We start from the raw sequence: 144179 nt of genomic DNA on the forward strand, positions 1-144179 counted from the left end.
TACTTTTAATTCAATCCTCTTCCCACTTAATTTTTCAGCCAATTTCCCCCTCCCTTGAGTATTATATAACCCTAACTCTGGACAAAGTACTTTCTATTCAAAACTAATTCTTGATCATTTCCCTTGTCTCTCTTATCAGTAACTGACACTTGGCCCTGCGTGTTCCCTGCTGTCCTCTCCTATGGAATCCTTATCATCCAATTCCCTCCACCTTAGTAGAAAAAGTAGAGAGGACCAGCTTATTCCTAGAGTATATCTAGAATTGATTCTTCACTGTTATCCGCCATCCTTCACGTAAAGTTCATACCATTCCTACCAGTTCAAAAAGAGTTCAGATAAAGACGTATTTTAGAATGCAGCTGATAAGGATATAAAAGTACAGTATATTTATTACAAACAATAACAAAATAGTTAACCATGATTAGATATGAAAACAAGAAAAACTATTTGGGCAGCAAACTCTTACTACTTTTAAAATGGTATGGCATCACCTAGAAACAGTAAGGTTTTTAAATCATGTGTAGTTTATATATTAATCTGCATAAAAGTTATTTGTTGTAACTGTATTCAGTAGAAATTATCTGTAGATTATATAATCATATAAAGTATAAAAATAAGTAAAATATTCTCTTCAATTTTCCTAACAACATATTATGGTTTAAAAATGTTTCAAAGAAGAGGCAAAATCCTTTAAAAGCACTATAAATTTTAGGAAGACAAGTTGTAGTTCACTTGAAACAAATTTCATGGTATATTGTTAATATAGTCAGAAGTAAAAATATACAATCAGCCGTGTTTTCTTTTATAGAATACTACAAAATTGAAGTTTTCTAATTAAACTCATAACATCTAAATGCCATCTACAGTTAAATTTTGCCTAATATGTTTGAAACACTAAGTGAAAAGATAAACTTTTAAAAACCTGTAATATATTATCATTGTAGAACGTGCATTACAACGTTAAATGAGATTATTTAAAATATGGATTGTACATTCTTCTAATTTTCATTGAAACAGATTTAATCTTGACAGGTGAGTTGTTTTTGGTCCATGTGTCCCATTGAATTCCAGTTGCAAGCAATTTTCCAGAGAAGTGATGAATGCCATTTAGATTTGCTAGACCACACTCATTAAACCACCAGCCGGTCTTGTTATGGAGGTGACTACAGCTCTTCACAGACTGACCATTGACCAGGCATGCAGGGCGACACCCATCATTATCAACATCTGATGTGCTAAAAGGCATTGCATTTTGATTATCTTCTTTTTTGAGACCCCGGAATGCATCACCTGAGAAGAAAATTTTTAATGATTGAATTTAAAGGAAATTTCTATTATTTTAATTAATCATTACCAGCATATTAGGCAAGAGCATCACATCTGGAAGTAAGGTTTAAATTATTTTTCTACTATTTATCATGTTAAAATTCTCCTACTTGAAGATTCAACATGCCACAATCTGGTGATGAGTTCCCCAACATGACAGGCATCTTTAAATGAATCTTTGATATAAAAGTCAGAGTCCAAAACGGAAGTTTTGCTGTGTAGACAAAACCAGGTAATTTAAGCCAAAAATTATAGTATACAAAGCTGTCATAATTTGGACAGACCAATATGATAATTGAAATTTAGGAAAAGAAAATAATTTACACAGGGTAGGTTTTCATACCACTACCATTTACGTCACTTTAGCTAGAAAGACTTTTACCTTTAAGAAATTTAGATTTACAATTACAAATTTGGGGTTTTTTTCTAGGGGCCATCAACTTTATACAGAATACCAAATGCCCTCAAGAAAAATTCAGGTATACTCTTGAGGTGTACCTTTCCTTCACGGCTCTCCACATGATTTATGGACTAATTGGATGGTAGTTAAGACAATCCCATTTTTAAAGGGCTTCTACTGAACATTGTTTTATTTTGTTTTGTTTTGTTTTTAAGACAGAGTTTCGCTCTTGTCCCCCAGTCTGTAGTGCAATTGCACGATCTCGGCTCACTGCAACCTTCAACTCCCGGGTTCAAGCGATTCTCCTGCCTTAGCCTCCCAAGTAGCTGGCATTACAGGCACACACCACCACACCCAGCTAATTTTTGTATTTTTAGTAGAGATGGGGTTTCACCACGTTGGCCAGGTTGGTCTTGAACTCCTGACCTCAAGTGATCCACCCACCTCGGCCTCCCAAAGTGCTAGGATTACAGGCGTGATCCGCCGCTTCCGGCCTGAACATTGTATGTGTGGTATCCCTCATATTTACAATATCCCTGCAATGATTAAGTATCTTGTCCAGGATGACCCAGTTAACTCAGTGGCAGGAGCAGGAGTCATATTTTGTTTCTTAAAATTCCATAAAGTTAAAGATTCTAAGTAAACCCATAATGCCTATATTTCACCTATATGTAAACTTTCGCTAATGTTTGAAACACTAATTTAAAAAAGAAGCCCTATAAAATCTGCGGAGAAACCAAGCTCTATGTATGTTTCATTATTTCTGAATGTTTGGCATCTCTTGAGATAAATCTTTTGAAAGAGCCTGAAGTACTTCATTAGCAGTGGTGGCCTATCCTATACCCCAATTCTGCTGATTATTAAAGTCTCTGACTCTGTACTTCGTGGGAAACAAAACACACACAGTGTAGGTATTTTCAGAGAATATGTAATCTCCAACACTCACACAGTGTAATACCTTTCCAAAGTTCCAGTGAGAGACAATACCCATGGAGCATTGCCTAAACAATGTGATCATTCCATGGATACTCTCCCTAGATAGTATCTGGTCCAGCCACCAGAAGGATCATACAGCACATAAGCTCCTCAATAGACTTTATTTAATTCATTTAAAAAATATATGCATAGGTATATTTCCTTAAAAATAGCCTATTATAATATACCCATCATGTTTTCTGTGAGAGTGTGGTTGGAGAACATAACACTTTTGTTTTCCCTAAGAATCCGGAGAAATTTATCTCAAGTCTTATAATCAGGAATAGTTGAGATTCTCATGGAACAAGTGTGTTGCTCAAATATTCAAATTCATATTTCTGTTTTTGCTCCAAGCTCAAAGCCAAATTTGTGACCTGCCTTTACCACATACCTGATTATACTTAACCCATTGGTTTTACCTGTATTTCTATTATTACATTCTGCTGACACCTTTTTCTTTTATTCTTTTGATTACATTATGTGGTCAACAGTTGAAAGTTACTTAACAACCATGTTGGGAAAATGTAGAGTACAGTATGGCAAAATTTGAGAGTTTTGTAACGAAAAAACTTTTGCCATTATCAATACTATCCTTTAATTAGATGCTAGTCATCTTTCAGAGAACCCCCACATAAACTTTTCCTAATACAGTATATTCCATCTTTAGATAGTTCTTTACACTTTTAGAGAGGAAGCATTGAAAATCATATATTGTAATTTCTTAAACTTTTCCCTATAGATCATGATTGGAATTTCAGACTTTCACCTAATATCCCAAGTGTAAACCCCTCAGGTATCATAGATTCCAACCATGTCAGACAACTCTCTGTACCCTTTAATTTTCCTCCCTCTATGCCTTAACTTAAGCTGCTCTGTTTGTCAGCCTTCGTTTGCCAAAAGCCTATCCATTCTTCCAAGACTAGATCAGTGGTTCTCAACTGCAAGTATGCCAACATATCCATCTGGCTTAAAATAACTGAATCAGATTCTACAGGAATATATACTTTTTAAAAGCTTCCCATGTTGAATCTAACATTAACAGCTTGTTAAAAATTGCTTTTCCATGAATATTTTTTGGGTGCAATCAACTGAAATCATTCTCACCCTCTTTCTAACCCCAAAAGTTCTATCAGTATTCTGTATTTCCAGTGTTACTTATCTTCTCCTTTATATTGGGATCAGTTAAAGAGCTGGGAACATATATCATTTAGTTTTTGATTTCTAACACTAAATATACATAATGAACAAGTACCACAAACAGCAACAACACAGTTGAATTTAGTACTTTTTAACTCAAATGCCTTTAAATTTTCAGCATTAAAATGCAAGTTTAACATCAAGTATTTTGAAGTTCTGACAAATTAAATTCATTTAGAAATGAGCAGATGCATCAAAGTATAATGAAAAGAACACTAAACTTGTTGTTCTGTCAGCCTGGATTCTTGCCTTGGCTGAGGTGACGTGATCTGGGAACGTTGGGCAAGTCACTTTATCACTCAGGTTTTTTCACCTGCAAAGTGAGAAGACTAGAGATCATCTCTAACAGTCTGTCACTTCTAAATGTCAGCCTCTCTGAACATGAAAATGAAAATACCTTCACAGCCTACTCCACAGGCTCTCTATCCAAAGAATCAACTGAGATTACATAAGGCAAATTGTTTTAGAGACTATAAAGCACTTCAGAAGCACGAGGTGGTACAATGATCATAACAAAGTTTCAAAACTCAAGACTTGGCCAGCTTTCTTATTCCTAATCTATTCTGTTATCAGTGATGCATTATATATAAAGACAAATGCATTATTTTTATCTTCACTTAATAATGAGTCAGTTATAATTTAGATCTGGATAATTTTAGGAATAAAAAAACTTACCAGCATTTCCTGAATACCGCCCTAAGTGCATTTTAAAAAATCTTGTTTCATCCTCTAGCCAAAAATTATCATATGATGCATAAGCAAGTGTGTCATCTTCAGATTCCAAAGCCACATACAGCATAAAACTGGTATTTTTCTGATTTACTATATAAAAAATCTTTTTTAGTCCTAGCCAAAATTCTCCTGTAAAAAAAATGCTTTGTTTTAATATATTTTAATACAAATTAGAATAATGCTTTATTATTGAATGTTTGGTCTTGTTTAGCATTTCAAAAACTCTGAGATGGCTCACATAAGTAATTAAAGGCACTGGATGACCTAGCTCAAATTATCAGTGCTTACCTACTTTATAAAACAAACAAAATTTCTACTTCTGCTTCACCAGACTTGAGAAGATCAGACCCTTTTTCATTTTTATCTCCCCAAATTAAGTAAAATTTGGGGAAAGAAGATAATAATGATCTCTCAAAATTTTATCTCCCAAAATTAAACTAGTCTTCATTTAAAGACTAAAATTTACAGTCAACTTTTACCTTAAGGCATTTCAACATAAAACCAATTGAAATATTATGGCAGGCAAGAAAACGTTATTTACCAGTAAATGAGAAGGTTTAACCTCCAAATCAGCAGTTCCCAAAAAAACATTTCCTAAAAACACTCAGTTGAAATTATTTTTTCTGTCTTGGAATACTTTCTTAACAGACACTTCTTTGTTACAGTGCAGCTGGTTAATTTCCTATGCCTTGAACATAATGTAATAACATTGGAATATCCCCGGGTTTAGGATCAATATTTCCAAGACGATTATAGATTCAGGATGAAATAGAAAACTCCCCAACTCGGACTGCATACTTCTTGCATACATATTCTAGCCAATGGCTTTCTACCTCTCCTTACCCACTTGGCATAGCCCAAATGTGTATACCTCTGCTCTGAGATATATGCCTCTACTTGAATCATAAAATTATTAAAGAAAATAAGGGTCCAGTCAAAACAAACTTCAGAGTTGGAGAATAACATGACAGCATTCAAACTCTTCAAATTATAGCTAAGATATTAAGTCTTTCTTCAGACCTCACAGGGGCAGACATTTTAGCAACACACTCAATTACAATTGAAAAGTAAGGAGAGAAAGTGGGCCCAGTAAGATGGCTCCATAGGGGTTCATTGAGTCTCACACAGTATACAACACTTCAATTTAAGTGCCCCTGCCATCTTTTCCCAGTACTCCACCCTCAAATTTAAGACTTAAAAATACATTTTCTGTAATCCCATATTTATTTATTTATTTATTTATTTATTTATTTATTGAGAGCCTAACTCTGTCACCCAGGCTACGGTGCAGTAGTGTGATCTCGGCTCACTGCAACTTCCACTCCCCACCGTTCAAGCGATTCTCAGGCCTCAGCCTCCCAAGTAGCTGGGATTACAGAGGTGTGCACCACCACCCCCAGCTAATTTTTGTGTTTATTTTTTATTATACTTAACTTCTGGGATACATGTGCAGAATGTGCAGGTTTGTTACATAGATATACGTGTGGCATGGTGATTCGCTGCACCCATGAACTCATTATCTACATTAGGTATTTCTCCTAATGCTATCCCTCCTCTAGCCCCTACCCCGTGATAGGCTCCTGTGTGTGATGTTCCCCTCCCTGTGTCCATGTGTTCTCATTGTTCACCTCCCACTAATGAGTGAGAACATGCAGTGTTTGGTTTTCTGTTCCTGTGTTAGTTTGCTGAGAATGACGGTTTCCAGCTTCATCCATGTCCCTGCAAAGGACATGAACTCATTGTTTTTATGGCTGCATGGTATTCCATGGTGTATATGTGCCAGATTTTCTTTACCCAGTCTATCATTGATGGGCATTTGGGTTGGTGCCAAGTCTTTGCTGTTGTGAATAGTGCTGCAATACACATACACGTACATGTGTCTTTATAGTAGAATGATTTATAATCCTTTGGGTATATACCCAGTAATGGGATGGCTGGGTCAAATGCTATTTCTAGTTCTAGATCCTTGAGGAATCATCACACTGTCTTCAACAATGGTTGAACTAATTTACACTCCCACCAACAGTGTAAAAGCTTTCCTATTTCTCCACATCCTCTCCAGCATCTGTTGTTTCCTGACTTTTTACTTATCACCATTCTAACTGGTGTGAGATGGTATCTCATTGTGGTTTTGATTTGCATTTCTCTAATGACCAGTGATGACAAGCTTTTTTTCATATGTGGTTGGCTGCTTAAATGTCGTCTTTCGAAAAGTGTCTGTTCATATCCTTCGCCCACTTTTTGATGGGGTTGTTTGTTTTTTTCTTGTAAATTTGTTTAAGTTATTTGTAGATTCTGGATATTAGCACTTTGCCAGAAGGATAGATTGCAAAAATTTTCTCCCATTCTGCAGGTTGCCTATTCACTCTGATGATAGTTTCTTTTGCTGTGCAGGAGCTCTTTAGTTTAATTAGATCCTATTTGTCAATTTTGGCTTTTGTTGAAATTGCTTTTGTTGTTTCACTTGTGAAGTCCTTGCCCATGTCTATGTCCTGAATGGAATTGCCTAGGTTATCTTCTAGGGTTTTTATGGTTTTAGGTCTTACGTTTAAATCTTTAATCCATCTTGAATTAATTTTTGTACAAGGTAAAAGGAAGGGATCCAGTTTCAGTTTTCTGCATATAACTAGCTAGTTTTCCCAGCACCATTTATTAAATAGGGAATCCTTTCCCCATTGCTTTTTTTGTCAGGTTTGTCAAAGATCAGATGGTTGTAGATTTGTGGTGTTATTTCTGAGGCCTCTGTTCTATTCCATTGGTCTATATATCTGTTTTGGTACCAGTACCAAACTGTTTTGGTTACTGTAGCCTTGTAGTATAGTTTGAAGTCAGGTAGCATGATGCCTCCAGCTTTGTTCTTTTTGCTTAGGATTGTCTTGGCTATACAGGCTCTTTTTTGGTTCCATAAGGAATTTAAAGTAGTTTTTTCTAATTATGTGAAGAAAGTCAGTGGTAGCTTGATGGGAATAGCATTGAATCTATAAATTACTTTGGGTAGGCCAGGCACGGTGGCTCACGTCTGTAATCCCAGCACTTTGGGAGGCCAAGGCAGGTGGATCACCTGAGGTCAGAAGTTCAAGACCAGACTAATCAACATGGTGAAACCCTAACTCTATTAAATTACAAAAATTAGCCAGGCGTGGTGGCAGGCACCTGTAATCCCAGCCACTCGGGAGGCTGAGGCAGGAGTATCGCTTGAACCCAGCAGGCAGAGGTTGCAGTGAGCCAAGATCACGCCATTGCACTCCAGCCTGGGCAACAAGAGCGAAACTTTGTCTCAAAAAAAAGAAAATTACTTTGGGCAGTATGGCCATTTTCACGATATTGATTCTTCCTCTCCACGAGCATGGCATGTTTTTCCATTTGTTTGTGTCCTCTCTTATTTCCTTGAGCAGTGGTTTGTAGTTCTTGAAGAGGTCCTTCACATCCCTTGTAAGTTGGATTCCTAGGTATTGTATTCTGTTTATAGCAATTGTGAATGGGAGTTCACTCATGATTTGGCTCTCCGTTTGTCTGTTATTGGTGTATAGGAATGCTTGTGATTTTTGCACATTGATGTTGTATCCTGAGACTTTGCTGAAGTTGCTTATCAGTTTAAGGAGCTTTGAGACTGAGGCGATCGGGTTTTCAAAATATACAATCATGTCATCTGCAAACAGAGACAATTTGACTTCCTCTTTTCCTGATTGAATACCCTTTATTTATTTCTCTTGCCTGATTGCCCTGGCCAGAACTTCCAATACTATGTTGAATAGGAGTGGTGAGAGAGGGCATCCTTGTCTTGTGCTGTTTTTCAAAGGGAATGCTTCCAGCTTTTGCCCATTCAATATGATATTGGCTGTGGGTTTGTCATAAATAGCTCTTATTATTTTAAGATACGTTCTACCAATACCTAGTTTATTGAGAGTTTTTAATATGAAGGGGTGTTGAATTTATCAAAGGGCTTTTCTGCATTTATTGAGATAATCATGTGGTTTTGTCATTGGTTCTGTTTATATGATGGATTATGTTTATTGATTTGCATATGTTGAACCACCTTGCATCCCAGGGATGAAGCCAACTTGATGGTGGTGGATAAGCTTTTTAATGTGCTGCTGGATTCAGTTTTCCAGTATTTTATTGAGGATTTTCACATCGATGTTCATCAGGGATATTGGCCTGAAATTTTCTTTTTTTTGTTGTGTCTCTGCCAGGTTTTGGTATCAGGATGATGCTGGCCTCATAAAAAGAGTTATGGAGGAGTCCCTCTTTTTCTACTGCTTGGAATAGTTTCAGAAAGAATGGCACCAGCTGTTCTTTATACCTCTGGTAAAATTTAGCTGTGAATCCATCTTTTGTGTTTTTATAGAGACATGGTTTCAACATGTTGGCCAGCCTGGTTTCAAACTCCTGGCCTCAGGCAATCCACCTGCCTTGGCCTCTCAAAGTGCTGGGGTTACAGGCGTGAGCCACTATGCCCAGCCCCAAATTTGTTTTCAAAACACACCAGTACAAAGCAGTCTCAGTTTGTATGCAGTATACCTGCCTGAAGAACCTGGTTAGTCAAAACTCATATTCTTTCCCCATAGAAATAAATTTGAAATAAGGAAGATGGCAAAGCCTGTATATGGATCTATAACTACCTAATTCAAGAAGAAGCACTCAATGGAAAAATCAGAAGTAATGCTGAGAAAATGCAAGTATATTCACTATACTCCAGACCATGGCAGTTACCTGGGTATAAGCCAAATGGCTTCTAAAATCACTGGCATTCAGTAGCATTTTTAGCACTAGGACTGACATCACCACTTACCAAATCCTTGGATGACATTATTATGAGAGATTAAAGATTTACAATTATAAAAACAGTAACTGTTAAAATAGCATAAAAATTAGTAAACTCACTGGCAGAAGTTCCAACTAATGTAAAATTCTGCAAAGTTCAGAAATATTGGTGTTTCCGTTTACCAGCAAAAGTGATGCCGCCATGTGGCAATAATGTAAACAGATTTTACATTCACCTGGGGTTATAATTTTCAAATTTTGAGCATAATGATGTTTACTGACATTTTAATAATATGCTCAGTTTAAATAATTTGAGTTTGCACAGACACATACCTCAATTCGCCATTTCATTGGCTTATATAGATACAACACACCTCTCAAGATTTTTAAGATCTAGGACAACGCTGCCATTCAGTTTTTCGTTGGGCAAACAGTTGGTGAGCACCTGCCAGAATTCTGCTGGATGCATAGTAGATACTTAATACATATCCAATCTAGAATTTTCACTCAAATCACACTTCACCAGATATCTACAAATAAAGATTTCCAGATCTCCACTGAAGACCTACTTATTTTAAATAATCTGGTATATGAAAAGAGGGTGAGTTAAGTCATATTTTGAAATTTGCAAGCATTTGCTATTTTTACTAAAGATCTGACCAATAAAGACTCTAGATATAATACCAAAAAGAGTAAAAAACATAGAGTAGAAACACAAAAAATTAACCTAAAAGGTCTCCAAATCCATCCAGATAATCACACCACAATCTTTGGAAGTCAATTATCCCATCAATTCTTTTCTGTATCACAGTCCATCCACCTCCTCTGTAATCCATGTCACACATTACCTAAAATAAACACAGAGAAGACCAAAATAATACACTATTATTTTCATTATTTGATAATATAACACTCATGCTTCATCCTTAGGCTTAGAAAAAGAGACGATACTGACACTGAGTTTTCAATGCAATCATACGCCATTAATTTATTCAGATGTTTTTATATCTCTAGAAATAATACTATTATAAAACAACCCTGTAATTAACCTAAATAATACTGTTTATTATCAAACAAATTTGTAATTAACTTAATCACAGTCCTTATAACAATCATTTTTAAAAATATGTATTTGCAGCTTCTTTTTTTCTCTTTTTTTTGAGACAGAGTCTCCCTCTGTCGCCCAGGCTGGAGTGCAGTGGCGCGATCTGGGCTCACTGCAAGCTCCGCCTCCCGGGTTCACGCCATTCTCCCGCCTCAGGAGTAGCTGGGACTACAGGCGCCCGCTAGCACGCCCGGCTATTTTTTTTTTTTTTTTTTTTTTTTTTTTTTTTTGTATTTTTTAGTAGAGACGGGTTTTCACTGTGTTAGCCAGGATGGTCTCGATCTCCTGACCTCGTGATCCGCCCGCCTCCGCCTCCCAGAGTGCTGGGATTACAGGCGTGAGCCACCGCGCCTGGCCGTATTTGCAGCATTTTAAGGTTATCCTCTTATTACTCAACTTTATAAATATTCTTCAGTTTGTATAACAGTATCGCTGTGATGTGGCAGAGCAATGTACTTCTCTATAAACTAAACTTTTGAATTAAAACACTGGTGTGTGTGTGTGTGTGTGTGTGTGTGTGCTAAATATTTCACATGCTTGTCTGCTCTTTTCTCCCACAAGCCTGGAAGGCCTGTTTTCAGACTGGCATTTTCAGAGAAAGGCATGATCTGTGCCCACTCAGCAGGCGCTCATAGACACATCTGTTGATGCTGTGTAAAATGCCCCTAAAAGGACCTCTGTAGGGGACCCATAGAAGCGATATAGGGAAGAAATCAGAGCAAAATTCTCCCTCAGAAACTTCCCGCATAGAGACAGAGAAAAGGCAGTGTGGAGGAAGTTAAGCAACCAGCACTTTCCCACAAAAGAGGTGATTATGCATCCCACTCTTCACAAAATTAGAAGCCTTCCTTTTCCACATCTGTTCAGATACAGTTTTGAATCTGTAGGTGAAGTAACTTAGGTAATTTTAAAATTATTTCCCACTTAATTTCCAATTTTTTGACACCTTGTCAATAGATTTCAAATAAAATAATGGTAGTAACTCTAAGAAGACAAACCGGTAGTATTTACTTAGAAAAAAAGTGACTTTATTATCCAATAATGACTATCAATAAGGTATGAGTATCATAAACTTTTCTTCTGCACAAAGAAGTGCCCAGGAAAATATATATATAATATATATAATTGTATGTGTGTGTGTGTGTGTGTATATATATGTGTATATATATATGTATATACATGTGTGTATATATGTATATATATGTGTGTGTATATATATGTGTATATATATTATATAAATATATACCGAGATCGTGCCACTGCACCCCAGCCTGGGTGACAGAGGGAGACTCTGTCTCAAAAAACAAAAAGCTGCAAATACATTTTTAAAAATGATTGTTATAAGGACTGTGATTAAGTCAATCACAAAATATACACACACACACAAATTTATTCCATCAATATGCACAGTCTCTAGTAGAAATTTCTACTAGATATCCTTGCAGAGAACAACTAAGAATAGACATGAGTAATTTATCAATTTCAGAATGAATCAGCTTTTCAGTCTGCCTTGCACCCCACTGAAAGGTTTTTTTAATTATTAATTTCTCATACAATCACATAAAATCATCTATCATCAAAAGAAATTATAACCATATACAAGAAGGGAAGTCAAAAGTATTTTTAGTAAGCTCCAAGGCAAAGCACACCATTATTTTCCAATATCCACAGGCTAATTAAAGCAAACAACTATTTATATTGCATAGTTCTGCCTGCTATAGTTCTGCCTATTATGAGGATAATGTAAGCTTTTGCATCAAATGGATTTACTTTAAAAAGTATAACCATGGAAACTCAAATAGAAAAGTGAAAGACAGACTCTAGCTCTTTTATGAATTCATGTTTTGGGCATTAGAATTCTAAAAAACCAAAATTCTGAAAGTAGAACTTTACCTAATTTATTTAAAATTTTTCAAGGAAAAATTAAATATTAAAACAATTTAAATTTTAGCATAAATTAAATTGGTTGGATGTTTATCTTAGCCCACATAATACGGGAAAACTTTACCTCAAATGGGTAGCTAGATCCTTCTGGGTGAATTATGTATAAACCACTCGGTGTTTTGGTGACAGAGCCAATGGTATCCTTAATATCAGTGCAATCTAAACCTAGAAAAGCAAAATTATTTAATTGGGATATTTTCAAGTGTACATTTAAGGCAATCATTTTACAGAGAGAATTGATAGTGCTATTATCATAATTTTCATTATTATGTGATTTTAACTTCCTCAAAATGAGAAATGGTCACAATTTTAGAAATAAAAAGAAAAAATAAGGGATTAAAGAATGTATGCTGCAATAAGCCTTCACTTATAATATCACTGTTAGTGATTAGTTTCCTATACTATTTAAAAGTTTCATTTGGGATCAACACTTATTAAACATATTTTATAATTACACATTCTCTTTACCAATAAATAATGCCCTTTCAGAAATTTAGGTTTATCTTGGAGAATGTAATGTGTAAAGGAAATCTACATGAACAGGGAGGAGAAAACCAAAAGGAATAAGTAGATTAACCACTACAGACACATATTTCACTATTCTATTCCCAACTTCAGAGACTGATGTGTTTGGGACCACTAATACCAGTAGCCAAAGGAAGAAGGGAAAATCACTTTCTTCCCCAAGAAATTATGCCTGACGTTAGAGCCTACTCTGTTGACAACAGTTAGAATTATAGCACCCCATAATCACCTTCTCCAAAGCACTCATCTCCCCAGGATTGTAAACACGTTTATGTGGATATGGATATTACATTTTCTGGAAGATACTCTACTCTGTAGCATCTTTTATAAATGAAATAAATTCAACCCTTAGAGTGTCCATTATCCAAATGCCCATCTTTACATCCTAGTTCTACTCCCAACACTTTACTTCATAGTGTTATCCTATTTACGTAGTAAGGTATTACATAAAGCCCTTACCATAGTGCCCAGCACACCCAAATAATGAAGAAAATGCCATCTACAAAAAGTTAGCTATAAAAAGTCATTTGTTTTCTCCTTCATCTCTGGCAGACATAGATTTGTTGTTGCCTGTGTCCTTCGTTGTTAAGAGATATTCTTATAATGCCTTTATGCTCAGAGACATGAAAGAAGTTCACTCTGAAGGACTGATCTCGGTTGGAGGATCTGCTTTATCATTACCTTTCAAATTAATGTGAACAGATTATTTCAATTTTTCTGGGCTGGATATTTCTTATCTGATGATGATGATCATAGCAAGCCCTTATATTGCTCTCCCTATGATTCGGGCATTTTTTTTTTATTTTCCTTGTGATAAACATTTGATTCGGGCAATATTTTAAGAGATTTCCCTGTATTTATTCATTTAATCCTCACATCAACTATAAGAGGTAGGTACCATCAGTTTACTGATGGGAAAACGTATCAAGAGAGCAGCAGGTCAGAAGTTTGAAACCAAGGAGTCTGGCATCAGAGTCCATGCTCCTGCCTACCACATTATACCTGCTTTGGGTCAGTTATGAGATGTAATAAAATAATTTTAATAACAAAATAATGTGAGAAAGTGCCTGTCTTCCTACTTATCACATAGAAGATTTTCAAGCACTGTTTATTCTCTTCTTTTTTGAAGAAGAACATAAAGATCATGTTCTAGGTCCTCAATATTTATTTGCTTTAAACCTTTGGGGATAAATTCATATTTATAAGATTTATAGGGTATTTTTCTTAGAAGTCCAAGTCTCTAGGAATTAATATGCTGTATTTTAGTATAAAAAGTGCCAACTTTCAGTTTATTCTTGTCTTATATTCCTTTTTTTTTTTTTTCAAATTTTATGCCCCAATTTGAAACATTTCAAACATGTCAAAAACATTTTTTACAGGTGGGAGGAACTTTGAAACTTTCTTTTCTTCTATCTGAAGATGAATTATTAATAAGATGTAAACTGGGAACCCAGAACAAAGCTACAGAAAGCTATGTTATTTTCAACAGCTTCAGGATATCTTTATACAGCCGTGACTTTCACATGGTTGAAAAAGTTTCCCATTTTAAGAAAGTACACATTGTCTATGGTGAAATTTGCTTAATGGCAGGTATTAGCCCTCCAGTCTGTTAGAGAATGGTGAGCTGTAGTTTTTAAATAAAACTTTTAAATGGATCGACCTGTCCAGGAAAATTTTAAGCAATAAAAGACAAACATGAAAAGGCTGAAATACCAAAGTTCTCACCATGTGACTGAACAGGTCTGTGAGGAAAAGGATCCAGCTGTTTTCTAAAAACTTCTGTAGTCAAAAGGAGAACTCGATTCATGAGCTCGTTGACCTAAACACATGCATACACATTTAAGTACATTTATATTTGAAGAAATTGCCATCCCTAAGCCTCTCGTAAACCCAGCTCTGAAATACATAATGGTGCCCATTTTTCTAGATTGATTTCTTACTGCTTTAACAAAGAATAAAGGCAAAGCTAAATAGCAATCATTAAATTTCGTAGTATCTACCTCCTTAACATCAATTTCATCTGCCCCTATTTCTGCATTTGGCTGCTCTTGCACATCTGTCATTCATACCTTGTCCAAACCATTGCTGTAGTTTCTTACCTCCTCCCTTGGCTCTTCCTCAAGTCATTGGCCACACGAGTTGATCAGATTGTGGCATTTCCTCGCTTAAACACTACAGTGGCTCCTTGGTGTGGTATGATTTCATTCTTGCCTATTCCTATAGTCAGTTTTCCTTAAATACTCAACCTCACCAGCCACTCCACCCTGCACCAACTCCAAGAAGTTTCCCCAGAATGGAATGTCCTCTTCGCCTTACCTAACCTTTATGGTTTTTAAAACATTTATTCATCCATCATGACTGTTCACAGACTTTCTCCTCTGGGCAGTTTTTTGTAACTGAGAGCTCTCTTTTGTGCCATTCTAACAACCACATTTTTGTCAACACATTTTAATGCTCCACTAGACTATACCCCTTGAATGAAGTTCGATTTTTTTACTGCTTTTTGTTTGCCTAAAGTTTACTATGGTGCCTCTAACATGGTAGGCGCTAAATAGATGTCTGAACATGAATTCATTTTAAAAAAAGATTATACCTCCAGCTAACTATACATCAACGTGCACATGCAATAACAACACAATACTAAAACATCTATACCTGATTAGATAAATAATCCAAGGAAGCTTGTTGCTCATCCATCATATTTCTTAGCAGTTTTTTGGTACTTCTTGTGTAGGAAACAATAGAATTTTGCAAATTTCCTTAACCATAATAAAAAGTGGCTGTTAAATATTATATTGTTACAGAAAACAATTACAGCGAAAAATAGTGAATCTTACCTGATTTTGGATATGTATGTTAACTCAATACTATCTCAATTTATCTTAATTCTCAGAATTACATATTTTAGTTAGTATATATTTTGTTTAACTCAGAATTAACCCCAGAAATGATTGTCCCAATACTTCTTAATGAAACTATGCTTCCTACTAATATAGATTACCCAGAATAATTAATCTGTTATCATTAAGAGACAGTGTTCTGATTATAAATTCTCACTTTATAAGATGAGCTATATAGAGGCAGGAGTTACAGGATTCATCAATTCTTACTGTAAAAGAAAGTTAGTGGTAACAGTTTTATACCAGGCAAGTTAATTTCAAAAAGTACATCTTTGTTTTAATTTTTCTATTAATACTATATTTACACAATTAAATTGCTAGCACATACATATACGTACACATAATAAATCTTAGTCAAAGGTTTTGGTTATTTGGTTTCTGACTAAACATTTACTATACATTTTCCTTTTAAAAATATTTTTATTTTAAGAGAAAATTTCTTATAGCGAAGTTGCGATAACAGTACAAATAACTTTTTTCCTAATGCCTTTGAGACCATGTTTCCATGATGTACCATCACGCTATTTCAGTGTGTATTTCTTACACTAAAGACATTTCTAATAACATACCACCAAAATTAGGAAATAAACATTGACTACCTATGTTTCTCAGACCCTATGTGAGTTTTACCCAAGATAGTAATAATGTTGCCCCCTATAACAAAAGGGCCCACACATTATTAAGTATGTTATTCTTTAAAAATTTATTTTCTAAGTTTCTTTCCACCAGCAGTAGAATAACATTAATAAATCTTGATATTTTTAATTCTACCTCACTCAGCTTCCTCTCTCTTTCTTTTTTTCAGTCTGTCACTTTCTATTAGCTTTTTCCTGAATTTAGCCATCTGTCTTAATAGGTCTAAAGCTGCGCTCATTGGTTTGAGAAGCCTGAGACCCTTTTGTTGCACACAGAATTAGCTACATAGAAAAAGGATCCATTCATTTACCAAATATTTATTAAGCACCTATTACGGGCCAAACAATAAAGCTTCTGGCCTAGGATGATCAGGATGTGTAGAAAATGACCCAGACAAAAGCTAAAGTATACTTTTCAGTGTCTACCCTAAAAATAATGAATCATATACCCTTATTATTGTGTTTATTTTTAATACTTACTACACATGAAATGTTTTTCTTCTCGTGTAATTTTAGTTTTAACATCACATGATTCCTCACAGTCTTCCTTACAAAAAGTATCATTACTTTTACTTTCATCTTTTGCATTAGATACATCTTCTACAATGTTAACTACTGAAGAGTCCTTTATATTAAAAAATAGAAATAAGAAAAAATACATTAAACGTGTTATATGAACTAATACATAGTAAATAAGACTATAGAGAAAAGCTTAGATTTCAGGAAAGACAAGGTTGATCATTAGAGAAAAATATAAGCTATTTAACTCAAACTTCCACAAATAAACCTGATGAGTAAATAAAATCTAATGGACCAATTTCTTAATGTCTTGCGTAGCCACTCACAGGACAATCTGTGAAATATGAAAGTTTGTGGAACAGGTTTTTTTTTTTTTTAAGCAAAGTGATTTTTTACTACCTATCAGATATTTCATTGAAAAGTTGTGGGCTAGTTTTTAATCTAGGCCTGAAATGTCTTTAAAATTTTTTCATATTTGTTGAATCAATCCTCAGTTTATAGTTTCCTCAGTTTAAATACAGTAACATTAAAGCAATTTTTCAACATTTCTAAATAAATGTTTTAATTGTTCCATAAACTATATTTGGTAGTTATGATTAATCTTTTCAAAATTCTAATATATATCTTGAAAGCTAATCATGCCTTCCTAGCTAATATAATATTGCTAAAATTCTTACCGTAGAATGAGGTACACAGCTACCTTGTACAGCTTCTCCACAAATAAAAATACATACATTTAAGAATAAGAGTGAGGCTTGGGATGGAGACATCATATTTTTCTTGGATAGATGAAAACACTTCTTCAAATATCAGTCAGCTCTCTGTGGAAAGAACTACAGAGCATAGAGTCCTCAGTTAAAAACCGCTGGAAAGCGGACAACAAAAACACAAGCCAAAACTTACTAGTTTCCATGCCCTGGTTTGAAACAACACCCTTCATAGGAAAAACAAAGTAGCCTCAGGAGACCCTGACGTTTTAAGTTGTACAATTCCTTTTTTGTCACTTCATGTCTGTATTATAAATCCAAGCTTTTGCAATATAGGCAACAAATAGATAAATAAGTAAATAAATAAATAAATGACAGATGTAGACAGATAAAGCATGAATTTATAAATTCATCTAATTTTTGTGAGTCAGCCTTTTCTTGCCTTGGGGAAAAAAAATGGCTTTGATAAGCTATACACCAATAATTGCAAACTGCTTGCAAAAAAAATAGAAAGTAGAAATGACTGATGGAGTGGGAAAAATATTACCTTGAAACTATTTCTATAAAATGCTAAGTAGAAATTTCATCAAGGTGGACATCCAGAGCAGATAATTCAGACTTAAAATATACCTTTAAAATGCCAAATTTCAAGGCTGGGTGCGGTGGCTCACGCCTGTAATCCCAACACTTTGGGAGGCCGAGGCAGGTGGATCACCTGAGGTCAGGAGTTCAAGACCAGCCTGGCCAACATGTCGAAGCCTCATCTCTACTAAAAAATACAAAAATTAGCTGGGTGTTGTGGCAGGTGCCTGTAATCCCAGCTACTCAGGAGGCTGAGACAGGGAGAATCGCTTGAACCTGGGAGGCGGAGGTTGCAGTGAGCCGAGATCATGCCACTGCACTCCAGCCTGGGCGAAAGAGTGAGACTCCATCTCAAAAAAAAAAAAAAAAAAGTCAAATTTCGAAGACTCTAATTAATCTGTAATTAGTTGTAATCTAATTACAACTATTTTGTTAAAACTGTAAAAATTCTGAACATCAGAGAAATAATATTATTGAAAATGACCACTCTTTGAAGGTTGGTAGATCAATGTCTTCAAATTTTCCTTTTCAATGTCTCCTTCCCTTCATTTTACACACATGCCTAAGTCTTCATTATCCTAAAATTAAGAGGCAAAGCAAAACTTTCCTGCATCTTCCTTCTGGTTCGAGAAGTTTTTTTCTCCATCTCCTTTCCTAACCTGAGAACTGCCATAGTTTTTATGGTACTAGTACAATGACTGATACACAAGAGGCACTCAAATATTTTCTTAATGAAGAAACAGCTTAAAATAATGATCTGTTCTCTGACTTTCCTTCCTCACCACCTACTATTTAAACCCGAACAATCTTATCTCTTACTTGTGGCAATCATTTTCTCAGAGTTTCTCCATTGAGACAGTATGAGATGGTTGGGAGTGCCGGCTCCAAGACCAGATTGCCTGATTTAAAGATCAGTTTCAACACTTCCCTACCCTGGAATCTTGGACAAAGTTACTAATATTGCTATAGCTCAATTACCTCCTTTGTATTACGGAAATTGTTGTATGGATTAAAAGATTAATATATGTAACATTGCAGACAATATTGATGACTTTTATAATTTATATTAATAGACAAATACACATATTGTAATCTTAAATTTCTAGCTGAAGTCTTACAAAACTGAAGTGAAAATGGCAGAACTTCAGCAGAAGTTGGCAGAACTTTAAATCAGCCAGATGTTAAAATTCTTTGTTCTTTCACATCTTGCCCAGAGACCAATTCAGGAAATTCTTATTTGAGAAAGAAAATACTTCAGCAGAAGATGGAAAAAAAAAAATAGCCTCAGCCAAGACAAAAGTGAAAGCACAAAAAATTGTCCATCACAGCTGCCACATGGTTATAATGCTTGTTAAATTAAATAAGCAGGAGGCAATTACCTGAGGCTGTCTCTGAACTTTGAGTTCCTCTGTAGCAAACCGCAGCCTGACTTAGGAGTATATTTTCTGTAACAAATAGCAGAGTTTCAGCCAATCATAGGCAGCCAACTAATCAGAGTATACCCAAATAAGATAAACACCTAGCTGCAGTCAATCACATGATTCCTCTACTTTGCTTCTGTGTCCAACAAAATCTTGCTTCTCGTGCTGCTGGGTGGAGCTCTCTGAACTTCTTGTTCTGGGTGCTGCCCAATTCATAAATCATTCTTTGCTCAAATAAATTCTGTTTATTTTCTGTTCTAAAGATGCTAAAAATAATATTCAGTCTGGGTGTGGTGGCTCACGCCTGTAATCCCAGCACTTTGGGAGGCCGAGGCGGGCGGATTACCTGAGGTTGGGAGTTTGAGACCAGCCTGACCAACACGGAGAAACCCCGTCTCTACTAAAAACACAAAATTAACTGGGCGTGGTGGCACATGCCTGTAATCCCAGCTACTCAGGAGCCTGAGGCAGGAGGATCACTTGAACCCGGGAGGTGGAGGTTGTGGTGAGCCGAGATCGTGCCATTGCACTCCAGCCTGGGCAACAAGAGCAAAACTCCGTCTCAAAAAAAAAAAAATATATATATATATATATATTTTTTTTTTCAAATTAGATAAGTTATGTGGATATGCTTTATAACCATAAAGTGGTTATTATTCGTTTCCTTTGTAAATAAAACATCAACAATTTATGAGACCACATTAATGAAATTGCATGTCTAATAGACATCTCACATTTAACATGTTTGAAGCCTAACTTGTATTCCTTATTCCACCCCTACCTATTCTTTCCCATCTTAGTAATGGCAATACACCTTACCCAATTGTTTGAGCCAAAAATCTGAGACTCACATTTGACTTTTTTTCTCTCTCTTACTGCAACCATCCACCAACACATCTTATTGGCTCAAGGTTCAAACTGTAAACATTTCTTGCCACCTCCACTGCTATCATCCTAGTCCAAGTCCGCCGTCTCTGGTAACCTTATAACTGTCCTCATTGTTTCCGGTCTTATCTCCTATAACCTGGTTTTCCCTACAACAACTAGAGGGTCTCTTTAAAGGTTCAATAAAATTGTGTTACTCTTCTAATTAAAACTCTCCAATAGATTTCCCTCCATTGAAAGTTGGATTTTACATTAAGTCCTTGCATACAAGTCGCCACTAAATCTGGGCCATGTACCTCTCCAATCTCATATGTTAGCACACTTCTCTTATTATATGGTTTGGACCTGCATCCCTATCCAAATCTTTTTTTTTTTTTTTTGAGACGGAGTCTCGCTCTGTCACCCAGGCTGGAATACAATTGCACAATCTCGGCTCACTGCAACCTCTGCCTCCCAGTTTCAAGCGATTCTCCTTCCTCCACCTCCCAAGTAGCAGGGATTACAGGCGCTTGCCACCACGCCCAGTTAATTTTTTTGTTTTTAGTAGAGATGGGGTTTCACCATGTTGGCCAGGCTGGTCTCAAACTCCTGACCTCAGGTGATCCACCTGCCTTGGCCTCCCAAAGTGCTGGGATTACAGGCGTGAGCTATCATGCCAGGCCTCCCCCCCCAAATCTTATGTCAAACTGTAATCCCCAACGTTGGAGGTAGGGCCTGATGGAAGGTGATTGGATCATGGGGGCAGATTTCCCTACTGATGCTGTTCTCACAATAGTGAGTGAGTTCTCATGAGATCCGGTCATTTTAAAAGTGTGTGGCACCTCCCCTCTTTCCTTCAGTCCTGTTTCTGCCATGTAAGATGCCTGCTCCCACTTTTCCTTCTACCATGAGTAAAAATCTCCCTAAAGCCTCCCCAGAAGCAGATGCTGCTGTGCTTTCTGTACAGCCTGCAGAACCATGAGCCAATAAAACCTCTTTTCTTTATAAATTACCGAATCTCAGGTATTTCTTTATAGCAGTGCGAGAACTGCCTAATACACCCTACCTCACTCTAGTCCAGCAACCGTGGTCTTGTGCTGTTTGAGCATAACAGTATGATTCTGTCCTCACAGTCTTCTGTAATCACAGACCCCTGTGCCCTTATTCTTCATCCAGATATTTGAATGGCAACCTCTTTCCTTCATTCAGACCTCTGTCCTAATTTCCCTTCCTTTGGGGCCTTTCCTGAGCACCCTCTCACAGATAGAACTGACATTGGTCTCTATCCCCCTTCACTATCCCACTTTCCATGTAGCACTTTTCACTACCCTAATGTGTTCTAGTGGTGAAGAAAAATAAATATAAGCTTCATGAACATAAGGACTTTGAAGTTTTATTCACTGTATCCCTGGCACCTAGAAAGTGCTTGGCACATAGTAGGTGCTCAATGTATATCTCCTTAACAAAAGAAGGAATTGTTTTATGGTTTTAAAGTGTGAAAGAATATAACATTATATTTAATTCAAATGCCCCTTCTGATAAAAAATAGGGATTTTAGGGTAATATTCTTCTTTACTGCTTGAATCACAACTGCCTTTCCTGTCAAGAGATGAAGTTTATAAAATCCTCAAATTTTTTATTACCCAAATATGTAATCCTAAAGCCTTTTTCCATAAATAACACTGACAAAAAAGTCATGACAAAATCAAGCATCATGATGTTCAGAGTCCCTTGGGCCCTGCCTTTCTGTAAGAATCTAGGATTCTACAACTTAAATAGAATGTGGAAAACCCACTTAATATGTTGAAGAAATAAAGAAAGAATTTAAAGTTCAAAAAAAAGCTATGATTGGGCCGGGCGCGGTGGCTCACGCCTGTAATCCCAGCACTTTCGGAGGCCGAGGCGGGTGGATCACGAGGTCAGCAGATCGAGACTCATCCTGGCTAACACGGTGAAACCCCGTCTCTACCAAAAATACAAAAAAAATTAGCCAGGTGGGGTGGCGGGCGCCTGTAGTCCCAGCTACTCGGGAGGCTGAGGCAGGAGAATGGCGTGAACTGGGAAGGCGGAGCTTGCAGTGAGCCGAGATCGCGCCACTGCACTCCAGCCTGGGTGACAGAGCAAGACTCCGTCTCAAAAAAAAACCTATGATTTAAAAAAACTGGCAACATTGTTTGAAATTTATTTGCTTCTTGGTTGTTACCGTAAAACAATATTTGAATGAAGAATAATTATATAAGTCTAAACTGAAATAAAATCCTAAGCCCCCACTGACTGAATAGACCCCCTCTTGGCCAAGGGGACCCTAGGAAAACCTTAAAACTGAGTTTCCAGCCATAATGGGATGGAAGGTCAGCTATGCCTCATTATATCCTCTTCCTGTTGTAGTTTAGACACAAATGACCAGGATTAATGTTAAAATAGAGATCATTAGACTGACAAAACAGACACTTGGTGGCAATAAGATATCAAGTTACAAATAGGACCTAAGGCCATGCCAGGCAAGGGTTAAGTCACGCACGCATTCCTACACTTAAAGAATAAACTATGTTTAACTTCCACAAGTTTTCTGTTTTTCTCTAGCAGCTAAACAAACACTGGCCATGAGATAAGCAATAGTAAAACAATCGTAACTCACCACCAGACACTGACTAACAGACCTTCTGTTCCACAAGCCATAACTACAGCTTTGATTGGACAAGAGACTGATTTCAATAACTTTCTCCTGATAAGAAGACCACCAACCATGAGGTGGTTCTGCCCAGTTTAAGGGGACTGCTCACTTGAGTGCCTTTGTGTCCTAAAAAAAATTTAGACATAATAGGGCCTAATTGTAATGCAATTAAATGTCAAGTCTCCAGCCCAAAATGAACATGGATCATATGTTACATTCATGTTTGTTCAATACACATGCATCAGAACTACCTTCATAAATATTCATAGCTCCTCCTAGATCCTATAAATTATGTATGTTTAGCCAACTTTTCAGCATACATCTACCTCAACCTCCCTCCTTCAAAGTACCTGCCTCTCTAGGCTTCATTTGGAGGCACACTTCCCAGCTTGTGGGATGGCCCTCCTTTCAGGCTGTAACCCTTTCCTCTCCTTTCTAGATTCATAAATTACGTGTTTTTTAAGTTAATGTAAGAAAAGATTTATAGGCAATTGAGAAACCAAATTATGCTTCTTAGTGCTAACATACCAAGCCACAAAGCAGTGAGATGCCTAGGAGTTATGAGATCGCAAACTAATAATATAGCAAAAGCTGGACTTTTGGAAAGCTAACCATGCCTAAATATTCCAAATAGCAACCCTAATATTCTCATATTCATCTGTACTTTGCACTGCCCTACTTTGCTCAGATCACCCATGGGGAGACAGATTTGTGATGATAGCAGTGGGAATAGAATCAAGGCCATTGCCTGTGGCTAGGCCAATTAAAAACTTGCCAAGATAGCCAAGTGTCCAGTTGTATACATTTAGCTTTTCGTGTCAGAATTGCATACTTTATCCTGTTGGCATGCTCCTGAAGGAGAGTTCATGTGTTTTGTGCCTTAAATCGAAACTGGATTTGTTGTGGCACTTTAAAATCTGTCGCCAGTGTACATTCCAATTTGAGTCATTGCAACCAAGTTTGCAAAGATTGTTTTAAATAGTTTCAACTGGAATAGTTTATTATTTGAACTCTCAAAATGAACAAATTAATTCACAAAGGCAGAGACATTTGAATGGTGGGTGAATAATCTTTATTTGGTCTGAACTTTCTGCTTCCAATCTGGGAATTTTTCCAAGAAAACACTGACTGAAATACAGTCAGAATTTATATGTGCATTTACATTAGGCTCCAACAATAAGATTCAGCCTTTTTCAAAACTGTCACTTGCATAGCCAATAAATTAGTGGCTCAAAAATCCATTTAATTTTCCATACTTCCCAAAACCATTTCAATGCGATGATCTCTTTTGGCATATCTTCCCATGAGATTGCTAGTTTTGCTGTGATGGTCCATTTCCAGAATCTGGCAAGAATGCAAGAACCATTAGGAGGCTTTGAAATGCAGACCTTATAAGTAGGGCAAAGGCAAGGAAGACGACTTCATAGGGAATGCCAGAAGAATTACCGAGTGGATGAGAGAATGCAGGGAAGGAAAATTTCCACTTCACAAAGACATTTTAAAGAGACGGTGTTTGGGGATGGTGATGCCACAGAAAGACTCACAACTCAAAATCTCACAACAGGATTCAGTAGTTTAACAAATTCAACTCCAAATTGTCCCCCAGACAATCACTGCAGAATCCTCCCGGTGGCAATTTCCTGTATCTGAGGATTTTACATCTGTCTTCCGTCACTGTCGGTACTGCCACAAAAAACACTCTCATAAAAAGGGAGGTAGAACTGCATCAGCCTCTAAAACACCACTCAGCTCACCCCTCGCGCAACAACCCGGGTCCCTAGGGATGCCTGGGTTGTCACCCGCCGCTTGAAGCTGGCGGGGCCGCCGGAGCCTGCGATTGGCTGCTTCGGGCACATCGTCCCGCCCCGCCCTGTAGCTCCTCCCAGGTTTCCGTTGTCAAGGACGCGGCGTCGGTTGTTGTCAAGATGGCGGCTGCAGGGTTGCTGCCAACCCCCTCTGCTATTGCCCGGCGAGGTTGCCGCTGCCTCAGCTGCCATCGCCGCTACAGGCACCAGTGCCGCTGCGCGGGAGCTAAGGCTGTCGCAGCCAACCCTTCCGCGCCCGTGACGCGGGGCCTGAGAGACGGACTGTAGGGAGGGGCCGAGCAGGAGGAGGAGGAAGCCAGAGCTGCCATGAGGGAGATGCTGGGGGCGAGCAGAGAGGCGGCGCTGAAGTGAAGGATGCTGGCGGGGAGGCCCGGAGCCCAGAGCACGGTCGGGGAACTGGGCACTAAATCATCGGACAACCTCGATAGAGCCCCCCTCGGCCCTCGGGAGAGCGGCGGGCATCACCGACCTGGCGCTTACCTGTATCCTTCCCAGCCTGTGGCTGCCAGGGTAGCGATGTTGAAAACGGGGCCCATCTTTTTTTCCAATTAGATTCCCATTACCTTTGACGCAGGGTGATCAAAACTAGCAAGTCATCTTAGTGCAGATATTTCCTTTAGCAACTGTCGTGGCTCACCTTAGACCTGAAATTATACCATTTTATCTAATTCTGTGGCTGCTTCCCCCCATCACCCTGTTATCCTACTCCCATTCTTCAACTTTGTAAAATTTTTGTGAATTTTAAGACACATCAACTGAGTATTCTGTGGGGATATTTTTTACCTTCTAGAATTATGCCATTATGTTCTTTACTTACATATTAACTACTTCCTGATTTATCGTACTACTTGGAGAGAGAAATTACACAAATAAGTAAAATGTTTTGCTATCCTAAAGAGTCCGTTTTAACAGTTATCCTAACACAGCCCTAAATGCATTTACCAGAGCTGCTAAAGGCTACACAGTTTGGTAAGTTGTTTTGTTTTCCATCTCTGCCTAGTCTGTTGTCAGAGCGACAGAAGAGAGGAAATGAGAAACAGGGGACCTGGACGCTTTACAATCTGGATTATCTCTGACTTTGCTCGAAGAGTTGGTTAAGCCTACCTTTGATGTTGCTGTTGGTTGCATTGTAGAAAATGGAAAGAGGAGAAGTATTTTGTTATCAAAATCTGTAAATCATGTTTATTCCTTTAGAGACTGTTGTGATGATTAGGATTTAACCTTTGTATTCCCAAAGGACTTGGTTGGCAATGATGGTGTTGTGTAATCATCTTCATTCTTGTCAGAGATGAGTGTCTTCTCTTTCCAAGTTAACTCTGTTTTCTTATACCCTTTGTCTCCAACTTCTAGGATGTTCTTTGTACTCTGTTACGATTTTAGCAGCAAGTCAACAATTTGTATTGAGTGCCTGCTCTTTGGCTGACTCTGTTCTAGGTTCTAGGGATACAAATCTAGTGAGGAAGACAAATGTGTATAGAGCTGCACTAAAAGTAAAATATCTCTCCTTCGATCATGCTTTCTCCAGCCTTCCATCCCTTCAGTCTTTTCTTTCTTTGGGCAAGTTCTCAAAATGGTAGCTTGCAATAGCTGCTTCTAGTTCCTCTCATCTATTCATTATTAACCCCATTCAGTTTGGCTTTTGCCCTTGCTGCTCCCCAAAATTGCCCTCTTAAAGCTGTACTCTGAAATGAACACAATCATTTTCTGTATGGATTTAATTCTGGCCTCTTGACATTATATTTTCTTGGACACAACTGCTATTACACTGACCCTGATTTATCTGCAAATCAGAAAATAGGGAAGTACTGTAAATGGCTCACTGAGAGTGTATTTTCTGTTATTTTCATTAATAAAATGGTTGTAGGCCTCATTTTTTAAAATTTATGTGGTATAAATTTTTGATACAAATGCCAAAGAAAATATTCATAAATAGAATCCAGCAATACTTTGAATGAACACGACCAAATAGACTCTATTCCAGAATTAGAATGACATTTCCTATAAAGAAATGCAACACTAAAAAATATCCTTAAAGGCCAAATCTATAGTTAAAATTAGGCAAGTTATAAATGAACATTTTAATAGATGACCAATAGACTTTGATAAAAATCCAACAACGTACGTGTGTGTGTGTGTGTGTGCTGGCTTATATATATTTTTGCTAGTTTGTATATGTATGTATATATATGTTTAGATAATATATATTTAAATTGGAACAGAGGAATTATTTTTGAACATAATAAAGATTATAACACTAAATCAAGAACATTATGTTTACCAGTTGGTAAAACACTAAAGCACCTTTTATATAAGTTTAATTGGAATGTTCTTTGTGTCTATAGTGTTTCCCATTGGATACCTAGTACAGAGTAGGTGCTCAAATTTGCATGACTAAATGAAAAAAAGGAAAGAAAGCAAATGAAAGGACCATAGTCTTAAAATAAGCAAGTATGTGGCAACATTTACATTTCAGTTTCAAATATGAACATGATACTCAGAGGCCATCTGGCTTTCTGTTGAAGACATTTTCTCACTGGAGTCAGAATTTTCTGACTCTAAAGGTTATAAAACAACAAAACCTTATAAAGTTTATTTAATTAAAATTAGCTAAAGTTCTATCATTTCAATCTCTTTTGATAGTTCAAATAGAAATAGAATTTTTTTAAAAAAAAAGGAAGGTCTCTCATGTCCCCTTATACCTGCCTTTTTTTCCTCATAAATATCTCTAGCCTTCAACTCTCCCATTTTATCCTAGCACCCACCTTGCCTCTCCTTTTCCTCTCCAGTTTAAACCCTATTCTTAACTATTTGAACTTTCTCTCAACATCTTTGGCTATTTGTACCCCAATCATTCTGCCTCAGCCACTCAATAACTACTATAGTCCTGCTCCTTTACTCCTTCATGCAAGTAATAAAAATGCTGTCAAAGAAAAATCACAAAACAATACAGATTGTACCACTAAAGATTGATGGTTTCCAGCTTCACCTAAACAGGAACAGGGTTCTTTCTTTTTCCTATTAATGCCTCTGCCAGGTTTCTGTCACCTTCCATCACACTCGATAGACTGTCTTACCACTTGATAAGACATGGATGCCCTGACAGGTCTCTTCCAACAAACAGCACAAACTCACACACTCCCACCCACCTGTCTTTTTTCCCCCCAGGCTCACTGATGGGATCTTCCTTTTACTATAGAAAGTGAAGTGAACCCATTCAGCTGGGCCCAGTGGCTCACATCTGTAATCCTAGCACTTTGGGAGGCCGAGGTAGGCAGATTGCTTGAGTCCAGGAGTTCGAAACCAGCCCGGGCAACATGGTGAAACCATATCGCTACAAAAAATACAAAAATTAGCCGTGTGTTGTGGTGCATGCTTGTAGTACCGTCTACTTAAGAGGCTGAGGCAGGAGGATTGCTTGAGACTGGGAGGTGGAGGTGGCAGTGAGCCGAGATTATGCCACTGCACTCCAGCCTAGGCAACAGAATCAGACCCTGTCTATAAATAAATAAATAAATTGTATTTGCTAATACCTACATAATAAAACATAGTTTTGTACCTTGTGTTTCTAAAAGGTACTGCCCCATGCTCATAAGATTTTGAAACTTATGTACATAATGCATTTCTAATGGCATATACATTTGTATAACCCCCTTAGGAGCCAAGTTTTCTATAATGTACTAAAAGATATAAAAATGCATATGCCTTTTGTCCTCGTATTTACCCCAGAGAATTTTCTCCAAAGGAATAATTCAGCAGGTTTTTATTAAATCATTACTATATTCTAAGAACCATGCCAGGCATGAGAATTACAGAAATGTAGAGAAGACACTTACGATGTACTCATGAAGGTGTCATCAAGTCATCTAGTGGAGGTTAGAAAAGGCTTCAAGGGAAGGAACTGCTTGAGATAGCCCTGAAAAGATGAGTAGAGTTAGCCAAGCATGTGCCAGGAGATAATGGTATGATACATCACGGGTTGTTCTGTTTATAATTATCTTAGTGTGTCTGGGCATAGGATTCATACAGGGAAATGTTAAGAAATGAAGTTGAAAAAACAAACTGTATTATAGAATGGTTTATATATAGGTCCAAGAACTTTGGAATTTTTCATGAAAGTGATAGGGAGCTTTTGGAGAACAACAAAGAGAAACATAATCAGATTTGCATTTAGCTCACTTTGTGTAGGTTCAAATAGAGGTTTAGAGTAAGATGAGTTAGAGGAGCACTGCAGTAGTCCAAGCAAGGGATTTAGAGCACCTGAGTTAAGGGAGAGGAAGAAGGTACAGTAGAGGAAAAATAGAATCAACATAACTTTAATAGATTTGGGGGGAAAATGGGTTATATAACACATAGTTATTTGTGATGGCAACATTTTAAACAACCTAACTGGAGAAAAGAAGAAAAGACTAAGTTCGGAGAGGAGAAGTGAGGATAGAGTGGGGTAGAATAAGCTATGCTTTAAAATCACATGTTACAATCCATATTATTCTTGGTTTTGTTTTTTAATGTTAAGTATATAAAAATTCCCTTCTTTTGGACAGGTATTTAGCAGTGTTTTTTATGGAACTCCTACCTTTACCATACAGCTTGTATAAAAAACAAAATTTAACCAGCCATCTAATTTTTTAAACTTGAATACCATATTTGAAAAGATACAAAAGCAGCAGGATTCTTTATGTTAATAATTAATAATTCAGCAGGAAACATACTATACTATTATATATAAAGAAAGTAAGTAGAAAATCATTTGGTTAAATTGAAGACTATATAGTTGTCAGAACATTACAAACATTACATTTATGATTTTCTTTATCCTGTCGTGATGAGACTTCAAACATGTCAAACAGAGAACAGAACTGTCTCCTCCTTGCTTCTCACTTAAGCCAAAGCATCTTCCCTCCCCTCAACTTCATGCTGGCCCTGTGCACCCTGAAAGGAAGTTGCACTTTTCTTTACTGCCGAGTTGTCACTTTCAATACCTAGCCATCTTGTTGAAGTCTGGCTCTTATTAAAGTATTCTATCAGAGAAAAACAGTTTTTCTGTGCTAGCAAAGAACCAAATTTTCTTCCCTTTTGGTTTGATTTTTATAAATCTTTTAAAAGAAATCTTTAAATAAAAATATGTTTGTGAGTGTGTTTGGGTCTTTGTCTTGAAGTCAAGTGTAAAATTTTATTTAAAATGAAGGTAAAATGAATTATGGCATATGGTATAAAGATGGTTAAATAGCAACATAAAAGAAAACAAATAAACCCCTATCAGCAAAGGTCTAAACAACAAAATGTTCAAATAAACCTGTTCTTCTGAAATATGTAATAATAGAGTTTCTTTAAAATATTGATGCTGAAGCACTATAGAATACTGAAATTAACACATTGAATTAACAAATTACGTACCACATAGTTTATTATTGAGTGTATTTCTTGTATTCTGTTTTACCATTAATAATCAATTTATGAGATTTTACAATCTTGATTAAATGCAGCTTTTAAAGAAAACTTTGAACCTCCCTCTTAGAGTAAAAAGTTTTTAAACAAGCTGTTTATTCTAAAAAACACAAGTAGATATGCCCTACAATCTATAACTTCAGTATAATCTCATGTATTTCTACATCTAATGATGAGGTACTAAATGTGATTACATGGTAATTGAATGAACTTTTTTTTTTTTTGAGACAGAGTCTCGCTGTGTTGCCCAGGCTGGAGTATAGTGGCGTGTTCTCAGCTCACTGCAGCCTCAACCCCCTTCAAGCTCAAGCGATCTTCCCACATCAGCCTCCCAAGTAGCTGGGGCTATAGGCATGCACCACCACACCTGGCTGATTTTTGCATTTTTTGTAGAGACGGGGTTTCACCATATTGCCCAGACTCATCTCAAACTCCTGGGCTCAAGCAGTCTGCCCACCTTGGCCTCCCAAATTGTTGAGATTACAGGTGTGAGCCACTGCGCCCAGCCAGATGAACTTCTTTTAATTCAAAATCATTAAAAACAGAAGACTCATGAAAAACAGAAAATTACTCTGACAAATTTGATAAAGATATTTAATAATGTCAATTAAAATACAACTAAATAAATTGGAGAAATTACTCATATTGCTACAACTTATTTAAGGAGAGTTTAATTTTATAAAATAAATTTCAAATGAATGGATGATTAGGATAACCAAAATATTCATCTTTTTCTCTGACAAGCTTCTGGATACACAGATGACTATACATGGTTTTCCTAGTGGTTTTTTATAACCACTAAGTAAGTCACTAAGTAAATAACTAAACTGTATTCCTAACCATTCTAGTTATATTGCTATTTGATTGTTTAATATTTGAAAATGTACTTTCCTACTATAGATTAAGGGATCTGTTGAAACATTTACTTCATCTATTTTCTGTTAGTGAAATACAATCTTCTTATTTCATTTTCTTATATTCATGGCTATGAGGGCAACTCGTTAGTAAGTACTCAAATATCTGTGTAATGAGGCCAAGCGCAGTGGCTCACGCCTGTAATCACAACACTATGGGAGGCCGAAGCAGGTGGGTCACCTGAGGTTAGGAGTTCAAGACCAGCCTGACCAACATGGTAAAACCCCGTCTCTACTGAAAATACAAAAATTCACTAGGTGTGGTGGCACGTGCCTGTAGTCCCAGCTACTTGGGAGGCTGAGGCAGAAGAATCATTGAACCCAGGAGGCAGAGGTTGCAGTGAGCTAAGATCATGCCACTGCACTCCAGCCTGGGCGACAGTGAGACTCTGCCTCAAAAAAAAACAAAAAACAAAAAACTGTGTAATGAATGAAGATATACAGTCTTCTTATCTGAGCTCATGATTTCTTTCTTTTTTTTTTTTTTTTTTTGAGACGGAGTTTCGCTCTCGTTGCCCAGGCTAGAGTGCAGTGGTACAATCTCGGCTCACTACAACCTCTGCCTCCCAGGTTCAAGAGATTCTCCTGCCTCAGCCTCCTGAGTAGTTGAGATTACAGGTACCTGCCTCCACGCCCGGCTAATTTTTGTATTTTCAGTAGAGACAGGGTTTCACCATGTTGGCCAGGCTAGTCTCAAACTCCTGACCTCAGGTGATCCACCCGCCTTGGCCTCCCAAAGTGTTGGGATTACAGGCGTGAGCCACCGCGCCCAGCCTGAGCTCATGATTTCTAAAAGTAGATTTTTTTCTCCAGGAAAAGTGAGCTAGATCTTAAGTTCCAATACCAACTCAGAATTTTTTTTTTTTTTTTTTTTGAAACAGAGTCTTGCTCTTGTCACCCAGACTGGAGCGCAGTGGCACGATCTCGGCTCACTGCAACCTCCACCTCCCGGGTTCAAGCAATTCTTCTGCCTCAGCCTCCCAAGTAGCTGGGATTACAGGCATGCACCACTATGCCCAGCTAATTTTTGTATTTTTAGTAGAGACAGGGTTTTGCCACATTGGCCAGACTGGTCTTGACCTCCTGACCTTGTGATGTGCCTGCCTCAGCCTCCTAAAGTGATGGATTACAGGTGTGAGCCACCACACCCAGCCCAAAATTTTTTTTACATAAAATGTTTGCCAGTCATGTACTAATGTGGGCACATACTAATTATTCCACAAAAACTATCATTACATCATTTGCATGAGGCTGTAGTTATATTTATCATATAGAACTGACAGGCATCCACTAAAGATGTAGACCATTGTTCTTAACTTAATGCTATCATTAGAGATATGAAAATCCATCTGGAGAAAAATTTAGAAGAAGAGCGCCAGATATTACTGCAGCAACAAAAAATATGTCGAAATCGAGCACGTAAATATTTTGTGGAGTCAAATCGGAGAAAAAAGTAAGTAATTACACTTTATTCAGAAGTATAGAAATTCAAAGTCAATATAAAGTAATAATTTCCCTACTTTGCAGCACTTTATGAAACTAAGTCATGGCAGTGTTATCTGTGAAACATTGATCAAGATTTGTGTGGCTTTGTAAATTGTATTATTTTTTTCCTTCCCAAAGCACAAGGGTAGTGGTGTATTATCTAGGTCTCTGACAGTAGCAGTCTTTTTTTGTCGTAGAACAGCTTATTGCATTGTCATATACACTTCTTAAAATGACTATGAAATGTATTATCTTCTTTTTTGTATCATTTCATGATGATTTTTAAATTACCAATTAATATTTGGTCTTTTGGTATATAGTTTGAGTTTGATTTGTTATTCACTTCTATATAATTTTTCTATATCTGCCACTTTTCATTCATTCAATCTGAAAAAATGGAAAAAATATGAATAATGGTATAAAAATTGGAAAAATATGAATAATGGTATAAAAATTGGAAAAATATGAATAATGGTAGCAATATGAATAACAGTAGAAGTGGTAGAAATGTTTTATAAGTGAATGCTGGAAGAAGGAGCTTTCTAGGGTAAACTAGAAACTATAGTAAAGTAAAAGTACAAATTGTTCAATCACTGCTTAACATTTTTCAGGATGTTTTTAAAATATTAGGCTTTTTTTGAGACAGAGCAGTTATGCCATTTTTGAATTGTTGTTTTTGCTACCTTGTCCATATTTCTACAATATATGAATAGCAGAAAATCCCTAGAGTTTATTAACTACATCACTGGGCATATGTTACAAATCCCATTTGGGGAATAAAAAATTGTTTACCTATAATTTTTGCCTGGTATTATGTTTCCCTTCAGATTAACTTTTTTATTGTCTGATGTAGTTGAAATCATTTACTGAAATTTAGAATTTTATTTTGTATGTATGTGTTTCTGTTTTTCTCCTACCTTTGGGCTCCTGGCATCTATAAACGGCGTGTGACAGGTGTTTAATAAAGATGAATAATCATATGTTGAAAGAGTAATGGACTTTGGAGTCAGAGATCTAGGAAATACTAGCTCTGTGAATTAAAGGAAGTCTGTTTAATGTCTTTAAGCCTCAATTTTCTCATTTATGATTGGAATTAATAACATCCATTTCAAGGGATTTTGGTGTAGAGCAGAAAGGGTAGAAATAAAGTGGAATATTTGAGAATACATGTAAAAATATCAGTGTCTGACACATAGGACTTCTTATTTTTTATTATTAATGTTTGTCAATTGTTTATTTTACAATAATCAACTTTGTTTAATAGCAAGCCTTTATAGAATTTTATTAATAAATTTTCTATTTGTATTCTCTCATCAAATGTAAGAATTCTGATGTAGAAAATAACAGAAGAGAAATCTTGGTTTAAAATTCTAAGAGGCAGGACATTTTCCAATACAATATTATTATGTTTTATTTTCTGTTACCCTAAAGTGCAATGTAAAGATACATAAACATTTCTTTTAAAACACTAATCATTTGTCTCTATTTCACCTTTTATAAGGGGGCTGAATTATTTGTGCACATCCGAATTTCAGAAGCTGTCTATGATTATGGTCTTCTTAACCATGCCATTGTCTATCAATTTATACTTCACATCATTTAAGTTTATGCTGTCCACTTACATTGTGGTCACAGAGGATTTTTTTGTTTTGTTGTTGTTTTGGGTGTGTGTGTGTGTGTGTGTGTGGTTTTTTGTGGTTTTTTGTTTTGTTTTGTTTTTTTGAGATGGAGTCTCACTCTGTCACTCAGGCTGGAGTACAGTGGCACAATCTCAGCTCACTGCAACCTCCACCTCCCAGATTCAAACGATTCTCCTGCCTCAACCCCCTGAATAGCTGGGATTACAGGCACGCACCCCCATGCCCGGCTAATTTTTTTGTATTTTTCATAGAGACAAGGTTTCGCCATGTTGGCCAGGCTGGTCTCGAACTCCTGACCTCAAGTGATCCTCCCACCTCAGCCTCCCAAAGTGCTGGGATTATAGGCAGTTTTGGTTTTTTTTTTAGTAGTATTTTCTTCGGGTAGAGACAGTCTCCTGCCATTTGTCAGCTATACGTTGACATTATCAGTGTTATGTGTCCAGCAGAAGTCAAAGGAAAATGTTCCTAGCATCAAGTTCCCTTTATTTTCATTAGTTGCTTTAAATCACACACATTTTTATTTTCTTATTATTTATTGCATTTCTATTAGCCAATATTTTTCTTGCATTGTATGCTTTTATCACATCCTCAAGTTTTCCATTCTCTCAGTCAGTATCTATACAATGGAGTCCCCTTTGTTTCCGGCTCCAGTAGATACTGGTTATCTTTTAGGCCTATTGCACAACTGGCATCCCAGAACTTTCTTTTATTGCTCTTAGGAGTTGGAGCCATAATTTTTTGCCTCTGATAGCATCCCTTTGTTTGTTTGTTTGTTCTTTGTATTCCATTAGTTTGCTGGAGTACATCCTCAAGTTACTTTCTAATATGCTTCTTTGTAGACCAAGCAATTTTAAGATACACACACACAAAGGAAATAAACTGGCTTATTTCCTACTTTTTCAGTCCAACAACCAGAACTACCTTTTGGTAAATACGTGAATGGGCATTTATTCACTCAACATGGAGAATTCAGTGAGCACAAATGATTCAACATTATATCAGGAAAAGAATTTATTTTGTTAATCTATTCTACCAGTAAACTTTAGAAAATGGCAATAATCTGGCCGGGCCTGGTGACTCACACCTGTAATCCTAGCACTTTGGGAGGCCAAGGTCAGTGGATCATGAGGTCAGGAGTTCAAGACCAGCCTGGCCAAGATGGTGAAACCTTGTCTCTACTAAAAATACAAAAACTAGCCAGGTGCTGTGGGGGGTGCCTATAATCCCAGCTACTCGGGGGGCTGAGGCAGAGAATTGCTTGAGCTCAGGAGGCAGAGGGTGCAGTGAGCCAAGATTGCGCCACTGCACTCCAGCCTCGGCAACAGAGCGAGACAAAAAAGAGAGAGAGAGAGAGAGGGAGGGAGGAAGGGGTGGGCAATAATGTGATTGATGCAACTTCATAAGGCAAAGAAATTGAGATAAATTTTAAGTAAAGAGCTCAAAGGGAACATTCAGATCGTTATAAAACACTATAATGTAGGCACATAAAAGCTCAGATGACGAGACAAAATTCTATGTAATTAACTGGCAGAATAAGAGAAAAACACGGCAAAATGGGGAGAATTGCGCAGTGAAGAAGAGGAAAGAATACCAAATGACAGATGAGGGACAAGTACTTTGGAAGGAAGGGTCACTAAAATCTACAATAAAAAAGATTCCTTAAATATCCTAGAGGCAGAAAAAAATACTTAGAGGATCAATGAAATACTTGGTGGACATGAAGTGTGAGGTAGCTACATTATCTGTGAGAATGATGGAGTTTGGAGTTTCTCATAAAAGTATTAAAAAAGTACTCCTAGAGTAATTAAGAAGGAATTACATGTTAAACAATAAGTCATATTTATTGAACCTCCATAGATATATATGCTATAAGCCAAAAAAAAAGATTCAAATAATTTTAGATATAAATTTAAAACTATCAATATCAATAGGTCTAAATATTCATGGGCAATACATCCATACTACATATATATTTTTTTGTTGTTGTTTTTTTGTTTTTTGAGATGAAGTCTGACTCTGTCGCCCATGCTGGAGTGCAGTGGCGTGATCTCGGCTCACCACTATCTCCACCTCCTGGGTTCAAGCAATTCTGCCTGCTTCATCCTCCCAAGTAGCTGGGATTACAGGCACCCTTCACCAGGCCTGGCTAATTTTTGTATTTTTAGTAAAGACGGGGTTTCGTCACGTTGGCCAGGCAGGTCTCGAACTCCTGGACCCAAGTGATCCGCCCGTCTCGGCCTCCCAAACTGCTGGGATTACAGGCATGAGCCACCATGCCCAGCCATCCATACTATATTAAAGAAAATTTGGGTATTTGGAAGTTATCTTTGACTATTTAAGATGTTGTTACATACGACAGTCATTTATTCACTCAACTAATATTTACTAGGAAACCCCAAGGTTTCATATTCCAAAGGATAAAAAAATAAAAAACATGATTTCTGTCCTCAGATTACTGATAGTGAAGTAATAAAAGATGGCAATGCTATGCAGTAAGTACTACAATAGCATCACTTACGAGATTCTGTGGAAGCACATGCCATAGACTTAAAGGACAAGAAAGAATTCCTGGAAGAACAAAGTCTGTCATATTAGTTAACCAAGAGTTAGCCAGGGAAGATGAAGAGGAAGGGAGATGTTTTATTTAGACAGAACAATATGTGAAAAAGCCTAATGTTATGAAATACAAGACAAAAGTTGTATGTGGCTGATGCATGGGAATATGTGGAAGAGTATCAGGAGATGAAGTTACAGTGTTGATAGTACACATTTTATGAAATAACTTTTATGCCAATCTAAAGAAATCAAAGATGCTGTTGAAAGAGTAAAATCAGAGGAGTGTCATGATCAGATTTATATTTTAGCTCATTATAGCAAAGGAGCTATAGGCTGGAGGCAAAGAGTACAATAGAAAGCTGTTATAATGTTCTAGGCAAGAAGATGGCTGTGGAGGTGGAGCTGGATGGAGTAGATAGGATCAGTAGGAGTCAAGGATTAATTATAGGTGAAGCATGAACAGCATTGCCAGAAATGGAATTCTTGTAGATTGTGAAAACTTTATTTTCACGTTTTAACATAAATTTTTCTAAAATACAATGGATATTTCTATAATCTTTCATATAGTTTATGATAAAAGTGGTTTGATCTTTTCTTCATGCCCTACAATCATTATTATGAGCATTAAATATTCTCTGTTATATTATTGTACTGCCTTTGAGCTATTAAGCTTTATTTAGGCTATAATAAGTAGACTGTAACAGTTAAGCTTGGTGAATTCTTGCATTGAGGATTATCTATCTTCTTGTAATTTCTCTTTTTAAAATTAAACTCTTGGCCGGGCGCAGTGGCTCATGCCTTTAATCCCAGCACTTTGGGAGGCCAAGGCGGGTGGATTACTTGAGGTCAGGAGTTCAAGACCAGCCTGGCCAACCTGGTGAAACCCCATCTCTACTAAAAATACAAAAATTAGCCGGGCATTGTGGCACGTGCCTGTAATCCCAGCTATTCAGGAGGCTGAGGCAAGAGAATCTCCTGAACCCCGAAGGCAAAGGTTGCAGTGAGCCAAGATCATGCCACAGCACTCCAGCCTGGGTGACAGAGCAAGTCTCCATTTAAAAATAATAAATTAAGTTAAACCAAATTAAGCTCTTTATTTTGAGGTAATTGTAGATTCACAGGCAATTGTAAAAAATAAAACAGATTCTATATACCTTTTACCCAGTTTCCCCCAATGATAACATCTTGCAAAACTATATAGTACAATATCACAACTAGGATAATAATATGTGTACAGTCAAGATACAGAACACTTCCATCACCACAAAGATCCCTCAAGTGTTGTCCTTTTATAGCCACACCTACTTCTCTCCCAGTCCCACCCCCTGGAAATCACTAATATGATGTTCTCCATTTCTACAGTTTTTTCATTTCCAGAGTGTTGTATAAATGGGGTCATACCATATATAACCTTTGGGGATTGACACTTCTCAGTACAATTCTTTGGGATTCGTTCAAGTTGTAGTGTGTATCAGTAGCTTTTTTCTTCTTATTGCTGAATATTTATTATTATTATTATTTCATGATATGGATGCACCAGAGTTTGACCATTCACCCATTGAAGGACATGATATCTCAGTCTATTATAAATAAAGTTGATAAAAACATTCACATACAGATTTTTGTACAAACGTAAGCTTTATTTCTCTGGGATAAGTGACCATGAGTACTCTGGTTAGGTCATATGGTAGTTGCCCATTTAGCGTGTTTAAAAACTGCCAGCTGTTTTTCAGAGTATAAGCATGATCCAGCTTTTTCTCATCCTCACTAGCATTTGGTATTGTCACTATTTTTTATTTTAATCATTCTGATAGGTATGTAGTAATATCTCATTGTGGTTTTAATTTGTATTTCCCTAATTGCTAATGATGCAGATTATCTTTTCATATTTTATTTACCATCTGTTCTCTTTTAGTGAAATTCTCTTTACATTTTTATTCATTTTTAATTGGACTGTTTGCTCTTTTATTATTGAGTTCTGAGAGCTCTACATATATTCTAGATAATAGTCCTTTGTAAGATATGTTGTTTGTAAACATTTTCTCCTACCTTGGAGATTGTTTTTCCATCTTCTTCATAGAGTCTCTTCCAGAGCAGAAGTTTTGAATTTTGATGAAATTCAACTTATTGGTTTTTCTTTTTATGGACTCTGCTTTTGGTGTAAAGACTAGGAACTCTTTGCTTAGCCCTAGGTTCTGAAGATTTTCTCCTGTGTTTTATCCTCAAAATATTATAGTTTTATGTTTTACAGTTAAGTCTGTGATCCAGTTTTAGTTAATCTTTGTATAAAGTATCAGATGTGTACCAAGGTTTGGAGGTTTTGTTTGATAGTTTTTTGGGGGGTGTGTTTTGTCTCCAGATGTCCAATTGGTCTAGCGTTATTTATTGAAAAGGCTACCTTTCCTCCATGAATTGTTTTTGCACCCTGTCAAAAATCAGTTGAGTATATTTGTATGCATCTATTTTGGGGTTCTTTATTCTGTTATTTTTGTGTCTCTTCCTCCACCAATACCCCACAATTTTGATTACTGTAGCTGTATAATAAGTCTTCAAATCATGTAGGCTGATTCTTCCCACTTTATTCTTTTTCAAAATTGTTTTAGGTGTTCTAATCTTTGCCTTTGAATATAAAATTTAGAATAATATTATCTAAACCTGCAAAAATTATTGCTGGGAGTTTCATAGAAATTGCATTATACCTGTATATCAATGTGGGATGGGGAAAACTGACATCTTCACTATGTTGGATCTCCTAATAAATCTACTGAGTTTTTTATTTCAGTTGTTGCATTTTTTAATTCTAAATTTTTCAATTCCAAATTTTTCATTTGATTATTCTTTATATTGATTCTTTATATTTTCTATTTATTTTCTGAAACTATTTTTTCATCTACAAACATGCTCATTGAAGCATTTTTATCATGGCTGCTTTAAAATGTTTGTCAAATAATTCTAACATTCCTGTCATCCTGATGATGGCATATGTTGATTGTCTTTTTTCACTAAGTTTGAGACTTTCCTGGTTCTCAGAATGACAAGTGATTTTCTATTGAAACCCGAACATTTTCATATTCTATTATGAGATTCTGTGACTTATTTAAACCTTCAACTTTAGCTGGCTCTCCCTGACACTGCTGTAGCAGGGGAAGAAGGGATGCAGCCTCATTATAGACAGATGGAGGTAGAAGCCAAGGTTCATCACTCAGCCTCTGTGGACACTAGAGGAGTAGGACAGTTCTTTATTACTGCCCTAGCAGGAGGAGGAGTTCCAGCTTCTCACGTGGTCTCCATTGATACCACAGTGGAGGTGGCCTTATTACTGCTGGATGGTAGTGAAAGTCATGTCTCTCTGCAGGCTTCCTCAGATACCACCAACTATGGAGAGGTAGGGCACCTCTTCCTGCCAGGTAGGTGAAAGTCCAGACTCCACGACATAGTCTCTACTAATACCAGGATGAGGAGAAGACCACATTACCACCACGTGGAGATGAAAGCCAGGCGTTGTACTCAGCTTCTCTGACACCATCCCTACAGGAGGCACATTGTTACAAGGGAGGCAAGGATAGAAATCTAAGCTCTCCATTCAGTCTTTTCTGGCTGGATGGAAGTGGAACCACAATATTCTGTGGTGTTTGGATGGAGTGGCAGGATTTTTGCCTAAGTTTTCTGTCTAGCTAAGCTGATCTTTTCCTTATCCTGAGGCTAGAGAGAGCAAGCTTTAGTTAGGACTTTTTTTGTGTGTGTGTCTAAGCTTGATGCTTCCAGGCTTCCAGTTTTTTTTCTGCTCCAAGTCTGGGATATATGAAACAAAAAGAAAACCCAGAGAACTTAATCACCATGCCCTTCCTCAGGCGCCAGGGTCCCTAGCCTGCTGACCTCCTCTTCTTCACTTGTCAGACTCTTCTTATGGGTGTGTGTTGGCGGGGGGCGGGGTGTAATTGCCCCTTGTATCTTCTGGTGATTGGTTCCAAGACCCCCAGGGATACCAAAATCCACAGATACTCAAGTCTCTTATATAAAATAGTGGAGTATTTGCATGTAATCTACACACATCCTCTCGTGTGCTCTGAATCTTCTCTAGATTACTTATAATTAATACAGTGTAAATGTTATGTAAATAGTTGTTATACTATATTTTTATTTGTATTATTTTTATTGTATTGTTGTGTCCCTTCTGGTGGGTTCATGGTCTTGCTGACTTCAGGAGTGAAGCCACAGACCCTCGCGGTGAGTGTTACAGCTCTTAAAGGTGGTGCGGACCCAAAGAGTGAGCAGCAGCAAGATTCATTATAAAGAGTGAAAAAACAAAACTTCCACAGCGTGGAACGGGACCCCAACGGGTTGCCGCTGCCAGCTCTGGTGGCCAGCTTTTATCCCCTTATTTGGCCCTGCCCATGTCCTGCTGATTAGTCCATTTTACAGAGTGCTGATTGGTCCATTTTACAGAGTGCTGATTGGTCCATTTTACAGAATGCTTATTGGTGCATTACAATCCTCTAGCTAGACAGAAAAGTTCTGCAAGTCCCCACCCAACCCAGAGGCCCAGCTGCCTTCACCTCTCATTGTTATTTTTATTGTTTTTTCCCAAATATTTTCAATCCAGGGTTGGTTGAATCTATAGATATGGAACCCACAGACATGAAGGGCAAACTGTATATATCATGCACAGGAGTTTTAGTTATACTTAGTGGGAGAAATAGAAAAAGTATGTCTACCTGCATTTTCCCAGAAGCAGATTTTGTGTCTTTTTGATGTTAGTTATTTCTCATTCTAGCAGCTCCTTCACATTTTTTTAATATTTCTAATACATTTTTACCTACTAAATTGAGGGATTTTGTTAGAACTGAAATCTAGGAATAGTGAATGAGGACCTAAGGGAGCTTGTTACTAAATTTTTGAGCTTTAGTTAATTGATATGTTTCTTTTCACTGACACCTCAACCTTTAGAGAAATGAGACACTTTTATATTTTTCCTTTGTATGATGTATATAACTAATTCTATGAATCTCTATTGTTTGGGTGTTTTGCCCTGTGATAGTGTATTGAGGGTAATTTTCAATGTTTCATTTGTTTTCTTTTCCAGTCAAGTGAAAGACAATCTGTTGGAAAATATGATTTTCAATACATTCTTTTAGGATTTCAAATAATTTTATGTCTCGGAAAGCACAGGATTATAATCTGGGACACATGTTTCTTTGACAGGCAATGAAAACTCACAGTATATTATTGGGTTTAGTTTTATTTCTTATAGGCTTATTGTTGGCATTATTGTTTGTTAAAAATGGTATTTTTCATTTCGAAAAACCATTTATCCAACTGCATTTTTTAATTTTCAAGAACAATTTATCCTTATTTGTAATTTTTAAATTTCTAATTGTCTCAGAATATATTTAGCTTTACCATTTAATATTATCATACCTCTAGAAAGTTGTAACTACCTAGATCTGAAATATCGTTCCATCCAGAAAAAAGAAATGTATCACAGAAGGCAAGTTCTTCAGTTCTACATTTGTCTCCTATGACCTCAGATACTATAAATACTACTTCCTAGGTTCTATTGTTAAACTGTTGCCATGATGTTTATTTGCTCACTTCTTAAGAGTATTTCCAACAGAGGAAAATGATACCCATAGCTGTAGACTCCTGGGAAACTAGAACAAATAGTTTGGCATATAGCTGTAATTTGATGAGATGGCTCACAGTGAGCCAAGGTGTTCTACATGTTTCATGAGGCAGAGCTGCACATGTTAAACAGACCCTTCGAAAGTTGCTAAGGCAGACTGTGTTTCCTCTGCGAAAAAGACTAATTCCAGGGTAAATAGGAAGCAAAAATGTACTTTCTCAACTCTGAATTCTACAATGGTAGAGAAGCTTTCTCATTTTTATTGCCATTTCCTTCTTTTCTCACAGCACTTACCAGTGTCTGGCACAGAATAATATAAAAGGAACTCTGTAAATAGTCATTGAGTAATGAAAGAAGTATAGTAATCATCACTATAATTGCTTAGTAAAACTTTTTATTATTGGCCTATCATTGAGTTCAGGAGTGGAAATGTCTGCTTATTGGTCACACTCCATCCCTGATTTAATGTGGCTCAACCTAACACAGGCTTTATTTTCTGTGGTCCCAGAAAATACTGTATGAAATTATTATTACTTTCTGTATACATTTTAGCCCAGAAAACGTGGCCACCATGGAACAATATGAAATGATGATGATGATAATTTGCTATCAAAATGACTTTTGGATAATAACAAGGAAAATACCACCTCTTAGCTTTGGAAATCTATCCTTCATCATTGCCAAATATTGCTGAGTTGGTGGTTATTTTCTCAATTTCTCAAACATGCTGTTTTTTTCCATCTCAACTCAGGGCATTTGCATACTGTTTCTGCCTAGAGCACTTTTTTCCCCATTTTAAAAGTGATTTGCCTTTGTGTATTTGGAGTTTTTTAGCTTAAATATCTCCAGAGAAATATTCCCTGTTTACCTTATTTAAAGTGGGTTACCCTGGCTCTCTATCTAAAACTAGAGTTTCTTTACTTCCTAGCACTTACGACAAATAGTAATTCTTTGTTTACTTGGTTTTGTTAGCTTGCCTCACTAGATAATAAATAACTGCATGAACCATATCTGTTTTACTTACTGTTATATACCGAACAGATACGTTATTAAATAAAAATAATAGATAACTGCTTTTAAAAGTGTTCTGATTATATTTGAAGTTGACATATGGTCAAACATTTATTAAACAATTATTTATTAAGCATCTACCAGGTACAAAGCATTGTGTCAGGAACCAGAATTCCAGAAATTAAAATTTCAGGCCCTGCACTCAGTGAACTCAGAGAGTAAGATGGGAAGACAGACAGTTAAAATGCAATTAATTCTGTCATTCGACAATGCTATTGCATGCTGCTGTGTTCTGAGCCCTATGCTATGTGCTGACACAGACACTGAACTTATGATACTTAGAGTCTGATAAACAATGCAGAAAAGTAAATAATTATAATTTAGTGAGATAAATCCTATGGTAAGGTTAAGCTTAGGGTTCCATGGGAAAACAAATTCGTGTTATGTGTGGAAGTTGGAGATGGAAGTGCTTTGAAGAAAAAAATTACAGAAAGGTTGTTACATAGTGTATACTCATTTAAAACCAGGTAGAATCAGGCTGCCTAGTTTAGACTCCCAGTTCTTCCACTTAATAGTTATGTGGCCTTGCACAAGTTACTTAACCTTTTTAAGTTTCAGGTTTTTTGTCTGTAAAATGCTTACCTCAGAGAACTGCTGTGGGATAAAACAAGGTAATACTGGGGTGGGGGGAGCGGGGAGGGATAGCATTTGGAGATATACCTAATGTTAAATGGTGAGTTACTGGGTGCAGCACACCAACGTGGCACATGTATACATATGTAACAACCTGCATGCTGTGCACGTGTACCCTAAAACTTAAAGTATAATTAAAAAAAACAGGGTAATACATAAAAAATACTTAGCATTTACAGTGCCTGACCATACTAAGCACTTGTAATGAATGATTATTATTTTCATAGGTCACCTTATATGTAATGACAAACCTTACTTTGCCAGCAGCCTTCTCCCAAACTTTCTTTCCATATCAGTCCCTAGCACCCTGATAGTATCCCCCATCCAAAATATAAACGCCAATCATGTAAATGCTCACATGCACAGTGCTTTTGGGAAGAAAGTAAACATGGAAAACTTTCACCCCCAAGAACCCCCCCAAAACAATGAAGACTTAAAGCAATTGAAGATATGTGATTATATTAGAAATTGTTCCTAGAACCCAAGTTGAGGAAAACGTGAAGTAATTTTTTCTATATGTGATAAGGTGTCTGCTTACAGCTTTTGTTTTTCTCTATGATAAAGGATGTGAGAGGGAGGTGGAAGGTGTTGTCATGGAAAGTGTGAAGATACTCATAGATACAAAGGACAAGGTGTCATCTTTGCTCTTTGTTGTCATTTATGGCCATTGCTCTCCCTTTTCTCTAAAATCCTCCAGCTGTCTTCAAGCAGATGCCATCAAAATATACTGCTTACCCCTACTTTTCCTTACTGCAGTAATCTGTAGATCCTCTGTGTCACTCCTTGAAAGTTTTAGCAACTTGGCTCTTTTTGTCTCCCTACCACTATTCTAGCAATCAATCTTTGTGATTTTAGTGTCCACATAGACCATTCATCCAACCTAATGGTCTGTCACTTTCTTGAACTTCACGCATTCAATGGCACATCACCTCAACTATTACCAGTTACTACTCCACCTCCAAAATCTCAATTTCAGTCATCTCAATCTCTGATCTATATCTCCTATTTTTCCATGCCACTTCCTCTAGTACCCTGAATTCAACAGTTCTAAGACCCCACCAGATCCCCCAGTCCATTTATCTTATTACCCTTTTTCTGTTAATCCCATCCCTCATGTTCTCACTTCTGTTCCAACTGAGCTTCACACTCCATAGTCTATCATTATCATTCCCCAGAATATACCCTCAAACCTCTTGCAGTCAATCTCTACCCTTCATAGCAACCACTGTTGTAATTTCTGTCATCAGAGTTAATTTTTCATGTTGAGATTCATCCATGTATTAGTTCATTCTTATTGCCCAATGGTATTCCATTGTAAAAATATATGATAATTTATTTGGCCATTCTTCTATTGATAGGCATTGAGTTGTTCTAATTTGGGACTACTAATAAAGCTGCTGGCGGAAAGATAATTATAGCAAAAATGGTAAAACATGAGAGAATCCATAAGTAGGAAATCTTTTTGTGGGTATACATTTTTATTTGTTCTGAGTAAACTAAAAGTAGAATTGCTAAGTCTTAGGGTATGTGTATGTTTAACCATATAAGAAGGTGTCAAACAGTTTTCCAAAAGGGCTGACCTTTTTTACACATCCTGCAGCATTGTGCATGTGAGTCCCAGTGGCTTTATAACCTTCCCAGTCAGCCTTTTTAATTTTAGCTATATACTAAGTATAAATTGGGTTCAGTTTGCACTTCCCTGATGTACCATTCCTAAGTTTTTTTATGAAATACCTATTCAAATATTTTGTCCATGTTTTAAGTTGGGTTGTTTGTCTTCTTGTTGAACTGTAAGATATATATATATATAAGATCTATATATATATATTCTGGGAACAAGTTCTTTGTCACAGATATATATTGTAAGTATTTTCTTCTAACCTGTGGCTTGCCTTTTCATTTATTTAATAAAATCTTTCAAAGAGCAGTTTTACATTATGATGACGTACAATTATCAATTTTTTGTTCTATGGTTAGCCTTCTCTAAGACATTTTGTCCACCCCAAGGTCATAACTTCTTGATTTCTTCTGGAAAGTTCATACTTAAAGATTTTCAGTCTAGTTTTATCATTCATCTCAAATTATATGTGTGTGGTATGATATAAGAGTTGACTGGTTTTATTTAGTTGCTCCAGCACCATTTGTGGGAAAATAATTTCCTTTCACCATTCAGTGGTCTTGATGCCTTTTTTGAAAATCAATTGAGGGTCTACTTTTGTGCTCTGTATTTTGTTCCATTGGTCTGTTTACTCTTATACTAATACTACATTGACTTGATTATTGTAGCATTATAGCAGGAATTCTCAACAGCAATACTATTGACATTGTGGATGACATAATTATTTATTATGGGGGAACTACCATATAGGAATTTTAGGATGAAGTATAGGCTGTTTTTTTTGTTTGTTTGTTTGTTGGTTTTTGTGTGTGTGTGTGTGTTTTTTTTTATTATACTTTAGGTTTTAGGGTACATGTGCACAATGTGCAGGTTTGTTACATATGTATCCATGTGCCATGTTGATTTCCTGCGCCCATTAACTCGTCATTTAGCATTGGGTATATCTCCTAATGCTGTCCCTCCCCCCTCCCCCCACCCCACAACAGTCCCCGGAGTGTGATGTTCCCCTTCCTGTGTCCATGAGATCTCATTGTTCAATTCCCACCTATGAGTGAAAACATGCGGTGTTTGGTTTTTTGTCCTTGCGATAGTTTACTGAGAATGATGGTTTCCAGCTTCATCCATGTCCCTACAAAGGACACGAACTCATCATTTTTTATGGCTGCATAGTATTCCATGGTGTATATGTGCCACATTTTCTTAATCCAGTCTATTGTTGTTGGACATTTGGGTTGGTTCCAACTCTTTGCTATTGTGAATAGTGCCGCAGTAAACATACGTGTGCATGTGTCTTTATAGCAGCATGATTTATAGTCCTTTGGGTATATACCCAGTAATGGGATGGCTGGGTTAAATGGTATTTCTAGTTCGAGATCCCTGAGGAATCGCCACACTGACTTCCACAATGGTTGAACTAGCTTACAGTCCCACCAGCAGTGTAAAAGTGTTCCTATTTCTCCACATCCTCTCCAGCACCTGTTGTTTCCTGATTTTTTAATGATGGCCATTCTAACTGGTGTGAGATGGTATCTCACTGTGGTTTTGATTTGCATTTTTCTGATGGCCAGTGATGATGAGCATTTCTTCATGTGTTTTTTGGCTGCATAAATGTCTTCTTTTGAGAAGTGTCTGTTCATGTCCTTTGCCCACTTTTTGATGGGGTTGTTTGTTTTTTTCTTGTAAATTTGTTTGAGTTCATTGTAGATTCTGGATATTAGCCCTTTGTCAGATGAGTAGGTTGCAAAAATTTTCTCCCATTCTGTAGGTTGCCTGTTCACTCTGATGGTAGTTTCTTTTGCTGTGCAGAAGCTCTTTAGTTTAATTAGATCCCATTTGTCAATTTTGGCTTTTGTTGCCATTGCTTTTGGTGTTTTAGACATGAAGTCCTTGCCCACGCCTATGTCCTGAATGGTATTGCCTAGGTTTTCTTGTAGGATTTTAATGGTTTTAGGTCTAACATTTAAGTCTTTAATCCATCTTGAATTAATTTTTGTATAAGGTGTAAGGAAGGGATCCAGTTTCAGCTTTCTACATATGGCTAGCCAGTTTTCCCAGCACCATTTATTAAATAGGGAATCCTTTCCCCATTTCTTGTTTTTGTCAGGTTTGTCAAAGATCAGATAGTTGTAGATATGCGGCATCATTTCTGAGGGCTCTGTTCTGTTCCATTGATCTATGTCTCTGTTGTGGAAATGAAAAAGGGGATATCACCACCGATCCCACAGAAATACAATCTACCATCAGAGGATACTACAAACACCTCTATGCAAATAAACTAGAAAATCTAGAAGAAATGGATAAATTCCTCGACAAATACACCCTCCCAAGACTAAATCAGGAAGAAGTTGAATCTCTGAATAGACCAATAACAGGCTCTGAAATTGTGGCAATAATCAATAGCTTACCAACCAAAAAGAGTCCAGGACCTGATGGATTCACAGCTGAATTCTACCAGAGGTACAAGGAGGAACTGGTACCATTCCTTCTGAAACTATTCCAATCAATAGAAAAAGAGGGAATCCTCCCTAACACATTTTATGAAGCCAGCATCGTCCTGATACCAAAGCCTGGCAGAGACATAACCAAAAAAGAGAATTTCAGACCAATATCCTTGATGAACATTGATGCAAAAATCCTCAATAAAATACTGGCAAACCGAATCCAGCAGCACATCAAGCTTATCCACCATAATCAAGTGGGCTTCATCCCTGGGATGCAAGGCTGGTTCAACATACGCAAATCAATAAATGTAATTCAGCATATAAACAGAACCAAAGACAAAAACCACATGATTATCTCAATAGATGCAGAAAAGGCCTTTGACAAAATTCAACAACCCTTCATGCTAAAAACTCTCAATAAATTAGGTATTGATGGGACGTATCTCAAAATAATAAGAGCTATCTACGACAAACCCACAGCCAATATCATACTGAATGGGCAAAAACTGGAAGCATTCCCTCTGAAAACTGGCACAAGACAGGGATGCCCTCTCTCACCGCTCCTATTCAACATAGTGCTGGAAGTTCTGGCCAGAGCAATCAGGCAGGAGAAGGAAATAAAGGGTATTCAATTAGGAAAAGAGGAAGTCAAATTGTCCCTGTTTGCAGATGATATGATTGTATATCTAGAAAACCCCATTGTCTCAGCCCCAAATCTCCTTAAGCTGATTAGCAACTTCAGCAAAGTCTCAGGATACAAAATCAATGTACAAAAATCACAAGCATTCTTGTACACCAATAACAGACAAACAGAGAGCCAAATCATGAGTGAACTCCCATTCACAATTGCTTCAAAGAGAATAAAATACCTAGGAATCCAACTTACAAGGGATGTGAAGGACCTCTTCAAGGAGAACTACAAACCACTGCTCAATGAAATAAAAGAGGATACAAACAAATGGAAGAACATTCCATGCTCATGGGTTGGAAGAATCAATATCGTGAAAATGGCCATACTGCCCAAGGTAATTTATAGATTCAATGCCATCCCCATCAAGCTACCAATGACTTTCTTCACAGAATTGGAAAAAACTACTTTAAAGTTCATAGGCTGTTTAACAGTACTTGCCTGCTGTCCACTAGATACCAGTAGCACACCCCAGACATGACAATTTAAAATGTCTCTAGATATTGTCAAAGGTCCACTTGAGAGGAAAGGGGCAAAACTCTCCTCAGTTGAGAATCGCTTCTTTATAGTGAAATAAGATAGTGTGTAGCCTCTGATTTTGTTTTGATTCAAGAGTTTTGCTTATTCTAGGTATTTTTACTTTTCCCTATAAATAAATATGCCTGGTTTGGAGTGGGATTGTGGTGAATTTATATATCAATTTAGAGAGACTTGATAACAATTCTAATTGCATTAATAAAATTGAGTCTTGCAGTTCATGAACATAGCTTATCTCTTCTCCTCTTTCCCCCACCCTTTATTTTGGTTTGGGTTTTTTTGGTTTGTTTATTTAATTTCTCTCAGTGGCATTTTCTAGTTTTCAATACAGAAGTCTTGCATGTCTTTGTTTAATGACTCCTAAATATTTTGTATTTTGTATAATGCTTTTATTAATGAATTTATTTAAATTTCATTTCCCATTGTTTGTTGCTTATATGTTGAAATACAAATGATTTTTCTATATTGACTTTGTATTCTAAGAACTTGTTAAATTTTCTCATTAGTTCCAGGAGTTATTTTATATATTCTTTATGATTTTCTAGTTATATAATTATGTCATCTGCAAATAAAGAGAATTTAATGTCTATCTTTCCAGTCAGTATGGCTTTTACTTTTTTGTTGGCCTCAGTGAACTTTCTAGGACTTCCAGTGCAATTGGGGAATAGGCGTAGTATGAGTAACCCTCTTTGCCTTATACCTTTTGGGGGACGTATTTACTATTTCACCATTAACTATGCTGCTAGCTAGGGAATTTGGGTAGGTGCCCTCTATCAGATTGAAGAAGTTTCCTCTCATTCCTAGTTTGTTGAGAATTTTTATAAATATGCATTGAATACTGTCAAATACTTTTTCTACATTTATTTTGATGATCATATCACTTCCCTCTTTTTTGTCAATATAGTGAGATGCACTAATTTCGCATTCCATGGATAACCCTCATTTGGCAATGATATGTAATTTTTATAAATTGCTGGATTTTATTTGCTAATACAGATTGAGTGCTCATTATCTCAAATGCTTGGAACTAGAAGTGTTGTGGATTTTAATTTTTTTTAGACTTTTGGAATATTTGCACATACATAATGAGTTATCTTGGGAATGGAACTCAAGTCTAAGCATGAAATTCATTTATGTTTGATATACATCTTATACACATAGCCTAAAGGTAATTTTATGTAATATTTTTAAATAATTTTTGCATGAAACAAAGTTTGTGTACATTGAACCATCAAAAAGCAAAGGTGTCATTGTCTCAGTCAACTACGTGGACAATCTGTGGTTGTTTGGTCATCACCACCATTCCTGAGTCTGAATTTATATGTTACTGATAAGCAATCATTTTCATATACTTATTCACATTTAAGTACTTAAAAGTAAAAAATATGACAGATAACATTAACATAATGAAAAAATAATGTGTTCAAGGTAATGAACCAGTACAGTCATCACCGGAATACCTGTATCAGCTGTCAGACAATAGCAACAGCAAACAAAGGCAGACTTTCAGTCTTCATGTTAGTACTCAAAAGTTTCAAATTTTGTAGCAGTTCAGATTTTGAATTTGCGGATTAGAGATGCTTAACCTGTATTTTGTGAAGGATTTTTGTGTAATGTTGATGAGAGATATTGGTCTATAAATTTCTTTGCTTCTAATGTGTTGTCGGGTTTTGGAATCATAGTTATGCTGGCCTTATAAAACATGGTGGGGAGTGTTTTCTTCACCTCTATATTTTGAAAAAGGTTGTATATGATTGTTGTTTCTCTTTTAAACGTTTGACAAAAAAAAATTATATCTGAACCTAGGGTTTTTTTGTGGGAAACTTATTAATTATAAATTATTTTATTAATGTGTAGAGGTTTTCATATTTTATTTTCTTTTGTGTCACTTTTGGAAAGTAGATTTTTTTAAGAAATTGGTCCATTTTACCTAAGTTGTTGAATTTATTAGCATAAAGTTATTTGTAATATTCCCCTATTATTTTTTAAGGCCTGAGGTATTTGTAGTGATATACTGTCTTGCATTCATGATATTATTAATTTTTGTTTTCCCTTTTTTTCTTAATTGTTCTTGCTAGGAGTTTATCAGTTTTCTTAACATTTTCCAAAGCAACTTGTCTGTGTTTTCTCTGTTTTTTTTTTTTTTTTTTTTGCTTACTATTTCATCAGTTTATTTTCTTTTTATTAGATTCCTTCATCTTTAGGATAAATTTGCTCATCTTCTATCTTGTTAAGGTGGAAACTGAAGTCATTGATTTTAAACCTTTCCCCTTTTCTGGTATAGCATTTAAAATTATAAATTGGCCAAGCATGGTGGCTCACACCTGTAATCCCAAAACTTTGGAAAGCCAAGGTAGGAGGATTTCTTGAGGCCAGGAGTCAAGACTAGCCTGGGCAACAAATCAAGACCCCCTTCTCTACAAAAAAATTTAAAATAAAATAAAATAAAATTATAAATTTTCTTCCAAACACTCTTTTAACTGCATTTAACAAATTCAGTATGCTGTATTTTAATCATTCAAAATGTTTTTTTCTTCTCTTTAGATTTTTTTCTTTGATCTATGGTTTACTTAGAACTGTATTTTCATTTTTTCTCTAATTTCCAGTTATTTGGAGCTTTTCTAGATATCATAATTGATTTCTAATGTAAATGTGTTCTGGTCAAAAACATAATCTGTAAGATTTTAATCTTATGAAATTCATTAACATTTCTTTTATGGCTCAACATAAGATTTTTATGATTACTTGGGAAAAGGCTGTGTATTATGATTGTTGGGTATAAATTATTACTGTTCTATAAATATCAACTAGATTGACCCAGTTGATAGTGTTGTTCAAATATTCTATATTCTTTGTCCAATTGTTCTGTTACTAAGAAAGGATGTTACAGTATGCACCTGGGATTGTGGATTTGTCCATTTCTATCTTTAGTTCTGTGTTTGCTTCATGTATTTTGAAGGTCTATTATTGGGTTCATACATCTATATAATTTTTGTGTCTTCCTGATGAATTGACCTTCCTATCATTATGAAATATTGTCTTTTACCTCTAGTAATACTCCATTTCTTAAACTCCAATATTAATAACACTCTAATAAATTTGTCTGTTATTAATATACATAGTCAAAAACTTCATCTGATATTAATGTAGTCAAATAAATTTCTCAAGCTTTTCCATTCTTTTGCCTTCAGTCCGTTTATATTTGCAATTGGGTCTTACTTTGTATCCATTCTAGCAAGTGTTAAGTCAGAAACTGTGAAGGGTCTGAGATTTTACCCTACTTGCATACTAATAATTTAGCTTACCGTGATTTCACTCAGTACCAATGAGATGGTTGTTCATTCATGTTGCCTGTTTTGAAATATTAAACAACAAATAACTTTTGTTTCCTTGTTTTCACAAGTGTCTGCCATATGACATAAAGGTTTAGTGTCTTCTTTGATATCTCAGATATGAGATATTACCAAACGACTTCAAATACTTTAATAGGGGAAGGCTTATAAGCTCATTATTTAACAAATTCCCCTGAACATCTAGGCAGCCATGGATTTCTCAAACCAACTCTCAGATATACAATGTTGTATAGAGTTAGCTCCGTATTAGCCATATTAAAGGACAGACCATCAAAGCATTTGCCCAGGAAACAAATCTGTAGGGATCACTGAAACATCACTAACATAAATCAGTAATACATACCAGCTGACTAAGATTCCTTCCTTACCTAACTAGATACATGTAAATTGTTCTCATTACCAGTGAAGTAGATAGTGCTCTAAAAGAAAAATACAATAGTACAAAAAAAAATCCCTGGAACAGACATCTCTGTTTAAAAAAATGTCATAGGTATAAGTTGTTTTATGCAGTTACATGCTGCACTATCAGCCATGAGACATAAAGACAACAGTTGCCTAAGTTGGCAGTTGCAGTGCACTGATACTCTGAAACTGAATAATGCATGACATAGTGCTGTTTACTAGGAAGATTTTAATATCACAAAACTAATTTCTAAAATTAAAAAAGTTTTATTCTTCAGAAAAGCATATATAATAAATGGATGTAATCCTTTTAAAATAACATAAGAAAATAAACAATTCTTAATAAACATTTCTCCCCTTCTCTACTAAATAAATGTTAACTGGTTTTTAAAATGCTTATTTACAGTTATTATTCTGGTCATTTGCTTCTATATAACAAACCACCCTAAAATTTAGTAGCTTAAAACAATTTATTAAAAATCTGTGTTGAATGGTTGAGCTGGTTTATTCTCCCTTGGAAGTTTCATGCTTTTGCACTCAGATTTGTGCTGTGGTTGGTGTTATCTGAAGATTCCACTTCGTTGGACATCCAAGATGGTTTCTTCAGTCACATGCCTTGTGCTAGACTGAGAAGGCTAGAATAGTTGGAACCAAGCCAGTTATCTCTCTCCAGTGCTGTCTCTCCTGTTAGCTAGCTTGGGCTTCTTTTCAGCATGGTGATCTCTAAGTCACTGAAATTCTTATATGGGGTCTGGCTTTTCCTGGAGTGAGCATTCCAGAAGTCCAGTTTGGAAGCTGCAAAATTCTAGCATGGGAAGTCACACAGTATCACTTCCATAACATTCTGTTGGTAATAAGAAAGTCACAGGGCCAGACTGATTAAAGGGGAGGGGATTACATGATCATGCTTCATTGGACATTATGTTTGGAGACTGACTATGGCTACCACAGGAGTGCCTGACACGTGATTTTATCTACTTTACACATGATTTTAATCTCAAGAGCATATGAATGTAGAATTTGGAACTTTTTAAGTTGACTCTGTCAGCTTCTGCTAAGCAAGCTGTGCCTCCTTCCTCCCAACAGAAAGAATACTCTATTATGACTCTCTATTTAATCGCTTTTGTTTTCTCTGTCTTCAAAGACCACATTAAGTACATTCATATTGTTGGGTAACGATCATCATTATCCGTCTCTAAAACTTCATCTTGCCCAACTGGAATTCTGTACCCATTAAGCACTAACTCCCCATGCTACCCTCCCCACCAGCTGGTAACCCCCATTCTACTTTGTCTCTATGAATTTGAATACTGTATGTACCTCATTTAAAGTGAAATCATATAACATTTGTCCTTTTGTGAGTGGCTTATTTCACTTAGCAGAATGTTTTCAAGGTTCATTTATGTGTAGCACGTGCCAGAATTTTCTTCCTTTTTAAGACTGAAAAAAATTCCATTGTATGTATATGCCACATTTTGTTTATCCATTGATCCATTTATGAACAGTTGGGTTGCTTCCACCTTTTGGCTATTATGAATAATGTTACTATGAAAATGGGTATAAAAATATCTGTTTGAGTCTCTGTTTTCACTTCTTTGGGATATAGTCCTCAAAGTGAAATTCTTTTATCATCTGGTAATTCTGTTTAATTTTTTGAAGAATCAGCATACCAATTTCCACAGCTGCTGCACCATGTTACATTTCCACCAGCAATGCATAAGAGTTCCAGTTTCTCTACATCCTTACCAACAGTTCCTGTTTTTATTTTGTTTTGTTTTTTAAATAATAGTCATCCTAATCGGTGTGGTGTGGCATTTCATTATGGTTTTAATTTGCATTTTCTTAATGATTAATGATGTTGAGCATCTTTTCATGTGTTTGTTTGTATTTGTATATCTTCTTTAGAAAAATTTCTACTCAAGTCTTTTGCCCATATTTTAAAATCAGGTTGTTTTGTTGTTGTTGAGTTGTTGGAGTTCTTGATATCAATCCTTATCAGATATATGATTGGAAATATTTTCTCTCATTTCCTGTGTGGCCTTTTTACTCTGTTGATGGTGTCCTTGGATCCACAAAAGTTTTTAATTTTGATGAAGTTCAACTTACCTATTTTTCCTTTTGTTTGTGCTTTTAGTGTCATATCAATAAATTATTGTCAAACCCAATGTCATGAAGCTTTTTCTGTATGTTCTCTTCGGAGGTTTGTTTTAGTCCCTGTATTTAGATATTTGATCTACTTTGGGGTAATTTTTATATGTGCTGTAAGGTAAGAGTCCAGCTATATTGTTTTGCAGTATCCGGATATCCAACACCATTTTCTGTAAAGATTGTCCTTTTCTCATTAGATGGTTTTGGCATCCTTGTGGAAAATCATTTGGCCATATATAAGAGGGTTTATTTCTGGGCTCTATTCTATTCCATTAGCCTATGTGTCTGTCTTTATGCTAGTACCACACTGCTTTGATTATGATAAATTTGTAGTAAGTTTTGAAATCAGGAAGGGTGAAACATTCCGTTTGGGGTGGTTTTTTTTTTTTTTCAGTATTATTTTGGCTATTCAGGGTTCCTTGACATTGTGTATAAATTTTAAAATGGATTTTGCTGTTTCTGCAAAGAAAAAAAAGTCATTGGGATTTGAAGGGATTGAATAGAATCTGAAGGTAGCTTTGAGTAGTGTTGTCATCTTAACAATATCTTCTTTGAATTCATGAACATGGTAGGTCTTTACATTTATTTGCGTCTTTTTAAAATTCTTTCAGTGATGTTTTACAGTTTTTGGTGTAGAATTCTTTTGCCTCCTTAGTTAAATTTATTCCTAGGCATTTTTGTGCTATTGTAAATTGAGATTGTTTATTTCCTTTCTGCATTGTTCATTGTTAAGTGTATACACATGCAACTGGTTTATATGTGTTGATTTTGTATCCTGCAACTTTGCTGAATTCATTTATTAGTGCTGGTTTTACGTGGAATCTTTAGGGTTTTCTACATATAAGATTATGTCATCTGGACTAGAGTTAATTTTACTTTTTCCTTTCCAGTCTGGATGCCTTTTTTTTTTCTTGCCTACTTACTGTGGCTATGACTTCTAATATTATGCTGAATCAAATTATAAAAGCAACTTCTTATCTTGACCTGGGGAGATTCTTGAAGGAGATTGTTTTGGGAGCTAAAAATCTTCTCCCCCACCTCTGGTGCTACATCCCTACATTCTACCTATCTCATATGTTGGACCACTTGGAGATCTATAGTCCTCTATCACCTGAAAGTATATATAGTTTCCTTAATCTGAGCTATTTAGAGTAGAATAATGTTCTAGCCAGGAGAGGTCTTTAGAAAGATGGTTAATAGTAACTTATGGCACTAAAAATTCTAAAAGAGTTCTTACCAACCATCTCCTAACCCCACGCATTCTACGGAGTTCCCTTTGGAGGTTTCTCTGCCAGTGATTTGTAGGCTTCTCTGCCAGTGATTTGTAGGCTTGCCTTTTCATTTTTTTTTCATTTTCCAGCAAATAATTATTGAATCATACACACATATGAGCATGTGCACGCACACACACACAGTCTTCCAAGGACAAAATCAATTTTTGAGACAGTACAGCTTAAACTAGAGAACATAAATTCAAGTGTCTGGGGGTAATGAGAAATAAATGAAATAAGAAAGTTAAGAAAAATAGGGAATGGCAGGGATTAGGGGCAGGTGTTTGGAGCTATGTGTGATTAAGAATCCAGATTTGCCAGATCTTCCAAATTTTGAAAAGAAACTGGAAATCCACATTTTTGTGTAAATTTCCTGAATTTTTAGCACAGTTCCAACTTAAAATGACAGCCAATTTTAAACTTGTGGTCCAAAAGAAAAATAAAAATGTACAGATTTTATTGAATACGTCATAATTTTCAAAGCTACTTCTTTCACTAATGAATTCATTCTTCACATTACAGAAAATGCCATAGCTTCCTTAGAAATGGCTTTTGCCACAGCACAGTTTGCGAGGTGGGAATAGGTATGCAAACCTGCCAGAAATTAGAAAGGGCTGCATTAGAGAACCTTCTCTTAGTTGCAAGAGACCTGGATACAGTTCTGAAATGACCATTTACAAAGAAATAAGTCTTTGGAAAACACCTGTTTTAAAAAATTTGAAATCTGTTGTTTTTAAATAAAATTTTGAAATATGAAAACATTGTTATATAATAAATGCATCATTTTGAAACTATTTTCTAAACTTACCACCTGTTTCTGTTGCCTACTTTGTGTTTTAAATATAGAGCTTTTGAGGAGAAACGAAAAGAACAAGAAGAAAAAGAACACCAAATTAGAGAACAAATACTTCAACAAAGAAAACAGAAGTTTGAAGAAGTTACTGAAAAATTCCAGCGTGCCCATATTCCTCTTTCACAGCGGAGGAAAGCAGGTGCCTTAATTTCTAGAACAATATGAGAACATAAATTAAAGTTTTAATCTCATTTGACATGAGTAGACAATAAAATCATAAATGAAGAAATGAAGTGGAAACAAACTAAAAAGACCAATATGACTTTTGAGTAAAAGCACTTTAACCAAATGAAAAATAGTCATTTGATTCAGGTTTAATTCAGAGAATATTGTTGGCTCTATTACTAAATTCTGAAACTCACAGTTTGATTTGACTTCCAACTGGTTACAATGGTTTATCTTTTTAAAATTGATTTGGTAAGTAGCTTAGTACAAAGCAAATTTAACATTTGGGTTCAGAAAATTAGTGTCACATTTATTCTAGTATTTTTTAATGGTTTGGCTCAAATTCATATTTGAGAGACTGGCAGAACAAAAAGAAAGTCTACAGAGTTATATAATCCAACAAGATAAAAACTTGGAACCAGTTAAGAATTTAAATATGATTATGGTTGGTTCTTTTGTATTATATCTTTTTATACCTTAAATAGTAAGACAATTAACAATATGTCAAAGCTTCATAAAGAATAGTGATAAGCAGAACCTTTATGTATTCAGCAAACATATGGTGTACGGTGTTGTACTTAGCCTTAGGCTAAGCTGAGATATAGAAAAATCTAATTGCATTCTACCATTAAAGATCTCACAACCTGTTTTGGAGATGAGAGTGGTATAAGTAATGTCAATAACATAATGATAATTGCTATGGTAGCAGAATGTGTAAAGTGCTGTAAAGTGCTGTGAGAGCACAGAGGAAAGAACACTAAACCTATGTCAGGACATCAAGGACATCATTCTTGGAAAAATGACTTAAGTCGGATCTTAACAAATGAGCATATTGCAAAGCAAACAGAAAATAAAAGGACATCCCAGGCAAAAGAACAGCTTGTACAAATAAATTATGTATTTCAGTGTATCTGAAGCATAGGATGGAGAAAAGAAGAAAAATGGATATGAAGCTAGAAAAAATAAGAGGTAGCCAGTTCTCAAAGAGCTTTATATGCCATGCCAGGAATTTCATCTTTATGCAAAATACAGTCCACTTACAGTTTTTTTTTAACAAGAAAGCAAGCCATTGCTGTGTTAGTAATAAATATTACTGTTAATAAAGGCAGCTAGTAAAACTGTGCTAAATAACAGTAGCTTAAACATGATAACAGTTTATTTTTCTCCCATATAATATGAAGTCCTGTGGTAGGCAGTCAAGAGCTGGTTTGATGATTATACTGAGCTGAGAGACAGAAGGATCATCTGTCACTCGGCTCAAAAGTCTTTAGTACACAGTTTATACCCTCACTGTCATGGTCACATGGTAGCTGCTAGAGCTCAACCATCATACCAGTGTTCTAGGCAGGAAGAAAGAACAGGAAAAAAAGATGTACCTCTGAGATCTCTGCCTGGCAACTTTATTTGCAAGGGAGTCTGAAAAATAGTTTTTTTAATGTAGGTATATTGCTACCCCTAACTATATAGGGTCTGTTACCAAGGAAAAAAGGGAAAATGCATATTAGGTGGGGAACTAGGGGTCTCTGCTATAATTAGATTTGTTAGAAAGATAATTATAGTTACAAGATGGAATATAGATTGAAGTAGAGACTTACTAAAGTAAGTAGACTAGTAGGATACTATTTAAATAATTATGGTAAGAGATGTTAAGCTCCTAAATTAAAGCAGTGCATTGAGTGTAAGAGGTAAGATTCATATTCATCCATATCCATATTCATCCTTTTTTTTTTTTTCAAGATGGAGTCTTGCTCTTCTTCACTACTGTGCCCAGCCAGAGATACTATATTCAAGACATATAATCACGGCCAGCCGAGGTGGCTTATGCCTGTAATCCCAGCACTTTGGGAGGCCGAGGCAGGCGGATGGCTTAAGAGCTGACAAGTTCAAGACCATCCTGGGCAACATGATGAAACTCAATCTCTACAAACAACACAAAAATTAGCCAGGCATGGTAGTTCATGCCTGTAGTCCCAGCTACTCAGGAGGCTGAAGTGGGAGGGTTGCTTGAGCCCAGGAATCGGAGGTTGCAGTGAGCCAAGATCACACCACTGTACTCCAGCCTGGGCAACAGAGGCAGACTTTATCTCAAAAAAAAAAATAAATAAATAGATATAATCAGTAGGGTTCAGTTACTGATTTCACTGAAAATGGTGAAAGAAGCTGGGCGAGGTGGTTCATGCCTGTAATCCCAGCACTTTGGGAGGCTGAGGCGGGTGGACCACCTGAGGTTGGGAGTTCAAGACCAGCCTGGCCAACATGGTGAAACCCCATCTCTACTAAAAATACAAAAGTTAGCCAGGCATGGTGGCGGGTGCCTGTAATCCCAACTACTAGGGAGGCTGGGGCAGGATAATTGCTTAAAAACCGAGGAGGTAAAAGTCGTAGTAAGCAGAGGTCGCACCACTGCACTCCAGCCTGAGCGACAGAGCAAGACTCTCAAAAAAAAAAAAACAGTGGTGGAAGAGAGGCTAGAAGGAGAACAGTGCCTCTATAAATTAGCAGAAAACCTTATTTTAAACATTCAATAAATAATTTTTAAATTAATTTATTACTTTGATAGATGCATCCTTTATGATGTGAATATCAGTAAACTATCCTGTAGCTTTGCATTCTTCATGTAATCACCAGTTGATTAGGGAAATGGATTGTCTCTAGAGTTCAAGTTTGAACTAACCCTTACATAATAACATGCTATTTTTGCTTAAACATTTTAAATAAATTACAAATGTTGTAATAATGGAAAAGTCTGATGACATGTTGGTGTTTTAAAAAAGAAAAGAGGAAGATAGTTTGGAAGTACCCACGAAGAGCTAAAGCCAGAAATTCACTCACCCTATTTCCAGGCCTTGAGTTATTTATAGTATATGATATACTATAGATACCATGTATAGATAGTATAGTATATTTATAGTATATAATGGGAGGGAAATGATGTCTCCATTTGAGAGGGTTGTAAGAGAAGACAATATTTAGAGAGAGAAGTAGGGTGAAATAGAGTACGTTGAATACCAAAGTGCACAGTGGAAGGAGTTGAGAAAGTGGATATATGTAGGACATGGGGTTATATTAAAGGTTGTGCAGGACAGTATATGGATGAGTGTCCATAATAGTGTATGACCTTGAGCAAGTTACTTGCCTTCTCTATGCCTTAGTTTCCTCAGTTGTAAAATTCAAATATACCTCATAGGCCGTAGTGAGGGTTAAATAGTTTATGTGCATTAAATGTTTAAAAATAAGGTCTATAACTAAGTGCTCAGTAAATGTTAGTTGGTGTTTTTGTATGTTCCCCTTTTCTTCATAGGAATATTTATAAATTGTGTCAGAAATTTATGGCACTATGAGATCAAATATAGGGGAGTTTGCATGCCAGAATGAAGAGCCTAGACATTTCTCAAAGTCTCTTTTTTCCTGATAAATATTCTTAAAATTGGTGATGAAAACTTTGAGGTAACACATTCTCTTTTGGGAACTGAATGTCAAAATTTAAAGTATCTGAAAATATTTTATTTTTACAAAAGTTTTAAAGTACTATTTTATCATTAACCAATTAAATTATATGTAAAGTGACCACTGAAGATAAAGTGATTCTGTACTGTTCGGTCTTTATTATCTCTTTAGTTTTCCGAAAACCAGTTCCTCCATTAGAAGAGGCCCTCAAACAAATTCAGGAATCCAACTTAAAATCAGAAGTAAACCTTCCCTTTTCCCGTAGACCAACAATAAACTGGAGGTAAGTAATTTATGATTATTGTATACAATTATTACAATAATTGTATAACCATCTAGTTGCTGTGCTTGTGAGCTTTTTCATCAGCTACTCCTCCCCTGTGTTTTAGAGTTTATTCTTTTATTTTTACAGATTAAATTGAGGTAGAGTAGAATGAAAATTGCTCCAAGAATAGGTCAGAATTCCAATTTGTTATCTTAAAGTCCTTGGTATTACAAAATACTATGTATGTTAAATAATGTTTGTGGAACATACCATCAAAACACTTTTTAAATATTGATATTGATATTTTGATTAAAATGTTGATATCTTTACTGAGAAGAGAAAATTATGTTGAACTGTAATAAATTTAAGTAAAAAGAGTAATTTTATGGTAGAAGTGGGTTTTTCCTCACTGAAAATCTCTCCTGGATGTCTTGAAAAGGCTACAGAGTCTCCTGATTCTTCTGCAGGATGGCATAAGTGAATCATCTAGAAGTAATAGGATGGACCAATCAACCACTGGGTACCCTCAGACATTCTGTATCTTCCATTTATTTATTCCAAACATTTGTTAACGCTACTACATGTATAGAAGTAGATCAGGCATTATAAGGGGATATGGAGAAGTATATACTATTGTAAAATATAATCCCTAGTGTATAATCTAAAAGATAAGTGAAATAGTGCTTCAGAAATATAGAATAGTGCCAAATGAGTAATTACAATAATATATAAAATTCATTTATATAAATACATCTACAATTCAGACAATAAATTATGTTAGTATTTTACCTGTGCATAATGTTATTCCATTTTTAGAATATCTGTGGGCAACAGTTCCCTTGATTAGGACTAAGAACAAGTAAATGTATCCTCTTGATCCTAATTAGAGTTCAGGAAAGACCTCATGGGACAGAGAATTCTTCAGCAAAGCTTTGAAGAAAATAGTAGTTATTTGGAACAAGCGAGTGGATGGCATTTTAGACAGAGAGATGAGCATGTGCAAAAGCCAAGGGCAATCGAAGGCATGATATACTCTAGGAGTAAGAGTATGTGTACCTCATAGAATGCAAAATACAGATGGCTTTGCCAGATACAAGATTGGAGAGAGAAGTGCATCTGTATGCCAAGAAATATAAACTTTATCTTGAGAGTTTAAGAGGAGTCAATGAATAATTTTAGGCAAATTAGTGATAAGATGAAATTTTCTTTTTAAACATATTATTCCAATCCATTGTGAACAATTATGGATAATGGATTGAAAGCTGGGGATATTTCAATAAATGTAGAAATTATATAGCCTAGAGCTCAAGAGAAAGACCTAGGCTAAAGGCATTTGAAGCCAAGGTAATGGATATGGTCAGCTGTGGAGAATATGTGTGTGATGAGCACTGAAGAACAGCAACATTTAAGGAAGTGGAAAAAGAAGAGAAGCTTGCAAACAGAATGGCTAGAATGGCTCATATAGGACTAGGAAAGGTCAGTATCATGAAAACTAGGGAAGGATAAATTTTGATGGGAAAAACATAGTTTACAGAGATCAAATGACTTCTAAAGAATCAGACACATAATGTCTGTCAGTCAGGATCCTGGCAGGGAACAGAAGGCACACTTAAAAGAGGTGACTGAGAGGTTAAGTAAGGGACTATAAAACCAACAAAGGATGGTAAACCACCCCCAGAACTGACACAAAGTCAGTATTACCAACACAGACCTGAACTGAAAAGAGCTATACTGTAGAAGAAGGAGGCTGGACAGGTCCTGTGGTCCTAGGGAGAGCAATGTAAGCCACTGCTAAACCAAGCCCAGCAGGGAGGAAGTCAGAGGAATAATTACCAAAAACCTCTTTCTTCTGTCACCCTCCTTTCTCCTTCTGGTACCTTCCACTGGCCAAACCCAGCCATAAATCAAAGAGCAAGGGATCATTCAGTCTCTTGGAGCAGAGTCAAGTAGAGAAATGTGGTAAATGAATCTGGAGGGGCAAAGAGAATATCCAACATAGAAACAATGGGTTCACTGTATTTCACAACAAAAAAAGTTACTGGCAACTTTTGTCAGACCAATTTTAGTGGAGTGGTGGGGGCAGAAAATAAATTGCAATGAGTTGAAGAGAAATGGAGAGCAAAAAGGATAACAAGTTTAGTTTGACTGTGAAAGTTAGAGAGTGATAGGACAATAGCCAGAAGAGATGTATGGCCAATATATGGCCTTTCCCTTAAGAGAGATCTTATGATGTTTAAATATGAATATTAAAGTGATGAGCAACAGAATTGCAGTCTAGAAAGGTAGAGTAGGATAAAAATGTAAGTACTTATTCTGTGTTATACATTGATTAGCATGGGTTACACATGTGAATGAGATATGGTCCTCTGCCTAGCAAGGGTTTGCAATTACATTATAATACTGTTTGTTGGTCTTTACAACATAATACACGTGTAATACTGTATAATGGGAGTTGTTACAGAAATACTAGCAAAGTAATAAAGAAGTACAGCATTGAAGGTAGAAGGTAGTCTTAAAGAATGAGTTAAGATTTATCAGAGAAGCATGTGTTGGGTTTTAGGCATGTGCAGTGCTACAGTGTTGTGGAAGGCATAGACCCCTGAGGAAATAGAACTTAATTCAAGTGTCGGGACTGTAGGATGTGTTGCTGATGGGACAGGGGATGATCTAGAAATGTAGATTGCGATCAGATGTAAAATGTTTGTATGCCTAGCAAGTGAGTGTGAACTTTATCCTGTAACCAGTGGGGAGCCAATGGAGGTTTTTCAGCAGGGGAGTGATGGCATCCTCTTTCTTATTTTAGAAAGTTAAATGGTGCAAATGTTGGAGAATAGAGAGGATAGGGAGAAATTGGAGGCAAGGAGACCAGAGAGGAAATTATTGGAATAACCCAAGGGATAGATCCTTACTACCTAAACCAGAACAGTACTATTTTGTGTAGTGAAGAAAGGATGGCTCTGATAATAAACAGTTTTGAGTAGTGAGAGGATGAGAGAGAAGAAAGAATGAAGATAATGTGCTTTCACAGTGCAGAGAAGTAGCATAAAGAAATAAGAGTTTAAGGATGTTGATCAACCAGAAGTATAAGAATTGAAGTATAAGCTGGGCATAGTGGCCCACACCTGTAATTTCAGTTCTTTGGGAGGCTGAGGAAGGAGAATCAATTAAGTCTAGGAGTTCAAGGCCAACCTGGACAATAGAGCAAGACCCCATCTCTACACACACACAAAATGTAAAAATTAGCTGGGAATGCTGGCACACACCTGTAGCTCTAGCTACTCGAGGAGATAAGTAGAAGGATCACTTGAGCCCAGGAGTTGGAGCCACAGTGAGCTATGATCACACCACTGCTCTCCAGCCTAGGTAACAAGAGTGAAATCCTGTTTCAAAAGAAAAAGGAGAAGGAGAAGGAAAAAGAAAAGAACAAGAAGATGAGGAAGAGGAGGAGAAAGAAGAGGAAGAAGAATTGGAGAATAGACAGAATAGAAGCAGAAAGAAAAGACATTTTATTAAAAGAATAGATGAGTTTGATATAGGACAAAGGAAATGAAAAAAAGCAAAAAAATAAAAAGCAACTGATATTTTGAGTCTTGCTGATTAAGGGAATGTGATTAACTTTTTAAAATTCCCTTTGAGCCTTCTGAATTGAGGGGATAAATATCCATGTAGAAATGTGTAAAAATAATTTAACCAAAGATGAGGTGAGAGGCCAAGGCTATAGAAATAGATTTGAAAGTTATGATTGTATATATTGTTGCTTAATTTTCATGTGTACTTTTGTCCCCACAACCAGATTGTAGTATTCTAAAGGACGGTGTCTCAGTCTTACATATGCAGGTATTCCCTATAGTGCTTAATTCAGTACTCATGTTGGAGGTATTCAATAAATACTTTGAATGGAAAAATATCACTGACATGAGTGAACACTTCTCAAAGTGTATAAAAGTGGCCCGAAGTTAGATAGATGAGGAGGATATTTATCTGAGACAAACACCGAGAAGAAACTTCAACCAGAAGGAATATTAGCATGTGAAAGGGCATAGAATCATAAAAGGCATGTTATGTTAAGGGAGCTACAAGTAGCTCAATTTGGCTAATGTGTACAGTGAGGAGAGAGTTGTGGGCAGATAGGTTGGAAAGGAAGCTGTGAGTTAGATCATGAAGAGCCTTGTTAAGGAGTTTGTTTTAAAAACAATTACTGAAAGATTTGAAGCAAACATACAATATTTATAGGTTGGAAATATTGCCAGAGTGGAAAAGAAAAGGGGAACACTAAAAATAGAAAAATGAGGTAAAATGGCATTTTAGTTGATTAAAACAATGACTTCTTGAAAGCTATTTAGAAGGTAGAATCAATATGCCTTGGTAACTGTTTAAGACCTGGAGTGATTGGGAAGAATCAAAGATGACTCCAGAGATTAGATCTGGTCAGTGAATAAGTGGTAAAACCATTTATCAAAATGAGGACTATGAGGTTAAGAGGGTGTAGATCTCATGTTAAGTGTTCTTACCTCAGTAAAAAAAAAAAAAAAAAAAAAAAAAAAATGAATATGAGGGAAGAATAAATAGGTTTAGGGGAGGAAGTAATTGGAAGGAGAATGACATGTTTGAGTTTGAGACACTTATGAGAATTCAAGAGCCAATTTCTTATAGTAAGAAATCTGGGCCATGAATGTAGATATGAGAGTCATCAATGAATGAATAAAGTTAAAGTCATGGCAGTATCCACCAGTGGTAGTCTTAGATTCAGCTAAACAATCGAACTCCCTTAACTGTACCAGGCTATGTTTGGCTTCAATTAGAGACCAGAAAACACTGCATGCCAACTAGGTAACATTCTTCAATAGGAGGAATCCTTATAGAAGGCCACAAAGCAGTTGAGGGGCTAGTTTTTGCTATGTTTCTACCCTCTACAAGTGACAGCTCAGGTTTAAGGCTTATAATGCTTACATTATCACAATGGGTGGGCATCTACCTACTCTGGATAAGCGGCCCCATGTTCTAAACAGGAACAAATGTTTTTTGTAATGGCTCCATATGAATTGCTCCCATGGAAGAGATATGTCTGGTAATAAAAATTATCATACTCAAGGAAACTCAAAACTATAGCTTTCTAGCAGATATCTATGGTTTCTTTGCAGTCCTCTTAGTCCAGATGTGGTTTACCAATGAAGGGCCATTTTTACCATAATCAATGTGCCTTGTAACACGGCTTAAATCCTACTAATTATCCAGAGAAATAGACTTAGAAAGTTAACTCAAAGTTGAATTGGTCCATAGAGAAGGAGAAGATTTAGTTAACCCTTTACTCACACACTAATATAGATAAGGTCACATAGACAGTATAAGTAAGATTACAAAGAAAGTATCGATATAGATAAGAAAAAAAAAGTCACATAACTCAAAAATTTTAGCATATAAAGGACAGGCAAAGAAAGAGGAGCTCAAGAAAGAGGCTGAGAAGGAACAACCAGAGAAGTAAGAAAATAAAAAGGAAATGTGCTGATGTGGAAACCAACAGAATTAAAATCAAGAAAGATAGTGGTCAAGAAATACCCATTTTTGCAATTATTAGGTAATTAGTTAACCACAAGCAAAGTAGTACATTGAAGTGATGGAGGTGGAAACCAGATAACAGTTAGGTTAAGAGACAAGTGGAAGTTGTGGTAGTAATATAATTTACTACCACATTATATGTGGCAATATAATTTTAGAGTACTCTATAGGAAAGCTTGTCTGAAAAGAGATGACAAACAATTAGAGGGAGTCCCAGGATTTATTCAGACTAATTTTAAAAATTCTAAACCAGTTAATATAGAAGCAATGTACATTTTTTATACAGGGCTTCTTCACTTTCAGGGTTTTTTTCTATCAGTTGTTATACTTTATGTTAATTGGATTATTTTTCCTTTTTTTTTTTTGAGACGGAGTCTCACTCTGTTGCCAGGCTGGAGTGCAGTGGTGCGATCTCGGCTCACTACAACCTCCGCCTCCTGGGTTCAAGCGATTCTCCTGCCTCAGCCTCCCAAGTAGCTGGGATTATAGGAATGTACCACCACACCCAGCTAATTTTTGTATTTTTAGTAGAGACTGGATTTCACCATTTTGGCCAGGAGGGTCTCGATTTCTTGACCTCGTGATCCACCTGCCTCGGCCTCCCAAAGTGCTGGGAATTCAGGCATGAGCCACCACGCCCAGCCAGATATTTTCAGTTTTTAAAAACTCTTGTAGAATGAAGAAAAGCGTAGGCATTTTTCTTGTTCAACAGTGTGCAGTTGCTTGAAGTCTTAGAAGAGTTAAACTGTCAGAACAACTTTGCTTTCCCTGTAGCAAATATGTAGATATGATTACAGCAAGTCTATGCTAGGATCATTAAATAACACACATCATCTTTGTTTTATGAGAAATGATCTTCATTGTGCATTAGAATACCTAGTTAGTTTTCATGTTATTTTAACATACTATTTTGACTTTGACTTCATGGTATCTATATCTATCTGTGTGTGTGTATGTTTATATATATATATATATCACATAAATTCTATGTATTTGGAAAACAACAAGTGTATACAATGTATAGTGAGAACACTATGATTTACTTATTAAAAAGTTAGACTTCTCTCCACAGATAACCAATAGTCTTAAGTAATGTATATGAAAGTGCTTTGTAAACTTTGAAATTCTATGTAAATATGAGATATTGGAATATTAAGAATCAGGTGTTAGGTTAATGGACATATTTTTATTTATTGAAAATATAATTAAGCTGAAATCATTAATAAACTACTATCACATTAAAAATACATTTTCAGTGGAACGTAAACCTAAATGTGTTAAGAAATAAAGTAATGCCAAGAAATAAGAGGCTTACAAAGAAACAGAGGTATATCAGTAAGATTATTCTAATGTGGAAAATGTTAGTGGTAGATAAAAATCAGATGTTGGCAATGTGATCATGTAAAAGAGAAAAAAAATGTATGATAAAGTGCAGGGCATTTAGTGCTTAAGCCCCAAGATAAATCGGAGAATATGTTCTCATGAACATAGAAGCTGCTTCAGCAAATAGTGAGATATAAGAATATTAATAAGGGAGTAAAGTTAAAAATATAAGAAGTAATTAGTCTTCTGTCACCACCAAATCTTTATCATAAAGCTAACATGCTTGACCATTCTGGAAGGTGTAAGGTAAAAGGGGATATATTGTCTCCCATATTAAATGGTTAAACTTTAATAAAATGATACTGCTAGATATCTATCTCCAATATCCATGTATTTGTGGTGGGGCAGTTGATCCTGAACTACGTGCTACATTGAGAAATCTGGCCGGAGCTGAGCAGTTATCTATTGACCTCTATTTGCCCTTTGAACTCATGCTTTAAACCAGATTGTCCAGCCCATATTCCTGTATCTGTATGAGTAAAAGACTTCTGAAAAGTGAAAATACTCCAAGAGCTAGAAATAAGAAATGGCAAACCTGAATAAGCTATGTACATTTTTCAGTCCATGTGAGAGGACACTGGTTGATCAAAGGATGATCATGCATGGACCCTATGGACAAGAAAATAACATGAATCAAAAGCCTAGAGGCAGCCCAATAAACCAAAAAAAAAATCTTAATAAGGCTCTCTACCTGCCTGTCCAAATGCTTTTCCGCCTGTGCAGATCCATTCCTGCCTGTCCAGCTGTCTCCACACCTGATCCCTACTTACCTAATCAACTGTCTCCTCCGCGGGTCCCATTGCAGTCCCACCACTTCCAAATTCTTCCTAGCTACCCAACTGTTTCTCCTACCCGCCAGCCCCATATACTGCCTATCCATCCATCTGTACCCTCTACTCTTCCAAAGACCTTTCCACCAGTCCCATTACTGTCTTACCCAATTAAATATCGTCCTCGTCCTCCAACCCCGGCTACTTCCAGCATTTCTAGCAGTTTCCCTCGTCTACCAGCACCAATTCCTTCTTGCCCACCTGGCCATCTACCCCACCCACCCCAAAGTTCTCCAATCATTCCTGACCCTGAGTCACAGAACAAGTTATTTTACAAAACTTTCAGACCCAAACATTTCCTTCCAGCACAGCATTCTACTGCAGCCACTCTAATGCCTACCCTTGTTCGTCGTTCCCTTCCAGCTCAACTGGTTGTTTCCCCAACCCCTTTGGAACCTCTCCCTGTTTTGAAGCCTTCCTGTTTATCCAGTCACCCCCCTCATCCACCAGTCCCCACTCTTTCTTATGTCACTCCGTTGCCTGCACATCCTGCTAGCTTGGATCCTTTTCAGTCAGTCCAGCAATCTGTTCCACAAGCCACAGCATTGTCAAATCAGCCCAAGGCCTTTGCAGATCATCCACCAGCCTCAGTTCTCTCCCTTGCATCTCCCTGTCATTCTCCATCTTCTTCTTTGCCTTCATCTCCTTCTACTTCCACATCCTTTTCTTCAGCCTGTATACCGTTTTCTTCCTCCTTATCTATTCTTTCCTCTTCTTCGACTTCCTCTTATACTTCTCCATCCTTACCTCCTTCATCTATCCCTCTTTTTTCCTCTCCTTTGCATTCATCTTCCTCTCCAGGTTTGCCTCCAACTTATTTAGCTTTTCCCTCTCCAATTTCTCCTGTTTCTTCTTCCTTTATGATTTCCTCTTCCTTTCCCCCTATTCTTCACTCTCCTTCTGTTTCTACCTCCCCATCTCCTTTTATTCCTATCCACCCCTTCAATCCTCCTCACTGGGGGAAGAAAGTAGAGAAGAGAAGAGAAGAAAGTGGAGTAGAGAAGAAAGGAATAGAGAAGAAAGTTGAGACACGACAACTTTAAAGGTAAATAAATTGAGTTTATTAGATATTTTGTAGATATAGCAATATTTTGTTTGGGAAGGGCAACTAAAGGGGAAGGATTATCTAAGAGTAGTAAAGTGTAAAAGGAAGAGACAGAAACATACTCTCAATGTTCAGGAACTTGTATTAAATACCTTCTTGCTCTCCCTGATTAAATGTGTGATCACAAAGGGATAGTTAATCTAGTAATCATTGACCTTGACTACTACAGTCTGTCCAAATAAAGATATATATATGGATGTTGGAGATAGGTAATAGGTATATATCACATGTGGCCATTGTCACCTTCCAAAACATTTTTATTCTCATTAAAGTGGGAATAATTTAATTGAATTAGGAATAAATGCTCTTGGGATTCACACTGCCAGCCCCAGTGCAGCAGCATTCAGCTATATGATAGTCTCATCCCCATCCTATCCTCCCCCAAAAATCTTCTTTAGTTCTTTGCTTTCACTTTGTATATGTGCTGAAATGTAACATGCTGTAGGTTTGCAGAAGATACAAAATTCTAATAGAAAATGATGTCATGCGCTGAAAATGTTTGGATGGCTTTTAGCACAGTAAAGGTAGACTCTATATTAAGGATACACTTCTGTGACATAAAAAGCATGCTTATATTCCTGTTTATATTCCTGAAATAACTGAAAATAAGTGAGTACTTGGCCTCCACTGAGGCAGATCCAAGTTCCCAATGCTAGTTAAATAGGGAGGAAATTCCTGCCGACCCTGACAAGCAATTTTTATATTTTCTATCTGCTTGAATCTTCAACCAACACTATTAGGGTTACAGTTTTTTCCTAACCTACCAGCCATGACATCAACTCAGAAAGAAGGGTAATGCAGTATATTATTATCCATATAGGAATGCTCTTAAAGACCTGAGGACTAACTCTACACAGGAATTACTTCTACTCTTATCCCAGATTATAGAGGGATAGGTTATAATAATCAAAGCCATGAATTACTGAGCATTCCTATATGAAGATGGAGTTCTTTACTGGTACTTTAGTCTCGCAACTATTTTTATTCTACTATTGATTGCCTTAAATTCTTATTCTAACATGTCTATATATTTCTCCAATATCCTTATATGTGGTTATCTGGACAAACTCACACATATTACACCTAATGTGTCATGTATATACATATAGAAAGAAGTTAACTTTATTTAAATGTACTAAGCACTTTTTATGTCTGGTTCACAGAGCTATAGATTCTGCCTTGCCTTCAGCATTATCAAAAAATGATCACAAGCATCAGAAACAACTCTTATCCAAAATCAATTGTGAGAAAGAAATGAATGAAAACATGAGGGCAACCTTGGCTACTAGCAAAAATGTGTTCCAGCTTAAACTGGAGGAAACTCAGAAACTCCTAGAAGATCAGCATCTAAGCAATTTGCAAGTATGAAACTATAAAAATGTTGTTAATATTTTAATTACTTGCACTAATTTTACTCCACTTTTGCAGTGTTCTCCACTAAAGAAATATCTTACTAGCTGAGAGTAGGCCATGAAAGAGAGTATGGATGAATCAGCACAAATTCATCATAGAAACTATAGAAATAATTTTTTAGTTTTTTCCTTACCTTTGAAAGTACAATGTAATATATTATTGTTAGAAATTGTATTATAAAAAGCAACCAGAAAATTATAATACATGTAGATATTAGTTTCTTAATGGAAATATGGCAGAATTTGCTAGACATGATGTTTGTAATCTATCCCTAGTAGGGCATATACTTTGTTTTTCCACAACTGAATACAGATATTGGCTGATTTTCCTACATGTCCATCAATGTACTTTATTTTCATTAATAATTATGCACATTTATGAGATTTTTAATAAACCAGTATCAGATTAAATTCATAACACTGGCCTGATTCATCCAACAATTAATCAACAGTGGCAAGGCTAAGAAAGCAAAACAGAAGATTCCTGGCAGCTATCGTGATGTGCCTTCCTACCATAAACGACTATAATTATGAAAAAAATATATAAAACAACTGCTTTTAGACATGGGTCAGAGGCAGTGCAGGATATGATCTTGAAAAGGGGAAGAAATGATGTAAGCCTTATGAACTAGGCTTTCTACATAGTTATGTTGCCTGAATAAGCCTTAAAAAGATCCACTAGTAACCCAAGCTACCTATTAAACAAAAAAACTTAACACTTTTTTCTTTTTTCCTTTTTTTTTCTTTTGTTTCTTTTTTTTGAGATGGAGTCTCACTCTGTCACCAGGCTGGAGTACAGTGGTGCAATCTCGGCTCATTGCAACCTCCACCTCCCAGGTTCAAGCAGTTCTCCTGCCTCAGCCTCCCAAGTAGCTGGGACTACGGGTGCCTGCCACCATGCCCAGCTAATTTTTGTACTTTTAGTAGAGACAAGGTTTCACCATGTTGGCCAGATGGTCTCCATCTCTTGACCCCATGATCCGCCCGCCTCAGCCTCCCAAAGTGCTGGGATTACAGGCATGAGCCACCATGCCTGGCAACACTTTCTTAAAGAAGACTATGAAATCTAAATATTCAATAACATAATGCTCACAATGTCAGCATTCAATCAAAACTTACTAGACATATGAAGAATCAGGAAAATATGACCCATAACCAGGAGAAGAGTAGTCAATATAATCAGACAGAAATAACAGAGATGATGGAATTAACCAACAAGGAACTTTAACGTATTTTTACAAATATTTTCAAGGAATTAAAGTAAAAATGTACATAAGAAAGACAATTTAAAAAAGAAATAAACAGACCTTCTAATTCTGAAAAACATACTATCAGAAATGAAAAATTGACTGGATGGGCTTAACATTGCAGTCATTGCAGAACAAAAGATTAGTGGACTTGAAAACATAGCAATAGAAATTATCCAAGCTGAAGCTTTGGGAGAAAAAGCCTGAAAAAAAATGAACAGTTTGTTAGTGACTTGTTAAACCATATAAAGCCATCAACACATTTAATTAAAAATAAAATTTAAATAAAATTTCACAAAGTAGGAACGGAAATGTTTAAAGAAACCGTCGCTGGAAATGTTTCAAATTTGATGAAAATTATAAATCCACAGACTCAAGAAGCCCAACAAACTCCAAGAAGGATAAGTGTATGCACACACACATACCACAGAAAGGCACGTAAAAATCAGATTAAAGCCAGGGGGAAAAAAGATATGTTACATGCAGGGCAATAAAGCTAAGATGGACCACTAATGTAACTTATAAGCAAAACTTGAAATTGATCATGTTTCATTATTTAGTGGTGGAAAAAATTCTGAAGGAAAAAAAAGTATTGTTTATGAAATCAGAAGTTGCCAAACTTCTTTTGAGGTGATTTAGGAGATGAAGCAATTATAGACCTATGCAAATGGAATTCTTAGAGCCATGGATGTCATACTTAATATCTAGAAGGATCTTCTAATGCAAATTTCTGTGTCTCACTAGATGTAACCTCAAAGGATGCCTTCCAGGCCTGATTTCATCATCATTATCAGTTAAAACAACTTAGTTCCAAGAACAGGCATTGAAGTAGCTATGCTTTGTTTTGTTCCCTGTTTGGGTTGAGTGACTATCACTTTAAGAAGTATGCCAAAGGATGTGATAAATAGGGACTAAATGCTAAAAATATAAAACGCTCATGAATAATTTTTAAAACTTATTCCACAATACTAAATCAATAAGAACTAACTATATAAATTAAAATATTTTTATTCTGTAATTTATTTACTTTATTTCTTAGTTTACTTACTGGGATAGAAAAAGAATGTACTTCTGTCTAATACCATAATATGTACATTTTTAAAATTTTCATATTTTAGATAAATCTAAAATGTATGATAAATCTTAAGGGATATCAATTTTCTTTCCATTCAGCATTTTGACTAGATATACAATTTAATGTCTTCTTAAAATTTATTTCTATATATGTGATATAGATTAATGCATGCTAGGTATGTGTGAGAAAATAGAAATACTTTTAAACATTTACCATACATTGAAGTAATTTTGAAATTTTATTAAAGACTGATAAATTTCATGTAAATTGCAGTGAAATAGTGATGTAAATGTCTATGGAATTTATGGAAATTACTGCTATGCTAAACCTCCAAAAGGAGTCATTAAAATGAATAGTTTTTTAGCCTAAACCCATACGAAAATTACCTGGGGAATTTAAATAATACCAGTATATGGACCCCATCCAAGTATTAAATCAGCAGGACCCAGGTATAGATATTTTACACAGTTCTTTATGTGATTTTAACATGTAGCCAGAGTTAACAGCCTTACTACAGTCCACAAAATTAAGTTTTATAAAAAGATGTACCCCTACTAACAGGAAACTCACATTAGGATCACAGAGCTTTTAGGATCCTCATTCAAGTCCAGTGAATGTTTTAGGAAAAAATACAACTTGTAAATAACTATTCTTCAGAATCTCACTTGCTATTACTAAGCCTTCAAGAAACTTCATACTCTAAATGGAATAGCAATAACATTTTTTTTAAGTTCTAACTGTGGCTAGAATAAGCAGGTATTACTTTAGGAGTTGAAATCAAAGCAAGCATACTATACTATAAGTCTTTGTTACCTCCCAATTTTTTACCCTGAGGATTGCTGCAGGGATAAGAATTATTTATATACCTACGATGTTTATAGTCATACTACTCTATATGCAAGGAGAATTGGGCTCAGTAACAATGGGATGTTGAATCATTAATCTTGGCATTTAAAAGTTTATAAGCTATAAAACAATGTTCTTTTTTTTTCCAGAAATTTTGTGATGAAGTTAATCAGATAACCAATTCTGAAACCCTCTCAAGTATAGACAGTCTTGAGGCTACAGAGCATGAAGAAATATATTTAACACTTAATAAAGAGCATTCCACATCCATCCAGCGGAATACCATTTCCCTCAAACCAGCAAATATGCAATCAACTAATCTCAGCTGCTTTGATGAAGATAAACTGGCATTCTCTAAAACTCAACATATAAATAATTGGCTTACAAATTTAGATGCTTCAAATACTCAGAATGTCACACCTTTCTCAGATATTTTAAGTAAATCTAATGTTCTGCCTTCATGGGAATGTTTTAATAGTAAAGAACAATATCCATCTCCTTTGAATGGAACAGTGGAAAGAGCCACAAATACTGCTAATAATTCAGTACCCTTTGTATCTAGCCACCCCATATTTGTACTAGATAAAAAATGTGAAAAGACCTCTGAAACTAGCACTATGAGGACAACTAACTCCACTTCTGGAGCATTCAAAAGAGAGAGACCGTTAGTTACTGAGAGCCCAACATTTAAATTTAGCAAATCCCAAAGCACTTCAGATTCTCTAACCCAGGAAGTGGCTACATTTCCAGACCAAGAGAAATATTCTGAATTAAATCAAGAAAATGGAACTACTTCAGTTCCTGCTTCATGTGTACCAGTGGCAACGCCTTTAGTTTTGCCATCTAATATACAGTCAGCTAGACCTTCAGCAAAGAACAGTATACACATAAAAGAAATTGATGCAGTGCAGTGTTCTGATAAGTTAGATGAATTGAAAGATGGTAAAGAAGAAGAGATAAAATATTTTAATTGCAATAAGGGAGAGTTGCCTTTATTTTCAGACAGTTTTCAAGATGCCTATATACCTCACAATCCTGATTCAAAAGATGAAAAACAAAAATTAGCTGAAACATCATCCTTGTCTAATGTAACTTCTAATTATGACTTTGTTGGCCAGCATAAGAAAATGAAATACAACATCCATGAGAGAAATGGTGTGAGATTTCTTAAAAGTATTTTAAAGAAAGAATCTAAATATGAACATGGTTACCTTAAGGCATTAATTATAAATCAGAGCTTTAAGTTTGGAAATCAAAAAGCAGCAGCTATCAGAGATAGTATTGAATTAACAAAGGAAAGGGAAAAAGGTGCAGAAATTCCAAAGACTATTAAAAAACTGAGGTGGTTTGATGAAACTAGCAATATAGAAAACAATGCTGAAGACAGTCATTCACTGAAGAATAAAACAGGAACAACTCAACAGCATTCTCAACAATTCCACATTCAAAGTGGTGCTGGAAGCAACATAGTTAGTGTTTCTACTTGTGCTGTAAATTCTGCTGATAGAAAGAAGTCCAGGGAGGATTCTATCTCTGAAAATGTTACGACTTTAGGAGGATCTGGAGCAGACCATATGCCTTTGAACTGTTTTGTACCTTCAGGTTATAACTTTGCTAAACATGCCTGGCCAGCCTCAAAAAAAGAAGAAAGTAAAATCCCTGTACATGATGATTCTAAAACTAAGCAAGATAAGCCACTAAGAGGTAGAGCAAAAATAATTAGAAAACCAGGATCTGCAAAAGTCCATTCAGGCTTTATATGTACAAACAGAAAAGGCACTGTCATTCAACCACAATCTGCAAGCAAAGTCAACATATTTACACAAGCTCAGCGAAAATTAATTATACCTCATCCTCCTCCTCAATCTGCATCAAATATTAGAAGTGGTAAAAATATACAAGTGTCTCAGTGTCAATCAGTAACTCCTGAAAATCCTCAAAACATTATTACACGTAACTCTTTTAATTCAAAACATGTGCTTTCAACAGAACACAATTTGAATCAATGGAATCAGGAAAGTAGTTCTCCACTCTCAAATGCTTGTTCTGACCTAGTCACTGTGATACCATCACTGCCATCATATTGTTCTACAGAGTGCCAAACTTTCGCAAAAATAAATCATTCAAATGGCACTCAAGCAGTTGTCCAGCAAGATGGGACATTATATTGCACCCAAAGAAGTCCTGTTTGTGAAGAAAGTTATCCCTCTGTGACTCTAAGAACTGCTGAAGAAGAATCAGTTCCCTTGTGGAAAAGAGGGCCTAATGTCCTGCATCAAAATAAGAGGGCTACGGGTAAGAATAAATTTATAGCTTTTTATAGATAAAATCTACACTTTGTTAAAGTCATGTGAAATTGTTCCTATTTATGTATGGCCATACATACTACATAAATATTAATATTAAACAATAGCTTTATGGAAATAACTTACCTCCAGGCCGAGCACAGTGGCTTACACCTGTAATCCCAGCACTTTGGGAGGCCCAGGCGGGCGGATCACTTGAGGCCAGGAGTTCAAGACCAGCCTGGCCAACATAGCAAAATCCCATCTCTACTAATAGAAAAGTTAGCCTGGCATGGTGGCGCATGCCTATAGTCCCAGCTACTCGGGAGGCTAAGGAAGAAGAATTGCTTGAACCTGGGAGGCAGAGGTTGCAGTGAGCCGAGATCATGTCACTGCACTCCAGCCTGATGACAGAGCAAGACTCTGTCTCAAAAAAAAAAAAAAGAAAGAAAAAAAAGAAAGAAGTAATTTACCTCCTGTAATATGGTGATTTTTGGCCAGGCACGGTGGCTCATGGCTGTAATCCCAGCACTTTGGGAGGCCAAGGTGCGCAGATTTACTTGAGGTTGGAAGTTCGAGACCAGCCTGGCCAACGTGGCGAAACCCTGTCTCTACAAAAATACAAAAATTAGCTGGGTAATCCCTGCTGCCTGGGAGGGGGCAGGAGAATCGCTTGAACCCAGAGCCCAGGAGGTGGAGGTTGCAGTGAGCCAAGATGGTGCACCACTGCACTCCAGCCTGGGCAACAGAGCCAGACTCTATCTCAAAAAAAAAAAAAAAAATATATATATATATATATATATATATATTGTGATGTTAGTAGCTGAAACTTTTAAGAGAATGACCCAACCAGTGTTCAACTGAAATTAGAAACTTTTGCCAGCCTCCATTTTTTTCCATGACTTTTCCTGTTAGTTTAAGAGGAAGGACAAGGAATAGGATCTGATTCTTGTCCCATATTATTCTGTCAAATTTTCCATCAAAGTAAGCACAGTGAAAAGTGTTGTTTAAATTATTATAAACAAGTGAATACATGTAGTTATATTTATTTTTCTTTAAAACATTTTTTAAATTGAGTTTCTATAAACTAATATTAATTAGATATACCTAATTCTCCCATTCTGTTTCCCAAAGTGTGGCAGCTCTGCTTTTATCTGCTATGACTATTGGTTTCTGTGAGAGCAAAAAAAGATATCATTGCCTTGAAATATTTTTGAAAATTAATTCTCTATAGAATGCCATTGCCCTAGGCCGGGCGCGGTGGCTCACGCTTGTAATCCCAGCACTTTGGGAGGCCGAGGCGGGCGGATCACGAGGTCAAGAGATCGAGACCACGGTGAAACCCCGTCTCTACCAAAAATACAAAAAAATTAGCCGGGCGTGGTGGCGGGCGCCTGTAGTCCCAGCTACTCGGAGAGGCTGAGGCAGGAGAATGGCGTGAACCCGGGAGGCAGAGCTTGCAGTGAGCCGAGATCGCGCCACTGCACTCCAGCCTGGGTGACAGAGCAAGACTCCGTCTCAAAAAAAAAAAAAAAAAAAGAATGCCATTGCCCTTACTAGCTGGTTGACTCTCATAAAACTTCTTTCCTTCTATGAAGGAATAAACTAGAAAGCAATACATTTTCCTGCCAATAGGAAACAGTTGCCTATTGAGAAATAGTTAGGACTGGAGTCTGGAGGCAATCAGAAAAACAACTCTTGTTTTTCCAAAGGTATCAATAAATATTGATATATAATGAGAGTTTAAAATTTAATGTTCAAAGTCATCTTCAATTAAACCATGAGTTTTTAAAGCCAAGGGACATTTGTGTAATTCATCACAGTATCCCCAGATCCTAACAGTGCCTGGCACTTAGTAATCACCCAGACTCTACTTGAATTGAATGGATAGAAGCCACATTAGCAGAACAGAAGCTAAATGCAGACACTATAATCTAAAAATCTTCATTACTTGTCTACAAAAATCTAGATTTTAAAAAATTATTTCTCTCACTAAAATTATGATTTTTTTATCCAGTCATTTCAGAATGTAACTTTAGTTTTCACAACACTTCAAAAAAATGAAGGTATCATACAGATTAAATATTCTAAATAATGATGGTTACCGTTTTTGAGTTTGTAGCTTGTACCAGTCACAGTACTGTGTTTTATACTTATTGTCTCATTTAAACCTTGTAATAATACTGAGAAATAAATATTTTTAAAGACATTGTTTTGCAAAGAAGTAAGCAGAATTATCCAAGGTCAAGAGCTAGTAAATAGCAGAATTGGTATTTTAATCCAGATCTCTATGGTTCCAAGTCCTGTGCTTTTTCTACTAAAATCATATAGTAAATATAGTTATAAAGCAAATATCATATATCACACTCTGCTAATTAGGAAAAATATTAGGAAACTTATAGTTTCCCAATAGCTTATGTACAAAAGGGTAGCATATTAAAGTTATCTGATTCTCTGATAAAGGAATGGGATACATTTTATCTGGAAAAACCAATATTTTCCTGACATTTAATCAAAGGAGGTAGTTCTCTCTGGGACCTTCGTATAAGGGACTTTGGAAAATGTAATGAATTTTAACATTCTTAAATGTTCTTAAATATTCACACTGTTGTAAATATCTATACCTATTAATACAGCGATTATACTTAGAAAATATAACAGTACTAACAATACTGAATATTTTGTATGTTCAGTCATTTAAGCTTTTTTTCCAAAACTGTTTAAATATAAAATGCTTCAAGTGAACTCTTTGTTAATACTGGAATATAGTTCAGTGAGCATTTGTGGGATTTTTTTTCCTACTCTCTATTTGCCAGTTCATTTTATTTTTATACCCTTATGCATCCAGAGCTGACGATTGTGGAGAGCATCTTGTTCTCAATTAGCATTTCCAGGACACTCTAGCATAACTCTCTAGGAAAAACTCTTCCAATTAGATCCAAGCCATTCAACTATACCACCTCCTGATGTCTCCAGTAATTTCCCCCCTAAAAGATGACTTTGATATTTGGTTCACAGTCTTCATTTCCATACAAACTCTTTGCCATCATATTGGATAGTTCAGTTTTTGTATGGATGAGCAAACACCCTGATCTTTCTCACTCCTTTTTCATCTCTAATAACTTTCTATACAATTCTGCCTCAAATACCCATTCCCTTTGTTATATTCTGGACCTCGTCAACATTCATAACTCCTCTACTTTTTTTTGTTTCATCTTTTATTTTAGATACAGAGGGTACCTGTGGATGTTTGTTACGTGGGGATATTGCATGATGCTGAGGTTTGGGGTATGGATCCTATTACCCAGGTAGTAAGCAAACTAACTCACTCCTCTACTTAAGCACCTTCTCCTCTCTTTTCCCTACTCTTACTCCTACCATTCTTCTACCCTACTCGGCTTCTTTAGTCCAGTATTTTCTCAACTTTCTCATTCCAATTCATCATCTCTTTTTTTTTTTTTTTTTTTTTTTGAGTTTGTTGGAGTTGTTTTTTTTTTTTTTCTCATTCCAATTCATCATCTCTTTCTTTTTTTTTTTTTTTTCTTCTCACTTTGTTGCCCAGGCTAGGGTGCAGTGGCATGATCATGGCTCATTGCAGCCTGGGACTCCTGGGCTCAAGCAATGCTCCCACCTCAACCTTTCAGGCACTACAGGCACACACCACCATGCCCAATTAATTTTTTTATATAGAGACAGGGTCTGCCTGTGTTACCCAGGCTGGTCTTGAACTCCTGGGCTTAAGCCATCTTCCTACTCGGTCTCCCAAAGTGCTAGGATTATAGGCATGAGCCACCGTGCCTGGCCAGGTTCATCATTTCAATAGTTCTTTTACCAATATCCTAAACTCTGCCTCTTGGTCTTTTTTGTCACAAGAATCAAACAGCCCTCCCCCGCCCAGGGGGAAAAAATTATTTGCTTTTTCCCTGCCTCCTTCTAAGTAGCAGAGAAAATTCATACCAATGTGCCAGGCATATTGGCTATACTGTAGATTTATGAAACATTTTCTGATGATCAACATTACAGAGTATTCCTACTGTTTATCTCGTAAATTCACTGTCCTTCCTTTGAAATAATTATTTCAAACATCCTCCCCAAACATCTGATTTCCCTACTTCTCTTTCCTCATCAGATACTTTCACTGCTCATTTTTCTCAAACCTATATCAATGGGAATAAATATCCAAAATGGGAGGAAAACTTGTAGTTAGACTACATTAATAAACTTATATAAAAATTTAAAATATGTAAAACAATATTATGGCTAATGGATACATCCGTGGATAACAAAAGTATAGCAGAAATGGTAATGACAAACATCAACTCAGAATAGTGACTACCTCTGGAGAGAGAAGAAGGTGAATAGGCTCTAGGAGGGCTACATACAGGGCTGCCACAAATAGTTGCACAACTCCAGATAGCACCATTTATTTTATATAGTATGCAGCAACTTTGATACACAGAGATTTTCAATTATATTTGTATAATATCTGTTCTTTACTATGCTAAAAATATTTTTAAATAAAACAATTTAATACACAACAAGGAGGATGCAGTGTCAATGAGTAGAAAGCCATTCTTTTCAAGTAGTTTAGCCATGAAGGGTAAGATCTACGACATGAACTTGAATAGGCAGAACTATGAGACTTTTTTAGTGGGAGATTAGATTTAGAGCAATGATCTAGTAGGAGGAAAAAGTTTAAAATATGAATGAAATAGAAGAAACCATTTACGGATTCAGTTTTTAAAAGTAACTCCTCTTTTGATATTCTTGATCCAAAATTCTGTTGCCATGAGATCCTGCTCCACCATTTATCTCAACTCTATATATCTTCATGCTTGTTTCCTTTGAGATAAAACTTAAATATATAAGTTAAGTGAAATAAGAGATGCTTGGAGGTGGATGAAGGAAAAAATTAAGGCATTCAGATGGCCCCTATTTTGTCAATAAAATATTAGGAGATTAGATAGAATAAATGAGCAGGATTGGAAGACTGAGCTTTGTGAAGAGAGGGAGAGATTGGGAAGAAATTGTTGACCAATGATAAATAAAAGAATTGCTCAAAGTTATGAAGCCTGAAGGAAATAATATGCCTGGAAACACTTAAACTATATGAGCCCATATCTAGAGGAGCAAATCAGTTCCTCATAGTATCAGTTATGGGCTTTCTCATCTAAAAAGGAACAAAGATTGTTAAAGAATAAGTCCACCAGGGGCTTAGATAAAGGTAAAAACAAACCTTAAGGGAAAAGATGTCAATTGAGAGAAATTTTTTAGGAAAATGACACTGACAGAGAAAGAACTTAGCGTTGTCTGTTACTAATGAATATCAATATATTTTACCCTAGAAATAGGATCCGATTCCTGAATATGTAATTGGGTGTGAATGGGGAATTGAAAATAAATTTGAATAATTGATAAGTTTAGTGGACATGTTTTAGGATTTCAGAAGGGGAGACCTGGAAAATTTAACACTGATTTTTTTAATGTTTATTATTTGACTTATTTTGTTTTTTTATTTTATTTTATTTTATTTTATTTTATTTTATTTTATTTATTTTAAGACAGGGTCTCACTCTGTCACCCAGGCTGGAGTGCAGTGGCTTTATCATGGCTCACTGCAGCATCAACCTCCCGGGCTCAAGCAATCCTCCCACCTCAGCCCCACAAGCAGCTGGGCCTGCAGGTACATGCCACCATGGATGACTAATTTTTATATTTTTTGTAGAGACAGGGTTTCACCTTGTTTCCCAGGCTGATCTCGAACTCCCGAGCTCAAGTGATCTGTCTGCCTCAGTCTCCCAAAATGCTAGGAATACAGGCATGAGCCACCACACCCAGCCAACAATGATACTTTTTAAATAACATTTAGAAATGTAAATTCATGGGAATAAGTATAATACAGGATTTGCTTGGCTTCTACACAGAAGACTATAACACTGTTTAGAGAAATTAAAGAGGCAGGGGTAGGAGTATGGAAAAAAAATTAAAGAAGACCTATGGAATGGTGGAGCAGGGGGAAGATACGCCATGTTCATGGATTGGACAAGTCTGTATTAAAAAGAAGCCAATTCTCCACAAACTATTCCATAAATGTAGTATAATCTCAATCAAAGTTCCAATAGGATTTTTGTGAAAATTGAGAAACTGAGTCTAATATTTATATGGAAATGCAAAGGCCAAGAACAACTGCAATAATCTTGAAGGACAAAGTTGTAAAACTACTAGATATTATTAAAGCTAAAATAATTATTACAATATGGCATTTGTATGGGAAATTTAGACCAATTAACTGGAGACTCCAGAAACAGACCTACATATTTAAACACTTGATTTTTGGCAAAGGTGGCACTGCATAGCATGGAGAAAGAGTTCTTCTTATTATTCATCAATAGGATATATAGAATTCGTAAAAATGATCCTTATCTTACCACATACACAAATATTAATTCCAGGTGAACTGCAGGTCTAAATGTGGAAAGTAAAAAAAATTATTTTGGAAGCTAATATAGGTAATACATTTATAATTTAGGATGGACAGCAATTTCTTACACAATACTTTAAAAGAACCACTAAGGAGAAGACTGATCAATTGTAGATTAAAATTAGAGACTATTTTTAGTCTCTAAAAAAAACCATTACCAGATTGAAAAGGCAAACCACAGAATGGGAGAATACTTGTAATGCATATTACTGACAAAGGGCTTATATCCAGAACATATAAAGAACTCAAAATGTTCTTCAATAGTATGATATATAGAGTTAAATTCCATTATTCATTTAATGAAATACTACAATATAAATGAGCTATTGCTGAAAAACAGCAGTGTGGGTATACCTCACACCATAATACTGTGCAAAAGAACCATATTGCACAATAAAAATGCATATTCTGCTCCATTTATATCAAGAACAGGTAAAACTATGGCAGGTGGGTATATGGAAACAGGTAATGAGGGGAGCATTTTTGGTGCTAGTAATCTTCAGTTTCTTGACATGAGTGGCTGTGAAATCTGGGTTTGAGTACATAATCTATTTTCAATTTGTACCCTTTTCTACACACAGATTCTACTCCTGTTTTTTTTAAGCCAAATGATGTTGACATTGTTTAAATCTGATTTCAAAAAGAATACTTTTTTCTTTTCCAATAATTATTAAGAATATCTTCACAGAATCAAAAATTTGATTACTAGAAAGGACCAATGTGACAATTTACTTTAAACTTCACATTTTATAGATAAGGAAATATCCTAGGCAAAAATTAGGTAACATTTATTATGTTCCAATCACTATTTAAGCACTTTAAATATTGAAACAAAGTTAATTCTCCCAATAAATCTGTGAGGTAAATAATATTCTTACGCCCATTTTATAGATGAGGAAACTGGGTCACAGAGGATAATTGACTGTATAAATTGCATAGCTAGTGTAAGTGGCATACTCAAAATTAAGGCATTATGAATCTATGTTCTTAACTACTGAGCTACTTTGTTTCTTTATTTTTTTCTGAGACAGGGGTCTCACTCTGTCACCCGGGCTGGAGTGCAGTGGCACAATCTTGGTGCAACCTCTGCCTCCCAGGCTCAAGCCATCCTCCCACCTCAGCCCCCTCAGTAGCTGAGACCACAGGCGCACACCGCTACACCTGGCTAACTTTCTGTATTGTTGGTAGAGATGAAGTCTCACCGTGTTGCCCAGGCTGGTCTCAAACTCCTGAGCTCAGGCTCAGGTGCTCCGCCTCCCTAGGCCTCCCAAGTACTGGGATTATAGGTGTGAGCCACCGTGCCCAGCCTTACTTTGTTTTTTTAAAACTCTAAATAACAACAGATTTTTCAGTAATATACATGAAAAAAAATTGTGCATTGATCTATACAGTTTGTGGATGGCACACAGTATCAGAGGAAGTTACGGATGAAATCAAGGCTGGAAGCAAGCTTCAGAATCATCCTGGCTAACCGAACTGGCAAATCAAAACCAGTTCAGTTCAGTTTAGCAGAGACAGCTATAAAGTCATACATTTATTTGCATTCAGTTTACTGTTTAAGGTTTGGAGGGGGGAGGGTTGCCTTTTTTTTATTTTTTTAGGTGGGGACTCACTGCATCGCCCAGGCTGATCTTGAATTCCTGGGCTGAGAGCTCCTCCTGCCTCAGCCTCCCAAGTAGCTGGGGTTACAGTTGTGAGCCATGGTGCCTGGCATACTTTTTAAAGTTTTTATTGTGAAATATATCTGACATAGAAAAGAATGTATGTGACATATAAGAACAAGTTAAGACTAATAATAAGAGAACCCCATACCCACTGCTCGCTTTTAGAAATAGAAAATCACAAATAGCAGCCAGGTGCCGTGGCTCACGCCTGTAATCCCAGCACTTTGGGATGCCAAAGCAAGCGGATCACTTAAGCCCAGGAGTTTGAGACCAGCCCGGCCAACATGGTGAAACCCCATCTCTACTAAAAATTTAAAAATTAGCTGGGCGTGGTGGTGGGTGCCTGTAATCCCAGCTACTTGGCAGGCTGAGGCAGGAGAATCGCTTCAATCCCAAGGCAGAGGTTGCAGTGAGCCAAGAACATGCCACTGCACTCCAGCCTGGGCAACAGAGCAAGACTCAGTCTCCAAAAAAAATGAAATAAAATAAGAAAGAAAAGAAAAATTGCCGGGCGCGGTGGGTCACGCCTGTAATCCCAGCACTTTGAGGGCTGAAGCGGGCGGATCACGAGGTCAGGAGATCGAGACCATCCTGGCTAACACAGTGAAACCCATCTCTACTCAAAATACAAAAAATTAGCTGGGCGTGGTAGCGGGCGCCTGTAGTCCCAGCTACTCGGAAGGTTGAGGAAGGAGATTGGCGTGAACCTGGGAGGCGGAGCTTGTAGTGAGCTGAGCTCGTGCCACTGCACTCCAGCCCAGGGAACAGAGCGAGACTCCGCCTCAAAAAAAAACAATACCTACAGAGCCCCATATGCTTCTTCCCAATTACATCCCCTTCCTCCGTTACAGACGTGAACACCATGAAGAATTTCATGTTAAGCCCGGCGCGGTGGCTCACACCTGTAATCCCAGCACTTTGGGAGGCCGAGGCGGGTGGATCACAAGGTCAGGAGTTCGAGACCAGCCTGGCCAACATAGTGAAACCCCGTCTCTACTAAAAATACAAAAATTAGCCGAGTGTGCTGGCGCACACCTGTAGTCCCAGCTACTCCGGAGGCTGAGGAGGGAGAATCACCTGAACCTGGGAAGTGGAGGTTGCAGTGAGCCGAGATTGAGCCATTGCACTCCTGCCTGGGAAACAGAGTGAGACTCCATCTAAAAAAAAAAAAAAAAAAAAGAATTTAATGTTAATTATTCCATGATTTTCTTTATAATTTTGCCACATATGAATGTATTGCAAACAATATGTCATTTTTTTTGACATATGAAACTTCTATAAATGGGATTATTTTATCTGTGTTCTTCTGGGATTTGCCTTTTCCAATCAACTTTGTTTTTTAGATTGATTAGGTTGACTGTACTTCATATTCATTGCTGCAAATCACATTCAATTATATGAATGTTCAAACAATGTTTTCATTCTCCTATCATTGGACATTTGGGTTGCTTCTAGTTTCCTCCTTTTATGAATAATTCTTCCAAGAACAACTTTGTACATCTACTGATGCACATGTTGCTGAGCCATACGGTATGTGTATTTGCAAGTTTACTAGGTAATCCAAATTGTTTTCCAGAGTAATATATGACAGTTCCCTTTACGACATCTTCACCAAAAGTCTGATAAACTTTTTAAAGTTTTTCAGTCATACAGTATAAAATGGTTTCTAATTATGTGGTACATATACACCGTGGAATACTATGCAGCCATAAAAAGGAACGAGATCATGTCCTTTGCAAGGACATGGATGAAGCTGGAAGCCATTATCCTCAGCAAACTAACACAAGAACAGAAAATCAAACACCGCGTGTTCTCACTTATAAATGGGAACTGAACAATGAGAACACGTGGACACAGGGAGGGGAACAACACACACCAGAGTCATGGAGTGGGGAGGGGAGAGCATCAGGATAAATAGCTAACGCATGCAGGGCTTAATACCTAGGTGATGGGTTGATAGGTGCAGCAAACCACCATGGCACACGTCTGTCTGTGTAACAAACCTGCACATCCTGTACATGTATCCTAAAACTTAAAATTTTTTTTAAAAAGCAATAAATTAAGTTTTAATAATAAAAAGGCATAGAAAAACTTTAGCCCTATTTGTCTGGAAACTGAATATAATAAAAATACAAATGTATTCCTTAAAAAGTTTCTAATTATGATAATTTGTATTGCCCTGATTACTAATTAGTTGAACATTTTATATGTTTATGCATCATTTGCATTCTCTCTTCTGTGAAATGTCTGTTCTTGTCATTGCCTATTTTTCTATTTTTTGAAATTTCTTATTGATGGAAGTTTTTTTTATATTGTATATACAGATCCAATATAGATTATATGTGTTATAATTAGTTTCTGCCAATTTGTGATTGGTATTTTTACTCTTTTTAATGACTAAAAGTTGTTCTCAATGTGGTCTGTTACTTTATGGTTGCTGGTATGTATTTAGTCTTTTTTAAATCAGTTTTACACTTCTAAGAAGGAAGATACCTGTTTTGATAACTCTTCTTTGTTAAACACACACACACACACACACACACACACACACACAAAGCAAAAAAGGTAGAAGTTTACCATAGCTGTTACAAGGTCACTATAATTTTGGACAACAATTTTAGGCAGTAACAAGCAGATCTTTAGAAGTACTGCTATACTCTATGTCATTTTATAATATATATTTTAAGGAATTATAAACAAACTGGGATTACCCAGAGGTATGAGAGGAGAGGTTCAATCTAAAAGTCAATTAAAGAAACACAAGCCTAAGAGACATGATAGCTGTGTACAAATATTTGAAGGCTTATGACAAAGAAGAAGGAGTAAACAGAACTGAAATGAAAGGATAAAAATTGCAGAGAGGTTTTCAGCTCAGCATAAGGACGGATTTGAGCTATCCAGCAAAGGAAGAGGATGCCCCCATGAGGTAGTAGCTCCTCATCACTATTCCATTCAAGCAGCAGTTGAATGTCCACCTGTGAGTAATTTAGATCCATAGGTTACAGGTTGAACTAGTTAACTTCTAAGATTTTTTCCAAAACTATAATTCCGAGAATGTCTGGTATTTTTTCTTGTGTTTACAATTAAGAATACTACAGATTTTTTAAATATAATGTTTATTGAAGATTAGTAGCTTTATTTTGAGTTTGGTAGTGAAACTATCCTGTCTAGAATTTTCATATGAAACTAGGAATTTGGCCAGAGATACCAGTGCAAGCTACATTATTTTTGCAAAAATAGCAAGGTTCTCAGCGGTTGTATTAATTGTTAGATAATATTTAAGCACATGTATGTGAATAGAAAAATACATAAACAGTTTTAAGCATATACTGTGTCTTTAACTGCGATCAATAATCTACAATCCACAAAACTACAAAGAACAATAAAGCACAAAGATAAATAATTCAATCAAGAAGTACAAAAGTGGCTTCAGAAAATTAATGAGCAGACTGAGGGATGAGATAAAACCTTGACACAGCAGTTACATAAACAAGGAAATTTTTATGCAAGGTATTTAAAGCTTTTTAGATAAAGATGAGGACTTCTCAAGATTTAGAGGAAGAAAATTCCAAGAATAGAAAACGACATAGAAACTGTATTGCTGTTGAAATTATCTCGGTGGAAACTATAACATTTTGCATATATAGCATTTAGCATATCGATACAGGTGGAAATAAGCATAATACAGTGCTTGTTAAACTGTGGGACATGACTCATTCGTCAATTGTGAAATCAACGACCGGTAACCAGTTTTTTTTTAATGAAGTCTAATTTTAGAATTAGAATATTCTAGAATGGAAACTACCAGAAGGTATCTCATGTTGTGAGGATAAATATATTTTATAAAACTACATATGTATCCAAGGTCACAATGCAAAATATATTTATTTCTGTGAGACACAGTCAAATCAGAATGAAAATTACTAGCATATGTGTAAGAGCTAGAAGTTTAGATTTTAGAGCCCGACTAATTGGAGCTGAATCCCAGCTTTGCCCCTTACTGGCTCTGTGACCTTGGGCAAGTTACTTATCCTCCCTCCTGCCTTAATTTCTTTTTTGTTGTTGTTGTTTCTTTTCTTAACTTTTATTTTAGGTTCAGAAGTACATGTACGCGTTTGTTATAAGGGTAAATTGCATGTCACTGGGTTTTGGTGTACAGATTATTTTGTCTCCCAGGAAGTAAGCATAGTACCCGGTAGGTAGTTTTTCAGTCCTCACTGTCCTCCCACCCTGCACCCTGAAGTAGGCCCCAGTGTCTGTTGTTCCCTTCTTTATGACCATATGTACTCAAAGTTTAGCTCCCACTTATAAGTGAGAACATGCAGTATTTGGTTTCCTTATGTTCTTGTGTTAGTCTGCTTAGAATAATGGCCTCCAGCTCCATTCACGTTGCTGCAAAGGACATGATCCTTTTTATGGCTGCATAGTATCCCACGTTGTATATGTACCACATTTTTATCCAGTCTACCGTTGATGGACATTTAGGTTGATTCCATGTCTTTGCTGTTGTGAGTAGTACTGCAATAAGCATACACATGCATGTGTCTTTATGGTAGAATGGTTTATATTTCTTCAGGTATATACCCAATAATGGGATTTCTGGGTTGATGGGTACTTCTGTTATAAGTTGTTTAAGAAATCGCCAGACTGCTTTCTACAATGGCTAAACTAATTTAGATTCCCACCAGCAGCGTGTAAGTATTCCCTTTTTTTACAACCTCACCAGCATGTTAATTTTTGGCTTTTTAGTGATAGCCATTTGGACTGGTGTGAAATGGTATCTCATTGTGGTTTTGATTTGCATTTCTCTAATGATTAGTGATGTTGAGCATTTTTTCATCTTAATTTCTTTATATGTAAAAATAATGATGGTAATAGTGCCTATGGCCCTTAGAACAATGCCTGCCAAATTATAAATGCTAATTAAATATTAGCTAGTATTATGTTTTTATTTCTTACTCTCAAATGTCAGGTATTCAATTACTGGCTACCTTTCTTGAAAGGTAAAGGCTTTTTTGTAAGGTTCTTATCATAAAGCACATGCACACATTTCCATGTATTTCCCAAGACATTTAAGTGCTTATACACATATGCATATCTATGCCCCAGACCAATTGAATTTTCACCCTTGGTCCCAAAAAACTTAAATATGCATCATCATTACTTTACATCTTTGTACATAATGTTCTTTCTGACTCAAAGTGCCCTTTTATTTGGTAACCTACTACTACCTTTTTTGTTTTTTAAACAGGCTCAGAAGGTTAACTACTCTTTTAAGACCAAGCTCATACAAACTTCATGAAACCTTTCTTGATTCTTGCAAAGTCACTGTACCCTCTGTGCTTTCACTTAATTCCACTTATAGCTATACATACAAGTTAAGCATTTTACTATAATAATTCATTTATATTCATTCTTCTAGACAAATGGATTCCAAGATTTTTTGTTGTACTATTAATAAAAATTTTGAACACATACATGGCATATACATGTATTACTGTACTAATATATACATTAAGAACCTTAATCAGAAATTTTTTAAAGATAAACTAAAGTAAAATTTTAAATTTTGTATGATATCACTAGCTAATCTCTCACAGCACAATATACATTTAGGGTAAAAGTTATTGTTATAATTTTTTGATAATTTTTGAATTTGTGATACCAAGGTTGTTACAGGTATAATTATGTCATTGTCATTATGTGGCAAAGAGTTTGTGATTGAGAAAAAAATGTGTTGGCCTTGCTGTTTTTTACCTATCCTTGCATTATTAATATTATTTTGATCTGTGATTTTGCAAGAATATGTTTTTAAGTAGTCATTAAAAAGCAAAGAAAAGGCCGGGTGCAGTGGCTCACGCCTGTAATCCCAGCACTTTGGGAGGACGAGGCGGGCAGATCACAAGGTCAAGAGATCGAGACCATCCTGGCCAACATGGTGAAACCCCATCTCTACTAAAAATACAAAAATTAGCTTGGCGTGGTGGCATGCACCTGTAGTCCCACCTACTCAGGAGGCTGAGGCAGGAAAATCACTTGAACCTGGGAGGCAGAGGTTGCAGTGAGCTGAGATCGCGCCACTGCACTCCAGCCTGGGCGACAGAGTAAGACTCTGTCTCAAAAAAAAAAATAAATAAGAAAAATAATATAATAAACATTCATGTAACTACAAGTCACCTTAAATAATAAATATCAAAGATATAGTAGAAGCCCTACAAAAGTTATTTTAGCCACTTTGTTATTTTGTGAGGGCTTGTTAGAATACTATAAAATATGCATAAATTCACTTACCTGGGCACACACAAATTTTAGTACATTGCAGGAAGCTAACGAGAGCTAATAAATGATGACACCACTGTCAACCTCTCACGCTTGGAATTTTAACTCTTCTTTTAAGATAACTGAGTTTACTTCATGCATTACATGAGCATCTACCTCGCAAAATAACCAGGGTGCTAGTGTCAATCATATATGAGTAAAGTTTAACTTCTAATTTTTAGATAATAAATATGAATTGGAATTCTAATATGTTCTTCCAGCATACCAGTGGATTATCTTACACAATCTTCTGGTGTTCTGCGTCATGCTCTGGAGGTTACTACTCTAAACTATAAATCCCTCAGAAGCAAGGATTTTGTTGAAATCATCATTTTAACTGTGCCATGCATAGAACATATAAGAGGAGCTCAATAAAGTATGCTAACTGAATGAATTAAACTTACAGAGTTTTCTTGATGTTTGAAAGTAACTTGAAAGTTTGCAGTGGGTATATATTGGCTACTCAACTAGCATAATTTTTGACATTGTGCTGGCATTTGTTTAAGGGTCTACTGTTATGAGAAGAAAACGAATTGTTGAAACTAAGCAGAGAAATATTTTAGAGCAGAAAAGACAAAACCCTGGATCTCTAGGACAGAAGTACAGTGAGCAAATTAATGTAAGTATAGTATTAATCAAAATCTCTATTCAATATTAAAAAATTGCTTGGAAAACAGAGGTTCTTAAAGGACTATCCTCTTGCTGTAAACTGTATACCACAACTTAAGTATAATTATAGCCAAAGCCATTTGTGAAGCAGTCTTGGAATCTTTATGCTAGGAGATTATTCCACTATACCTACTTGCTGTGTTCTAGTTAGCTTGTATAATCAGTTACTAATGAAAGTTTTAAACCAACTTTAAATCATTATTATTATTTTAGTTGTTATTATTGATAACCAATGCTGGAAAAAATGAGGTCATTCACAACAAAATTCAACAAAGCTATTTAAATATACACTTAAAAAAGAAAGAAAAGTAAATTAGAGACCTGGATAGAAGAAACAAGTATGCTAGGCCAGGCGCAGTGGCTCAGACCTGTAATCCCAGCACTTTGGGAGGCCAGGGCGGGTGGATCACCTGAGGTCAGGAGTTCAAGACCAGCCTGACCAACATGATGAAACCCCGTCTACTAAAAATACAAAAAAATTAGCCAGGGGTGGTGGCAGGTGCCTGTAATCCCAGCTACTCGGGAGGCTGAGGCAGGAGAATTGCTTGAACCTGGGAGGCACAGGTTACAGTGAGCTGAGATTGCACCATTGCACTCCAGCCTGGACAACAAGAGCAAGACTCCATCTCAAAAAGAAAAAAAAAAAAGCATGCTAATCATAAAGACAACTGTAGTTTCATGTGACTGAATATCCTATTTGTGTCTGAGCTTCCTGGAAGACATGGCAAAAAGGAAAATTAGATGAGTTATATAGTTCTCAAGGGATGTTGATAATGATGTTGTTGTTTGGGATACAGTTTTAAAAAACATTTCCCATTGAGGACCTTTCATGGGGAACTTTGAAATACATAATGAATATGCTCCCAATAACAGTTCCACAACAAATGAATAAAGACTTTAATATGGCTGTTCAAGATAGAGATCTTCAATAAAAGTAAAAAGCATAATAACAATTTTAAAATAATGACCAGGCGTGGTGGCTCATGCCTGTAGTCCCAGCAGTTTGGGAGGCCAAAGCAGGAGGATTACCTGAGCTCAGGAGTTCAAGACCAGCATGGGCAACATAGCAAGACCTCGTCTCCACAAAAATGAAAATAAAAAAATTAGCCAGGCACTGGAGTCCCAGCTACTTGGGAGGCTGAGGTTCTGGGAGGATGCATGAGCTCAGGAGTTTGAGGCTGCAGTAAGCTATGACTACGCCACTGTACTCAAGCCCAGGTGACAGAGCGAGACCCTGTCTCTCAAAAAAAATTAAATAAATAAAATTAAAATTAAAATTAATGGAGGTAATTCTGCAAGAGCTAAGTAAGTGAAGTCAAATATGGCATTTTCTAGAGGTCTAACTTGATCCAGGGATTGACTTTAGAATATTAAAAGTCTAGATACATAAGTAAATAGCATTTCACTTGGAGTTTCCACTTTAAATATCACTCTGACTTTTTTAAATAAAACTGGAATATTTTTAATAAAATGCCTTATGAAGAATTTATATTCCAAGTTACTGGTTGAAGGTGCTATGATTTGTGTATTTTAGGAAGTACTGATTTTTATATGGATAAGATTACTAATGTGTGCAGGAAATCAACATGGCACATGGATACATATGTAACAAACCTGCACATTGTGCACATGTACCCTAAAACCCTAAAGTATAATAAAAAAAAAAAAAAAAGAACATCTAAAAAATAAAAAATAAAAAATAAAAAAATAAAAAATAAAAAAAAAAAGATTACTAATGTGGAGAATAATCAACAATGATCTAATCTTATCAGCAAAACAAGTCATTTAGTTGTATATTTATGTAAATAAAGTTAATCCCATTACCCATATATTTTTATTGCTTAACAGCGTAATGGTTAATTACAGATATAACTTCCTGATTACAAATACAGTAATGCTTAACAAGTCCTTCCATTTCAACTGCCATGTTCCCATTCCAACATCTCAAAATGCACAATGCAAAAACATCTTTACCCTTATTTTTTCCTTATTTTCATTAAGGTATTATAAATTTAAAAGTAATATGTAGTTAATAACCAAGAAAACAAACAAAATTTTAAATGCCTGTTATTAGTGCCCTCTGTAAATTCATTTTTATTTTACTAGGTCTTATTCTATTCTTCTGTCTCTTGCTCTTTTGCATTCTTAATGTATTGAGAGCCCATTTTTGTCCTTTTCAGAAGCCTCCCTTCCACTTTCACGTACAGATCTTCACCCACCTACTTACACACCTTCCAAAGTCTTGTTAGCCTAAGAATAGGTCAGTGTGCCTGAATCAAATTTTTTCATCCTTATTATTTTGACTTGTTTTTGTTTTTGTTTTTTATTCCAGAGCCTAAGCAAGGGTTCAGTTACTACAGCAGTGGCCCTTGTCACCTTGTATTAGGAAATGCATGTTATCATACTGGATTTTCTCCAGCCCATGACATCTATATGGAGAAAATCTCAGAGATAAGTGAAGGGAAGAAAAAGTACAATTGCCACTTTGCACGAGGGTTTCAGTCCAAGGTATCTCAAGTCTATAATGGAGATCAAACAAGACTATGAGATCTACTGAAGGAGAGCTGTTGCAAAAATCTGCAGTTTCTCCTCAGATCAGATTGAACAAAAGTTACGTATAGTCATAGCCAGGCAGTTTTATCTGACAGAAAACAATTATTTCTTAAAGTGAAACAGAATGGTAATAAAGAAGGAGGTAGACCATATTCAGGGAAGGGAAGTTGGTGTCTCTCAGAAAGTGTTAGATGCGTACACTTTTTGCCAGTGTTCTGAGACTTCCGTTTTCAAGGTTCTATGCAGCACTGGGACAGCTATTTGTGTTTTAAGTTTTGTCATGTAAGACAATTACCTATCCTTGGCATTAGCTGTAGTCAGATGCTTTTGGCTAATAGTTGTGATTCACCCTTACAATGATAACCAACTAGGTTAGAAACTTTAAGGTAATTTCTTACCTTTTCTTTAATTAGCACTTTTTTTTATTTTTGAGACAGAGTCTCACTCTGTCACCCAGGCTGGAGTGCAGTGGCACAGTCTCAGCTCACTGCAACCTCCACCTCCTGGGTTCAAGTGATTCTCCTGCCTCAGCCTCCCAAGTAGCTGGGACCACAGGCATGTGCCACCACTCCCAGCTAATCTTTTATATTTTTAGTAGAGACAGGGCTTCACCGTGTTAGCCAGGATGGTCTCGATTTCCTGACCTTGTGATCCGCCTGCCTCGGCCTCCCAAAGTGCTGGGATTACAAGCATGTGCCACCGTGCCAGCCTAATTAGCACTTTTGATTACCATCCAACTCACTTTACCACTTCCAAATATCCAGGACAATATAATCTGAAAATTTTTTAGAAGACATAAAAATCATAATATTCCATTACCATAAAAAAACTTTATTATAATAATTCTTGAATTCAGCTCTAAAAAATATAGTATACAAGTTACATGAACAATTATAACTAAAAATATATACAGCAATTAAGTTTTTTAAAAGTTCATGTGCATATTATGAATTTTAAATATGGAAATATGTTTTAATTCAACATTCTGTTCTTGTAGAATTTTGGACAAAGTGTCCTGCTAAGTTCAAGTGAGCCAAAACAAACTACAAGAGGTACTTCTTATATTGAAGAAGGTATGTTTTAGTTTAAACATTTTTCTCTGATCTTTGTTCCCAGTGATTTTCTTCCTTGTATGCCTATTCTCAGATGCTAACATATTATGTAATTGTTAAACCACCATTTAGAACCTGAACTCTCCTTACCCCTGCATATACAGGTCATTGTCAGTGTTTCTTTATTCTAAATAATAATGTATTGAACATTTTTCTACATCAGGTTATTTTCTGATTTTTACTTATTTGTGTAGGTTACATTTCCAGAATTAAAATTACAGTAACTGACATGTAAATGTCACCCAGTAAATATTTATTGAATTAAACTGTGTATTAAATGAATACTGGATCAAAAGAAATAAGCACTGATATGGCATTTCATATATATTGCTAAAGTATTTTCCGGAGAAGTATTATTCAAAATTGTTCTAGTAGTGTATGTCCAGTGGTGTATGTCAACTTGAGGTAGAATCTTTTCATATTTGCTATAGACAAAAAAAGTATTGTGTTAGTTTTGATTTCTATACCTTTCATTAATATTATGCTTAATTGCTTTTCTATGTACTTTTTGGTGAACTATCTCTTCGTACTCTTTTTTCTTAGATATTAGAGTTTGAAATTTTCTTACTGATGTCTGCAAATTCTTTAGCTATCAAGGATTCTAATTCTTATATTAGTTGAAGATGTTTCACTACTTTACTATTTGCATGTTATTCTACTTATATTGTATTTTCACGTTTTAATTTTTATTTCTTCATTCAATAAATGATTATTGAGAGCTAATCTTCTGCTTATAAGTAGGTCTTAGATATACATGTTGAATATCCCTAATCCAAATATTTCAAAATCAAAAATGCTCCAAAATCCAAAATTTTTTGACCCCTGACATGATACCACAAATGGAAAATTTTACACCTGACTTCATATGATGGGTCACAGCTAAAACACAAGCTCATACCACACAGTTTATTTAGCATCCCCAAGGGGAAAAAAGATCCTCTCAACCCTCTTCAGCTGCGCTATATCTTTTCCATGCACACCCGGATTCCCCCATGTAAGCATGCTCACAAGGAGTAATAAAATGGTACATGTACCAATGGCAGATTCCCCACGAGGCCCCACATGGGGCCAAGACCTACATGTATTACTCACTGTATTTTTTTGCTTTTTCTCTGCTTTGTGATGTAAAGATATTGTTGGAAATATCAAAAAGACCTGAGGATACCCCTGTGGGTAGCAGTGATAAGAAAAAGAAGAAACATTTCTGTTTATCAATAGCCCAGAAAGTCAGACTTGGAGAAACTAGACCAGCAATGTAAGTGTAAAATGTCATATAGAAAAGGATGGTGTTGGAATGACCACAATATATGACCTGAAGAAACAGAAGGATAAACTGTGGAAGTTCTGTTTTGGAAGAGATGAACAGAAGTTAATGCAAAACATATAAACACTGCATAGGATTTCAACTATGAAGTCAAAGAGTGGATCCATCAGTGTCGCATGAGCACGTGCCACTTAATGGTATGCTGGTCATGAAACAAGCAAAGATCTATCATGATGAACTGAAAATTGAAGAGAACTATGAATATTGAAAAGGCTGGTTATAGAAATTTAAGACACAGCATTATTTTTAAAGATTTGTGGTGATCAAGCGTCTGCTGATTACAAAGCAGCAGAGAAATTCATTGAAGAGTTTGCCAAGGTCATCGCTGATGAAAATCTGACACCAGAACAAGTATATGTTGCTGATGAACATCACCGTTTTGGTGTTGTTACTCAAAAAAGACATTGATATAGCTGATGAGACAGCCCCTACAAGAATTAAGAATAACAGAATAACTGCTGGGATGTGCTAATGACTCAGTCACGCCCAAGTATAAACTTGCTATGATAGGCAAAAGCTTGTGTCCTCACTGATTTCAAGGAGTGAATTTCTTACCAGTCCATTAATGTGCTAACAAAAGGACATGGATCACCAGGGACGTGTTTTCTGATTGGTTTCACAAACATTTTATATCAGGGAAGCTGGATTGAATGACGACTGCAAGATTTTGTTATTCTTTGACAACTGTTCTTTTCATTCTCATCAAAAATAATGTTTATGCCACGTGCTTTCCCCCAAATATTACTTCATTAATTCAGCCGTGTGACCAGAGTATCCTTAGATAGATGAAGAGTAAATATATATAAACACTTTCTTGAACAGCATGCCAGCAACAGTGAACAGAGGTATGGATGTAGAAGGTTTTCAGAACGAGTTTAGCATGAAGGATGCCATACATGCTCTTGCAAACACTTGGAACACAGGGACTAAAGACACAATTGTGCATTCCTGGCACAACCTCTGGCCTGCAACTATGTTCAGTGATGATGAACAAGGTAGTGACTGAAGGATTCTGTATGTCAAGTGAGAAAAAATTATGTCTGACCTCATTACATAAGCAAAAAATATACCTTCAGAGTCTATCAGTAAGCTGGAAGAAGTGGATATCAAAGAGGTTATTAACATCGATAATAAGACTCCAGGTGTTCTCACTGACCAATGATGAAATAGCCAAAAGAGCTCTGAATTAAGATGATTGTGATAATAGTGATGATAATGACATTGTTAACACTGAAAAAAAAAAGTGCCAGTTGACAATATGATGAAAATGTGTTATGGGTTTATTGAACGACTAGAGCAGTGTACACTCATAACAAGAAATTATGTCAGTTTATAAAATCAAAGAGAGGCTTCTAAGACAAAAAAAAAAAAAAAAACATTGTAAATGAGGCAAAAGTCTCTGGAAAAACATTTTTTAAGGTCATCTAGCAGAATATTTCCTCATCCCTAGAGGATCCACCTCCTTGTGCCTCAGCTGCTTCTGATGTTTCTTCTCACTTAAAAAAATAAAATACAGTGTACAGTAACCATTTGATCAAAATGTAACATAATACCTAAGATTGGAAGCCTGCCATTGTTCCTTGTTGCTATTGTTGAACAGCTGACACAGGTATTCTGGTGATGTTAGTGTGGTGCTTAGTTGCCCTGAACACATTATTTTCTGACAGTATGAAGGATACATCTTATTTTTTACTGTTAAGTACTTATGTGTGAATAGGTATAAGAACATTATTGCTTTTCAGTAGATATAAATTTGGAGTCAGGAATAACAGTGATGCCAAACAACCACAGATCATCCACATAAGTTGCTGATACAGTGATATCTTTGCCTTCTGATGGTTCAATATACACCAACTTCATTTCATGGACAAAATTATTTAAAATATTATATAAAATTACCTTCAGGTATGTGTATAAGGTATATATATGAAACATAAATGAGTTTTTTTTTCCTTTTTTTTTTTTTAAGCAGTCTTACTCTGTCACCTAGGCTGAAGTGCAATGGTGCAATCTCGGCTCATTGCAACCTCCGCCTCTCAAGTTCAAGCAATTCTCCTGCATCAGCCTCCCAAGTAGCTGGGATGACAGGCATATGCCACCACGCCTGGGTAATTTTTGTATTTTTAGTTGAGACGAGGCTTCACCATTTTGGCCAGGATGGTCTTGAACTCCTGACCTCAGGTGATCCACCCACTTTGGCCTCCCAAAGTGCTGGGATTACAGGCATGAGCCACCGCACCCAGCTGAGTTTCATGTTTAAACCTAGGTCTCATCACCAACATATCTCACGTATATGCAAATATCCAAAATTCTAAAAAAATCCAAAACCTGAAACACGTCTAGTCCCAAGCATTTTGGATAAGGAATACTTAACATTTACAATAATGAACAAAATATACAAAAGTATTGCTCTTCAGAAGTGTAAAGTCTATTAGGGAAGACTGGCTTTAAACAAACATGTTTTAGTCTTTTCTTACTGATGTCTCCATTACTTTTAAGCTTTGTCAAAGAACCTTCCCAATACAGAAATTTAGAAACATTTTCTTCTGGGTTGCTTTAATTAATGGGTTGATTCCTTAAGTTTTTCTTTAATTTCTTAGGAATTTGTTTAAACAAACAGTGGGAAGTAAAACTTCAAAATGTTTTTTTTTTTTTTTTTTTTGAGACGGAGTCTCGCTCTGTCACCCAGGCTGGAGTGCAGTGGCATGATCTCGGCTCACTGCAAGCTCCGCCTCCTGGGTTCACGCCATTCTCCTGCCTCATCCTCTCTGAGTAGCTGGGACTACAGGCGCCCGCCACCACGCCCGGCTAATTTTTTTGTATTTTTAGTAGAGATGGGGTTTCACCGTGTTAGCCAGGATGGTCTCGATCTCCTGACCTCGTGATCCGCCCGCCTCGGCCTCCCAAAGTGCTGGGATTACAAGCGTGAGCCACCGCGCCCGGCTTGATTTTTTTTTTTTTTTTTGAGACAGAGTCTGTCACCCAGGCTGGAGCACAGTAGCACAATCTCAGCTCACTGCAACCTCCACCTCCTGGGTTCAAGTGATTCTCCTGCCTGAGCCTCCCAAGTAGCTGGGATTATAAGCACCCACAATAACACCTGGCTGATTTTTGTATTTTTAGTAGAGACGAGGTTTCACCATTTTGGCCAGGCTGGTCTCGAACTCCTGACCTCAAGTGATTCACCCGCCTCAGCCTTCCAAGGTGCGGGGATTAGAGGCATGAGTCACTGCACCCAGCCCAAATTGATTCTTTTATAAGCAAAAACTAATATGTAAAATCATCTTTCCCTTCTGTCAAATCTTTGATGCTTCTTTGATCACATGTTCTTATATCTAATTGGATCTGTTTCTAGGCTGTCAGTTCTGTTTACCTGATCATCAAAGTTTGTAATCTTAAGGGTTTTTTTGTCTCATTTTGTTATAATTCATCGTAACTACTATTATAAAGACAGTCTCCTTCATCTTTTTTGTACTATCAATGAATAACAAACATATGACAAAAACTATCTGCATTATATAGTTTTTTTATTTAGTTCAAGTAATACTCTGGGAATTTTTATTAACTCACTGCCGTCATTTTGAATATCCTTTTTTAAAAAACGAAGGATAGGAAAATGCTATATAGAGGATCCTGATAAATGAAATCAAAGTAGCAAATATTTACTAGGTTTCTGCTTGTAATATGAATATATACAGACAGTTAAGTATGTATAAGTATGTGTAAGTATGTATAAGGGCTGATCTCAAAGACAAAAGGGGTTCAAAGGATAATTGATGTAAGTTTCTGTAGTTTCAGATAGTACTTCTGAGTTTTTGATGGCTGAAAACTTAGTGAAAGCATCAGTGCCAGAGGATGAGATTCTGACTGTCTTGAATAGCAAACAGATACAGAAATCAAATCTACCTTTAAATAAAACTCAACAATTCAACATCTGCACACTGTCAGCTGAAGAACAGAAGATCCTAGAGTCCCTTAATGATCTCAATGAAAGACTACATTGTAAGTATGGAAGAACACCTCTTATAAGAAATACTGCATTTACACTTAGACAATTTTAATTTAAACTTTAATTTAAAAATTGAAAAGAAAAACACAAAATATATCCATATTACCAACTACTTAATTGAGTGCATAACCATTCAGAATATATTTGAATACTATTTCAAGTATGCCATATCATTTACGATGATGTCAACTTCTTTGGCAGACTTATGTGTCTTTTCAGAATATATGAATAGACTTCTGTTTCAGCAATGGACAGGCTACGTATCTATACTGACCGTCCATCAAAACAACCATAAATCCTTGATTAAGTATTTTTTAAGCCTGCAATATAGTGATGAGCTAGTAAGAATGTAAGACATTCTTAAGACCAATAACTAAATGTAGATAAGAACTCAAAAAGATAAGGAGAGTGCTGCAGCTAGCTCTTGTCCTGAGGATATTTAACTTATGGGTTGAAATTGAACTTTGCTTTCCATGACTTCATAGAAAAAAGGGAACAGGCCTACTCAGGATGAGTAGTCTCACAGAACATCTTTCCACCATAAAGCTGGGCTAACCAAAGGGCTGTGCACTACACATGCATACACAGAGGAGGCAGCACAGGGAGAGGGAATTTTTTTCTAAAAAAAAAAAAAAAAAAAAAAAAGGCTTGCATTTTTTAAACTTCAGTATTGAGCAGGTGATAGAGGAAAAATGATCCCCGAGAATGTAGAATCACAGTCTAATACAAGTATCACAGTAATCTACAGCCCATACTCACATTACCTGAGTAGTTCCTAAGATCTCAAGCAAAGAATTTAGAATGATCCCAAACTGGTAGTATTCCAAAACACTTGGGAAAAGTACATTTATGTATCTTCTGCACCTATATTCCAGTCCTCAAAGAATTATCACAAGTGAAATCCAAGGAAAATGAGTAGCCTACAATTTAAAAAAGTAAATAACAATCCATAATGAAAAAAGGCACGAAGAAAAAAAATCAAAAGAATCCACAAAACAGAATAAACAGACCCAGAAAGGATTCAAATAATGAAATTACCAGGCGCAAACTATAAATAACTATGCTTGTATGCTCTAAAGTTATCAGAAATAAGTTTTAAAATGCAGAAATGCAGTCATTTTTAAACTTAAACATGCAGGGAATAAGAAACTATAAAGAAAGAGCAAACAGATTTGGAAAAGGGCCCAAATAGAATGCCTGGAAATTGAAAATATAATAATTGAAATGTAAAATTTAGTAGATGGTTTAACCACCAGATTACAGACATCTGAAGAGAGAATTAGTAAACTAGAATATGAATCAAAGAAATTTATCCACAATATATCTTAGAGAGACAGAGAGATGGAAAATATGATATAGAGCTTAAAAGACACAAAAGAGTAAATAAAAAGGTCTGAAAGGCTAGAGACAATATCTAAAGTGCTAATGGTTGACAACTTTTCCAATTTGATGAACAATGCCAACCTACAGATTCAACAACCCAACACATTTCAGAGTAAATAAAAAGAAATGACAACTAAGATACATCACAGTGAATTTTAATCAGCAACAAAAAGGCAGAAAACAATGAAAAAATATCAGGAGATATTGACAACATGTCCAATGTGCTGAGAGAAAGTAACTTTCAAATTTAATACCTTCTTAACATGAAAATGTCTCTCAAGAAGGGGGGTGAATTAAAAATATGTTCAGACAAAAACCAAGAGACTTTGTTAACAGCAGACTTACTAAAGGAAATTCTCACTGCACTTCACCAGACAGAAAGTGCAGTTAACCTCAGATGGACAGTCTGGGAGAGTAAATTTCAACAAACATTGCATAAAACAATAAATATAATAAAGTAGTATATGTTTCAAAGAGAAAAAGGTTAGAATTAAAATCCCTACCAATAATAGTACATAAGTTCAGTGGGCATAAATGGAGTAAAAGTATACTAGGGTGTTTATATTGTTAGGGAATTGGGTAAAGTCCTAGATTAAAGTTAGATATTGGTAATTGAAATATGCCTGTGATAATTACTAGAGTCACAACTAAAGGACTAGAAATGTAATATACAACTTCCAAACTGGTAGAGAAGGAAACGTGGCACATAAAAACTACCAAATCAATCAGAAATAAAGCAACAAAGGAGAGAAAAATAAACATAGGAGAAATACTGTAAGATTGTATGTAGGAATATATTTACAATAACTGTAAATGTAATAACTGCTACAGTTAAAAGAGGTTGTTAAATGGAACTTTACATTGCAACTATATTCTGTTTATAAACAATACATTTAAAAACATAAGGATATTAAAAAACTGAAAGCAAAAAAAGATGGAAAAGGTATGCCAAGCAAGTTCTAACCAAAGGAAAGCTGGTTTTGATTCACTTTTAAATAGAAAGCATTATTAGACATAAAAAGGATCACTTTGGGCCGGGCATGGTAGCTAACGCCTGTAATCCCAGCACTTTGGGAGGCTGAGGCGGGCGGATCACAAGGTCAAGAGATCAAGACCATCCTGGCCAACATGGTGAAACCCCATCTCTACTAAAAATACAAAAATTAGCTGGGCATGGTGGCGCATACCTGTAGTCCCAGCTACTCTGGAGGCTGAGGCAGGAGAATCGCTTGAACCTGGGAGGCAGTGGTTGCAGTGAGCCGAGATCGTGCCACTGCACTCCAGGTGGGCAACAAAGCGAAGACTCCATCTCAAAAATATACATATATATGTATATTTATATTTATATATGTATATATATATGTCACTTTATGATGAGCAAAGTCTTACTTCAGAAGAAATACATAAGATTTTTATATGCACTTAAGAACATAGCCTCAAATGTATAAAATATTTTTAACCATGGTGGGTGATTTTAACATACCATTGTCAGTAATCGATAGAATAGATTTTAAAAATCAAATAGATGTATAAAAATTGACTATGATTAACAAACCTGATCAAAAGGACACGTTCTTTGTAAGTAAACATACAACCTTTATAAAATGAACCATATATAAGACCATGAAACAAGCCTTAACACATTTCAAAGGATCGGAGTCACACAGACCACATCCTCTAACCACAATGCAATTTACCTAAAATCTACTAACCAAAAGATAACCATTAAGAAACACATTTCTAAATAAATCATGATTCTGAAGAAAAAAATAGGAATTTCTAATTATTTAGACATGAACAATAATAGACATATTTTATATATCTATCTGATTTTCTCTACCTCAACACCGTTGACATTTTGAGCTGGATAATTTTTATTGTGGAGGACTGTCTAAGTGCATTGTAACATGTTTAGGAGCATCCCTGGCCTTTACCCACTAGATACCATAGCACTTCCCTATCATGACAATCAAGTGCTCCCGGACATTACCAAATATCCCCTGGGTGGCAAAAATCACCTATGGTTCAGAACCACACACATATTATATGTATGTATTTTGTGTGTGTGGATTCTATTTCTGCCTAAAATGTAGAAGGCCAGAATGCATCAATCCCATTCTAAGAATAGTAAAAGATAAATGACAAAAGTATAACTTTTCTTGAGCCAATTAGAGAGCTGAGGTCGCATCACAACCAAGCAGCCTAGCATCCAAGGAAACACAGAAACAGGCCGGGCGCGGTGGCTCACGCCTGTAATCCCAGCACTTTGGGAGGCCAAGGCGGGCAGATCACGAGGCCAGGAGATCGAGACCATCCTGACTAACTCGGTGAAACCCCGTCTCTACTAAAAATACAAAAAAATTAGCCGGGCGTGGTGGCGGGTGCCTGTAGTCCCAGCTACTCGGGAGGCTGAGGCAGGAGAATGCCGTGAACCCAGGAGGCGGAGCTTGCAGTGAGCCGAGATCATGCCACTGCACTCCAGCCTGGGTGACAGAGTGAGACTCTGTCTCAAAAACAAAAAGGAAACACAGAAACATCTAAAGAGAGACAGGTTGTGAACATTTTCTCACCCGTGGGAGAATATGAGAGAGGGAAATGTCCATACAAGCTGATATTAGAAATTGTTTAAATTTTCAACAGATTGCTAAAAGATGAATGTGGACTACTATGAGGATGTAGAACCTCTGGGAGCCATAGGCACAAGGGAACTTCACACCTACTCAGATTCTTCTCCGTGGATCTACACTGAGTGTTCATGAGGCAAATAGGAGGCAGAGCAGGAGACAAGAGAAACCCTTCCTCAGTAGTGCAGGCCTGACAAAGGGCAGCAGCCACAGCTGTAGGAAAGGCATGAAGCGCCTCGCCATACAGAACCTTTCCCCCTGCAGAATAAAGGCCATCTGGGACAGAGGCAGCGTATCTTCTTGATTGCTCTCAAGGCACAGGTGAAGACTTACTGGGGATAGGGAAAAAGTAAAGGAAAAAAGCCTCTACCCCTGGAAGAGGAGCAAGACACATTCCTGGGCCAAAACCATGAGAGGTATCCTACTGTTGGTGGAAGGGTCTAAAATTCTCTTGCAAAAAACCTGCCAAAGATAGAAGGCAAAGTTAACCGTCATGGGAAGGAGGAGCTGGAGAAAGAGAGGGCACACAGGGTCTGCTTAAGACTGAGCCTGGACCAGGACAACAGAAAAATTACCCTACTTCCCCATCACCAGATCAGCAAGTACCAAGTAACAAATAATTGAAATCTACTACTAAGAGACAGGCAAGAGCATAGAGAGAGATCCCTTCTACTGTGCACACATGCAGGAAGGCCAAAACATGGGGGCAGAACAGGAACATTTCAAGGGGTGGGGGGACTCTTCAAGACCCCTGCATAAGTACAGAATAACACTAATGGAATTTGAAATTAGTAATGTTAGTAATTACTGTAGTTGGCTACAGCAACAACAAAACCCAAACCCACTCAGGGAGGCTGAGGCAGGCAGATCACTTGAGCCCAGGAGTTTGAGACCAGCTGGGCAACATGGTGGAACCCTGTCTCTACAAAAAATTCAAAAAAAATTACTCAGGCATGGTGGCGCATGCCTGTGGTCCCAGCTACTCCAGAGGCTGAGGTGGGAGAATAACCTGAGCCCAGGGAGATCAAGGCTGCAATGAGCCATGATCATAGCACTGCACTCCTGCTTGGGCAACAGAGGGAGACCCTGTCTCTAAATAAATAAATAAATGAACAGCTCAAATTCCCTACTAAGTTTTTAAACATCTACACATACACACTACACACACCTACACACACACATACTCTCCAGTGACCTAGCAGAAGTGGATATACTCATTTCAAGACACAAATACTATCTACCTCAGTTTCTAGTATTCCAAAAATCATATCCGGCATTCAGTCAAAAATTATGAGACATACAAAAAGAACAAGAGAAAACACTGTCAAGGGACAAAGCAATCAATGAATAAGATGCAAAGATGACCAAGATGTTGGAACTATCAGACAGGTAATTTAAATAACTATGACTAATATGTTAAAGGTTATGGTGGGAAAGATGAACAACATGAGAGAGATAGACAACATGCATGAACAGATGGAGAATTTCAGCAGAGATGAAAACTAAGAGACAGATGTATGAGAAAGAAAAGTAACAGAAATGGAAAATATTTTACATGTGTTCATCATTAGACTCAAGACACCACTGAGGAATCAGTGAATTTGAATATAGGTCAATAGAAATTTTCCAAACTGAAACAGCAAGAGAAAAAAACAAAAGAAAATAAACAAACTAGGCCGGACGCGGTGGCTCACGCGTGTAATCCCAGCACTTTGGGAGACCGAGGCAGGCGGATCACGAGGTCAGGAGACCGAGACCACGGTGGAACCCCGTCTCTACTAAAAATACAAAAAAAATTAGCCAGGCGTGGTGGCAGACGCCTGTAGTCCCAGCTACTCGGAGAGGCTGAGGCAGGAGAATGGCATGAACCCGGGAGGCGGAGCTTGCAGTGAGCCGAGATTGCGCCACTGCACTCCAGCCTGGGCGACAGAGCAAGACTCCGTCTCAAAAAAAAAAAAAAAAAAAAGGAAAACAAACAAACTACAGCTACACACATCATCATTGGTGGATCTAAAAATATATAATTTTGGGCAAAAGTAAATCACAGGAGAATAAAGACAGTACAATTCTATTCATATGAAGTCTAAAAACAGATAAACCTAACAATATTATTTTGCATCCTTGCAATTAATATGTGCTAAAATCACAGAGAAACAAAGCAGTGTGGTAGGTTGGTTACCTCTTTGGGTGCAGGAAGGAAATGAAATCCACAGGGCATTGTGGAGGCAGGAAGTGACAGGAAGCTTCCAAGGTAGTGATAATGTTCAAATTTCTTAATCTAGGTGGTTCCACAGACATTAGCTTTATAAGTATTCATTAAAATATGCATGTTTTATATAGTCTGTATTTTTTAATTAAAACTATATTTAAAAATAATAAATAAAAAGCAAGGAGCTACAGTCATGAACTAAGGCTATGAGTTTAAGATGTAAAATTTAAGATGCAGATAAGGAATAAAAAAATTAAGTCAATAATTGGAGAATTTTTTAAATTTTTGTTTGATACTTCTACATATTTAAACGCTTCATGTAAAAGATTCTGCCTGAATTATTTTTCTTTTGCTCAGATGCTTGCTAGTATATAGACAAAAATCTAAAAATTGAAAAGGCAACCAAGTGACTCAATTTTTTATGCCTCAATAACTAAATAAACATCTCTTTTTTTTTGAGGGGCTCCAAGGATGAAATTAATATTTTTTTGATTAAATAAAAGAGAAAGAAAACGTAACATTTGAATGAAGATCGTTATATAATAGTCAAAGTACTAGGAATTCTCTTTTATCAACATAAGCCTTATGTAATTGTTTTTAATCAAATTACTTCCATTTTTGGACCTAATATAAGTATAAAGACTATTTCTGGGGGGTGACTGGAAAAAAGTGTCTTTGATACATCAGAATTTAATATTTGATTCTTTAGTCACTCTTCTATTTCTATATACGTAACTAAATTATTTTGGTATTGTGATATAATTATTTCAGATATACAAGAATCCATTTGCAAAAACCCATCGGTCAAAAATACTTTACAAATAATACCACTTCTGGTAAGTATTTGAAGAAGCTCTTTTTTTTCTTGTTTTAGGAAACTTCTGATTTTATGTACGTATCAATACAGGTAAGAACCCCATATTAATATTAATATTTCTTGGGATTGGTTTATAGAGGTTTTCTCCTCAGTCAGCTTTTTATTATAAGACTGTTCATTAGAATTATGCAAATATCCTCTCATTTAAAAAAATTCTTAAAGGTCAGAATATGAAGTTTTTTTAACGTTTGGGTTCAGGGGTACATGTGCAGGTTTGTTAAATAAGTAAATTGTGTATCGCGGGGCTTGATGTACAGATTATTTCATCACCCAGGTAATAAGCAGAGTACCTGATAGGTAGTTTTTCAATCCTCTCCTTCCTCCCACCCTCCATGGCCTCAAGTGGGCCCCAGTGTCTGTTGTTCCCGTCTTTGTGTTCATGTGTACTCAATGTTTAACTCCCACTTCTAAGTGAGAACGTGTGGTATTTGGCTTTCTGTTCCTGTATTAGTTTACTTAGGATTATGGCCCCCAGCTCTATCCATGTTGCTGCAAAGGACATGATCTTGGTCTTTTATGGCTACATAGTATTCCATGGTGTATATGTACCACATTTTCTCTATCCAGTCTACCATTGATGGGCATTTAGGTTGATTCCATGTCTTTGTGAATAGTGCTACAATGAACATACCCCTGCATGTCTTTACGATAGAATGATTTGCATTCCTTCAGGGTATATACCCGATAATGGGATTGCTGCGTTGAATGGTACTTCTGTTTTAAGTTCTTTAAGAAATTGCCACACTGCTTTCCACAATGACTGAATTAATTTGCATTCCCACCAGCAGTGTATAAGCGTTCCCTTTTCTCCGCAGCCTCACCAGTATCTGCTATTTTTTGACTTTTTAATAATAGCCATTCTAACTGGTGTGAGATGTTATCTCACTGTGGTTTTGATTTGCATTTTTCAAATGATAAGTGATGCTGAGCTTTTTTTCATATGCTTCTTGGCCACATGTATGTCTTCTTTTGAAAAATGTCTGTTCATGTTCTTTGCCCACTTTTTAATGGGGTTGTTTCTTGCTTGTTAATTCATTTTAGGTACCTTATAGATTCTTGATATTAGGCCAGGCACGGTGGCTTATGCCTGTAATCCCAGCACTTTGGGAGGCCGAGGCTGGCTGGTCACCTGAGGTCAGTAGTTCAAGATGAGCCTGGCCAACATGGTGAAACCCTGTCTCTACTAAAAATACAAAAAAACTAGCCAGGCGTGGTGGTGTGCACCTGTAGTCCCAACTACTCAGGAGGGTGAGGCAGGAGAATCACTTGAAACTGAGAGGCGAAGGTTGCAGTGAGCCTAGATGGTGCCATTGCACTCCAGCCTGGGCGACAAGAGCGAAACTCTATCTCAAAAAGATTTTTTAAAAAGATTCTCGATGTTAGAACTTTGTCAGGTGCATAGTTTGCAAATATTGTCTCCCATTCTGTAGGTTGTCTGTTTACTCTGTTGATAGTTTATTTTGCTGTGCAGAAGCTCTTTAGCTTAGTTAGGTTCCATTTGTCAATGTTTGCTTTTTTGCAATTGCTTTTGGTGTCTTCATCATGAAATCTTTACCAGGGCCTATGTCCAGGATGGTGTTTCCTAGGTTATCTTCTAGGGTTTTTATAGTTTTAGGTTTTATTTAAGTCCTTAATCTATCTTGAATTGATTTTTGTATATGGTATAAGGAAGGGGTCCAGCTTCAATCTTCTGCACATGGCTAGCCAGTTATCCCAGCACAATTAACTGAATAGGGAATCCTTTCCCCATTGCTTGTTTCTGTCAACTTTGTTGAAGATCAGATGGTTATAGGAGTACAACGTTATTTCTGGGCTGTCTACAGAATATAAACATTTTTATATTCAGAGTATTTTCTTCAGTCATGGGAGCAGAAACAGGTATTAGTGTGCCAATCTTTAAATAATTTTAGATGTGTATCCTAATTGAAAAACTGCTAAGAAGTGTACATCGGTAAGTATCCGTATCTCTTCTGTGTCTTGAGAGTTTTTTTTTTTTTAATTATACTTTAAGTTCTGGGATACCTGTGCAGAACATGCAGGTTTGTTACATAGGTATACATGTCCCATGGTGGTTTGCTGCACCCATCAACCCGTCATCTACATTAGGTATTTCCCCTAATGCTATCCCTCTCCTAGCCCCCCACCCCCGACAGGCCCTGGTGTGTAATGTTCCCCTCCCTGTGTCCATGTGTTCTCATTGTTCAACTCCCACTTACGAGTGAGAACATGCAGTGTTAAAACTAGACATTACTGAATCTTTTTTTTTATTTTTTGCCTTGGCACTGGGTTCTGGTAAAAATGATCTGGAACAGCACTTTTCAAACTTTAGTGTACTTTGTACCACCTACAGATCTTGGTAAATACATTTTCTAATGTAGTAGGTCTGGGATGAGACTAGGTAATACCAATGCTGCTAGCTAACTTTGAAACACAAGTTAGTTCTCTGTGAAGCACTAACTTCACAAAGAAACATAAACATGGATACACATTGGAATCACATGGAGAGCTTTAAAAAATATTGATGCCTGGGTCATACCTGAGAGCAGCCTGGGCATTTAGATATTTTTAAGCTCTCTGAAGAATTCAAATGGTAAGCAAAGGATGAGAAACACTGGTCTAGAAACAGCAATGACAAACAAGAAAGTCACCTACCCTTTCTGGTCACCTGTGCTTTGTCCATGTGGGAGTTCATGGGGAAGGGGATCAAAGTGTAGCCTGCACTGATGAGGAAAGCCAGTGAAGTAGTCAGTTCAAGTACCCTCTCCCATTGACAGTACTGGACATACACTGACAAATTCTTCTTTTGCTGGACTTCTCTTAGTCACCAATCTATCAACAAAACAGCAGTACTACATAAATGTTGAATTAACTATTATAGTCAAGAAAGAGATTTATGAAATACTTTCATGTCTCAGCGACAAATTTTGCTTTGCTTCTCATTTGCATTGTATAAGTGGTCTTCCATTTCTTCTTCTATTTATTAAATATTAAGTACTGTCTATGTGCCAGAAACTTTGCTACATTCTAAGAATACATCATGAGCACAAAATAGCCAACTTTGCTAAGGCTAGGATTCACATTTCTAAGTTAGAAATTTTGGCCACAAAAGAAGAAAGCAGAAGTGATCCGAAGCCATTATTGTTAGAAGATCATCATGGTTAGTCAGTGATGGGCAAATACAAAGGTGCCCAGCAGCTCACTCCTCTCCACTCTATGACATCTTCATGACTACAGGCCCTGCTGACCAACAGCAGCCCCAGGCTCACCACCAGGCACTGGGCTGTGGACCTGAAGACAGTAGCTTCAGAAAAGAAGAGTCGTTCCACATTCGGCAGTTTCCATAGATTTCCCCAGCAAGCTCCCCCTTCATAGTTCCACTTCAGCAGCTTGGGCATGCTTGGATTATCAGATTTCCCTGCAAGCTTCAATTTGTTTACCCACACCAGTGCTTCAAACAGCCTGCTTAGTCATCCTTTCTCTGATCCTGACTGGCATGCCACAGTAGAGCAGGCTACATTTTTATCCCTTGCCCCATATACTCTGATCCTTCAATTTTCCTTTTCCAGACCCTCATTTTCCCAGCTCCTATACTTGGTAAAATGTAATTCCTGTAATAAATACCTTAGTCCTATAATTCTTATAATGGCTTTGTTTTCCTGATGGACACAGTCTGATAGAGGAAACATAAAAATAAGCGGTCTCTTATAAATCAGTGTAAAAAGCACTAACTTCACAGGTATATAAACATATGGGAAATGAACAACATTCTGAGTTCTGAAAAAAGCTTCCGAGTTAGCCAAATGAATATTATTTCAGAGACTGAAAAGGAGAAAGGAACTTCCAAGGACTAAATCAAACAGATTCAGGATGAAGAGGGAGAGAGAAAACTGAAGAGGGAAGCAGGGGCTAACGTTCCCATAGGTTTCCTTCTGGCGTGCCTAACTTTGTGGGTTCCAGGCCCTTTTCATCATTAGTTCCATCAGACATTGTTTTCACAAGCTCACCCCCAAGAACTCCCGTTTCTGCTATACAACACTATAGAGATTTATTGGTACCCAGAATTTATCTAGAAGAAAATTTTAAATAAAGAGTTTTAAATGCAGGTGCAAATAAATTAGAATTTTTCATTGCACTTTGAACGCTGAATTTTTATTTATTATTTTTGAGACAGAGTCTTGCTCTGTCACCCAGTCTGGAGTACAGTGGAGCGATCTCAGCTTACTGCAACCTCTGCCTCCCAGGTTCAAGGGATTCTCCTGCCTCAGCCTCCCGAGCAGCTGGGATTACAGGCACGTGCCAGCACACCCAGCTAATTTTTGTATTTTCAGTAGAGACGGGGTTTTACCATGTTGGCCAGGCAGGTCTCGAACTCCTGACTCCATGATCTGCCTGCCTCGGCCTCCCAAAGTGCTGGGATTACAGGCATGAGCCACTGTGCCCGGCCTGAAACCTGAATTTTTAATGAAATTGTAAAATTGAACATTTTCAAAGTGGGAATTTTACCTTTTAGAGTAGAAAGGTACTGATGAAAATAACATAAGGTTGAGGTAAATAAGCTATAAAGTCCTCTGCAATCTTAACTCATTACCTGGGAGAATGATGTCAAGATGTATTGAGTATGCCACTATTTGACATGTCGGCCTAGTTTGTCGCTGCAGTGTTTTGGCATGTGTTTGCATGCTTGTTTCTTCTTTCTGATTTCCAGGAGAAGAGAGAAGATAGAAGCAGCAGCTGCAGAGAGAAGAGATAATTCCAGCAGAATCCATCTAAGAAGACCTTTCACGTACTTCTCTAGGACTAGATGCATAGCTGTTTTGTGAAAACCAGCCATAGGAAAACATGTGAGCAACAACCCCCGTGAACATTTGTCCTAACTCAGATTTTGTGAGCAGTGAAGTTTAACAGAACAGTGACATTTAACAAAGCAGTGAGGTTTAACAGAGTTCTGAGAATACCATGAAAGACATTATGCCTGCCTGAACAAAAAGCAGGACATAACCTAGCTCTGAATACATGCCACAAGGATGAAGCTTGTGAGTAGAGCAAACATTTTTCCAAAGAATTCACAGTGCTCCTTTGCAATTTATAGATTTCATGTTGAAATATATGTTAAATAAAATTTGTTTATTGAACCTCTTTATTAAACCTCTAACTTACTGATAAGATGTTTATGAAGTATGGCATATTTTGATTTTTTAATTGCCCATTTCAGTGTAATAAATATTCTTAAAGTTACCACATCCCACAAAATGGCCCTTGGTGGCAGCAATAGAGCAAAGGTTACCTTTTTGTATGGTGAAGGGAGGCCTTCCTATGGCTGTACAATTACATCGATTCTTCCAAATTTCATACATGGCACTTTGGCATACAGAAAAAACATGAAATTATTCATTAAAATGCCATGAATCAAGCCATTGGCTTATGCCTGTAAGCAGGCCGAGGTGGGCAGATGGCTTGAGCTCAGGAGCTCATGACCAGCCTGGGCAACCCTGTCTCTACAAAAAATACAAAAATTAACCAGGCATGGTGGCGTGCACCTGTAGTCCCAGCTACGTGGGGGGCTGAGGTGGGAGGATTACTTGAGCCCAGGAAGATTACTTCAACCTGGGAGGTTGAGGCTGCAGTGAGCTGTGTTTCGCCACTGCACACCAGCCTGGGTGACAGTGTGAGACCCGGCCTCAAAAAAAAAAAAAAAAAAAGGTAATGAATCAATATTATTGTAAGAAAACATGTTATGTGGCCTTTTATTAATAACACTACTAAATTTTGGTTCCTCCATATAATCAGTTTTGAAACACTTGATGTAGTGAGAAATGCATTAACATGTTGAATGCCTACCATGTACCAAATTTTGTGCATATATTTTTTATTTAATCTGACCAGCCACCCAAATCATGGGTATTTTTGTCTCCATTTTACAGATAAGAAACTGGAGGCTTTAAGAAGTTAAACTTAGCCAAGGCCACATAGCTACCTACAGTGACAGAATCAAAATTCAAACTCAGGTTTATCTAGTTCCAAAGCCCATGTTCTTTCTGCCACACCATGTTAGTAGAAATGGGAACTATTGGATGAAATGAGGAAAAACAGGAAAATAATTCACTTTTTAAATGAAGAAAATTAGTGAAAAAATTGACCTAATGAAGGAAACATTTGTGCTTTCCTATATTTTTAATTATAAGAATAGGATTTCGGAAGGCGACAGAAAATTTAGTGCTTAGACTTTTAAATAGAAAGTTGTGTGCCCCTATAGAAAATATTTGAGAATTTTTTATACTATCAAGAAAAAATTCTGTGAATTAAGATGTAATTTATAAAATAACATTTCAATGGGGGTAAGCAGGCCAGAAGAGTGTGCCAAGTTGTTTGTGAATCATTCCAAGCACCTCAGATGAAAACTCACTTTTATTTAAAAAAAGACAAGGGTTTATATTCATATACACTAGTATGTATGTACACAGCAGCATCCTGCATGCCAAACTAGCTTCACCATTAATAATCCCTCACTTTAATACCTCTTAGGAACCAAAGAATGCCTCTACAAGCAAAAGATAGTTGAAAATAGTTAAAATCCAAAGTCAGAATAGGCCAAAAAAAAAAAAAAAACACCTAAATAGTAAGCTGGTGAAACAAGATAAGATTTGCATTTTACTAGAACTTGCACATTATGATATTGTCCTTTTATGAAACTGTCGTATGACCAGAATTCTTATGTAATTCTGCCCATGACTCCTCCAGAATTTTAGTAGATACAGGGTGGGTTCATTAAAAGTGACAAAAGTGGGAAGACATAGAGTAAAGATCCTTTGTGAATTAAAGTGGAAGAGAATAGCACTTCACATGCTATAAACATGAAAACTAACATTTTTGGCCGGACATAGTGGCTCATGCATGTAATTCCAGCACTTTGGAGGCCAAGGCAGGAGGATTGCTTGAGCCCAGGAGTTTGAGACCAGCCTGGGCAATGTAACACGACCCCATCTCTATATAAAATATAAAAATGTTGGCTGTGCACAGTGGCTTATGCCTGTAATCTCAGCACTTTGGGAGGCCAGGGCAGGCAGATCATGAGGTCAAGAGATTGAGACCATCCTGTCCAACATGGTGAAACCCTGTCTCTACTAAAAATACAAAAATAGCTGGGCATGGTGGCACGCACCTGTACTCCCAGCTACTCAGGAGGCTGAGGCAAGAGAATCGTTTGAACCCAGGAGGCAGAGGTTGCAGTGAGCTGAGATTGCACCACTGCACCAGCCTGGCTACAGAGCAAGACTCTGTCTCACAAAAATAAATAAATAAAATAAAAAATAAAAATGTTATTTTTAAAAAATAACTTTTTTAATAATATAAGAAAGAAAAATGCCCTTTCACACTGAATCTTCAAGTTCTAAGAAAGAAAAGAGTCTCCTTTCGAATGTGAAGAAGTAAATTTAGAGGAAATCAAACAAGCATCACTTTCCTCAATGGAAAAACTTATGAAACTTCTTATAAGAGAGAGTAATCTCAGGCCGGACATGCTGGCTCACACCTGTAATCCCAGCACTTTGGGAGGCCGAGGCAGGTGGATCATTTGAGCTCAGGAATTCAAGACCAGCCTGGGTAACATGGCAAGAGCCCAACTCTACTAAAAATACAAAAAAAAAAAAAAAAAGAAAAAGAAAAGAAAACAGCCGGGCTTGGTGGTGTGCGCCTGTGGTCCCAGCTACTGGGGAGGCTGAGGTGGGAGGATCGCTTGAGCCTGGGAGGCAGAGGTTGCAGTGATCAGGGATTGTGCCACTGCATTCCAACCTGAGTGACAGAGCAACACTCTGTCTCAAAAGAAAAAAAAAGAGAGACAGATAGTAATCTCTTGGGCAAAACGTATCATATAATTGAAAGAAAAGTTTAAACACATTTCCGAGAGGCAGGGCAACTAATAACTGGTCAGAAAAATTTAGACAGTCTTCATTTTAAAATTGGCATCAGGGAGGATTACCATGAACTTATTTTAAATCCATATTGTACCAGAATGACTACGTCTGTGTTTCTCAGGAATGTTGAAGCTTTTTGCGAAAACTGTACTGTATACATATATAAATATACACACACTTACATGTATGTATTTTGATAGATATTACATGGACTAAATTTTGTCAATTTCATGTAATTTACCCTTTACAATAAAAATGATTCATTAAATGTATAACTAAATGTGATTTGGTTTTTATAACTGTAAATTTTTAATATAAAAATTCCCAAAATGTTTGTTTGTATCTTCTTTGACATTGAGAAACCTGACACTCATTAGCCACAATACAGGCAGTAATTTAACTCTAGTATACATGAAAATTTGCTTCAGAATTGCTAATCCACATACCTAGCAGAAACAAATTTCTAACTTAAGTACAGCATTTATATCATTCTTTTCATCCCCAATCTTACTTATTCAGTCAATACAGTGTTTTCCAAAGTCACTAAAGCCAGTTCCTTCTTATCCACCCCCTTCACTGTGGTGGGTTTTTGTTTTGTTTTTTAAGAGTTGGGGGTCTCACTTTATCACCCAGGCTGGAGTGCAGTGGCATAATCATAGCTCATTGCAGCCTCAAACTCGTGGGCTCAAGAGATCCTCCTACCTCAGTCTCCCCAGTATCTGGGACTAAAAGCATGCACCGCAATGCCTAGCTTTTTTTCTTTTTTTTTTTTTTTTGTTTAGAGATAGGATCTTACTGTGTTGCCCAGGCTACACTGGAACCCCTGGCCTCAAGCCACCTTCCCGTCTCAGCCTCCTGAGTCGCTAGGATTACAGGAGTGATAGTTTACCAAGTGAATAATTTTAATACAGTTTAGATTCATTTGTCACAATCTGTATCCCATGTTGGATTCTTCCAACATCCTAGATGTTTTTCTTATTTGCATACAGTAAATTCACTCTTTGTGGAATTGTGTAGGTGTTGACATATGCATAGCATTGTATACCCACGACTACTGTACCATGCAGAATAGCCCTATCATGCCAAAAATTCCTTCATACAGCCCTGAGCAACCACTGATCTGGATTTTGTTTCTATTATTTTTCCTTTCCCAGAAAGGGGGAATACTAGAATAAAACTTTTGGTGCTGGATTGATGTCAGAGATATATAGAGAATTCTTATAATTTTATGTTGCTCAGCATCCATGTTGAATACAAGTTTAACTTCCTCATACCAGAGCAGGGCTCAGTCATCTTTGGCACAATTTCCAGTTCTTCATTATACCCAGATGGCTCAAGCTGGTGGCCAGTGACAAGAACGTAGAGGGATCTCTCCTGCCTAGCAGACTGGGCTCCCTGCTTTCCTGCCTCTCTTTAAATGGACCATTTAGACATTTGCCTATTAAAGTGGCCCACACTCCATTCCCTTAGACATGCTGCTAGACACACTTTCTCTCTGGCTCTTCCTTTCTGCATCATATGACCTGGGGACAGAGGACTGCCCTCCTGACTCATTATGCCTTCCTTGCCCAGGATCTGTAAGTTAAAATCTTTGAACTTATTTCCTATTGTGGGGATGTACTGAATTTGTGCTTTCCATCTGAGAACCAGGGGACACCAGGGAGAGCACAAGGTTGAACTCCCAGTGCCAAAGTGATGGTCAGGCAGGCATAAACTGGACATGGATCAGACAAGAGCCACAAGGGCATCTGCCAGTATAAACAAGTTTCCCACGTGAGGGACCCCCAGTCAGGTCAGGCAACTAGGACTTAGGCCATCCTCCAGGTAAAAGAAGTATCCCATGAAAGGCACACTGTAAACACCCACATCCATCTCCCCTTCATATCTTGTTGGGGTAGGGTTGCTAGCTACTCTGGTACTGGAACCCCAATTTAGCTGGGGGCTCTCAAAAATAAGGTACCAAGGCCAGGCACGATGGTTCACGCCTATAATCCCAACATTTTGGGAGGCCGAGGGAGGAGGATTGCTCGAGGCCAAAATTTGAAACAAACTTGTGCAACATAGCAAGATCCAGTCCCTATAAAAATTGAAATAAAATAGCCAGGCATGGTGGCATGTACCTGTAGTCCTAGCTACTTGGGAGACTGAGGCAGGAGGATCACTTGAGCCCAGAAGTTCGAGGCTGCAGTGAGCCATGATTGCACCACAGCACCCCAACCTGGGCAACAAAGTGAGACCCTGTCTCTAAACAAATAATTTTTAAAATTTTAAAAAACAACATATGAGCATAAATTCATACTTTTAAAAATATAGATACAGATACATGGATACAGAAATACAGATATGTGTGTCTACATAGGTTAGTACATATATATATATATATGTGTCTTTGCTGACAGGATCTGACACACAAAAGACTTCACACCCAGATCTTGGTTTCTAAATACCATTCTCTAATAAAAGGATCCAGGGCTTTTAGAGAAGTGATTGAATCCAGGGCTAGGGCAGGCAAAATACAAGATACAGAGTAAGGATGTACTAAATTAAATATAAATAAAAATGGGCTGGGTGCAGGTGGCTCATGCCTGTAATCCCAACACTTTGGGAGGCCGAGGCAGGCAGATCACCTGAGGTCGGGAGTTTGAGACCAGCCTGACCAACATGGAGAAACCCCATCTCTACTAAAAATAGAAAAAATTAGCCAGACATGGTGGCAGGAGTCTATAATCCCAGCTACTCGGGAGGCTGAGGCAGGAGAATCGCTTGAACCCAGGAGGTGGAGGTTGCGGTGAGCTGAGATGGTGCCATTGTACTCCGGCCTAGGCAACAAGAGCAAAGCTCTGTCTCTAAATAAATAAATAAATAAATAAATAAAATAAAATGAGGACATTCCAAAAAGACACAGGAGCCAGCCTGCCCTGGCCTGGGCAACAAGAGCAAAGCTCTGTCCCAAAATAAATAAGTAAATAAATAAATAAAATGGGGACATTCCAAAAAGACATAGGAGCCAACCTGACAGAACTCCCCATGTCAAAGCTGTTACAATTTGAGAGTGTAAACAATTTGAATAAATTACACTTGCCTATATTGATATGAATAAATGATTGAATAGATAGATGAGGAAAAGGAATGACTCTTCTTTACAGTAGAACTCCAATTAATAAATGTAGAAGAAATTAGAGAAATATAAAAATCACCATTAGAAAACCACAATAAATTGTTGCAAGCAAGATCCACAAATGACTACTAACATTTGTTAAAAACTGTAAGAAGAAACAGGGTATTTAGGGAGCCTCAAAGTATCTCCCATAAAATATGTGTTAATTACAAAGAGGGGAAAAAAGTAATTTTACAGTACAGAAACCTAGCTGATATCACCTGAACCAAATGATCAAGGTTAAAATTACTAATAAAAAGACATGTCAGTATCATGTTTTACCTCCTGATATAATGTGATGTGATGCACTGAGAAGATTACATCGCCTCTGCTGTATTCTTCCCAGAACTTCATAACCTCAATTTAATCAAGAGAAAAACATCACACAAACTCACATTGAGGGACTTTCCAAACATGTCAAGGTTATGAAAGAGGAGGAAAGACAGAGACTGTCACAGATCTGAGGAGACAAAAGAACATGACCACAAAATGTTTCATAACATCTTTGATTGGACCCTGAAACAGAATAAGGATATTCATTTTAAAAAGAATGGTAGAATTCTAATAAAGTCTGTCATTTGTTAATAGTGTTATATACAAATATTCATTTCTTAGTTTTGATAACTGTACCTGGTTATGTAGGATGTTAACATTAGAGAAAGCTGGGTAATAGTTACACAGAAACCCTTTGTGTCATTATGGCAACTCTTCTGTAAGTCTAAAGTTATTTCAAAATAACAAGTTAAACATTTTTTAAATTCTCAAAATGTTTAAAATCTTTTTACTAAGTGTCCCAATTTGGGGTTTGGAACAAATATCACTGTAATTATAGAAAACATTAAAACATACATTGAATAGTTTTAAATGTATTAAGCACTTACATATATATATATATATCTATATATATCACTTGATATGGATTATACAGAGTAATGTTCTTGCCCACAGGAGTTAATAATTTAGACAGTCTGTTTCAAAGCCACATTCCAAGCCCAGTATCAATGATACTGAAGAAGAGAAATTTCCATCTCATCAAAGTAGTAAAAGATCCTCAAGCTGCTTGATACTGCAGCAATATTTCCTACTGCCTCTGCAGTGGCTGTAAAGATAACGAACTCTGTGGATAGATGGGTGGATTCGTTTGTTCTCACACTGCTATAAGGAAATACCTGAAACTGGGTAATTTATAAAGAAAAAAGGTTTAATTGGCTCGTGTTTCCACAGGCTGCATAGGAAGCATGATGGGGGCATCTGCTCGGCTTCTGGGGAGGCCTCAGGAAACTTTCAATCATGGCAGAAGGCAAAGGGGAAGCACGCACATCTTTTGTGGTAGGAGCAGGAGCAGGAGAGAGAGGACAAAGGTGCCACACACTTTTAAACAACCAGATGTCATGATAACTCACTATTGTGAAGACAGCGCCAAGGGAGGGTGGTGTTAAACCATGAGAAACCGCCTCCGTGATCCAATCACCTCCCCCTAGGCCCCACCTCCAGCACTGGGGATTACAATTCAACATGAGATTTGGGTGGGGACACAGATCCAAACCCTATCAATGGGGAAACAGTGTGGGAGACTTTTTGAGGCCCATACAGTTGTCCCTGGGCTACAGCATCCCACAGGGATGCTTCACCACCAAGGTTTTTACAGTCACAAGCACTCATTTGCTTATGGTATACGTCTTATCAAAATGACAAAAATAGTCCTTTTTATTGCCACAGTAGAAGAAAAAAACCATTAAGAGCTGATTATTTGAAATGGAAAAATATCTACATGCCAAGAAAAAAAAGATTTTATCTTGCAATAAAGACCTTTTCCTATAACAACAGCTAACGTTTGTTGAAAGCTTTTAATATGCCAAGTCTTATGCAAAGCTCTTTTTTTTTTTTTTTTGAGACGGAGTCTCGCTCTGTCACCCAGGCTGGAGTGCAGTGGCGCGATCTCAGCTCACTGCAAGCTCCGCCTCCCGGGTTCACGCCATTCTCCTGCCTCAGCCTCTCCGAGTAGCTGGGACTACAGGCGCCTGGCACCACGCCCGGCTGATTTTTTGTATTTTTAGTAGAGACGGGGTTTCACCATGGTCTCGATTTCCTGACATCGTGATCCGCCTGCCTCGGCCTCCCAAAGTGCTGGGATTACAAGCGTGAGCCACCGCGCCCGGCCGCAAAGCTCTTTATATGCAGGATTTCATCTAATCCCCCTAGGAACCCAATGAAGCATTATTATTATGTCCATATTCAAATAAGAGAACTGAGGTGTTGCAAGGTTAAGTAATGTGCCTGAGGTTGCAAAGGTGGGGAAAGATATATCCAGGAATCAAACCAAAGTCTGTCTTTAGAAGTGACTTAACCTCTATCATGTACAACCAGCTTTTTTTTGGAGACAGAGTCTCGCTCTGTCATCCAGGCTGGAGTGCAGGGGCACCTTCTCGGCTCACTGCAACCTCCACCACCCAAGTTCAAGTGATTCTCCTGCCTCAGCCTTCCGAGTAGCTGGAATTACAGGCACCCATCACCATGTCTGGCTAATTTTTGTATTTTTAGTAGAGATGGGGTTTCACTATGTTGGCCAGGCTGGTCTCAAACTCCTGACCTCAAGTGATCCACCCACCTCGGCCTCCCAAAGTGCTACGATTACAGGGCATGAGCCACTGTGCCCAGCCAAGGTGTCTTTTCAGAGCAGAATTTTCCAGATGATTATGAGTGTAGGCTTATTTATAAGATTTAGAATTAGATAAAAATATTTTTTCAACTTTTTACAAACATGACTAAGGTGAACATATAATGAAACCTTTTATAAACAAATGCATATACCAATTGGGTGGAGAATTGTTTAATTTGCCATATGAGCACTTAGAACATACTGAAACTTTAAATCTTTTAAGCTTTTATAGCCTACCAGTGGAATGTACTAGGAACCCTGTCTTTTTTTTCTTTTTTTTTTTTTTTTTTTTTTTTGAGACAGTTTCACTCTTGTCTCCCAGGCTAGAGTGCAATGGTGTGATCTTGGCTCACTGCAACCTCCACCTCCCGGTTTCAAGCAATTCTCCTGCCTCAGCCTCCACCGTAGCTAGGATTACAGGCATTCACCACCACACCTGGCTAATTTTGTATTTTTAGTAGAGATGGGGTTTCACCATGTTGGCCAGGCCGGTCTCGAACTCTGCCCTCAGGTGATCTGTCTGCCTTGGCCTCCCTAAGTGCTGGGATTACAGGTATGAGCCACTGTGCCCGGCTGGCACCCTGTCCTCTTAATACCAATGATGCTAGCAGCATCATTAGCTGCTAGCCAAATGGCAAACAAAACCGCTTTACCTACTTGGCCAAATAAACATTGCAAAAGTAAGGAAGGGATGGAAAAATAAAGGTTATTTAGTCTTAGCTATTGTATTCCTAAAGTAAATATAATCTTGCAAGTCATCATGGGGAAAATAACTAGGGAAACCTAAATTATCCTCCAAAATTCCTTTTCCCTTTCATATTCAGTAAAGCCTAACCCTCCCTCACCATCAATAAGTCAGTCTGTCTTTGGTTTGCTTTGGCGGTTGAATAGCTGCTATGTTAGTGGCATATACAAAATGAGAGAGTAGAAGATCAATAGAGAGATTACGTAAGAAAGAAATTCATTCAGTATCTCTTTATAGCACTTCTATTTGCTTATTGACTAAATATTTGTGTTAAGCACTGTCTATGTGCCAGGCACTATACCCCAGCTACAGAAAAAAAAAAAAAAATGAATGATATATTCCCTGCCCTCCAGTAGTTCAGTTTCCTGGGGGAATGAGACATAAGTAATCAACTGTAATAGCGCTGAACTTGACCCTAAAGGAGTCAAGTGGAGAAAGCACATATTTGTTTCTGTCTGGGAAAGTCAGGATATTGGGGCTTAAAGTATAAGTTGCAGTTCACCAGGCAGAGAGGGACACAAAAAATATTCCAGGAAGACAGAACAGTATGTTCAAGGTGACTACAAGTAGCTCAGCATGATTGCAGTTCAGGTTGCAAGTTGGGGAGTGGCAGGATATGAGGCTGAAAAGGCAAACATAAGCCCAAACGACATGCATAACTGCCTTGTAATATCACACTTACCTTCTCACTGCATTCTAGAACATGTCTTATTCATCAATGTCTCCCTAACTCAATGTGTGCCATGTAATAGGTCCTCAAATAATAGTACATTAACAGCCCAACAATCTTTTTAAATGTAATTTTATGTCTATCATAATCAGTTGTAAAACTAGGTCAACTTGTATTAAGCTGTTAGTTGGCCTTTTTTTAAATTAATGTAATGACTGCCCTCTAGTGGTTATAAAACAATAAACTTTTCTATCAGTCAACGCCACTAGCTTTCACTCTTTCGAGTAAGAAAACTAAGGGATGCCCTTTGATAGTTTTATATTCTATTGTATTTTATTTTAAAAACAATGTTGGTTACAAGGGATAATATATCTTCACCCACTAATAGCTTGCCATCCAGTTTGACAGTGAGTGGTCTCTGACAACACTTGGTTTAATATATTAACTATGTCACATAGACTATGGTTTATGATTTAATTTATTCTGAAAGTAGATATGATTTAACGTTTCCTGAAATAGTAGGCTGCTTAAGTTTAACAGTACAGATAATATAAATAATACAAATAAAATTCCCCATACACTAATACTAATCATACCTACCAAATATATTACCTTTTCTATTAGTAACTTATATACATTTCATATGTATTACCTCAAAAAAGTCTCTACTACAAACCTGTGTTTACTTTCATTCTTCAGAGTTACAGACTGAATTTCCTCAGGCATAACAAGACTTACACTAAAGTTAAGAAATATAGCTTATTGCTATAATAGGAAAAATAAGAAAACACTCTATAAGATGATAAACAGGGAAACTGTTAAATTATGGTACATTTATATGATGACTATTACACAACCATTAAAATTATATTTTCAAAGAATACTTAATGAATTAAAGAAATAGCAATGATTCTTTGCTAAGTGGAAATAGAGGGACCTGGAACTATACTTAGAGTGTCTCAACCATGGGAGGAAATAAACACATCAAGAAAGAAAAGCCAGAAAAGTAATGCAATTGAATATCAGGAGTAGTTTCTCTGCAATAGGATTCCAGGTGGTTTTCATTTTATCTTAATACTTTTTTTATATTTTTCACACTATCTACATTGTGCATGTGTAACTTTAGAGAAGTCCAAAAAAATTAAAAGCGAATGAAATTGTCTCCTTTGATAAAAGTGTACACATGAAAGAGAAAGAATGCCCCTCGAAGTCTGCCTTTCCAGATGTCCTGTGTAGCTGAATTACAGACCTTGTAATAGATTTTCTATACTGGAGGATGAGTTTGCTTGTCACAAAAGCATCTTCCAGGGTATTCCTTATCTACAAATATTCATAAAAGGGGCCCCTGGACCTTCAGAATCAGAAGATGAGTAAGTATAATTTTGTGTTATCTCCTATATCTAAATATCAGTCAAAACAAACTCTCCAAGAACCTTCTCTTGGAAAGGTTACATCAGTCTGAGTTTTGTTCCATTGGATGGCCCTTTTTTTTTTTTTTTTTTTAAATTAAAGAGATGGGGTCTTGCCTTGTTGCCCAGGCTAGTCTCAAACTCCTGGGCTCAAGCAATCTTCCTGCCAACCAGGCCAGGCGCAGTGGCACTTTTGACTGCAAAGTATGAAAGCACTAAGAGTATTGCTCTACGTAATGGTAAATTTGATATGCAGTTTTAAATTAATTTATATTAAAAGGTTGCCAAAGTTATCAATGTTGCTTATATGTCCTAAAATGGATTATGACCTAAACAATATTTAAGAACACCTAAAACTCATTAAAAATCTCTTTTCCATTTTTAATATTTTATCCTCATATTTTATTGTATATGCAGTAGTTGTCATAATGCCTTTCTTCTGGAGATTTTTTACAATGCCTTTTTTTAAAGATTAAGTAGAAAACTTTCCAAGAATTTCAAATAATTTTAAAGAAAGAAATTTATACATCATCCACTCCAACTCTTCATATTAAAGATGAAATCCAAGTACTTTTTAAATGACATTGGTTAAAGCTTCCAATGTCCATGGAAATAAAACTAGTATTTTGCCTTTTTGGTTTCTCCAGCCCAGCAAAGAAAGATCGAAAAAAATATTTGCAGAAAGTGAGAATTTTGTAAGTTACTGCATTGATCAGAAATCAAAGCTATGTAATACATATTCACTCAATACAACTTTATTGAGTACCTCTTAAATCATCTTTATGCTTGGGACTAGGGACTCCAATAGAGATCAAATACAATCCCACTAATCAAAACATTTAGCCTATGAGATCTTAAAGACTGGCAAACAGGTAATTACAGCAAAGTGTGAGTGAACACAGATTATAATGAGATTGTCTAGAAGGGCCATCTAATGGAGGACTTGGGCTGTGAAGGCAGGCTTTCTGGAAAATGTGACTACCAAAGTGAGGGCTGAAGGATGGGTTAGACTAGCAAGGATGGAAGAGGATGTAATTTCAGGCATTAGAAACAGCATGTGTCAGACTCAGCCTGCTTTGCCCTTACTTCATAAATCTCCAAATCAAACAGGGCTTTCAGGCAAGGGAGCAATTGGAAGCATTATTAAACCTCTGCTCTTTCCTGAAGCCCTACTTAAATCACAATTAAGGATTAAAAAGGAGAGATACTGGCCAGGCACGGTGGGTCATGCCTGTAATCCCAGCACTTTGGGAGGCCAAGGGGGGTGGTTCACGAGGTCAGGAGTTTGAGACCAGCCTGGCCAACCTGGTGAAACCCCGTCTCTACTGAAAATACAAAAAAATTATCCAGGCGTAGTGCAGGCTGTAATCCCAGCTACTCAGGAGGCTGAGGCAGGAGACTCGCTTGGACCCAGGAGGCAGAGGTTGCAGTGAGCCAAGATCGCGCCACTGCACTAGAGCCTGGGCGACAGACTGAGACTCCGTCTCAAAAAAACAGAGACAGAGATACCCTAGATGTCTCAATTGTTGTAAATAATAATAAAATAAAAGGAGGGAGTACAAGACAAAGAAAAGAAGGTAAGACAGCGCCAAAACTTGGAAGGTTAGAAAGCAGGTGATGAAGTGGTAACTGATTTAGATAATCAAAGAAATCTAAAACGTATGCTGGCAGTAGGGGAAGCCTAAAGCAAGCCAACCTTTCCTGCAAAACCAGAAAGGCCCAGGTTTGAAAGACATCCCGTAGTTCTGAAAACTGGGGGTAAAGGTAAGACTGAAACAGGATTAGTTGGAAGTCTGTTAGACAAACAGTTAAACCCCAGATCCAAATGTCATACAAGACAGCTTGACCACTCTCCTTTTTTTGCCAAAGCAAGAACATTTAACTTTAAAACTAGAAATAAACGAGAATTTCTTTAACCCGTTAGAAGGCATCTAGTGGTTGCTGAGGGCTTGCTGCTGAGATAGCCCCATCAGGACCCGAGGAGTCTTTCCCCAGCTGACAGGAATGTTGGCGGCTGACAGCTCTCAGCTGAGTCATTCTCCAGGCATTTCCCGCAGGCCAAGAGGCTCCTCACGCAGGGCCACGCCCAGTCCCTGAGGGCCGCCCTTACCCAATGCCTCGTTGATGTGGGGCCTGAAGTCTGGCCCCTTTGCCTCAAGGTAGGTCCGTTTTGAAAGGCACGACTGCACACCAGCAAGAAACGACCAAAAAAAATTTGTAACTTTTTAAAAGATACCATTTACAAAAATAACCAAATTTAAAATGCCAACTATGAATCTTTAAAAAGATATGCAAGCCTTTTCTGGAAAAAAGATTAAAATATTGAAAGACTTTTTAAAAGACTTAAATAAATGGATGTATATACCATATCCTTGGATTTGAAAACTCAATTATCATGTCAGTTCTTCCCATTGATATTAAACATTCAATGCAATTCCAACTAAAACACTCAAGGGCTGTTTGTGGAACTTGACAAGATGATCTAAAAATTTATGTGAAAGAGGAAAGAACAAGAATAGCCCAGATACACCTGTGTCCGAAGACTAACGTGGAGGTACTTGCCCTATCAAATAACATGACTTTTTGTTTTTCTCTCTTTTTTTTTTTTTTTTTTTGACACAGAATCTTGCTCTGTCGCCCAGGCTGGAGTGCAGTGGCACTATCTCAGCTCACTGCAACCTCCACCTCCCAAGTGGATTTTCCTGCCTCAGCCACGCAAGTGGCTGGGATTATAGGCATGCACCACTGCGCCAGGCTAATTTTTGTATTTTTAGTAGAAACAGCGTTTTGTCATGTTGACCAGGCTGGTCTCAAACTCCTGGCCTCAAGTAATCCATCAACCTCAGCCTCCCAAAGTGTTGGGATTACAGACGTGAGCCACAGCACCCAGCAAAAGCTCTTATAATTAAGATAATGTGGTACTGGCACAACATACATATAAAAATCAATAAAATACATCTTAAAAATCAAAATACACATAAAAATCAATAAAAACTCTTGCAAATAAACCTGATTTACAGCAAAGCAGGCATTGTATCAAGCTACAATAGCTATGGCAGTTATGAACATGCACCACTCAGATTTCCTTTCAAGAGATAACCTGCGCCAAAGAGACTGTTGGCTGACAGCCCCTACCTGCTGTACCTTCTGCATCCACCATGGTGTTCACATCAATGCCTTTCTCCTCGCAGACTGTTCCCAGTGACTGAACATTGTGGAAGACTGTGGAAAATTGTGGGTGTACCAGAAACAGACAATTCTTAACCAGTGAGGGACTTCTCTGGTGGACAGTCTTTACTTATGGGTGCCTCAATAGGCCTGGGCAAGACTTCCTTTTTCAGAGCTACTTCTTCCTTCCCATGCTCTTTTCACATGTGTCAGACACACATCATAACATCATGACCTTTATCCTTCACAGGTGTTTCTTCCCAATAAATCTCATACACCTCTAATTCCATCTTGATATCTGCTTTTCAGAGGAACTGAACTGACATAGTTGGTACAAGGAACAGTCCAAGAAAGCAGGCTGTAAGGTGGAGATTGGGGATGAAATCACTGACTGGGAAGGAAAACCCCATGCTGAGTGGAGAATGGGTCACAGATTGTCCCTGGCTCAAGGTAGTGGCTCGACTGCCACTATTTCACAGGTGATGACCTGGGGAAACATTCCCTGAGAAAAACAGGCTTGCCAATGCAAGAATCCAGGCATTTAAAAGATGCAGTGGGGACAACACCTGCAAAGACAGTAGCTAGTTATTACTAAGTTGAATTGAAACCCTTCAGAGTGATGAGAAACTGAGAGCAGTTAACAACTAAAGGTTAAGTATGAGAGCCAGGATGCACTTGTGGTGGTATTACTTACAAAGAGATCCTTATCACCCTGCAGTGGAAGGGAGCTCAGCTGCAGGGCAATCATAGGATTTAGAATAAGGAGCTGCAGAGGCATTTATCAGGCAAGGCAGATCTGTCACAAAAAGACCAGAGCCCTGAAACATCTCGGTGGGTAGCCCCAAGAATTCTCGGTCACCAGATTCCCAAATCGGTGCCCATCTCTCCTACCATTAGGAGACTGCAGGAACCAACAAGATCTCAGTGATGCTGCTGCCTCTCCTTGCAGATCCTTCTTGCAGATCCTTCAGACCTAGAACTTCCCCAGCTGTATTGGGCTGGGATTTAACACTAATTATCTGCTTGTCAGCAGACAGGGAGGTAACTGTGAGGGGTTTCTGGCTGCCTTGTGGTGGAAAGCCCTCAGTAGGGTCTTCTCACGTGGGGTAAATGCTAACTCTTAACAAGGAGTAGTGAGAGAGGGGCACTGATATCACTAAGAACTTCAGTGGTGGCTCTGCTCTGTAGGCCAGGACTGAAGGTATGAGAGGAGATCAAGCCTCCTCTATTACAGAGCTGAGCTCCTTAATTGTAGTGAGCATGATGAGCCCCCAGAGTAAGAGAGACCAGGTAACTGCCAGAAACCAGGGGCCACAGTTACCCTAATAACCAGCAACGTTAAAGAAGCAGCAGAGGGGCCTTTGTTGTCAGGCAGTTGTAGAAATGATGAATACAATTTGGAGTTTCTAGGGTCCAAACAAGTTGGCACCCTACAAGGGTACTTAACATCTACAATCAAAACAAGTAAAGAATGGAGGAGTAGGTAGCTTAGGACAGTCGTCCCAACAAAAATTATAATATCTTGCTCAGTTTCCAGATCTGAGCCTTTTTTTTTTTTTTTTTTTTTTTTTTTTTTTTTTTTTAAGACAGTGTCTTGCTCTGTCGCCCAGGCTGGAGTGCAGTGGCACGATCTCGGCTCACCACAACCTCCACCTCCCGGGTTCAAGTGATTCTCCTGCCTCAGCCTCCCGAGTAGCTGAGATTACAGGCGCATGTCACCACATCTGGCTAATTTTTTATATTTGTGATAGACACAAGGTTTCACCATGTTGGCCAGGCTGGTATCAAACTCCTGACCTTAAGTGATTCGCCCACCTCGGCCTCCCAAAGTGCTGGGATTACAGGCATGAGCCACTGCACCCGGCATGAGCCAATTTTTTTTTTTCTCTTTTTTGAAACGGAGTCTCGCTCTATTGCCCAGACTGGAGTGCAGTGGCGCGATCTCAGCTCACTGCAAGCTCCGCCTCCCGGGTTCACACCATTCTCTCGCCTCAGCGCCCTTCCCCCACCGCAGTAGCTGGGACTACAGGCGCCCTGCCCGGCTAATTTTTTGTATTTTTAGTAGAGACGCGGTTTCACCATGTTAGCCAGGATGGTCTCGATCTTCTGACCTCGTGATCCGCCCGCCTCGGCCTCCCAAAGTGCTGGGATTACAGGCGTGAGCCACCGCACCCGGCCGCTATTTTTAAACTGAAACCCATTAAATGATAAGATGGCTGGGTCTCCAGGAAGAAGGACCCTGCAATTCCCCCAAGAAATATATACTGCAAAGATTCCCTCAGTCGTTGTCTAAAGGGACCTATGGTCATTTCTGTGGGAATACACTGAGGAAAGGGGAATAACCAAATATTTGAGGACTACTGAAGCGGGATCTTGGGCCATGATATTCTTAAGCTACTAGACGATAGGATCTACTAAAACAAGGGAGTAAACCAAGAAAACAAAGATAAGAAATCTGAGAGGCAAGAGAGTTGTAGTGGCCATGAGAATGCACTTTGCAGCCCTCCAGCTACGGAGCATAACTGATCAAAGACCTTAGCTGAGGTGCTCTGAAACCCATTCCAGCCCGGAGGACAGGTTCTCAAAGGATGCAGAGCCACAAGGAAAAGGCAAAACACAAACAGAAATCCCCAGGGTGACCGGTAAAGGAAAAATTCAGCTGTGCGGCAAGCCTAGAAAGCAACCAGTCAAGACAAGTACAGAAGGAATGGCCGCAAGAAGATAAAATTGATAGGAAATCTACTAAGTTTGAGTTACTAAGAGGATGTGTGCAATCTGGAAGGGAAAGAATTAGTGATAAATTAGGTAGAAAACTAAACAGAAAAATCATAATTTGTATGACAGCCAAAACAAAAATGTGAACAAGGAATAATAAATATTCATAGTATACTAGATGACAACAGCAAAAATTATATTTAGTCATAATAATGCAAATGTTAAATATTGATCTAACAAAAATTAATAAGAATTTTAGTAGGCTGGGAGAATGGGAAGTGTGAGGGAGACAGGTGGAGAATGTAGTAAGAGGTTAACAGGTAATATATCAAACAAATACCAAGAATGACAAGATAAGTATGTTATTTAGAAATATGGAAGTAAATACTATATGAAAAAGCTAAGAGAATATTATTATCTAGGGAGAAGAAATGGAGAGGGATATTGCTAATTATTCCATAATAATAAGACTTGTATTTTATGTTTAAGCTATCTGTAACTTTGATAAACTTTAAATTCAAACTAATTATTGAGCAATTTATTTTTGTTGTTTTTGTTTTGTTTTTTTAAATAGAGATGGGGTCTTGCTATGTTGCTTAGGCTGGTCTTGAACTTCTGTCCTCAAGGAATCCTCCCGTCTCAGCCTCCCAAAGTGCTAGATTACAAGAATGAGCTACCACACTGGGCCAAAAAACAATTAAAATGCTTTTTTTAAAGCAATGAAATTGCAACAATTTGACAATAATATGTGAATATACAGAGTTTTAAGAAATTAATAAAAGTCAAACACCACAATTAAACAAATGATTCATAAAATAACTAAAAATGTGAATAACAATGTATTGTTGAAATTTTACCTTGGATTTTAAAAAATGAAAGTTAAAAAAAGGAGACCATTTCTAGATACACACATACTCAAAAGAATTGAAAATATATATCTACACATAAACTTGTAAATAAATATTCATAGCAGCATTATTTATAATAACTAAAAAGAAGAACTAACCCAAATGTGCATCAACTGATGAATGGATAAATAAAATGTGGTATATCCACACAGTGGAATCTTATTCAGCAATAAAGAATAAAGTACTGATACATGCTACAGTATAGGTGCATCTTGAAAACATTAACATTATGCTAAGTGAAAGATACCAGTCACATACTGTATGATTCCATTTATATAAAATGTCCAAAATAGGCAAATCTACAGAAGCAGAAAATAGATTAGTGGTTGCCAGCGGCTAGGAAGAGGAAATAGGGAATAACTGCTAATGGTTATGGAGTCTACGTGAGGTTATGAAGTATTCTAAAATTAGTGGTGGTGGTTGCACAACTGCACAAATGCGTTAAAAGCCACTGAGTTTTATATACTTTATAAGGGTAAATATTATGGTATGTGAATTCTATCTCACTACAGCTGTTCTAAAAAAAAAAACACAAAAAAATTAAAAATACAAAAATGAAATGAGAAAGGCAGAAGAAGATAGTAAGATTAAAAAAGAAAGAAACAAAAGAAAAACAAAAAAACAATTCAAGCAAATGCATGTCATGGTTAAATGAGTGCAAAAAGTATAGAGATTTTTGTTCATGGGAGGGTCACACACTGAAATTCATGTCTCAGATTTGAACACAGTAAGTGTAAGAGTCATATTCCTTTGGTTGTGAAATTTCTGTATACAAAATACTCTATTTGGCAGAATAATTGCCACCAAAAAAAGTACAAACAGCTCAAGATAGTGGATATATATATATATATATATATATATATATATATATATATATTTTAAGGCCTAGGGTTTAGAATAAAAACCTGTTACAAATCTATTTCATCAACATAGAGAAGTAGGACTGTTTTCTCCTTGGCCTGAGAAAAAACAAAGAATAAATGGGTTTTGTTTGTCTTTTTTAAGGAAAAAATCTATTAAAGCCACTGGCTTAGCAAGTGGATACCATATTTCTAGGAGAATCTAGCTGATCTACCATAATGCAAAATATTTCATTGTTATTTATTTAGATTGCTTTCTAAATGTATGTACTATCTGAAGTGAGTAAGGTTTTCAAACAGCTTTTTGCCAAATGAATTGGGAAGGCAAAAATAGCATCAAAGACCCAAAGATGCTTTAAGAGCATTACAAGAAAAAACTTGGAAGGTGTGCACAGCTAGGAAGCCAAGAGGAACTTTAATCCAAATAAATCATGAGCCAAGAGTATCATTTTAAATGGGAGAGAATGAAATCAGCCTCTTCCATAAAGCTAACTCATCGCTCTCCAGTTTATTTCCATGACAAGCCAGCTAAAAATTACATGAGATTTCATTGACCACATTAGTTTTTAAATTATTTTTTAGTCAGTTTTATAAGTCAGAAATAAACAAAGGTAATCTCCTCCCAGAAGCAACTGCTAAAGTATTGATCCTGTATAGTGGTTTTATTAACACATACTTGTTCTCAAAACAATTCTTAAATAGTTAATGTAACTTTTAAATAATTTGTATAACTTCATCTTTCAGCATGGATACCTAAAGAAACATCAAATAAAACATTATTCATTTTTGAGACAGGGACTCATTCTGTCACTCAGGCTGGAGGGTAGTAGTGTGATCTCAATTCACTGCAGCACTGACCTCCCTGGCTCAGGTAGTCCTCCCGCCTCAGCCTCCCAAGTAGCTGGGACTACAGATGCCTGTATTAACCACACCTGGATAATTTTTATATTTTTTATAAAGATGGGGTTTTGCCATGTTGCCCAGGCTGGTCTCGAACTCCCAGGCTCAAGTGATTCACCTGTCTTGCACTCCCGAAGTGCTGGAATAACAGCCATGAGCCACGGCACCCAGCCAGAATATAATTAAGTTTTTGGGTAAAATTCAAGCTTCCTAGTAATGAATTTTGTTGATATGCCTTTTTTTCCCCTATTAAAACAATCCAATAAAAATAACTTCAGTGAAGGTTGAATTAATATATATAATCCAACAATGAATTTTCCCCTAAAGGGAAAGATGAGAAAGCTTCAGTTAGATCTTCAGTCAGTTTTTATTGAGGACCCATCTTATGTCAAGTCCTCATAAATTAAGGTACTGCAGATAATTTTTCAGAAGTAAACAGTAGTGTGCAATCATGAGCAGCTTTTGAACAAATTACGGTAATAATTACCACGAATGACTGAATACTTACCACGTGCCAGGTACTCTCGAGGCACAGTACATGATAATCCCATTTCATGCTCTCAAAGCCTTATAATGTAGGTAGAATATTGTCCTCTTTTAAAAAGATGAGAATAGGCCAAGTGCGGTAGCTCACGCCTGTAATCCCAGCACTTTGGGAGGCCAAGGCAAGCAGATCACTTGAGGTCAGGAGTTCAAGACCAGCCTGGCCAACATGGTGAAACCCATCTCTACTAAAAATGTAAAAATTAGCTGGGCGTGATGGCAGGCCCCTGTAGTCCCAGCTGCTTGGGAGGCTGAGGCAGGAGAATCCCTTGAACCCAGGAGGTAGGCTGAGATCACGCCATTGCACTCCAGCATGGGCAACAGAGCGAGACTGTTTCTCAAAAAAAAGATGAGAAGTGTGAAACAGAAAGGGGTCAAGAAACTTGCCCAAAACCACACAGAAAGCATGGCAGGCTGAAGTTCAAAACCAGGAAATCTGTCCCCAGAGCACACACTCTTTCTTAACTCCTTAATGCTCCTTCTTGAAACTCAGAATGAATTTTGCTGTGGAATCACATTGTAACTATGATTAATTTCACAAGATAGTCCATAAAAGCCTGGAAACATGTCTAGACAATAGTTTATAAGTACACAACTGAACTGTAATGACTACTGACCCAGTTTAGACACAGAAAGAATTGGTAGCATAAGGGGTGTTTTGTCTTCTTTTAGCAGCAGCAGCTATTTACCTTGAAAAAACGGTTTTCAAACATTATAAAGCCAAATAATCCTCTAGGCAAATGAAATCTTACCTAAAATAGATAAGAGTAGAGCTTCTCTGATTTGTTCTGATTGAAGAGGGAGAGGAAAAGCCTCTTTTCTCCATTCCACAAAGTAGACCCTGAGACACTTCCAAAAAATGCTGGATTTCAAGGAAGACAGCCTGAAAATCATTGAAGTAGACAGAAGGATTGTTATAGGCCCATTGGATCTTATTTTCCAAAAAATCACAGAACAAAGTATTTTATAATGTTCTTGTAGACAAAATAGAAGAATACAGGTTGCAATACAGTACAGTTATGTGTAACAATAGATCTGTCCATCTAATGGAAGGTTTTTAGTATCATGCCAGAGGACTTTGTATCGGGTCCAATTCCATTAAGCATTTTTTATCAATAAATTGGATGAAGTCCTAGAAGCTATGCCTAGGACACAAAAAGGAAAATGGTATAAAATCATGACCAAACATAGTCAAAGAATGAACTGCAAGCACTTCAGAAGTATACATTTTTTTAATGCTGAATATTTTCCACAGAAATCCTTTTTGGTGAGACCCAGAGTGCAAAATTAGACCCTTGAAGGAGTAAGGCATTCAAGACCTCATCTTATCCTTAATAAACCCAAAAGTTAACTCACCTCCATCCTGGCACAGTTAACCTTCCAGGTATGACTTCCCCCATCCACTCACCTACCCACACAAGACAGCAGTAACAGATTGCTTACGAGATCACAAAGAATGATAAAACCAAAATAACAGAAAACTAAACTTCAAAAAGTGGGCCAGGCGTGGTGGTTCATGCCTATAATCCCAGCACTTTGGGAGGCCAAGCTGGGTGAATCACTTGAGGCCAGGAGTTCAAGAGCAGCCTGGGCAACATGGCAAAACCCCATCTCTATTAAAAATACAAAAATTAGCCAGGCATGGTGGTGCGTGCCTGTAGTCCCAGCTACTCAAGAGGCTGAGGCACGAGAATCACGGAAACCCAGGAGGTGCAGATTGCAGTGAGCCGAGATGGTGCCACTGCACTCCAGCCTGGGCAACAGAGCAAGACTGTGTCAGAAAAAAAAAAAAAAAAAAGGGTACATTCAGAATAATATTAAATACTACTAGTTATTCAGAAGGCTGAGAAGGTAGGATTGCTTGAGCCTAGGGGTTTGAGACCGGCCTGGGCAGTATACCAAGACACGTCTCTAAAAACAAACATTTTAAATAGTACTACTAATATCAAATCTAGTGTTAGTACTAGTAAGTATCGGATTACTTTTGGTATTTCACTCTAATCCAGGCTTATTGCTTTGGGTGGAGGAATCTGATTAGAAATATATATAACTTGCTAGATATTAAAATCTATGTTCCCATATGTACTTAGGTCTGCATGTGAACGTACTATTCTATACAGTTATTTTCTTTTCCTGTATTACATTCTCAATTATTGAACTTTATAATAAACTTTAACATCTACAATCTAATAATTACTTTTTGGGAAGGGTTGTTGGGTTTTTTTTTCAAATGTCTTTCACATTGTAATGATTATATGTGAGTTTTTTACTCCTTGGGGCTATTAATAAAGTAAATCATTGAACCATCAAAAAAAAAAAAAAAAAAAAAAGAAGAAGAAGAAAGAGGCCAGGCATGGTGGCTCACACCTGTAATCCCAGCACTTTGGGAGGCCAAGGCGGGCAGATCACGAGGTCAGGAGATCGAGACCATCCCCCATCCTGGCTAGCACGGTGAAATCCTGTCTCTACTAAAAAATACAAAAAATTAGCCGGGCGTGGTGGCAGGCCCCTGTGGTGCCAGCTACTTGGGAGGCTGAGGCAGGAGAATGGCATGAACCCGGGAGGTGGAGCTTGCAGTGAGCCAAGATCTTGCCACTACACTCCAGCCTGGGCGACAGAGCGAGACTCCATCTCAAAAAAAAAAAAAAGGAAAGAAAAGGCCAAAGTGAACGCCAAACTAAATGTTCTAGAAACAGATATTAAAACCAGTGTGAAGAGCCAAGGTGTAAAAACCAGGGAGACAGGTGATAAATGATTCATGGGTCACAATAATGTGGGCCAGATCTTCTTTTGTTTTGCATAAACTTTGCTGGATCAGCCAAGTTTAAACTTCCAACTCTGGAGTTGAAATAGACACAATTCTTTCCAAGGTATAGTAAAGTGAGTATTTTCCTGGTTAACCCAATGGGAAATTGTAATAAGTTCCAGGCTATTCTTGAAGTAAAGAGATAGTCACATGACTGCTCTTTCAACCCCTAAGCACTCTTCCCAATATATTGATTACCAACTGACATTGGTGTCTAAAGCAATCTAATGCTTTTCTAATCTGTTTAGTTTTCCGTCTCAGATTAACAGAGCCAGATACGAGTGTGGTGTCCAAGGCATGGCTTTAGCCAGCTGGTTTATGATGCCAAGAAGTGGTGGAAGATGGAGACATAGCCATGGAAGAGAGTAACTATAGTGGAAACATGTTATGGTTTGAATGTGTCCCCTAAAGTTCATGTGTTGTAACTTAACCCCCAATGCAACAGTACTGAGGGGGTGGGATCTTTAAGAGTTGATTAGGTCATGGGCCCAGAGCGATGGCTCACGGCGGTAATCCCAACATTTTGGGAGGCCGAGGCAGGCAGATCACCTGACATCAGGAGTTCCAGACCAGCCTGGCCAACATGATGAAACCCCTTCTCTACTAAAAATACAAAAAATTAGCTGGGTGTGGTGGCAGGCACCTGTAGCCCCGGCTACTTGGGAGGTTGAGACAGGGGAATTGTTTGAGCCAAAGAAGTGAAGTCTACAGTGAGCTGAGATCCCACCCAGGCACTCCAGCCTGGGTGACAGAGCAAGACTCTGTCTCAAAAAAAAAGAAAAAAAAAAGATGTGATTAGGTCATGATGGCTTTGCCCTCATGAGTGGATTAATGCTGTTATCTCAGTAGCAGGATCCTGTTAAAAGGATGTGTTTGGCCCCTTTCCCCTTTTCTCTCCCACTCGTGCTTTTTAGATCTTCCTCCCTTCTACTATGAGATAATGCAGCAAGAAGGCCCTTACCAGATTCCAGTGCCTTGATATTAGACTTCCCAGCCACCAGAACTGTGAGAAATACATTTCTTTTCTTTATAAATTATCCAGATGGTGATATTCTGTTATAGCAAGTCATGGACTAAGAACATCATAGAGTTAGTGAATTCCACAGAAATTAAAAACCTAATCAATATCCAGTTGTTGTCTTTGTTGTTGTTGTTTTATGGGAAGACAATGCTTGTATGTTGGAAAGAAAGATAAATGGCATCTCCCTCATTGCCCAGTAACAGTAATTCTTATTTTTTTTTATTTTTTTTTTTTGAGACAGAGTCTTGCTCTGTTGCACCCAGGCTGTAGCGCAGTGATGCCATCTCAGCTCACTGCAACCTCCACCTCCTGAGTTCAAGCGATTCTCCTGCCTCAGCCTCCTGAGTAGCTGCGATTACAGGCGCCCATGACCACTCCCAGCTAATTTTTTTTGTATTTTTAGTAGAGATGGGGTTTCACCAGGTTGGTCAGGCTGATCTCAAACTCCTGACCTCAGGTAATCTTCCTGCCTCGGCCCCACAAAGTGCTGGGATTACAGGCGTGAGCCACCGTGCCCGGCCAGTAACAGTAATTCTATTTTGACCTTAAACTGTAAATAAAATGGAGAGGTCGGGTGAGGTGGCTCATACCTGTAATCCTAATACTTTGGAAGGCCAAGGCCGGAGGATTGCTTGAGCCCAGGAGGTTAAGACCAGCATGGGCAACATAGTAAGACCTCATCTCTATTCTTTATTTAAAAATAATAAATACATAAGTACCTAAATAAAATGGAGAACTAATGAGTAAGATAGAAAAGACTAGAAAGTGATGGAAGAAACAGAAGTGAGAGACTGTTTTGGCCATGTTAAGTGGGTGCTGGTTAGACAACTATGCAAGATGTTAAGGAGGCATTTGGAAATACACGTTTGGAAATTCAGAAAGGGGTCAAAGCCAGGGATTTTATTTTATGTTTTGGAGACAAGGTCTCACACTGTCCCCTAGGCTGCAGTGAGCGCAATCCCAGCTCACTGCAGCCTCAAATTCCTGGGCTCAAATGATCTTCCCATCTCACCTTCTTTAGTAGCTGGGACTACAAGCCCATGCCACCACACCTGGCTAATTTTTTTATTTTTATTTTTATTTATTTTTAGTACAGACGAGGTTTCGCTATGTTGCTGAGGCTGGTCTCAAGCTCCTGAGCTCAAACAATCCTCCCACCTCAGCCTCTCAAAATGCTGGGATTACAAGTGTGAGCCACTGCTGCTGGCCTAAAGCCAGAGATTTTTTTAATTGGCATGTAGATGATATTTACATTTCTGTAGTAATTTTATGGTTTACTTATATGTATGTCTTTAATCCACTGGAAATTGTAATACAATATGTGGTAGAGATTTTGTTTTTTCCAAATGGGAAAAATAACTGCCTCAGTGCAATCCTTATATTATTCCATTAATTCAATACTATCAGTACTCTCCTTACCCTCCTACGCCCAACCTCCAGAATAATGTCCAGATTTCCTGTTCTGACATTCAAAGCACTCAATTGCCTGGTCTAATTTTTTTTCCTGATCTATTTCACTGACGTTATGATTTTCCTACTGGTTTTCAAATTGTGAATAAGCCCTAGGGGCTGTGTAAAGCCCTCTCAGAGCCATCTTGGCGTGAGATAACGGAGCAAACAGGCAAGGATCCTGCCACTCATCCCACTTCAAACGCTAGAACTCTCCCTTCACCTGATTTATATGTTGATGCCTCCAAATGAGGATTTTACTGAAGAGGCCACGCGTGGTGGCTCATGCCTGTAATCCCAGCACTTTGGGAGGCCAGGGTGGGCGGATCACTTAAGGTCATGAGTTCAAGACCAGCCTGGTCCAACATGGTGAAACCCCATCTCTACTAAAAATACAAAAATTAGCTGGGCGTGGTGGTGGACGCCTGTAATCCCAGCATACTGGGGAGGCTGAGGCAGGAGAATCACTTGAACCTGGGAGGCAGAGGTTGCAGTGAGCTGAGCCTGTGCCACTGCACTCCAGCCTGGGCAACAGAGCCAGAGTCTCAAAAAATGAATTTTACTGAAGAGATTCAGTTGCTTATTTATTTATTTATTTATTTATTTATTGAGACAGAGTCTGGCTTTGTCACCCAGCCTGGAGTGCAGTGGCACGGTCTCGGTTCACTGCAACCTCTGCCTCCCAGGTTCAAGCAATTCTCCTGCCTCAGCCTCCCAAGTCGCTGGGATTACAGGCATGTGCCACCACGCCCAGATAAATTTTTTTGCATTTTTGGTAGAGACGGGGTTTCATCATGTTGGCCAGGCTAGTCTCGAACTCCTGACCTCAGGTGATCTGCCCGCCTCCACCTCCCAAAGTGCTGGGATTACAAGCATAAGCCACCATGCCTAGCTAGATTCAGTTGCTTTAGAAAACAAACAAACAAAAACCCTCTTCTCTAGACTAAATGATCCTCTTGTGCAAGTTTTACAATGCCTATTTGTCATTGATTGGGTTCCATAGGAAACAGACGTTGAGACAGAGATCTGTGCACAAGAAGTTTATGGAGGCACGCTCTCCTGTAAAGAAAGGAAGGAAGTAGGGTTATATAGAGGGAGATGTTGGAACTATGAAGCAGTTACAACAGAGATTCTAGTCAATCCTACATGTCCCAGATTGAGGCAAGGGGGCCCCGCTGTCCAGTCAATGTATTCTGATGGCCCTGGGGAGGTAGTAGCATCAATTTGGGTGAAGGAGCTCGCTTTGTTTGTGCACAGTTCCTGGAAAGGGACTTAACCTTAAGCCATCCACAGACCAGGATTCCATCAGTTGAGCAAATGAGTGCCTTAGCTCTGAAGAGGGTTCCTGGTGTCACACCACAGCATCTACACCACTTCTTTGAATTTGCTCAGGATATTGATTTTTCTCAAGGACGTTTCCTACCACCTCCGATTCCTATCGCCTCCAATTAAGCCCAGCTCAAATGCTATATCCTCCATTAAACATTTCTTGACTCTTGTCATTGTAAATAGTATTTTCCTCCTCTAAATTTCAAGCACTTTATATTCCTCTCACGGCATTACAACACTTACCTTATTCTACCTTCCAGAAGAGCTATTTTTTACTTCAATAAATTGAGAACTTTCAGTTACTCAGGCAATAAACTAGGACCCGAGGATATAAAGTGATCAGAACAGATATGATCCTCTTCACACTTTAAACAAATAGAAGTTAAAAAGTTCACAGTAGTAAAAGAGTACATAGGATGGAAATTTACTTCAAATGAATGTGTCAGGAAATGATTCTCTAAAGAAGTGATATGAAACCCAGTAGTAAAGAGCAGCTCAGTGAAAGGTGGTGGTAGGGATAAGGAGTGGGGTATGTGCAAGTAAGAGCGAGCAAGGCCAGGTGTGGGGGCTCACACCTGTAATCCAAGCACTTTGGGAGGCCGAGGCAGGCAGATCACTTGAGGTCGGGTGTTCGAGACCAGCCTTGCCAACATGGTGAAATCCCATCTATACTAAAAATACAAAAATTAGCTGGGCATTGTGGCACGCACGTGTAATGCCAACTACTCAGGAGGCTGAGGAGGGGACTTGCTTGAACCCGGAAGGCAGAGGTTGCAGTGAGCCGGGATCATGCCACTGCACTCCAGCCTGGGCGACAGAGTGAGACTCTGTCTCAAAAAAAAAAAAAAAAAGTAAGAGAGAGCAGCAAATGCTAAACCTGACATATGTTGATCTCTTCCTATATGGCAGACACCGTCTCAGGTGCAAGGGCTCCATTACTAAACAAAAGCAGAAGAAAAGTCCTTCCTCCTTAGAGCTTTCATCCTAGGAAATAAAAGAACTTAATATAACTAGAATTTAGAGAATAAAAGAGAAGGTGGTGCCAGGTGGGGCTGAATGGGTAGGTAGAGGCAAGATCACTAATGGCCTGGTCAGGATTTAAGGATTTTAATGCCATAAACATGATTAGATTGTTTTTTCAACAACCTCTCTGGCTGTAGTGTACCTGTCCTGTCTCCCCTTCTGTATTTCTAGCTATTAGAAGATTGCTCTTTACCTAATATGCCTTTCAGAGCATAAGGTCCCTTTGCAAATAATGGACACCAAATAAATAATAACAATGACTAACATTTGAGTGTTTTCTATGTGCTGGAGACTGGTCTAAGCATGTTCCATGTATCAACTCATTAATCCTTACAACCCACCATGCCAGTTGGCTGGCCAAATGGAAGGAGGTATGTTTATTTGGAGCATAGGAACCTGCACACACCTGAGAGTCTACAGATAGAGACTATGTGTACAGTAGGGGGAAGAGAGTAAGCAGTAGGTGAGAAAAAAAATCAAAATGCCACATACACAGTTCCATATGCCTTTGCATCTTATTCAAACCAATTTTTTAAAAAACATTCACAATTAGCTGCAAAGCTAAGAAATACATGGACAGGAAAACTGCGTGATCCTATTGCCCAAAAAAGACTGGTGTACACATTTTCATGTCTCTAAGGCCCTTATCCTATCATCATAATTATTAAAGCATATGCCTAAAGAACATGGTGGGCCGATTTAGCAAAATCACTGGGCTTTCTGAGGAACTGTTTATAATAATCTCTTAAGGCATCAACAATACCCCATCTCTCTCTCTCTGAAAAAATTAGAAACAAAAAAACCTTGGGAATGTGTTATCTGGGATCTCCAAAGAGACCTATCTGATTGAGGGACACTCCCCACACCCAGCCCCCTGATATTGCAACACACAAATGAAAAAAGACTCACCTGCAGACTCAAAGTGGCTGTGCCTCCCTGAATGAGAAGCTAGATAAACATCACACTTAAAAGAGGCACTAAGGAACAGTCACTGACTGAGCCTTACAAGTATGTTCATAGTTCCAAATGAGACACCACATAATGAGCTGTGGCATTTTAGATGAGGAAAGGCAGATAAAGGTGTGAGGACACGATGTGCTCGCTCGTTCCTGTTAATATGGAACTTTGATCAGAATTCCATTTTATTACATGAGTGGGAAACAGCTTAATGGTCCATTTCTCCAAGCACTCCCAGTTCTTGGACTAAGTAAGCATAGATTTATCTATAGGTTTACCCATGATTTGAAAAAACATGTAAATAATAATCAGGAGCTATCCCCTTCCCATTAGAGTAGTAGTTCTGCTTATCAATTTCTCTAACTAGACCCCCTACTTTGTCTCTTTAGCATTTTCCTCCATCTCAGGCAATAGTTACAGCCCCTCACTGGGTCTTAGCCACCCGCCAATGTCCACCCCAACCCCTTGGTGCTGGAGGCATGGCAGATTGATTTGAGCAGTAAGTTGGGGTACATTGCTTTGTAACATTTCATAAACTTTGTTTAAACAAGAGTAAACCAAAAACAGGATTTTGCAATAAAAAGTATTTTTATAGAAACCAAACAAAGACTAGCATAAGTTGTACCCAGCCATTAGGAAGGCAAAGAAACTGCTTTTCTTGACAGCCCTAGAAAGCTTTAAATTAATGTCAAAGACAGGAGTCCTGTCACAGAACAGAAAGACACGTTCCAGCCCCTACTTGTTTATATCTTCCTGGGGCCGTAACTGCACCCCCACCCTATCCCCCTCCACCCCACCCCCACACTAGCTGTCTTCCAGAAACAAAAAGACAGTCCAATTTAACCCTTTCCCTTACCACAGGGCCTTTTAACTGTCAGCAGATATATTAATTGCATCATGAACCACAGGCTGCTTCTGAGCTAAACAAAGTAAAAGTTAATAAGGAAATAATAATGATATTTATTTAGTCAGCACATACCAGGCACTGTGATAAGCACATACAGACGTTTCCTCAACACTTCTTACAACAAACAGATGAGGAAACTGTGACAAAGAAGGTAACTGGCCAATTACCTTTATACAACCAGTAAGTGACAAGGTAAAGAGCAGATCTGCTTCCCCATAAAATCTGAGTTTTAACTATAGCTAAAAGCTGTAAATTAAATTTATACATAACATCTCTATAAATTTATTTAAATTAAAATTAATTTGCTATAGTTTATAAATGTATTTATAAATAAATTACCTCTAAATTAATTTTATAAAATGTTATTTATTTAAAGGTAATCCTTAAAGCTTGTATTGTTTTAAATTAAATATATCCGGGGAGCAAGTGT

The 144179-nt window shown here is 37.3% G+C and overlaps 2 protein-coding genes across 8 annotated transcripts; one reads left to right on the forward strand and one right to left on the reverse strand.

Moving 5' to 3' along the window:
- Positions 1-350: 350 nt before the first annotated feature.
- ANGPTL5 (angiopoietin like 5) lies at positions 351-19827 on the reverse strand. Its single transcript, XM_063636461.1, has 9 exons — positions 19691-19827; positions 17700-17855; positions 16984-17128; positions 15624-15727; positions 14694-14787; positions 12508-12608; positions 10122-10242; positions 4574-4759; positions 351-1290 (listed from the first exon to the last, which is right to left on the reverse strand). Exons 2-9 carry the CDS (start codon positions 17793-17795, stop codon positions 971-973), a joined length of 1167 nt encoding a protein of 388 aa, XP_063492531.1. The 5' UTR covers positions 17796-17855; positions 19691-19827; the 3' UTR covers positions 351-970.
- A 5346-nt stretch (positions 19828-25173) lies between these two features.
- Positions 25174-114321, forward strand: CEP126 (centrosomal protein 126). 7 transcript variants are annotated; one of them, XM_055272879.2, is made up of 11 exons: positions 25174-25578; positions 32789-32908; positions 57768-57913; positions 61558-61669; positions 71689-71887; positions 75255-77400; positions 92360-92472; positions 96073-96148; positions 101304-101513; positions 108508-108572; positions 113319-114321. In XM_055272879.2, exons 1-11 carry the CDS (start codon positions 25451-25453, stop codon positions 113361-113363), a joined length of 3360 nt encoding a protein of 1119 aa, XP_055128854.1. In that variant the 5' UTR covers positions 25174-25450; the 3' UTR covers positions 113364-114321. The 7 variants fall into 7 exon arrangements, with proteins under 7 accessions (XP_055128854.1, XP_063492510.1, XP_063492511.1 ...); XM_063636440.1 differs by lacking the exons at positions 108508-108572; positions 113319-114321 and adding exons at positions 108611-108643; positions 111848-113312 and having other exon boundaries at positions 25198-25578; XM_063636441.1 differs by lacking the exon at positions 101304-101513 and having other exon boundaries at positions 25198-25578.
- The last annotated feature ends 29858 nt before the right edge of the window (positions 114322-144179 follow it).

This window comes from Symphalangus syndactylus, chromosome 3, assembly GCF_028878055.3.
Source record: "Symphalangus syndactylus isolate Jambi chromosome 3, NHGRI_mSymSyn1-v2.1_pri, whole genome shotgun sequence".
NCBI classification, from domain to species: Eukaryota; Metazoa; Chordata; class Mammalia; order Primates; family Hylobatidae; genus Symphalangus; species Symphalangus syndactylus.

Bases quoted from the DNA above. Each gene is read 5' to 3' on its own strand.
- ANGPTL5 (XM_063636461.1), bottom strand. From the start codon at position 17,795: ATGATGTCTCCATCCCAAGCCTCACTCTTATTCTTAAATGTATGTATT. The intron at 12,609-14,693 runs GTGAGAACTTTG...TTGCTTTTCTAG, and splicing joins CAGACCTGTTCAGTCACATG to GTTTAGATTGCACTGATATT. The intron at 4,760-10,121 runs GTTAATTTTTTG...TTTTTTTTACAG, and splicing joins TGGATTTGGAGACCTTTTAG to GAGAATTTTGGCTAGGACTA.
- CEP126 (XM_055272879.2), top strand. From the start codon at position 25,451: ATGCTGGCGGGGAGGCCCGGAGCCCAGAGCACGGTCGGGGAACTGGGC. The intron at 77,401-92,359 runs GTAAGAATAAAT...CATTTGTTTAAG, and splicing joins TCAAAATAAGAGGGCTACGG to GGTCTACTGTTATGAGAAGA. The intron at 92,473-96,072 runs GTAAGTATAGTA...CTGTTCTTGTAG, and splicing joins AGTACAGTGAGCAAATTAAT to AATTTTGGACAAAGTGTCCT.